This window comes from Cephus cinctus, unplaced genomic scaffold (assembly GCF_000341935.2).
Source record: "Cephus cinctus unplaced genomic scaffold, Ccin1 Ccin1_scaffold0806, whole genome shotgun sequence".
In the NCBI taxonomy this organism is placed as follows: domain Eukaryota; kingdom Metazoa; phylum Arthropoda; class Insecta; order Hymenoptera; family Cephidae; genus Cephus; species Cephus cinctus.
The window spans coordinates 315001-454171 of NW_014333403.1; the positions used below are offsets into that span (position 1 = coordinate 315001).

At 40.2% G+C, this 139171-nt stretch overlaps 13 protein-coding genes and 8 long non-coding RNA genes across 57 annotated transcripts in view; 9 read left to right on the forward strand and 12 right to left on the reverse strand.

Annotated features, from left to right (window-relative positions):
• The window catches only part of LOC107270617, a 3925-nt gene extending 2713 nt beyond the window's left edge, over window positions 1-1212 (reverse strand). For all 4 annotated transcript variants that reach the window (XR_001538379.2, XR_001538380.2, XR_003060605.1 and 1 more), the window contains exon 1: window positions 768-1212. This is a non-coding gene — a long non-coding RNA (uncharacterized LOC107270617). The remainder of the gene's footprint in view (window positions 1-767) is intronic.
• A 6689-nt stretch (window positions 1213-7901) lies between these two features.
• On the reverse strand, window positions 7902-14215 carry LOC107270621. Its single transcript, XR_001538383.2, has 6 exons — window positions 14099-14215; window positions 13612-13775; window positions 13326-13446; window positions 13043-13194; window positions 12904-12975; window positions 7902-9381 (listed from the first exon to the last, which is right to left on the reverse strand). It is a non-coding gene; the product is annotated as an uncharacterized LOC107270621 (long non-coding RNA).
• A 21914-nt stretch (window positions 14216-36129) lies between these two features.
• Window positions 36130-44548, reverse strand: LOC107270619. Of its 2 annotated transcripts, XR_003060619.1 has the most exons (10): window positions 44289-44548; window positions 42704-42832; window positions 42030-42636; window positions 41810-41928; window positions 39109-41731; window positions 38896-39031; window positions 38432-38826; window positions 36830-38325; window positions 36589-36750; window positions 36130-36492 (listed from the first exon to the last, which is right to left on the reverse strand). It is a non-coding gene; the product is annotated as an uncharacterized LOC107270619 (long non-coding RNA). The 2 variants fall into 2 exon arrangements; XR_001538381.2 differs by having other exon boundaries at window positions 36830-38826.
• A 798-nt stretch (window positions 44549-45346) lies between these two features.
• LOC112494785 lies at window positions 45347-46456 on the forward strand. The gene is made up of 3 exons (XR_003060609.1): window positions 45347-45641; window positions 45704-45810; window positions 45917-46456. It is a non-coding gene; the product is annotated as an uncharacterized LOC112494785 (long non-coding RNA).
• Window positions 46457-48700: 2244 nt separating this feature from the next.
• LOC112494793 lies at window positions 48701-51023 on the reverse strand. Its single transcript, XR_003060625.1, has 3 exons — window positions 50579-51023; window positions 50359-50517; window positions 48701-49589 (listed from the first exon to the last, which is right to left on the reverse strand). It is a non-coding gene; the product is annotated as an uncharacterized LOC112494793 (long non-coding RNA).
• A 3921-nt stretch (window positions 51024-54944) lies between these two features.
• LOC107270641 (brain acid soluble protein 1) lies at window positions 54945-58841 on the reverse strand. 2 transcript variants are annotated; one of them, XM_015745826.2, is made up of 4 exons: window positions 58571-58841; window positions 57750-57857; window positions 56607-57214; window positions 54945-56240 (listed from the first exon to the last, which is right to left on the reverse strand). In XM_015745826.2, the coding sequence occupies exons 1-3, from the start codon at window positions 58625-58627 to the stop codon at window positions 56639-56641; spliced, it is 741 nt and encodes a 246-aa protein (XP_015601312.1). In that variant the 5' UTR covers window positions 58628-58841; the 3' UTR covers window positions 54945-56240; window positions 56607-56638. The 2 variants fall into 2 exon arrangements, with proteins under 2 accessions (XP_015601312.1, XP_015601311.1); XM_015745825.2 differs by having other exon boundaries at window positions 54945-56243.
• Window positions 58842-59220: 379 nt separating this feature from the next.
• On the reverse strand, window positions 59221-61407 carry LOC107270637 (cleavage stimulation factor subunit 1). Of its 2 annotated transcripts, none has more exons than XM_015745818.1 (4): window positions 61205-61407; window positions 60019-61123; window positions 59829-59922; window positions 59221-59754 (listed from the first exon to the last, which is right to left on the reverse strand). In XM_015745818.1, exons 2-4 carry the CDS (start codon window positions 60949-60951, stop codon window positions 59510-59512), a joined length of 1272 nt encoding a protein of 423 aa, XP_015601304.1. In that variant the 5' UTR covers window positions 60952-61123; window positions 61205-61407; the 3' UTR covers window positions 59221-59509. The 2 variants fall into 2 exon arrangements, with proteins under 2 accessions (XP_015601304.1, XP_015601303.1); XM_015745817.1 differs by having other exon boundaries at window positions 60019-60916; window positions 61205-61374.
• Window positions 61261-63492, forward strand: LOC107270645 (transmembrane protein 203). Of its 2 annotated transcripts, none has more exons than XM_015745834.1 (3): window positions 61261-61721; window positions 62020-62188; window positions 62262-62459. In XM_015745834.1, exons 1-3 carry the CDS (start codon window positions 61545-61547, stop codon window positions 62378-62380), a joined length of 465 nt encoding a protein of 154 aa, XP_015601320.1. In that variant the 5' UTR covers window positions 61261-61544; the 3' UTR covers window positions 62381-62459. The 2 variants fall into 2 exon arrangements, with proteins under 2 accessions (XP_015601320.1, XP_024943775.1); XM_025088007.1 differs by having other exon boundaries at window positions 61536-61721; window positions 62262-63492.
• Window positions 63493-64120: 628 nt separating this feature from the next.
• On the reverse strand, window positions 64121-70015 carry LOC107270646. The gene is made up of 5 exons (XR_001538386.2): window positions 69980-70015; window positions 69042-69087; window positions 68749-68963; window positions 64978-65179; window positions 64121-64574 (listed from the first exon to the last, which is right to left on the reverse strand). It is a non-coding gene; the product is annotated as an uncharacterized LOC107270646 (long non-coding RNA).
• LOC107270635 lies at window positions 65249-72619 on the forward strand. 3 transcript variants are annotated; one of them, XM_015745810.2, is made up of 10 exons: window positions 65249-65778; window positions 66216-66423; window positions 66501-66609; window positions 66698-66799; window positions 67443-67707; window positions 67808-67969; window positions 68079-68690; window positions 68772-69181; window positions 69268-69475; window positions 69555-72619. In XM_015745810.2, the coding sequence occupies exons 1-10, from the start codon at window positions 65751-65753 to the stop codon at window positions 69782-69784; spliced, it is 2334 nt and encodes a 777-aa protein (XP_015601296.1). In that variant the 5' UTR covers window positions 65249-65750; the 3' UTR covers window positions 69785-72619. The 3 variants fall into 3 exon arrangements, with proteins under 3 accessions (XP_015601296.1, XP_015601297.1, XP_015601298.1); XM_015745811.2 differs by having other exon boundaries at window positions 68772-69169; XM_015745812.2 differs by lacking the exon at window positions 67808-67969.
• LOC112494792 lies at window positions 67682-68332 on the reverse strand. The gene is made up of 4 exons (XR_003060624.1): window positions 68220-68332; window positions 67978-68150; window positions 67803-67891; window positions 67682-67724 (listed from the first exon to the last, which is right to left on the reverse strand). It is a non-coding gene; the product is annotated as an uncharacterized LOC112494792 (long non-coding RNA).
• Window positions 72620-73082: 463 nt separating the features above from the next.
• On the reverse strand, window positions 73083-78780 carry LOC107270631 (protein shuttle craft). Of its 5 annotated transcripts, none has more exons than XM_015745797.2 (10): window positions 78656-78780; window positions 76871-78346; window positions 76626-76799; window positions 76160-76549; window positions 75810-76091; window positions 75434-75724; window positions 74884-75347; window positions 74274-74804; window positions 74077-74183; window positions 73083-73953 (listed from the first exon to the last, which is right to left on the reverse strand). In XM_015745797.2, the coding sequence occupies exons 2-10, from the start codon at window positions 78270-78272 to the stop codon at window positions 73863-73865; spliced, it is 3732 nt and encodes a 1243-aa protein (XP_015601283.1). In that variant the 5' UTR covers window positions 78273-78346; window positions 78656-78780; the 3' UTR covers window positions 73083-73862. The 5 variants fall into 5 exon arrangements, with proteins under 5 accessions (XP_015601283.1, XP_024943768.1, XP_015601284.1 ...); XM_025088000.1 differs by lacking the exon at window positions 78656-78780 and adding an exon at window positions 78427-78583; XM_015745798.2 differs by lacking the exon at window positions 78656-78780 and adding an exon at window positions 78421-78580.
• On the forward strand, window positions 78672-82259 carry LOC107270634 (histone acetyltransferase KAT2A). Of its 2 annotated transcripts, none has more exons than XM_015745807.2 (5): window positions 78672-78805; window positions 79225-80204; window positions 80275-80835; window positions 80910-81634; window positions 81718-82259. In XM_015745807.2, the coding sequence occupies exons 2-5, from the start codon at window positions 79234-79236 to the stop codon at window positions 81909-81911; spliced, it is 2451 nt and encodes an 816-aa protein (XP_015601293.1). In that variant the 5' UTR covers window positions 78672-78805; window positions 79225-79233; the 3' UTR covers window positions 81912-82259. The 2 variants fall into 2 exon arrangements, with proteins under 2 accessions (XP_015601293.1, XP_015601294.1); XM_015745808.2 differs by lacking the exon at window positions 78672-78805 and having other exon boundaries at window positions 79264-79399; window positions 79461-80204; window positions 81718-82257.
• A 174-nt stretch (window positions 82260-82433) lies between these two features.
• Window positions 82434-85490, reverse strand: LOC112494791. Of its 3 annotated transcripts, XR_003060623.1 has the most exons (4): window positions 85361-85490; window positions 84225-84392; window positions 83441-83991; window positions 82434-83318 (listed from the first exon to the last, which is right to left on the reverse strand). It is a non-coding gene; the product is annotated as an uncharacterized LOC112494791 (long non-coding RNA). The 3 variants fall into 3 exon arrangements; XR_003060622.1 differs by having other exon boundaries at window positions 83521-84392; XR_003060621.1 differs by having other exon boundaries at window positions 83441-84392.
• Window positions 85422-88741, forward strand: LOC107270642 (pancreas transcription factor 1 subunit alpha). 3 transcript variants are annotated; one of them, XM_015745829.2, is made up of 4 exons: window positions 85460-86290; window positions 86460-86709; window positions 86862-87178; window positions 87995-88741. In XM_015745829.2, the coding sequence occupies exons 2-4, from the start codon at window positions 86468-86470 to the stop codon at window positions 88135-88137; spliced, it is 702 nt and encodes a 233-aa protein (XP_015601315.1). In that variant the 5' UTR covers window positions 85460-86290; window positions 86460-86467; the 3' UTR covers window positions 88138-88741. The 3 variants fall into 3 exon arrangements, with proteins under 3 accessions (XP_015601314.1, XP_015601315.1, XP_015601313.1); XM_015745828.2 differs by having other exon boundaries at window positions 85422-86709; window positions 86862-87175; XM_015745827.2 differs by having other exon boundaries at window positions 85460-86709.
• A 4529-nt stretch (window positions 88742-93270) lies between these two features.
• LOC107270632 (protein AF-10) lies at window positions 93271-103700 on the reverse strand. Of its 10 annotated transcripts, none has more exons than XM_025088004.1 (14): window positions 103178-103699; window positions 102321-102400; window positions 101841-102011; window positions 101544-101756; window positions 101270-101438; window positions 100782-100828; window positions 100309-100646; window positions 98873-99337; window positions 98602-98785; window positions 98303-98507; window positions 97891-98043; window positions 97549-97813; window positions 97343-97471; window positions 93271-97274 (listed from the first exon to the last, which is right to left on the reverse strand). In XM_025088004.1, the coding sequence occupies exons 1-14, from the start codon at window positions 103284-103286 to the stop codon at window positions 97121-97123; spliced, it is 2682 nt and encodes an 893-aa protein (XP_024943772.1). In that variant the 5' UTR covers window positions 103287-103699; the 3' UTR covers window positions 93271-97120. The 10 variants fall into 10 exon arrangements, with proteins under 10 accessions (XP_024943772.1, XP_024943771.1, XP_015601292.1 ...); XM_025088003.1 differs by having other exon boundaries at window positions 100782-101143; XM_015745806.2 differs by having other exon boundaries at window positions 100782-101143; window positions 101213-101438.
• A 12-nt stretch (window positions 103701-103712) lies between these two features.
• LOC107270643 (dopamine N-acetyltransferase) lies at window positions 103713-105653 on the forward strand. Of its 3 annotated transcripts, XM_015745832.2 has the most exons (4): window positions 103713-103865; window positions 104221-104326; window positions 104394-104530; window positions 104814-105653. In XM_015745832.2, the coding sequence occupies exon 4, from the start codon at window positions 104828-104830 to the stop codon at window positions 105539-105541; it is 714 nt and encodes a 237-aa protein (XP_015601318.1). In that variant the 5' UTR covers window positions 103713-103865; window positions 104221-104326; window positions 104394-104530; window positions 104814-104827; the 3' UTR covers window positions 105542-105653. The 3 variants fall into 3 exon arrangements, with proteins under 3 accessions (XP_015601318.1, XP_015601319.1, XP_015601316.1); XM_015745833.2 differs by lacking the exon at window positions 104394-104530 and having other exon boundaries at window positions 104791-105653; XM_015745830.2 differs by lacking the exon at window positions 104394-104530 and having other exon boundaries at window positions 103715-103865.
• Window positions 105654-105793: 140 nt separating this feature from the next.
• On the forward strand, window positions 105794-108594 carry LOC107270639. Of its 2 annotated transcripts, none has more exons than XM_015745824.2 (3): window positions 105794-106075; window positions 107404-107689; window positions 107755-108594. In XM_015745824.2, the coding sequence occupies exons 2-3, from the start codon at window positions 107417-107419 to the stop codon at window positions 108247-108249; spliced, it is 768 nt and encodes a 255-aa protein (XP_015601310.1). In that variant the 5' UTR covers window positions 105794-106075; window positions 107404-107416; the 3' UTR covers window positions 108250-108594. The 2 variants fall into 2 exon arrangements, with proteins under 2 accessions (XP_015601310.1, XP_015601309.1); XM_015745823.2 differs by lacking the exon at window positions 105794-106075 and adding an exon at window positions 106775-107125.
• Window positions 108595-108775: 181 nt separating this feature from the next.
• Window positions 108776-112082, forward strand: LOC107270638. 4 transcript variants are annotated; one of them, XM_015745819.2, is made up of 4 exons: window positions 108776-108917; window positions 109859-110132; window positions 110210-110308; window positions 110414-112082. In XM_015745819.2, the coding sequence occupies exons 1-4, from the start codon at window positions 108853-108855 to the stop codon at window positions 110792-110794; spliced, it is 819 nt and encodes a 272-aa protein (XP_015601305.1). In that variant the 5' UTR covers window positions 108776-108852; the 3' UTR covers window positions 110795-112082. The 4 variants fall into 4 exon arrangements, with proteins under 4 accessions (XP_015601305.1, XP_015601308.1, XP_015601307.1 ...); XM_015745822.2 differs by lacking the exon at window positions 108776-108917 and adding an exon at window positions 109427-109779 and having other exon boundaries at window positions 110414-110794; XM_015745821.2 differs by lacking the exon at window positions 108776-108917 and adding an exon at window positions 109427-109641 and having other exon boundaries at window positions 110414-110794.
• Window positions 112083-112595: 513 nt separating this feature from the next.
• LOC107270636 lies at window positions 112596-117941 on the reverse strand. 2 transcript variants are annotated; one of them, XM_015745816.2, is made up of 7 exons: window positions 117693-117941; window positions 115892-116196; window positions 115437-115712; window positions 115100-115332; window positions 114768-115031; window positions 114435-114690; window positions 112596-114215 (listed from the first exon to the last, which is right to left on the reverse strand). In XM_015745816.2, exons 2-7 carry the CDS (start codon window positions 116145-116147, stop codon window positions 114043-114045), a joined length of 1458 nt encoding a protein of 485 aa, XP_015601302.1. In that variant the 5' UTR covers window positions 116148-116196; window positions 117693-117941; the 3' UTR covers window positions 112596-114042. The 2 variants fall into 2 exon arrangements, with proteins under 2 accessions (XP_015601302.1, XP_015601300.1); XM_015745814.2 differs by having other exon boundaries at window positions 114768-115034.
• Window positions 117942-120259: 2318 nt separating this feature from the next.
• The window catches only part of LOC107270651 (adenylate cyclase type 6), a 65594-nt gene continuing 46682 nt past the window's right edge, over window positions 120260-139171 (forward strand). The window contains exons 1-3 of one of the 3 annotated variants that reach the window (XM_025088010.1): window positions 120260-120420; window positions 121335-122398; window positions 133458-133635. In XM_025088010.1, coding sequence (XP_024943778.1) covers window positions 133516-133635 — 120 coding nt within the window. In that variant the 5' untranslated portion in view covers window positions 120260-120420; window positions 121335-122398; window positions 133458-133515. Of the gene's footprint in view, window positions 120421-121334; window positions 122399-131553; window positions 131601-133457; window positions 133636-139171 lie in introns of those variants that run through there. The other 2 variants (XM_025088009.1, XM_025088008.1) reach the window with 2 other exon arrangements.

Sequence of the window (139171 nt, forward strand, 5' to 3'; positions counted from 1 at the left end):
GTCTACCTATTGTGCCTCCTTTTTGTGGTAAGCTGTATAATGTCTATGCCTATATATTTCTTGAGTATAGGAACGACGATAGTATGGATGCCTATACAAGTATACATACAGTACAGTAATACAGTATACCTATAACTAGTAGAAAAGGCAAACCAATCAGTAGGAGTCTGATTTTAAGTATAAATTTCCATATAAACTATAAAGTGTCTATAGAACTTAAATTAATGAAATTTTTAATTAAAATTACTAAATTTTGTCAGATAAATATTTTTGAATTTTTTTTAGATCGTTGCTTCATTTTTATACACGATCTGTATAATTGTAAGGAAGTCGAAAAAGATATATGAAAGCAATATAATAAAGAAAGCTCAACGTCTTAGCGCTGATAAATGAGAATTGGCACAGACTTTAAGTATACACTTCCGATTAACGAGAAGAACTTTCCTACTTCTTCCCAAGTTACCCGACATACTTACCGTGCGCCAATAAATCTCAAGGACGATTAGAATTAATGCTGGATTAATTCCGAACGGACCATGATAAATTCTTATCTAAGACCGCCGTAGAAAAGTACGGAAATTTACGCTCAGCGCGAAACCGGATATTCGTACCAGCGGAGCACTTCCGCCACTGGCAGCACCAATGTCTTGAATAGAATTTTCTTAAGATTTTCCAAAGTCACTGCAGAATTGCACGCTGACAAAAATCTGTCACGTGCTACAGTCTAAAGTTACGTAATAAGGGTGAAAAAATAAAAAAACAAATACCAAAAAAAATATCCAGGACAGTTTGCCTTCACAGTGCAACTTGGTCGTTGAAGCCATTCGTTGGCAGTCTGGACGTGGTCGGATGGGTTGATGTTTTGGGAGCACAAAAATAAAATTCTTGCAGAGTCAGCCCCACTTAGGGTCTTGCTGGCAGTGGAACGCAGTCGGAGCGGGCAGTGAAGTAGTAGGTGGTTTTATTATAGACGCGTGTCAGGAACGTGTTCCGTGCTCATTGCGATGGAAGTGGAGAAGGAAAAGGACGGCCGTGACGAGACGAGTAGAGAATAAGAGATGCCGAAGAGGCATCACGGGAAAGCGTGGGTCTTAAAAAACGAAAAGTCAGCCTCCCTTTTTCAACCCTCTGTGATTAGGTTAATGCACCGACAAGTAGTAACGCGTTTTCGAACTTTTGTTTCACCCGGACACGATATATCCCGCGCACTACCATTATCGGCCACGAAACTTAATTCTACCAAGATCGTCTCGCACGTACGACACGCCACGGAAAGCTAGAAAACGTCTAGCGCATCAGCGCCATCTAGCGGCTACCTACGTAAGCTCGTACGACATAATTTTAATATCGCAAAGCGAGTACAGTAGAGACATTGAGACAGTGTACATCCACGTCAAAAAATCGTATTCTCTTACGGGATAGATATATATAAGATAGATACTAAACTCCCTGTTCAGCCATACACAAGCTGGAAAATACAAGGGCGACAAAAAGGTTAGATGCATGCTCAATCGTGGCGATGCACTTATGGGTTCTTATAGGGGATACGTCGTAGCTTGTACCTGGAGTGGACTCCTTGCGATAGGATTCACGATTCGCTCCAAGGCACTAAGGTAGACACGGTTACATTGACAATGGAAAATACTAGCTGTAAGAATATATACAAAGGAATGTATATAGAGAAGGCATTCGTGGAATTCCTTGTTGAAGTTCAGCATGGGCCATATATACAGTTTACGTACGCTCTTGCACTTATAGGTTCATACGGGGCGTGTCGTGATGCCGATCTACTGTCTCTCCTCGTGACGGGATTATTCGCCGTTCGACAGTGTCCTATCGTCATATAATAGGTATGCACCAAGAGGAAGCACGGTTCCCTATAGCGACAATGGGATCGCGACACCAAACAAGCCACGAGGAGATCGACAAGGGAAGGCTTCGAATGCAAGATGACGAAGAGAGAGACAGGTAACAGAACGAAATGTATTTATGCACAGTACCAAAGTAAGGATGCACTCTTTCGGATTGTCGAACTCGAAAAACCCAAAACATAAGCCACGCACCAGGGACACAATGTCCCAGGACACAAAGCCAGGTTAGAGTTATCTTGATGAACCTTAAGTACTACAAGACCTATTTGGAGATAGGCTACGCGGAGGTGGAGAGGGAGTGGACCCAGTAGGTACCAACCTTGGAAAAGAGATCTTTCACGTTGTTGATGCCATCGTGATAAGGAGCCGAGTGCAGCATTCTCTTGCAGTTTCCCTCCTCTCGGCCAGATGAGAAAGAGAGAGATAGAAAGTAGAAGAGACCTCGCGAAATACTTCGGCAAAATGAACATTGTGCGCTGTTCACAATGCGCGACAAAGCTGGGCATTTGTTAGCGATTCGGAACGCGATAGGACAATTCCTAGCTGTGTACTACAACGAGGTACTAGACAACTTTGAGATTCGCTTCTCCCTAACCTCTACTCTTGAGTTCATCCTTAAGGGCCTTTAATATCTTTACAACCTTACAACATCCCTCAGTATACCTCAGATACGTCACGCCCTATAGTACATGACAGACACGACACCTACTGTAAGAGTATACCCAGTCTCTGACACGTGTAAAAATAACCTTATCATTTTATAACGACAATAATAATTATTTGTATAATAAAATCTGTTTACCTTAAAAATCCTTCTGGAACGGTATTAACGTACAAAAATAACTCTGGGCACGCTACCCTTTCACAGGGTATAATTACAAAAGATTTACACCATCGAGTGCTCCGACGTAAATAGCAAATGGCAGTGAGTAGATTTAATTACCAATTGTACTTCGCAGTTGGACCGACTGCCTACTGCTGCCACGTACGTATCTATATGTATGTACATACAATAAGTGCTTAAAAGCGGCGAAAGGGTTAGTCGAGTAATTAGAATATGAATGGACAGAATGACGCTCGTTTGACAGTTTGAGGAGGGCGTGACGCCACTCAGCCATGAATTACTTACCGAGTGACAGACGGATGTAGGAAAGAACTGAAGGTAAAGCAGAGACGCTTTTTGAATCGGAGAGACAACGGGAGTCGGCGTGGTAGGAGCCGAGAACTGAAAATGACTGACCGAGTCAAGGCAGTGTGTTGTAGAGTGACAAGAGACGATGTCTGAAGTGAACAAGAGAGAGAGAGACAGTAAAGAAGGAAAAAGAAAAAAAAGCATAAAACGTTGCACGGATGTCAAGCGAAGATTACATGCGAGATGCGAGTCCTCAAAGGTCTCGACTTGTGCCAGGGTGAAAAGTTGGCGAGACTGGGTGAAGCCGAGGGACACCGAGGAGACAGGATCAGGATGGAATGGAACGCGACAGGACGGGACAGGAAAAGTTTCTGTGACGACGTTACGCGTTAAGGAGAGTCTCTGGGATAGCGACGCATACTGGATATTTTTAGGTTAGACCGGAAAATACGTACCACCTTGTTGGAACTAATGAAACGAGGATCTCGAGGGTGAGTCTGGCGATGCGCTACGTCGTCGCGCTATGGAAATACGAATTTGTGCTATGAATTTGTATATATACGTATGCATCTAAAGCAAGGCCAATACACATGTAGCTTACCAGAAGTCTTTGGCTTCTTTTGGGATTGCTTGTATATATCTCGATGCCGGACGGTCGGCTTGTTGATGGTCAGAATGTATTACGTATCTGAAAGAGATCATCTAAATGGCCACTTATCTAGTACCGGGAGCTGATAGGTTAGGTGGGTCTTCGTAGGTTCCTAGTATGTCGGGGCGTGTCGGAGATAACGAAAGACTTTCGTCGTTTGTTGGAAATCGAAGCTATCGGCACGCTCTTGTCTGTTACGACGGTCAGCTTTATCTTTGTGCGGAGGTGTGGCTACTTATGCCTGCTTATGTTTCCGATAACGTTAACCGCCTATATATATTTTTTTCCTATGGCTGCGAAAGTCGTTTCTTATCGATAACGATCATTGGGGAACACCCGCTACGATAAAACGAAATTTAATCTTTAATTATGGACAATCGACAGTGAAGCGTTATTATTAATTTTTTATTTTTTTTTATCTCATTAAATTTTTCAAAATTTTTTAATGCCGTGCTCATTTTGTAAATAAAAAAAATTAGACTATTTCTCACAACATCATTTCTCGTACCCTACCACGATCATCCTGTATATGGAATTTTTTGCAGTTTTTCAAAAATAAAAAATGCATATAATTCTCAAAAAAAAAAAAGTTAAATTACCGTCTCAATATCACGGGCTAAATCCTTTGTTGGGTGTTTCCACGTGTTTTCCACATTTTTGAAGATTGTACACCGGAGCCAACGGACCGTTAGTTCTACCTCGGTAAATCGTTCCTGAAGTCGCGCGCGTTCCGACCTCCCCAATCCTAAGGAATCACGGAGCGACTTCACGTCGCATAACTCACACCCTCTTGGTTCGCCGTTTCTCGTGCGTTCTTACGTTCCCGAGCCGTTGCTTCTCGTAGCACGCCTGTATACCTACCTTTTCAATATATATATATATATCTATGTAGCGTCTAGTACGTAGGTGTAGCCCGCATCTATACGTAGCAACGGGAGGGAGCTACCTGGGGGACCGTTTTCACGGGCTACGTCGAATGGGGTGACGGTAGTGTCTGGAGTTATTGTGAAACAGGCGCCAGCCCCTGTAACCTCTAACTACTCACCCCTCTTTTCGGGGTTAGAAGGTCCCGAGGCTCCGACTTACTCCGTAAGAGTCTAAGACGCTTTTAGGCAGCGTTCACAATCGTTTGACATAGGTAGTCTTACGTTCATCGAAAATACTCACCAAGAAAATTCATTTGTGTTTTTCGAAAAAAAATATCTGTCATACCAACTTTTTTTTTCATTTACAATTATTTATAAATAATAAATTTTTTCTATCGATTCGTTCGAATTTAAAAAAAATCAGTGTGAAGGGACTCTTAGTCAAAAACATACTGACAGCTTATACACTGTGTAGCCAAGGATGACCCAGTTTTGTATTACCGATTTTTATGACGGTCCCTGAGGATCGAGGTGGACAAGGTAGCCAAGGGTAAATGAATCTTTTACACGGATTGTTAAAATTACTAAGAACTAGAGCAGAGCACCTCACGTTATTCAATACCGGACAAATCTTTTCCCCTGAATGAACTATGCATATAAATCATATATAGAAAGTAAAAATATAATATAAATGAAAAAAAAAATCGTCAATTCATATTTCATTTGCAAAATACCGATACTATAAAAAAAAATCCTTTTTTTTTGATACCAATTCAAAATTCACCTGTCCACCTTGACGAAACACCCGTTAGATCCGTCCTAATCGTTTCCCCATATTTTCTCCAATCAGTCAAGCAAAATCCCGCAAGATTCCCTAAGAGCCTAGTTTAATCCAGAAGATGATGGTAACTGAGCATCCTGATCGTCAACGGAGGAATTAGAAGCAGAAACAGGGTTAGGTACCCTATGCGGCAATACTCATCCAGGCAGGTATTAGGATTTTCTAGTTACGCTCTAAAATATCGCAATGTCCTTAGAGACCATTGTCTGTGGGTCAGCCTGGGTTAGGATTCTCGTGCGCAAAGGGACTCGTGGAAGTTTCGAAGGATAGGGTCCTAAACTAGTAGGGCTGAGAATACCCTCGGGTTTATGGTCGTCGGGCTGATTTATAATCAGTAAAACCTTGTGAAATGTGAAAAAAAGAAGTACCAAGAGAGACAGAAAGTTGTCCACAGGATTTCGTGTTACCTGACCCGGCGCCATTGCCAGACTTTTTCTTTTCTTTATCTATATTTTCATAATTGATTTGCCTGCAGGGGTATCGATTTCAAACGTCGTAAATAACGGTGGGACCCCCTCTCTCCCTGCCCCTTGCGGGAAATCCTTGTGGACCTGAGGTCTTCCCATTATTCTCAGGATTACAGTAGTACATACCCAGTGCACCGAACGCCCCAAGTTAACAGTGGTACGTGCACTACGAATCCAATGTCTGACCTCTGCGTTCTATTCATACAACAAGGATCTCTTGCAAGACCTCAATAAAACTATAATTACCACCATAGAATTCAAACCAAAGTGAAAATCTATTTCCGCCCACAAAAATAACCCTTTGAGTATTTCAATTTTACCTGGACATACATATATATATATATATATATTACTATGGAAAATTCTCTCCGTCACCTTACGGAGGGGTAGGATCCCTTACAAAATACAGTTTCTTCCTATTTACGGTATACATATATATATACTCCACCCCCCCTCTCCCTCCCACTTCCCCTCGTCCATAACAGTGAAACGTCACTCAAATAATTCAAATTATGTATAATTCCCGCGCAATTAAGGGCACGTGACAATGAAGCATGCGCCGCGCATTCCTACCTAATAATGATACACTGTTATCCCGAATCTACACAGCATCCAGACTTCTATTCCTTGAACCCTTTTTTTTTTATGTCCTCCCATCCTTTTCCGAAGCATCCAAATATTTCGACCGCAATTATATGGCGGCGCATGCCTCCCTAACGACCCCAGTGCGATCATCCATCCGACGGAGCCTGAATGGTTCTAGAAGTTTTTTTTTTCTTTTCTTTAAGGGCGGAAGTTGTCAGGAAAGTCTTTAAAAATAATTCACTTTACACCGTAATCATTTAAGAGCCGTAAGAGTGGGTTAAAATGTGTATAATGTAAAATGAAAATTTACAGCAGGTCTTTTTCTATGCAAAATAAACCGGAAACTCAATTCAGTGTGAAAAACGACGATTTCCTGTCAGTTCCTATAACTGATCGTTAGACCCAGGACGATAAGACGTCCTGATGAAATCCTAGGATTGCGTGTCATTTTTTATTTTCTTTCGACCTGGCCAACTTTATGACGAGTTTTCCAAAGCAGGGTGAAAGTTACGTCTCTGGCAGACCCACCCTCTGTAGGGACACTCAACGAGGTTGCGTTAGAATCAAGCAAAAGAACTCCTGTGGATGGTGCTCGTGCTCGATAACGTGGGGCATTACCCCGTTTAGACCCAGGATCTTCAAGACCTTGAAACTTCCTAGAGGACCACTCTCACGGGACATGGGATCAACCGTTTTCAACAGACCCACCCTTGACAACGAGCAACCTCACGTGCGTTTGCTCCTGGACTAGGCATTGACCTAGCCTGACCCAGGGGATGGAAAGTGAATGGAAAAATTTTTTAAAAATCATAACAGTGATAACTACCCAGACAATAAAATTTCTAAATCAAACTCTAGGTACACGCACACCCCTATCCACATGCGGCACAGGTATCTTTGCAACCCTAAAGATTTTTTAAGAATTTTACTCAAGCGTCAGCCAGTGGATTAACCCCGTCTTCGGATCAGAAATGACAGGTTCAAGGAAGACCAGGTCCATCATCGTTGCACCAGCTTTGCATTGATTCTCAGGTTGCAGACCCCAAGGAGTTTTAATCCTTTAGCGCACTCGAGGCGCAGATGTCGATAGGGCAGATCGTAACCCTCGTTCCAGGCCCAGACAAGAGAATAAGGGTAGAAATTACTAAAGTTAGCAAGACGTTGAGTAGCACTTTTGGTTCCAACGACTTTCGAACCTTCCTCATTGTCAAGTCACGAAGACCGATCTACTGTTCTTTTATAATGTATAAAATACCCTGCATGCATTACATATATATATACATATACACCTACCTCTGTCGCTGTGACATAAAAAAAATATTAATACAAAGTAAAACGCTAAGGGTATGCAGCGAACATTTTTTTTCATTTTCGTTTTTCAATTCGACCCACAAGCTCGTTTGACGAAATGACGTATTCCATGAAAATACCCTATCCACGCGGAGAACCGCGAGTACGAGGGAGTCGCGAAATTAATTCGAGCTTGACGTACGAGGCCTCATAATATTATCTCATAACTCTCCGGGACAATCGTGCTTATCTGGTGTGCAGTGGCGTTTCAATTAGCCCATACGCCGTGAAAAGTCTTATCCCACGAGTTGCATAATGCCATCATAAATACAATACAATTAATCTGACAATTGAATCACGCCGGATTGAACAATGGCTCTAAGAACCATATACGAGTAACGGTACAGACCGTGCTTATCGTGATAATAATTTTCTAATAAAAATTGGTATGACATAAAAATTCCTAGATCAGCCGGAGCTGCTGGTAACGCACGAAAATTTCTAGCGCAAACTTTAATAATATTTGGACATGGAAATTTCTGTTTCCGCATGCCGGCTGTCACGTATCCAGCTTCGTATACGTAATAGAGGATATAGTGACGTGGTACTATAATCGGTACCGGTACGTATTTATATACAGTCCTTGCCTGGGTACATTGCACGGATGCACATTAGCTTATGTAATCAGCGCTGGGACAGATTATGCCAGGCTGGCATAGGTGGTAGGATACAGCACGGTGTGCGGAATCACGCGTGTGCCGTCGTTAGGCTGATTTGTCGCTTTATTAGATCTTAGTTTGCGGCTCCGATTGCGTGGCATTACCGGTACTGTATGCCAGTGCCGTATGGACCGGACGGAGGCTGTATTCGCCATACGCGAGGCATACTAGTATGTAAGCGCGATAGACGAGATTTGCAATTTGCGTAAATTAGACGATTGCGGAGCCAGGGCTAATGGCTCGTGTAATCGGCAATAATTTCCGTGCCGGCTCTTAAGACTCGTAATTGGCCAGTATGCTAATTGGCAAGTATACACGTCTAAGGATTTTTCAATGGTTCGACTGCACGAGCGACAACAGTCGGAGCCTTCAATTAGAAGTCATTAAGACGAACCCTGTTACCACTTCGCCTAACAGACATCAAACGGTAATTTTCGAAATACGTTCTTAGAATAGGACACTTACTGTACTAACTGCCTAATGCGTCGAGTATTACAAATTTTTTAAATAACTCGTTCCTTAGATCGCACTTAATAATTATTATTGGTATATTAGGTCCGAAGAGCTGGGATCCATTCCAAATCCCTTTTTTAACTACCAACACTGTATGTACGTCAAGGGTAGAATTTGACTCCGACAGCCAAATGGACCTCATGCAGGGTAGCCAATTGGCCAAGTCAAATACCACATCCCATCTGTTCGCTATAGTACCGCGAGTGTACAAGTGACGCAACGGCCACCCCACGCATCTCGATACACGTGGTGTTGACGTTAAAATTATTTCATTAGGTCCCCAGGGTGCAGCAGTTAGTTACGATAGCTCCATCTGCCAGGCTGCGCTGATTCGTCCGTTGCAGCCGAGGCTTGACGCGACTTTCACAGTCAGGAAAATCCATAGAACAGGACAATTTACAGCATCCCTGCATCCTGTATCCGCATTCGACGTTTCTTCGTGAGCAGTCTGGAAAAAGAGGAAAGATCGTATAACGATCAATGGGATCGAGTGAAGGGGTATAATAAATGTGAAAAAAAAAAAAATTATTTCCAAAAAGCGAACCAGCCGAACGAGACCGAGAATAAAGGCCATAAGGGTATACATATATGTACAGCCGTGATATCGGCGGGTAAGAAAAGATGGCGATGAACGAAGACGGAGAGAATGAGGTAAAAGCCCCAGTAAATCAGACGGGAGCCCGAAGGTTTCGCTGAATACAAAACAGAAGAAGAATTTACCATTTCGCGGAGGATCTCAGAGCCGAGCGACTATTTTCCAATAATTTAGCCCGAGGGGGTGGTTTCCGGGGTCGCTGGTACGCGTACGACTGACGCTATCACGGTCATAAATACTCGGAGCCTCTGACGTCACCCAACCAGGGTCCGATATTATACTTTATCTCGAAACTAATTCCCGCGGCCAGATTTATTGCAAGAAAGGGTGAAAAAATGCTCTCTCTCCTCTCGGATGCCTCGGGTGAATATCCTCTTTTCCACTCTTTCTCTTTCTCCCTCTTTCTCGCATACGTACCACCTAACCTCACTCTCTCGACTTCACAGCCCCCCGCCGACCCACCAGCGTCAACCGCCCCGGCCGAGACTTATCTCGCTAATGTAAAAGTGCCGGCTCCGAATCGCGATATTCTTTCATTTCTCCTTTTCTTTTTCGTGCGAGCTATTCTTTTCTTTTCTTTTTTTTTTCTTTTCTTTTTTTCCACCAACCCCTTCCTTAACCCTTGGCACGTTCCTCTCTCTTCACGTGCGAACCCCGAGGTTGGCTCAGCGATAAAACGAATAATGAGAGGAAATTTGCACGTTTTTAAAGTCCCGAACTTTTTTTCAAGTTTCTAATTGTTATATCTACGTAGAGACCTCCTGCCTATACATCATTCTTATCTCGGACTCGGGGCCTCCCGAAGAACGAGTTCACCCAATTAATCGTGAAGATTGCGCGCGTTAACCCTTTTACTGCGGCAATCCTCCTTCCGAATCTCGTCGAGTGACCCAAACCCCTTTTAACACCCATCCCGATATCAATACGACACTCGTTCGATCAATTTGTCCCGATCGTACGGAGGCGAAAATTAGCATGGAAAAAAAAATAAAGAAAATTTGAAAATTCCATACACATACTTTTTTTTTATCTGAAATATCATTGCACCTGCTCAGCGAACTGGATACTATTTTATTTGGCTGGCAACCCTCCGCAGAGGGTGCATGCGAATCTACTGAGGGAACCAGTTGGTAGGTGGCTACAATATATCAGCGATATCACCGTTATCTACGCGAGATACCATAGCCGCTCGTACTTTTATACGAACACACGCGAAAAGGGCATTTTTATGAGAAACGTAGCCACGGGCGACGCCAAGCGTCGGTACTGCAGTCTTTTTCGAAAATTCGGAAAACTCATATATATACACTCCCGACCTGTAATTCTGAACCGATCGGAAGTTAAGCCGTCTATGCGTAACGCGTACGAGCGATCGGTTACTTAAAATATTTATCAGTAAACATACAGAGTGGATCGAGCATGAAAATCAGTATCACGATAAGCAGATAGGCAAACGTAAAATTTCGTTCGGAGAAAATAAGTTCGATTTTCGTTGAGTTCGAAGGAAACTATCCCGATTTACATAATCGTCGTGACGCGCATATACTGATAAGAAAATAAAAAATGAAGGGCTAGAAAATAAAAATTTATAAAAAAATGGGTAATCATAGTTTTTCAAAAATTCATATATCTCGGTACACCAGGTATGTATATAAAGAAAATATTATATACCGTATGTGTAAAGTTAGGTTAGGTAGCTACCGAGCTCAAATTCATAATAACAATAATAACAAAAAAAATGAAAATCCCTGGAACGAGCGCGAATTCCACATTACAGTATATTACGGTGTACACGCATGCACGTAGGTGCCTACAGGTAAGCGCACACGTGTTAAGAGTCGGTATGCACGGTACGTATTGGGGGTTGAAGCCGGAGGCGAGTCGCGTTTACATTTTTCTACTTTTTTTCGTTGTTCCCCAACCTTGAGCCAACCGGCGAACGAACGAACACACAATCATCCCTTGACTCGCGGTAGAGACGGTATTTCACATTCAAAACATCCCCGTCGCATTTTCCATCCCTCCTACGACCTACCCCCTGACTCCCAACCCCTATATGCTCTTGCTCGAGCGCCATATCTCTGGAAGAAATAAAACACGATCACCCCCTGCGTCCTATTCTGTGCGCGTGCGAGTCCCACCCCTTGTTTCTCATGTGTATATATAATATATATATATATATATATAATAGTAATACACGTATCCAGTACGTGAACACGTACTGGTATAGTAGCCACTAGAGAGAGAGTACGTAGTCGGACTCGACTGGGTCCATAGTAATACACGTATCCAGTACGTGAAATCACCCCCTGCGTCCTATTCTGTGCGCGTGCGAGTCCCACCCCTTGTTTCTCATGTGTATATATAATATATATATATATATATATAATAGTAATACACGTATCCAGTACGTGAACACGTACTGGTATAGTAGCCACTAGAGAGAGAGTACGTAGTCGGACTCGACTGGGTCCGGTTTAATTTAAAAAATAATTAAACCGCAAAATTAAACGAGACCTTTTTTTTCAGGAATGCCGAGGCGCTGGCTACGTTCTAAAATACAAAGGAGATAGACAAAGAGCGGCCCAGAGAGAGGGTTGAATAGGTTCGCCCCCGCTTCTGTATTCTCTCTATTTTCCTCCCTCTGTGTTTTCTCTCAACTCCCTAACGGTATATACGTTTTACCTCCCTTGTAGCAGTTCGCTCCAGACACACGTGTACTGCGGCTACGTGCACGACGGCAATGGGATCGTACGTGGACATACAGTACATAGAGTATCTACAAGGAAGGCAGTCGGGGGTAATTGGAAATACAAAATAGACTCGGATAAACTGATGTCTCCATTCCGCGAATCCCGATTATAGAAACGAGAGAACCAACCAGCCATTTTCTTTGTCTCCATTTATATTTTCCCGCTTTACTTCGATTCTCTCTAGCCGCAGTACCGGATACCGATATACGTATACGCGGGTTACCAATTGTTCAAAATACACCGGCCTCCCCGTGAGGATTTTCGAGGATTACTAATTGATACAGCCGATAGGCTGCTTTCTTTAAAATAAAAAAAAAAAAGAAAGAAAGAAAAAAAAGAGCTTTGTTACGGTCAACTGTAGCTAGAGAGATTTTTGGTAAAGTGAGCTACGGGGCAGCTTAGTTACCGTTCTGCTCCATATAACCATGTTATCTTTTCTAAGATCATCGAGAGATCTCCGTCGAAGATGGATCCTCCATGGGATCTACGATCTAGGAAATCCGTACGGTCGCGAACACCTTGGGAGCCTGTTGTCGTGCATCCCCCTCAAACATTGTCTCAGGCATTGTTCATGGAAACGGGGCACCGTTTCCTCTTCTAAAACTGTAAGATCTCTCCCTACCCTTGAGACACCCCCGGTCCTCCATTCCTCTTGCTCCTACTGCCATTCCTGCTGGGAGGGATCATCTTAATCCTGGGGAACAAAAAGAGTTAGCGCCGAAATAACGAGAAGCGCGTAATGCGAGACCATTGTTACCAACCTTCTTAACAATGGGCTACTTCGCTAAGCCCTGTAAACACTGCTGGCTTTGCCATACTCCAGTTTTGACAGTTCATCCTGATTTCCTGTCTCCGTGTACCTCGGTAGGGTACTTGCACCAGGTCTGCTTCCTTGCAGCAATGACGAGGTAAGCTAAAAAATTATATACCTAATAATTGGCCAGTACGTCATGTATCAGACGACGAATTCAGGTGGCTTCGGGTAACACCTGCGCACCAGGTATCACGACGCGTTCCAAATATTCACTGATCCTTGATACGTACCTTGGTTTTCACCTGCGTGCACGTAGTTGGCATATAAAATGTTGATGATTGCACCGAAGAGTTCCTGCATTGCAACGTGTCTCCCCCGGGAAAGGAATAACGCAACTGCCGTTAGCATAACCTAAAAGGATGGTCATGTTAAAAGAAGAAAAAAATATATATGAAAAATGCTAACCGACGAGTTCATCTCACGGATGAATCTGCCGGTTTGCGGAGCGTGCGCGTACCGCGTCTATAATTATTCCTGGTAGAGGATACACATATCTTTATAAGGAAGGTTTCATACCCAGGATGATGCATCCGCTTGGTATCTTTATGGCTTATTGCAGCGCTTTGGGCAATTTCGTGATCGCGAACCCACATGCTCGTCCGAACCTCACGTGACTGCAGAGTGAATCTCTTGAAGTGAGTAAGGCCCCTTTTGCTTGCCGAGATGCGGTCCGTCTGATTCTAATTACATTTTTTCGTAAACAAAATATCGAGCAACCGCAGCCCCGAGCTCTATCGGAATAATGGCTAACTATCGACAGTACGAAGGAAACGTTATGCACCTTCGTTACCGATTGGCACTAACGACTTGACTGAATGCTGATTGCGAGAGAAACCTCAAAACAGGATGATCACTTCATCTGACGAGTCAGAGCCATTGATTTCCAGTGTTTTCAGGTAGATAAATAGGATAATTGAGATAATAACCGTAATCCCGTGCGTGAAAAGGGTGTGAAAACAGATAAAATAATATGTCAATTTTCTACGCCTCTACGAGTACTTACCAAAGAATCACAATTTCGGAGACCTCGTTATACTAACAATGAGTACTACCTGCGTCAGGACTGCCAGGATTTTTCGATTCCTGGATTTGAAAAACCGGTTCTACGCCTCGTGGCGTGCTTCGAGAAAAACTATTCCTGCCGGGAGTTCTGTACGTAGTACACGTAAGATCCGCCGTGGCGCTCCGGTCGTTACCAAAGGAGGACTTTTCTATACGGTCGAACCTTTTTACTCGCGCACAGGCATATATGCAGATTCCCGCATCTCTCTTTTCCACTCTTCGGAGGACCAAACAGTGCTCCCTAACCAACAATGAGTCCATTCAGGGCTTCGTACATAGGCGCATTATTGAATTCACAGAGGGCTGAATGTTATCTATATTATCTGAAGGGTTAGCCCGGCGCGCTGTTTAGCGTAGATCAAGATTATCTCGTATCTGCGTGTCGCCGAAAGCAAAGTGCTGCCCTGTACTAAAGGGCTAGATGTAAGTCAGATACGTTTGTACCGAAGCACGTCACCTTCAAATCTAATGTGACGTACGTGTCACGTATTCCGCGCAGTTGAATTCTCTGCAAGCCGTTTCTCCTCTAGCTACCTACCTACGTACCTAGCTGCCTATACGTGGAGAGACCGTTGATAAATTTCGGCATGGAACAGCGTGAAAGGGTACGTAGGACAATTTTAAGGTGACGAGGTCTCCAGGTTAATGCAGGACTCGGCGGAGAGTTGATAAATTTTGAGGTTAGACATTCAATTCCAGATTCATAGAATCCCTTGAGAAAATCCCTCCTCCGCCTTCATCGGGACATAATCCATGCCCGTGGCTTTAACGAGAGTACCTCTGCTGGGTCCTAATCCTTCCATTGTTTTCCTCGGTGGCAGAGTCTAATTTTCTAATTAGCAGACTTTCGAGACTAACACCATCGATTAGTACGGGCAATGCTAATTATTCGAGTAATATTCTATCCCGAACCTCGAAACGTAACGATGAGCTGTATTTATCGCGGTCAAAGCCCACTTGGTCCCATTACTCAAAAGTAGAGCGGATTTTGAAAACGGGAAGGACGCCTTAATTGGGTCTAACAGGAACCTTCTAACCTTCATCTAGACCCAGTAGACTATATATACCGTTTATTCTAAAACACGTGTTTCCGTTCTTCTGTAAACAAAAAAAAAACTCAAAATCCTCAATTTCAATCCTCTACCACCAATCACAATACCAGACGCCGGGTCTTGTAGTATTTGGATTAAGAAGCGATCAAGATCGTTCAGCGCCTCGATCCATGAATGGAAAGGACTCTAATGACGTAATTGCTGGCGACTATGGGTCTGAGCTGTTCAGTCATTCCTTCCTGTTGATCCGTGCTGGACTCCTCGTCAGAACGACGTCCCATCTAGGACTCCGAGTCAATTGATTCTCCACAATTCTTTCGGTCCTAACGATGCAATAATAAAACCCTAATGTCGGACACGTAACGTCTCTGTCTTCCACGAAGGCATTTCTTGCTGAAGATTCAGCGCTCGACGCAATCGGTGACGCGTGGATAACGAGGAGCCGCTCCTAGGAAATTCAAGACTCAATGCTCTCTTTCGCAGTTGGCGTGTTGTGCTGGGAGGAAAAAAAAACATGGCGCTTACGTCAAAAGAAAACTTTCGTACAGTCTTCGTTTAGCGTTTTACATGTGGTCTTATACGGTAAATGGAAACACTCTTCATGCGGCTCACTTTGATATCCTACGCTTTAGATAAATAGACAAACTTAGGTTTATACTCTGTTGCAGATATCGAAGGATACCAGCAGCCATTACGCTTCTTAGAAACCAACCTTTACTGGAGCCACGTTCGCCCTGGCACTACGGAATATCTCTCTCGTGCAAGATCCTCACGAATCTTGAGGGATCGTACCGATCCATAATTTCCAACCGATTAGTTTCACCTGCTCGCCAATAACACGCCTCTATCCGTAACATTAAATCGGCCGCTAAATTTCAGCATCGCCTCGACAACCCGTTTTTGGGGTTAAATCGGCTGAGGCATTTCCTCACGTTTCATGAAAACGCACAAATCCTGGGATTCTGTATCGAATGACATTTTTGCGGCGAGTCGAGCATAAAAAATTTATCGTTACTGTATATATATATATTAGTTCTATAGGGTGCGAACACATGTAAGGGTGGAAGAAATTTGTATTATGAGATGATTTTTTTTTTCTTTTTTTTTGATTGTAGATATTATCCCTAATAAGGATGTCGCGAAGAAATTCAGATAAGGTAACCGTTCTGGAGATAATCTTTAAATCTAAATCTATGCTAAATGATATTTGACCGCAAGGTTTCGCGCTGCTGGATAAATCTCTGGGGGTCGAGTGCGGGCTGCAGAAGAGGGATGCAGATGAGATGGTATCGCCGACGTAATCGTACGATCTCGCTATGACAATACCGGGTGTTCTCTTCTGTTCGGGAACACTCAAACATTGCTTAACAATAGCACGAAATAGGCGACAGCTGTCTAACGTTCACGTGTACTTTAGAGCCCGTGGCGAACCGAGTGAGTTGTCAAGGAAAATTTTTGAAAAAAATTACAGTTAGCAAAAGCGTAATGGTACTTTTTGAAATATTAATTTCAGTAGTGCGTATATGTACGGGCCACCCGGTATAACGAATACGGATGATTTGCGAGTATAAAGTGTGGCTGTCATCGTACGCAGGGAGAATCGTCATCGATTCTCTACCGATTTTCTACCGATGGCCATGGTAGAGTGTAGCCAACGGAAGCAACGCGTAAAAACCATAGTGAAAGCAGAGTCCCCATGGGGCCCCATAAAAACTGAAAATCCGCAGATCGGCGATCCATGATAACTCAAAATACAGCTGCCCCGCAGTTTGCGGTCACCCAATATAGGCGGGAATAGATGGTAGGCGTGATTACGCGTCGGGACGCGGGACCGGGACATATTTTGACTGGGACGCCCGTAATTTGGCGAGCATTGTGTACACGGCATTGTAACAATTCAACAACAAAATGCACCCTCACGCCATAGACTCCCAGTGAGGATATAAGGAAGCAGCATGTGCGCGAGAAGTACGGTCCTCTTCATTCACGTCCCACTTAAAAAGCATTCAGCAAATTTGTTTGCAGTTCGTCTTGCATTCAATTTTTGGTTCTCTCGATGGTTTTCTTGTGTCGTCCTTTCACTTTCGGAAACCACTGAAAAATGATTTTACGCTCGGTAGGTGTAAGGAAAAAAAATTTTTTCTAAAAAAATAAAATATTACCCGTGGCTTGTACGTATTTTCTACGTCACTTTTTTTTTCCTTTGAAAAAAAAAATTTCTATACGATCTCCGGCGTCTTAATTTCGAAAATTTACTTGCTATTTCACTGTTACCAGAAAATAAGGGTTCGGCTACCAGCCAGATGCAAAGTGTTCTGAAATCAATCGGAAGATCAATATTGGAAAATGTTCAGATGTTGGTAAAAGGATTATTTTCGTAACACGTCGCGTCGGATTCCAGGATGTAACTCATATATTACAGTTACCTAGGCATCGTACCCGCACGTCCTTGGGGACCCGGGTGTAGTAGCCCGGTAGGCAACGGTAGGAGGTCCTGTCACGTCCTGGGGGGTTTCGGGACCGTGAGCCAACGGGGTATCAATCTCGGCACCCGGTTCGGCTACACTTATATGCTTTCCTATACAGGATCCTAGATCCAAATGGTTTTTAGTTTTTCATGGAGATTTACAATAATGGTGAGGAGCCTTAAGGTGTTCAGGTATTAGTCTCCTTCGAAGTGGCCCACCCAGATTTCACCCCAGGAAATAAGTACTGCCCGATTCTTGGCTTCTGGCTTAATGCGAATCGAATATACATTCACGATTTCCTATGCACTCAATATCGCAGTGGTTCGAAGTCAAACTTACCACGTGGAGCTGTTTCTCAGGTGACGGATAACGTCATCCGTGACTTTACCTACGGGGATGCCGGATCGACCAGTTTTCTCATAACAGTCATTGTCGTTTTAAAATAGTCGATGACTTTCGAAATCGTGTAAACTTTCACATTGAATTTACTACAATCACCTGGAAAGGTGTGAAATCAGTTTGTATACTAATGATATTGTACAATAATTTAGTAAAATAGCCTAATCGGACCCGTGATTAGCCTCTGGCAAAAATATCGATGACAGTCTACTGTCTATAAATAGTTATTGGTAAATTTTTATAAACGTACGAACGAACTAATTTTCCGAAATATACTCCGTTCGAGCTAGTTAAGTAATTCGTTACGATCGGGACGATAAGCAAAAACGCTGGGAATTCGTGTCAGTGATAAATGAGTGGTTTCGAGAAGTCAGTAGAGACCCTTGTCTCCTACATTTCCAGGGTAGAAACATGAATGACCTGCCCAATTTTCGAAATGGAATGTTTTAATAGGCCTACCCCCAGGGACCATTGAGAAACGAAACGTTTAAGGAATTCGAATCGATCCGGTCCTCGGTAGTCGGTGGAAACAGGTGAAAAATGAAAGAGTGGATCGACGTGGAGCGTTCCCGGATCGCCTGGTGGAAAATGTAAAAAGTCCCTAGGACGATTGGAAGTCGAAAATCTAGAGTGGCATCTCGCTGGTGACGATCGTTAAATACACGAGAAGCTGATCCGGCGTGTTCCGCGTATGGTGTCCCGAGTCCAGGCTTGTTTCTCGAAGGGACAGGAAAAGGGTGTGGCTCCCGGTAGCCAAATGGGCCAGACTAAAACCCGGAGTTCAGAGTTGAGATGGATCTGATTTGAGTTAGGTCGTCCTCGGTTAAATATGGGTGTTCCCTCAGGATAACAGGATGTCCTCTGATTGCTCCCTTGTCCCCGTAGATTATCGTGACGCCATGGTATTCTGGATTTCGTGATATTTGCATTTTTAATATGCCGAACGGTAGCCACGGGGAGATCCTACGAGAGATTTAAATATTATTACGCTTTTTCAAGAATAATCGGATGTCAACATGAATAGGACTAATCTACTGGTACGATCATGAGACCAATTTTTTTTCTATCATCTCCAAACGACCAAAGGACTCCTCCCTTTGACTATACTGTAACGATTCCTTATCAGACTTCATCCATCGCCCAAGTGTAGGTGTAAGGCGTACCTGTTATCGCGTTTCAGAAAATTTTTTCCCAAAAGATTTTCCCAGGTTTCTGAGCTTGCTTTGATCCTTTGCAAGAGTCAGGACTCTCTTTCGCCGTCATCGACTCCGCAGCATCCAAAGGTCCAGCCGGTGAGCCAAGAGAATCAAGGATACTATAAATTGAACCGGGTCCCAAGGAGTGTCTTTTGCGCCGTTGAATCAGCCCAGAAGAAGAGGTCAGGGTGTACCCAAAGAGAGAAGGCAGCAAGGAAGAGGTTAGATTAAGGGTAGAGAAAAGCTGGTTTCCTCTGGACCGAGAGAGCACGCGGGCTCGGTCTATGCAGATACGTCCAGAGATACGTTTCAGCATCCAGTCTCGCCCCCACAGATGGAGCCGATATTATTCAGCTAGTTTTCTAACTAATTCCATTCATCCACATGGACCGGCCCTTGGACCTGGTGAACGTCCTCTGCGTCCTCGGTACGTCGGCCGTTGCGTTTACGTTGGCCGCCGTCGGCACAGAGATGCCGTCGGGTGCCAGCAACGTGGTCACTTGGACGTTCCTTCCGATCGATTGAACTTTTGACAGCCCTTGAATTCCGGTTAAGAACCAGCCCGTAATTACCATATGCCCCAAGGGAACAAGCCAAAGCGCAGCCATAACCATTTAACGGCGCTACAGATGTCTAAAGACCGAGTAAGCGTGGAATCGTGGAGCTGCTGCTTTAATGACACCAGAGACAATCTGCCCTCGACGTGGCTAAACACCCCCATGAGAAGCGGGAGAGCAGCCACCTCGCCAGCTGGGAAACAATACCCAGGACCAGTGACGTCCTTGTTATCCGTCAGCCAGTGACCCCGCTGAACTCTAACCTCGCAGATGCGTCCGGGCAATTATGGTGGCTCGCCGCAGGGTTCCACCATAGCTCCATGGTGTAGCACTTGTTGGCAGATACGTAATAGGGATGCTACCCTATATATGGACGGGTAGATACTACAGCTTGTTTATATACGGGAACTCAGCGAGGCTTGACCACGTGCCACCTGGTCCGGACTCCAGCACCCCTATAACATGTAAAATCTACTGTCAGGCTCCAGAAATGATACCGGAGACACTGAGATCGTGTTGATGCACACGTATATACCCAGTGCTCCCATATTAAAATAACCAACAATAGACACCTAGAACTCAGCGTCGTCATCGACTTTCACTTGCTCCAGTTTTCACGCATATCTAAACTGATAATAATAATCATCTCCGTGGACTCATACTCACGTATGTTCGACGATAGTCATGCTTTACCTATGGGGTCTGGATGATATGTCGTAAGAGAAATTGTGCCGGCGTCGATACAATGCTCCACTAATGATAGGGAAGCCAGAACCAAGACGCATCATCGGTCCAAGATCATCCTGGAAGGTGGACGAGTTGAAATATCTTAAAGCAGAAGAGCGAGACGGCTTCATGTATATCACGTAACGGTTAATGTATTCAAGATTTTTCAGATGGGCGTTTATCGAGTAAAGTGCTGGGCGTCGCTTCGTCCATTTTTGGCAGCACTCGAGCGCTTCCCTCCTTTACCTGAACGTCCCTCCTCGATCTCCTCCGCGGCCACCTCTTCCTCCCCGTTAATTATCCTTCCGCGAGCCACCTGGATCCTCAAGCAACTTTCCTATATACATCAATGTCCTCGATCCCACCAGCAGAGTCAATTTAAAACATATTCCCTGGTTAAACGAAGCAAAATGTATACTCGATTTAGCTTCCCCAGAGCCGGGGGAGACGGTACCATCCCTTCTGCCGATCGAATCCCTTATATCAACTGCGGTGGGGTATCGACCCCAGTTCAGCGACAGTGCGCTAACAGTTACTTATACACGCACCGGTACCTTCCAAATTTTCGGGACAAGACGTCCAGGTCGGTTTGACACAGCCAATACAAATCTTGTCCCGGTCCTGATAGAAGCCAATATTTATATGACTTATCGGTGATAAGAAATGGAAAGATTACAGAAAATCTAGGCGTTCTACGGTATGTCGTTTAGTTCTTGCTTTGGTAAAATTCAACAATAAGGATTCTTCTAGAACTTTCGCGAAAGCTCGTATCCTAGGTTAACGCGTTTCTTTCGGATAGATAAAACCCTGAAGCGTGACAAAACTAACCCCCCCTATCCCCGTTCGACGAAGTACGTAAGAATACTGCTTTGCAGAGATAAGAGTTATCTGTCGCGTTCCGATACGATAGAGCCCCCGGGTATATTGGGGCACTTTTACCCCTAGTCCATGTGAGCCTGCGCCATGTGGAAGTATGCGCGGACGTGTGGGATCCGAAGGAAAAGGGGGAAGCCCCGTTGGATGGCATAGGGGTGCTTTTTCTCGCGAGGGTGTTATGAGCCATTGTTGCTCATGATGCATCACCTCGTAAATATTGTATCGGCGAGGAACCCGGCTCCGGGCTTAGACGATAAACCTTTTCCTACGGCAGATTCATCCAAGATTTCTCATTGTCGTGCACGAGGCTCTGCGACTTGGAGACTTTCGAGATACGAAAAATATCCTAGTCCTTTTTTCCTTTTCTTTCTTTTCTTCTTGTCCCGTCCTCTTTATCCATCTATTCCTGTATATCAGGCTGACTTGTTAGGAATCGCTGGAATAACAAACGTTCCGTGTATTAGGAATTTGTTCTTAACGACAGTGAATAGGATCGACAGGGAGATAAGAATATTACCGTTTTAGTAGGTTGACTCCTCTGCTCCACTCGCTTCCTCCGACCTTCTAGCGTAAAATCGGCCGACTCGCACTGGGAGTAGCATGACGCAATTCTCGTAGATGCTATCGTTCGCGTTCGGACTATAATTATATCGGATCTTCAGAGCCACTGGGTATATTAATATACCTTTAGAATTAGATATACGCATATGAGAGTTTCGCGCGTAACGGCTAGTCGATATGGTACCTCCCGCTGATGTGATTCTTGCGTATGTCTACCTGGTCTAGGTACAATGGACGCCTTTGGGTTACGAGGGTGGAATTCTATGGTACGAGAAAGGGAAGTTATTTGCATATAGAACATCATCGTGATAAATACAGAAGTACTGTCAGAGTCCTGCAGTTCAATTTTCTTGGGTAAGATATCCGAGGAGAGACATTCTCCGTCGTTTCTAGGTCCGGGGGACTCTTTTGTGTGGTTGTCCATAAGTAGTAGTCCCTTGAAAATGAGTAGGTCCATTCTCCCTGTTATTAAAATAAAATTTTAATATATTTTCAATGACTCAATTATTTTGATTTTTAGTATTTAATAATAAAAATCCATTCGAGTAGCTTCTGATTATAATATATTTTACCTATTTTTATGCTCCTATGATCGCAAGGACTCTATAACCTTTCACTTCTCTTACAAACTCCCAATACGTCCTGAGCGTACTTCCAAGAGATACGACGTAGTCGGAGTGACAGATTCATTTTCGAACTTCCATCGTAGTGCCAGAGACGTCCTTGGCGGGCCTTGATCCTTGGGGGATCGCACGACCAGGATAAAGCCGGATAAACGCCAGGAGAGATCAATGCTAAGTGTCTCCGGCGAGCACGCGATTTGACTTTTATTTTCATCCCGAGCACCTGTCATCCATGATTTCCCAGAACTTTTCTACAGCTCGTTCTCGGCCGGGTCGCCTCTTCTTGTTCTTCCGAGCTCCTCCTTCATATTTACTCGAACACCGTCCGCTCTTGTTCCACGAGGTTCTACGTAGTGAATAAAAAAATACTTAATCTATAACCAACCTGATTAAGATTCATAAACGGAGACCACGGACAGGACTCCAGGTTGAAACCAAAGAATCCTGCTCCATTGTGAACCAAGTCTGGAAACATTTATATAAACGTTCCCTTTCTCAAAAACACATAGACCGTACCTACACACCTAGCAAGATACCCGTATTCGGTTACAAACATGTAGAACCTCCAGGTCCAGACTCCTTTCAGCTGATCTCGACCCAGTCCAGCACGGCGCCCAGTTTCATTTTCCATAAGGTTTTGACATTTTCTCGACATATTTTGATGCCTCCCTTTCTCAACTATTTCCCATTCTGTCTCCAGGTTCTCCGCCTATCGGTGGATCCCCAGCCAGGACCGCAAGATCAGTCTGCCGCGCCAAGGTGACCATCGGGACCCGAAGAAGGAGAATGCAGAGTGGATGAATACGGAAACCGACGATCGTTTTCGAAGGATCATTTCGGTTCGATAAAGTGGACGGACGATGCGCATGCGCATTGCCTACAGTCGGAGCCCGGTCACGGACAACGTGTCAGGAATCACTTAGGGGCTCAGGTGGCTAACAATGACACACACCCTTGAGAATCTCGGAGTAGGTCCTCTGGTCGCTTATACGTGTCTCTACCTACGTAGGTAGAAGTGCGGTAGGGCCAGGGCTTATGCCGTATTCAAACTGTTGGCCCATAGACATTGACGGGGCCCACAATGCGGAGACTAATCGAGCCGCGATATATGTCGATTAGTATCCGATAGTCCAACCGGGTCTCCAGTCCGGCATCAGAGCAACGGAGGGACTGACTGGCCTGACTCTATTGTCCGCTGACGGACATTGTGCTCCTGCAACCTACCTCTCTCAATCCAACGTCTACTCGACCGTCTCTCTCGGGCACGTATCACTCATTGCGCCCGCCCTGGTCCACCTTGCCGTTCCAGTCTCCCTTTTCACGTAGTACGGATACTGGATTGCCTGCGAGAGGAACGGAGAAGGAAGAAAAGACACAGTAAGCGAGGAACAGTGACACAGGGAATTCCAGATGAACATTTATGACTAAGTGGCTAGATCAGTTTTTTTACTGACAAGCTACGTCTGAGAACGATTGATACAATAAAAAGTTAGGTTAAAATAATAGCATCGAACTTCATCCAAAATAGTTCCACCCTGTGATGAGTTCATCGGGAAGGGATAGAAATTATGGTAATATTTTTCTAGGGACTTTTCACTGAGAAAAGCCTGACTGGTTCACCTTGCCGTTCCAGTCTGTCGTTTCACGTAGTACGGATACTGGATTGCCTGCGAGAGGAACGGAGAAGGAAGAAAAGACACAGTAAGCGAGGAACAGTGGCACAGGGAATTCCAGATGAACATTTATGACTAAGTGGCTAGATCAGTTTTCTTACTGACAAGCTACGTCTGAGAACGATTGATACAATAAAAAGTTAGGTTAAAATAATAGCATAGAACTTCATTCAAAATAGTTCCACCCTGTGATGAGTTCATCGGGAAGGGATAAAAATTATGGTAATATTTTTCTAGGGACTTTTCACTGGGAAAAGCCTGACTGGTTCACCGAAGTTAAAACGTTTTGCATGTCCCCGACGTCCTCCCAATTTCACGGGTCATCCGTTCTCATTTCTTGACGACGTCCAGGACGAGGCTTCCCATTCAATTCCGACGAGGTTCCGTTTTTACTGAAATTCTTCGTCCACCGTAGAAATAGTCAAAACAGCCCCACCCCGTAGGCTCCTATGGGTAAACAGGCGAATCCCATGGGGCGCTGGTTGTCTCATCCCTTCGTGGGCTGGCGAAGCGCGTGTCCCGAGGGTGAAGACCCTGAGTTTCCACGGGTACCCCATACCGTGACACCATCAGGTTATGGATGTTTTGTACACAGATTCGGCACGGCTAATGTAATGGCTATTTACTGGCCGAGATCCACGGATCTTCCTATTGCTGGCTGCCAATAAAATTATCCAAGGTACGACATTATGATACACTTTGGTATATCTATGCATAGCCTGCGAAATTCTCGTTCAGTTTTATAGAGCGTTAACTACGTGGTACGGCGCAGGACACGCGTCCTTTTATAAAAGTACGGTACAAGGAACATGGACTATTTCAATTACTGTCGGTTACGATCGGTTCGTTAAAATCTGCTCAGGATACCAGATAGACATGAGTTATATCGGCACTTGGATCGAGGAGGCGTGTGAACGTTCATACAGACTGAATATCTTCTCACCATAAAAGTGGTTTATGGTCGATGTGCTCTGATAAGTTCTAAATCAAAGGCTTATCGGCAGTACAAAAAAATATTCCTTATCCTAATCTTATCGGTAACTTAACCTGTAACGATTTCGATAAGTGCTTCGCTCGTAAAGCGCGAGTCGCGCGTTAAGGAAGAAAGGAGACTCGATTGAGATTATTTGGGCCTGAAGATACTAGGTAAAGTTTTTCTCGTGTGGCATCTCAACAATATGGCACAATGGCGTAATCTATAGTTTAGGTAACAATGAGTGCGAAACGCGAAGAATTATTTCTGTCGGTTGTCGAGGGTCGGGCCCCTGCTGTCACTAGCTCGAAGGACTCTATCCATTCCAAGGTAGAATGTCTTTTGAATGCCCAGGAGGAGACGTACTCGTGCATTGGTGAACCATGGGTGGGCCAACCTGCCCATGGGAACCCATGGTGAGCGCTCATAGACACCGTGTATCCCGCAGCTCCGCACCTTACGGATCGTTTTTATTTTTCTCTCCTCTTTTTTTCGCGACGCTCTTCTGGCGTGAAGACTCTTCTCCCCACCTCCACTTGTATTTGATTGATTTTACCGTTTCGTGGAATCAGCCTTTTTCGAGATTCCATGAACTCGCTCGAGAGTCACCCGTCCGTTCGTTTTCCTTTCCATCAATTTTTTCTTTTTTTTTTTTCTTCTTAAGAAATTTTCCACGTTTCCTGAAACACACATGGTATTATATGCGTATTGGACGCCATGTAGAATTTAAAGTATCGATATGTCGGAGAGTTATGCGAAATTTAGTATAGAATCATCATGATAATGATATAGCGTTAAGGGTGGCGTAGAGCAAGGGCAATTAATGATCTGAAGTCCCTTAATCCGACCATTTGATCGTGAATGACTTTTCATCCCCTTGGTATAATTTGATCTGCACCAGGGTGGCTTAGTTCCCGAGTAGCTAAGTGAGGGTGTTATGCCAGCTCCCTCGAGCGTTTTAACCCAGGCTCATCGCGCCTGAAACACCGTCATCCCTTAGCGAAGGCATCAGCCACTTATCTGGCACGCGCATCGGATTGCGTCCCTTATCGCAAAACTGCACTACTTTTACTATGAGCCAGTCCCCACCCTGGGCCAGACCCTAGGTAAACGAAATCCCTTCGGTTACCCCGGACTCTTGTAAAGAATGCAAAATTCAAGAGGAACATAAAGAATAATGAGTTACGTAAAAAAAAAAATAAATACAAAAAAGCCACAAAAAAAAGTGTCCGACAGTTAAATAAATAATTTTCGAAAATATCCATCAACTATCCGACACATTAATCGGACTGAGTTCAACGACACTTGATTTAGGTTCGTTCTATTAATTATAACTTTCGTCTCTCTCGCTCTCACTGTTATATAGATAGCCGAAATAGAGTTCGCGTGGGAAGACAAGATTGAGTGGTTTCAACGAGGTGAGTTCAGGTTCCATGATTTAATCGAGTATACCAAAGTATATAAAATGGATAAATTCGATCGTGAATCAAAACCGAAAATAGCAGTATATTGCCTATACCTTGACCGTGAGAGATAGGAAATTACAATCGATTTATCGTACAATTTACGTTACCCGTTTCCCTCACGCTTTATCGTACACTACAAGGACCAATGGTAGATTCGGGATATCCTGTCGCGGTAAGCTCGTAAAAATGTTACGGATGTATAAACGGGCCCAAATGAAGCTGAGTTTAAGCGCCGTAATCCGGACAAATCCTTTATAAAGGTGCAGTTATACTGCCATATATTATATCTCGGACTTTATATAGGGTCCCTCCATGTGTTAACGTCTTATTCTTATTCTTCGCGGAGGCCATAGTGGAGCCATGGGAAAAAAAAGGTTTCGGGCACTGTATTATTCCCCGAGTCTATTATGTTGCCCAGAGTGTATTAAACTGTTGATAAATAGTTTATAGGTGTGCCACTTCTCCCTAGCTCCTTCTACCAGAAGACGCATCACGAGGAGCCACTTCTAGATTCCATCCTTTTCACTGGTCTTCCACGCAATTCCTTTACGTGGCTCCAAACAATTGTTTCCTGTGGTTAAGAGAAAAAAATAATAGTTAAATATCCCAGCTGTATGCATCCCTCGTATACAACCTCATGGTCGAACTGTCCCTGGTTGAAATCTATGAGCCAATTGAGGAAAGATCCTTAGGAACTACAAGCCACGACAGAGGATGGGGTCCGTGTCAGGTGTAGGCTGGTAGGTACGTCCTGGCATGGAAAAGTTAATAAGTTAAGTCCCGGTGTCAGCGAGAGGACCATAAGTCACGCTCTTTATGGTGGGTTTGTTTGAAAATCGCTGGAAAATTATGCGGAATCCTCGTGGAAGGCGTTGGTAGACGTCCAGGTCGCTGATGAATGTGTCTCGGCGGTCGGTTCTGGTTAAATTATGTAGGTAGATATTCCCGTGCCCGTGGTAAGGGTCTGGTGACCATAATGTCACTCTGAACCAATACGGCGATGTTGTTTAAGTAAATGGTGGAGGATGTCCGAGTCTTGCAGAGATCAATCGATGACTGGTCCTCTGGGATTCTGCGGTAGAGATACAGTACGTGAGTGTAGGTTCGGCCGATATTCTCAAGGATCTGACGATGATCAATGGAATAGACTGGTAGCGAGCTGGTGGTACGAGCACACACAGCTATAGGCCTTGCGTATAGTCTGCAGGCATAATTGATAGACTGAGACACCGGTATAATACGGGATAATTTGTCCAGCTCCCCGAACACAATCAGACTTATTGCTGCGAACGGATGCATCGCATCTGTAATCTTTTATGTCTCTGGTACGAGGAGCTTTATCAGTGTTGGAACGCACGCATTCACGCGGCGACCAACACCAGCGTGTAAAAGTGTCTTGTTACCCGGAGATATTAATCCCGGCCATTAAAAACTGGACGAGTGAAAAATAGTGGCATAAAAAAGCAAAACCAACGCGGCTACCTGTGTTGGACCCGCGATGATGCCCACGCCACGCTCTCTGCTAGGAATTATGGGATGGTCCCTCCGCTCTTCGCTCTTTAGAATTTGACCAAGCCACTCTGGCATAGCCAAGACTCCATTTTCGTATCTACGATAGAAATTATATTTAAAAAATCTGAATAATCTGTAGTCATGTGAAATTTTGCAAAAAATTACTTTCGACCTTACTACGAATTTCAGAAGGCCTATTGCCAGATGACTACTGTCCTGGATGTATCCGAGCTGGTACCCAATCCAGAGGTCTCTGGCGTCGACCACGAAACCAAAAGGTTCCCGTAGCTCGAGGATACGGCGAGCGAACAGTAGGAACCTAAGTTTATTCTAACCAGCAGTAGACACCTAACACACAGCTCGCATAATGTCCCCATCCGTCATGAGCGCGCCTTCCTGGGATAAAAGTCTATAGTGGTATAAAGAGCCACTGGAAGCTGGAAGGATCAGCCGAATGGACCAACAGCGACCACTGCGGGTGGAAATTGGGGTGGTCCCGCGCCTCGGAAGAAGGACACCACGCTGGGAGAGACGAGGACTCCTAATTGAAATGTTCTCCTTCATTTTTTATACCAGGATACGCAAGATGTCATCTCACCCGCTTCCTAAGTGGGTCCATCTTCCATTTAAGAAAACTCGTTCGACCGATAGTCCTGGGCCTAATCCCGCTCTCCATCCCTCTCTCTCCTTCAGCCTGAAATTGACAAGCAAATAATAAACTGAACAAACGTACCCTCCTGACCACGTAAAACGAAAGATTCGTTATTTACACGATCCACGGAATTTCAACAAGGGTGCTGGTACAGCGTTAATACAAGGGGGTGGATAGCAGTCGAGTATACCGGTGGTAGCTACCAAAAGATAAGATCCGTTCATCCCCCACAGGCCGAGGGCATCGCGGTTTCAGCGTCACTCCCAGCAACCCTCACTGGACCCGACACCCTCCTAGTCACTGCGTGGCCTCGCCGGGGGTGCCCGGGAACAAGGCTGAGGTTTTATGCGCGGCTGTTTCGCTTTACTGCTGCAATACTCCAAAGTTATGGTCGGTAACAGCGAGTGCCTGGGATCTTTCAGTGAGATTTTTACTTGCAGATGCCACGTTCCACCCTCCTCTTCGGGTTCGCCTCCATCGCTGTACCGCCATTGCGGAAACGTCGCTCGCCACCAGGAATGCCTGACAGTCAAAGAGAGAACGGTCATTTGCCACGATACTTTTAGATCCTGGTAAAACGCTATACGCCTTACCAAGGGAATCGTTTCCTTCGTCGAGTCGATAGCAGCGACAATTTCACGACATAACCTAAAATGTTCAAAACCCATATACATACCCTGTCCTCGTGCTCGGACTACATTTCCAAACAGTCGAACCTCCTCGAACACCTCGAAAAGTCCTCGTAACTCCGCTAGAACTAAAATTTCCACGTTTACGTAAAACTAAACGCGAGCTTCGGAGGATCGAGAATCCCGTAAAAATTCTAATTCCGCGAACCCTTTTTGCGTGCGATATTCTCCCGCAGAGAGACCGTATATCTCCGGTCTCTTATCAGGCTTTATGCTCTTATACGTTATACTTTATAGCGTACACACAAACCCCACCCCAGGTTATACTGCGTTGCCGGGCCGTGTGGTGGCAGCCCTTACGGCGATCCCCTACCGGCATCATTGCATGCAAAGAGCAAGAGAGAGAAAGAAAGTACAGAGCTCGCGCGGAATAACCGCCGGTGGAATAACCCTGGGCTTTCCTAGGCGCAGAATATTATATGCCGGTAGCGTAGCGAGTCTCCCTGGTTCACGGCGGTACATGGCTCGTTCACCGGTACCGGGCAAGGAACGTTTTTCCAGAGCATTACTTTTATCGGGCTCACGTTCGGTCGCTACCTCCACCCAGCACTCCCTACTGGCATCCCCTCAGCCCGATACTATCCGTTAATTAATTGCCGCGAAAAAAATGCCGGATCGAGGGAAAAATTCAAATTGAGAGAGAAATCATGGCCGACGCTATCGGTGTCCCCCCCTTGCGTATATACCGTTCGTATGGTCAACCAGGATATAGTCTGGACACTATGAAAGATGATTATCTACCTTATCGTTCAGGGAACATTTTTTTTAAAGCTGCCGAAACTGCTACTCCGTCCGGCTACTACGTGCTTGTATTTTTTTTCTTTCCCTCCACTTCTTCGTAACACTCCTCCGAAGAGTCTCTGCTCGTAGGTGGACATTCCTGAAGGTGGTACCTGTACGAGTACCTACGCACGTTATCTCCTGGTGAATAAAGGTTGTAAGGTATCGCCTCTTTTTAGCCAAGTGTCGAAATCGAGATTCTGAATAGACCATTTGTGGTTTCTCGCGTTAGATAATGGAGTGTACCTTTCACGGTGGAAACGAGATAAGGTCGTACAGGTATACGGCTGATTACTCGTCATTGCTACGCGGCTTCTATGGTAGTCATCGTATAATTCCATCTTGATATCATATATCCTATCAGATACGTCTATAGGGTACCAGGTACCATAATCCACACCACGGCGCGGACACAATGCACATTGTTACCTCGTGACGCCTGATTGACATCCCAGCTTTTCGACCACCCGATATCAAATGGTCTGCTGAAGAGTAAAGTACCACGTATATACAGTATGATCTGCTATGGGTATAACATACATATAGACTATAACTATATATTAATAAAATTGAAAGACATACCAACCAGAAATCGAAATTTGTCGCAGGATCAAAAGGGGAAAGGAATTCCATGAAATTCGAGGGGTCCACGCGAGTGACGTCGATGATCCTGAAATCGAATAATCGTCGATGATTCATGATAAAACATTGGCACGAACGTATATATAACCAATAGGTGGAGACGTACGCAAGAAGCGATTAAAAGCCAGCCAAGATAACGAAGCGTGAGTCTGCTAATGAAAGAGCCTGTAGCAATAGGACCGCTAATTAACAGCTTCTCGGAGAGTTAATTTGAATACAAGTCGGTCCAAGTGGGTAGCTTGTACATACATATATATATATATATACAGGCCAGCTTATACGGTGTCTCCTTCGATTCCTGGTGCCGGACACAGGGCTGCCAACAGCGAGCGACTAATTTAAATACACATGTCGATGCGTGCGAAGATTGCACCTATGCCATCCACTGCGCACCAGTGATGCCAACCGATACACCTAATGGTATGCAAGTCAAGACTCCGTATACGCGTCTTCGACACGTTGTACGGTTAACCTACGCTGAACGTGTGGATATACTGGCTATGCTACTGGCTTCTGAAGGATAGAAGACGTAGTGGTCGAGGAGTGTAAAGGAGACGGTGACACGGGGATTGATAATGGAAAGAATTCAGAACTCGGTGCACAGAGGTTAGACGCCACGCCTATAGAAACCTTCCGGCTTTCTTACCATTAGAATATGTCGCATGATAAAACAGCTTGGATTTCGCTGCATTGCCGACCGAGCACTGAATTCGCTTAGAGACAACACCGAAGGATTTCTAGTGCATAAGTACTCACGTGCTCGAATGAACTTCTGTTTACTTGAACTCAACAGTAACGAAACTCCTACACTCGATTCGACCAACGTGGTTTATTGCTAAAATGATTATATTAATTTTGTCAAATCCCCTAAGAAATTGTACCTTAGCAAAGACTGACATATTTATGTATTTTTTTATTGCGTGCGAGGATACCGGTGGAACGTCGAAAGTGTGAGAACGCGATGGTAAGAAAACAGCTGTCGCGAGAACGTTCTCGATTTCGATCGGATCGCGCGATATAATTTCGAGATTAAAGTTTATTTATAAGACACGACGTCCCCCTTTGTGTCTCCTTAATGCGATAATACGTTAGCGCGTTGTTGTTAACGGCCAGTCGATCCTCTTTCGCGTACCGTAATAGCGCGATAACGCTCGTCGCCGTCCTTAGGGCTTCCCTCATCGCAGCGACAATCGCTGCCTCGTGACAGAAGCCCAGAAATTGCCATAACGAGTCTACCTATATATTATTACCAGAGATATATCACGTGTTTTTTATTTTCCCGCGATAATTAAGATCGCTGCGGCACGAGCGACAATTTTTTCTTAACACGCTAAATTGAAAACCGACCCCAATGACTGAAAACATAATAGGCCTGCTCTCGTTACCTATACTTTCTGCACTATTCGAAAGGCTCGGATTCTCGTTTACTCAAAAATATCATCCAACGAGAATGTGCACTTTTGGAAAAAGTGCAGAATGTGTACGTAACGAGGAGAACAGACTTAATGTTTCGCCGTAGAAGTAAACATGGCGGAAAGTGAAATAGCTACTTGTACAGATACGCACGTTTGGGAACGAAGGCGATACCGTGGGGATTTTACGAATTAAAGTTAAATCCTTGAAGTAACAACCCCGTCAACAGAGGGTAGATGCTGTCTGCAGCAGCAGAGATGCGATCAATATTATACTCCTCTCTTCTCCTCTCTCGCTTAGCCTCTCGGCACTCTTCGCTCCTCTCCTCGTACCAACCCCGATATCCCGACCCTCCGTGACGTCACTATCGTGGGACGCCATCTTGCCCATCAGACAACCGAGCCCTCCGTTATCGCGTACCTATATAGGTATATACCTCTACGCCCATCTCCATCGTTGCCTCTGTAGAGGCGTTAGCTGCTCTATATATCTATATACATTACCAAGACCATATATATATATATAACAATAGCTATACAGAAGGCATCTCTCCCTTCTCGAGCAAATCTACTAGTCGGCGGAACGCAAATTAACAAGATTGCCCGAGGATTCTCTGCATCCTCTCGCGCGTAAAACCACCGACGCCGCGATCCAAAGCGTCGACTGTTTTTTTTTAACCAAGAAGAACCTCACGATCCTCTCGTACAGGACGAAGTAAAATAAACGTCAGGTGATTTGGATGACAGTACCGTAGAGAGTAAGAGAATGATTAGGTCATCAAGAATTCATAATGATCATCGGTGACCATGGAGGCACCGGTTAAGCCAGTACGTGAAGCTGGACAGCTAAATAATCTTGAGTTGATATCCCACCTTGTCTAATATCAAATTACCAAGATGGCCACGGGATACGTTCGGGGCCGCATAATGGGTTATAGGAAATTGCACAATAATACGAGTGCCGTCGAGACCGCCAACGTGGATAGGGTTCCGGGGGTAGGTATACGTACTTGAACCGTTACTTGAACTCGGCCCGGGGCTCGATAATCCCGGTGCACTACCCCACACGCAGACTCTTCGCCGAAGGCGAAGCCTCCGTAACTGTAACAACCATTCTGCGCCGCTACAATGCCCTGTGCCAGAGCCCGCGCCTCGTTCACTCTGCCCTTAGCCCTATAGACCCTACACCCTGAGCCCACTACACCATCCGCAGAGTCCGGGGGCGCGTGCCCTCACAAAGCACACTTCAGGGATGACTCGAGTGCCGTAGTGGTAGTTAAGCTTTATTGTTTCAACTAATATAGAAGAAGCGCACGCTGAGACCACCGACGCGCCAATCTGACAATACGGTTCTGCTGCCGCCGGACATGGACCTGGACTGCGTTAATGGAATATAGATTTTCAATGAAAAGCCACTCCGAGCTCATTGGTCTTGTTTGATCCAGACGCTATTGTCTCTGAATTTTAATATCGCCGCAGAATCCTGTATATATCAGGTATCATCGTATACAATAGCCTAGCATATAAATGAAATCTATTATCTACCAATAATTCAGTATAGAGGATAACCTCTTACGCAATCCACTCGGCAGGTATATCTTTCAAAAATTTTCACGTGCCAATGCTCGAGCTCCGCACGTAGGAAGTGGATTGCGTAACTGATTCGTAACATATGCGACCCTCTCGTACAGGAACTATGCATGGCATCTGTAGTGCCAGCGCGTGTCACACAATGCATACTTCCCCGTAGAGGGTACTCGAATGTACTCTAGTTGTTTTATCATTATGTAGGTGGTCGCAACCACCGAGTCCATGTATCAGACCACACATCGTACCGGAATAAGCTGCACGTTAACGAGTAACTGACGTAATAAGCCATCCCCGACGCTCGACCTAGGTGTTAAGCTTTGTGCTCGACCCATAATTTCTCGTTGGGATAACTCGTAACGTTATACAAGAATGTACGGTAGTGCGATTTAAGTTATGAGGGGTTCCAACCTATCGAACATTCCAGATACCGAAGGTACGATCGTTCGCATCACTGGCACCGATGCTTCTCGTCTGTCCCGAATCGTTGGGAATAATTTGATTCGGGAACGTATTACTCCAGCCTATCTTTAGCCCATAAATCTGAGACAATATTGCGCGCTGGTACGACGCCGCCGCGTTTAGGGGGTGCAGGTTTAACGTCGCTCGCGTTACCCGAGATTATGCTGCAGCGTGTCACACCGTTGAGGAATTTATGCCTAGGCCGATATCTGCTCGCGTTTTGCATAGCTACTAACCCGCCGTAAGATTGCGTCGCATGATTAACCGTAAATTTATAATGCCCCAAGGCGAATAAATATCGTCAGGGATTAAGGCTGACGTGCACGGGGACTGCTAAAAAGTCACTAACTAGCAGTTAGTGAGGTCCCGTTGATTTTTGCACGATTTAACTCCTGGAATCTCGGACGGATCCTCCTCTCTAGGTATCTGCGTGATCGCTCCTGAACCTGACCTCTACGCACTTTTTTGAACCTGGGTAACGCGCTGTGAAAATAGCCAGTGGCTCGTACAGCGAGGATGCGAAAGAGACGGAGAGAATAATAAAAAGAAAAAAAAACGTAAATGAGTAAAATGACACGAGGAAAAAAATGGAGGAAGAATTGACACGAGTCACGAAAGCGGGGTGCGTGTGCGAGGGCGTCACGTCCTATGGATTATACCGAGCCAATCAGAAGAGAGAAGGTTGCGTGACGCGAAACAGTGTTTTCCACGCTTTGGAAAGTACCCCTCCTGCGTGAGAACTCCGACACGAGTCTACGCAAGGAGTGTCACTCTTATATAGAAATGGCTGCTTATCCTCTACGCTATACGTAATAATAATAGAGATGCTCTAAGATATATCTTATTGGTACAATTGTTTGTGTATAATTTCGAAAAGAATTTTTGAAACGGGGTCATTCCCTGTTAAAGTTCCTACCAGAGAACGACCTTCTATTCGTCGGGCAATCTCCTTGCGGAACCGGTAGGTATGGTAATCGAAGAAACATGTACCAGACCTAGCGGTGTCTTCGCTTTATCAGAAGAACATGAGTAACGTTAGGTTCATACTGAATTACTTGATGGTGGATGCTGTGCCTCTGTCTCTACTGTTATAACCTTGTATGCGCATAAAGATACTGAAGTCGATTGAGAAAAAATAATGTGATGCTGATAAAAAGGAAATTAAGCTTCCCTGTATGTTAACGATTATACAAAAATAATTAATTGACAGATAGAAAATTATAGAGACACGCTGACCACCTGTATGTGTATACCTGAGTATACAGAGGTATATGGGTATATTATATTTATATAACGCAAGCAGTTCTATATGGTATGCGGTGCATTCGAAGACAAGAACAATTAATAATTCCCTTCTGGATTCTTCGTAGATCCTTTTATATCGGTGAATTACGAAATCATTTATAAAACATAAGAGTGGACAACTTCCACTGTCAACCGGACAGCAGACTAATGGTCCCAGGAGCAAACAGATTGATCGCTCTTCTCGGGAACTAAATTAATTTCAATAACAGCCACTTCTGGCACAGATTAATATCCGCGAATGGAGTACTCGCGAGGCGTCTGCCGTTCTGCCACTTGATGCATGGAACCGGTAGCATCCATGGGACGTCTTGAACAGCGTTTATTATCTTGAACGTTCCAAAATTCTCTTTTGCTTGCTTCATTTTTTTTTTTTTTTTTTTTTTTAAAGAGGAACCAAGGTCTCTATCGCTGCTAACCTAACCTATACAACTACTTTCTAGTTCCTATACGCACAATGTTCCAGGCACTTCTATGCAAGTACGTAACACGCTACCGTGTTACTCCTACGAGTTCCGTAGTGCAGCGCGTAGAGGAGAGCAGATAATCGAGTTCGCGGTGTTCCCACATTGTTACAGCTTATGAAGCAACGGAGAAGTTGGTAGTAGGTAGAGTGGTTCTGTCTCCGGGTGATAAATGGTCGCATGCCCCGCTTCCGAGGAGCTAGTTAAGAGCGCACGTATATGTAGCCAGGGACGCCGGTAGCCGCCAATAGGCCTCGAAGTTCCTACGAATGGGTTTATAGAGAAGGTAGATAGATGTTAGAACTGAGAAGAAATTCTATGGCTACCACTAATTGGGCACCTGGATGCCACACCCTTACCTGCGCACTATACTCAGCTGCTGTCTGCACGTCAGGGTTATTCAAATTGTCCAATAAGTAAACAAACGATTTGGAGCTCTGGGATTGGTTGGAATTATGAAGTAGTCATGGACGTCAACGTGAAAAAAATTAGCCATCGTCATCATCGTCGCAGTGGTACCCCTGTGCAAAATTGAAACCATTAGAGCACCCTTATCAGGATCGTCCCATGGACCGGTATATCATTCTGGTAGGAGTATACCTAATCAATGTTATTTGGATGATCGCAGTGGACGTGTCCTCTGGTGATGTTGCTCTGGGCTCCTTCATCCTCATCCACTTGTCTTTCTTCGGTTCTACGAAAAAGCATAGCGAGAACTCGCGCAGATAATACAGGTAAGCAGTCACTTCTCATGCATCACTGATAAGATCGGAGCTTTAAACATCTATTCGTACGGAGTCTATCTGTTTAAAAGAGCCGGACTGGTTCCATTTGTTTGAAATAATGGGAGCCGCGCAGTCGATGGGTGTCGCATGATTGAAAGGTTTGTTGCAACCAGATCGCCTATCGATCGATGATTCCATTTCGGGTCTCTCGTCAGGGACCTGGCTCTCTTGAACCAAGAGCCAGGGAAGGAACCCGAATGGAAGGGTATCCAACCCTGCTTTGCTAGTACCTACACTGACTACACCGAGCAAGATCCTACGTAAGATTATGAGTGAGCGCCGAACCCATATAGCAGTGGCTTGTCTATTCTGTCGTTTAGACAGGAGATAACGATATTGAGATATTGGCTCTACTGGCTCTGATGCTGAGGTCAACGTTTGGGCCTGTTGCTCCAGATCGCATGGAAATTCTTTGGACCAATTGAAAATCTCTTGAAAATGTCATACGTCATGTGACGTCTTTTTGACTTTCACATTACCGTGTCTAAGGCTGGTAAAAACGTAGAGCTAACCGGGTTCTCCGACATCGATCACAGAAACGTCCTATGAATATGAATTTTAGGTAGGAACAAACTGCATCCCTGCCTCGTGCACCTATCAAAAACTAATCCGACCATTAGGGTGAGTTTGCTGTTCCATAAGGTTATGATGCCATTGCACAGTGGGCTCACGGGGGTGGGCGGTCTGTGTATGGGGCCAGCATAATCATAAAGCATCGATACATCAAGCTTTGCATCTATGATATGGGAACCCGTCCTGGGTCCTATGGGATACCATGTGCTAACTGTTAAGTCACAGAATTATGAAGAACCAGGATGGAAGTCACGTTTGTGGGAAAGTTTGCAGTAGCTATTGAACCACGAGTGCGTTGAAGTTTGTTAGAAAATCTAGAGAATTCTAGATCTTTTTTATTCTTCTGAAATGTTTTCCCTGACCCAAACGTCTCGGCGCGTGGCCAGAGTCCTGTAAACACTAAAGTAATAAATATTGGGCCTCTTGACGTTCGACCCTCCCGCGGTTTATTTGAATACATATCCATCTGGATAGAACCAACAGGTATCACAGCTAGGCATACCTGTAAAAACATTCTGAGGATCAAAAGTGAAGTGGCAAATTGGTACTGATCCTAGAAAAACAAACGGATGTCCCTAAGCAAATACTCGACGTGAATCCACCCCAAGTGATTCCCTGTTGACGTTGGTGACTTAGCGCCAGGTCGCGTATGCAGCCCTGTATCCAGGTTGCGTAGGGTTCCTCGCCCTGGCCAAACAGCTCCAGATCAAGGGGGGTGCGACTGGCACGTGCCGATCTCTGTGGGATCATTTAAGAGAGCGTTAAATCAAATCTAGCATGAATCCCGGGCGTTCCTCAGAATCGTCATGATTCCGTCTGATCCGACTTAGCCCCTTATTCATACCCACGTCTCTTTGCATCCAAAGAATTCGCCATTCGAGTTATCCATTATCATAATCATTTATCCAAACAAAGTCCAGACGATAAACGGGATGATATTCTCTGGCCGTAACCTCAACGTACGCTGCAGCAGCAAGTCCATGGATTATTTATGTCCAGAGTAAAGGAGTACCGCGAGCTCCAGAAAAATATACAGGGTGTGTAGCTCGGAGCCAATGCCAATCCCAGTGACGTCAAACAATATGCCGCAGAGGGTGCTTCAGCTAGCACCTCGATCCTCGCTAGGACGGCGATTTATAGGTGAGGAAGTCCGCCCTCTTTGGTATCTTCATCTCCAGGGCGGTAGGACGCAGTGGTACGTAGACCCAGAGATACGAACGGTCAGTTCCCTTCCTCCGACTGTACTCAGAGAGGAACTCCCTCTTTACTCTCCTCTTTTGCCTTCTAACCTCTAATTAATAAACGCACCGGCCACGCTCCGTGCTCCGCCCTGGGCTAATCGTATAGGTGTTACCCTGCTTGGAGATACCAATAACCAATATAGAAGTTCCTCGTCTCTACAGAGCACGGACCGGACTCCTCGTCTCCAGGTGGCATCGTTCTTCTGAAAAAGAAAATTTTCCTCAGAAACCCAAGATCCTTTATCACGTACTGATATCTTCAACTAGCACAGGTACTTACCATATTGCGCTCCGATGTACCGTCGACCAGTGATATCAGCTTAAGTAGATCCATTCTCGAGGTGAACTTGAGAGTTATAAATCAGAGACTAAACCATCCCTAACTAAATCGACTTTGTGTAACCAAACTACAGAGGGTTACCAGGGGTTGCGGTGGTTACCGGTGTGAAATGTTCCCATGGGGGGTCCTGCGCACCGAGACAAGGGCTACCCTATATTCCATTCGAGCGAGACAATATGCTTACTGTCCCTTGAATCGGGTCTGCCTCTAGGATATCTAGTCCTGCCTGTGGACACCCCTTAAAATTGTGCAAGTATCAGCGAGGGGCCGCTTTTATAAATATTACCATTCAAACGAAACTCTCAATAGGATTGTCGTTTTGGAATGGAAGGATACTTGGACGACTCGAAGAATCTCTGAAATAAAGATATTTTCTCTATCCTTCGTATTCTCGTGCTATCGCTTCCTGGACGCGGAGTCGGATGGCCGATGTACGTACAGTACCAACAGTAAGGCCGCCACTCGCTCCTAGAGAGCCTTGACAAAAACTTTGGAATTATAGTGGCTTACGTACTATATGTAAATGTTCCGCATAAAGAAAGCTAATCACAGAGGAAGCACACTCATAAATCTTACTGCCGTGTCATTCGTGAATCGCAACTCACGTAGTAATAACATCCTAGCGGAGCCACCTGAGCTGTTATTTAGGTACATTTTTGCCCGCGGCCATCACACTTCTCCTTCGGACCAAGTGTAACTGTCTATTAATTCAACAGATTATAAAGGTTCGTTTATTACCGTGACTAGGGGAGGGAGTAAGAAAAAAAAATTGAAAAAAGGAGAAAACCCACCCCACGGACCAAGAGTTCGAAGCACGTAAGAACTTTTCTTTCATAAAAAAAAAATGTCAATCATAAGCATTGAGATTTGTGCAGATCAATCCCAACTCTCCCCTATCGGACGTACGTCGGGCAACCCCAAAAATCGCTCGAGGGAGGGTGCCAGTGTTACGGCGCACATAACTAGAGTATCGGTGACAGAGTCACCCTCGAGTATCAGGATTAAAGATTAAATAACCAGCATCCCACCAACCCCTAACTTAACCGCCCTTCAAAGCCGCCGCCGTCGCTGCTGCCGCTCGAGCTTCGTACAAGTGGCACGTTCTGGGGTGTAAACGTGTGAACCTAACGAAAGTCGACGTAGGGCAAGAGAATGTAAATTCGCAAATAATAACGCGCGTTCTGCAATCTTGATAAAATCCGTCCGACTTTCATAAACGGTCATCTGAAATCCATGGCTTCTTTCTTCGTCGTGCGGATATCCGCTGGTGGTTGTTGAAGTCTGATTGCTGGTTCATCTAAAAATTAAATTGGCTTCCCTTTAATCTCTTAATAATGATCTTACGCTTATAGATAGCTACGGCAAGTCGCGCGCGTGCGTGCGAGCATCTGTTTCCTGTAGAGCACAAGCAGGCTAACCGACGGTCAAGTAATCCATTAAAACTGGCGTCGTGAGATCGTCCGTTCGGCCGGTTGGTCACCTCGCTGCTTTATTAGTATTCAAGCAGCGCGTTGATCACCTGCCCTCAGCTGTCCACTGAGCAATGACTACTGGAATCTAATTTGTTAGCCGTTAAAATTTATTTATCGATCCAATTAGCCTTAGGCATTCGGATTAACTCAGGATACTCTCTAATCGTTTGAATACCTATGTTAGCCACTGTACGGTAATTCCTGGTGCACCAGGAAAAACTTGAAAAATATATATAAAACATTTAATGGATAAATGCTCCTTCTTATCGGTAGTATCTTATTAAGGTACCCTACCACCCTTTATTACATAACCCAATACTTAAAACGTGTATCAACCGAAAGCACCTGGTAATTACATACACTCTTAACGATTATACATAACCATGATTGATCATCTATTAAATGATCGAATCTTCTGCAAGGAACAATACAGTGGCAAACTTGTACCCTGGGAATCGTGAACGCATTTTACTAATACAATAATCCCTGACAAATTCTACAAATCCCACTTGATCTTCTGTTATGAATCAAACACACGTCATCGGTATCCTTTGGCCGTGGGATTCTCATGACATATGTCGCTACAGTAATCTGCGACAATTTTAACCACGCCTGCTTATACCACTGACAATAAGGAACATTATTTCATCCCCTATTCTTTCTTATTTCCAAAATCTAGTGTATTTATAGACAACTTGTGTATTTGTAAAAGCAAAAAAAATATATACTCAACATCTCCTCAGGCATGAACTTTCATAAAAGCCATCGAATCTCATTTAATGCGTGCGCACACGCGCTCAACAAATTTATTCACGATCATACTCGGCCAATAGGAAGAGGGTCCTCGAGTAGGCAGAATAAAAGTATCGAGGTCGGCACAATGCGACAGAACCGAATCTCGACCACAGTCTGTAGCTTCGACGTCGAATCTCATTGTGCGAAATGATCGTTGTTTGTTTCCATTTTACTCACAGTCCGCTTAACGGCAACCTGGTTAACAGACAGTTTGCTGCCAGTATATTAAGAGGCGGGGGGTTGCTCCTGGATAAATGGGCTTACGAGGTGTCGAGCCGTTCGACTCTTATTGTATCCTGGACATGGGAAGTGAACATCAACCACACGATTCTCGCTCCATTAACTAGATAATGAATACGTGAAGACACGCGTACCTCTTCTACTGGAACACCGCAAGACCCGGTGCGTTCATCGGGGTCAGCCTAGGGAAATATTCCGTGGAATTGACAATTATTTTCAGACCACATTTTTTATCTTGTGTCTCGAATGATCCCTGAAAAAGAGCAAAGTTATTATCAATAAAGAAGCAATTAATATAGTCAGTTAGATCGAGACGATCGATCCTTATCGATCGTGGTTAATTTAAAGTCTCACCATCCGGTAACGAGTGTATCGTGGTATCTATACGCTCCGTTCACGAAGGGTAACCACTTCCCTGATCGTGTACAGAGTCTTATCGTAGATTCGATTTGGAGCATAAAGGACCTACGATTTAGATAAACTCCCACATCCGGCTTATCCGATCCCATTACAGAGCGTACTGTGCCATTGCACAGCATCACAATGACGCTAACAAATTGATGGGTTAATAAATAAGTAACCGAAGCCACGACAACCCTTTAGAGTTTAAATTTTATAAGGGGGTGACCCTGGTTAGTCTCGATGCGTGCCGAACGCGTGTGAAATATTCCTTCTACTACGCTATACGTGAACAGGGACAATATGCCGAGCAAGGGTGAACAGAGAATAAGGGTTGCCTATCGAATAGAGCAGTCAAGTCCCTAGTTTGCATTGCGGTGACGATACCTTTTTTATCCAAGACTGAAATATTTCATCTTATCTTATCCATAAAGAAAAGACGTCCCTAGACCAGCCCCTTAATAAAGATTCTTCCCTGCAGAGTCTATCCTCCAAAAGTACACAGCATGGACCACCATAGTTTCACCCTGTATATTGTACCAGGTAAGTCTTACAATGTTTCCTGAAAATAGATTTTGTCAGTACCAAAAAAAAATATAAAAAAAAGATGCTCATATATGCTTACGTACTTTGCATTTATTCTCATGCATGGTGTAGTGTATCCTAATGACAGGAGGCGGTCTTGTATGGATGCTCGACACTCGTCCAACGCCCTTCTTTACCATTTGAATAGTCCAATCGGCAGTGACAACTGACAACTGTAACACCATACACGATACCCATGAGAATCTCATAGTACTACAATGTATTTATAAGTACAATGAATGAAACGTGTCGATTTGATGGAACGTCTCGTTGTATAGCCGAGTTGTCTATAGCAACGTCATTAGAAGTTTATTTAATTAACAATTATAATAGTCAATATAAAATCTCTTTACAAGCAGCATCCAACGCGGCTACCGTGTAAAGCAGCGACGACGTAGCTGGGAGGTGAGAATTTCTCACGCGAGAAAAGTCAATTTGCTGGAATCAGAATTTTTTTTAGAGAGGTCACAATGCCTTTCCCACTCCGCCCATCATTTCATATTTTAAAGCGCACCCCTTTGACTAAGGGTGATTCAAAAATATACACATCCATCATCCGCGTCCGCGCCCCATTCCACCCTTTTTCCAAGGCACCTTCCCTTAACTTGGCACGCGCCATTATAATGCCCCAGCTTAACTCGCTTTAAATTTAACTACCCTTTAAAACTTTAACTACGCCTTACAAGCGAGCCAGCATTCAGACGCGTGTACGCCTTATTCGACTGCCTTTTAGGTGCTGCTCTTTATATCTTACTTATCTCGTGTCACCATAAGTACTAAAGAAAGAATTTCGGAACACCGTATACGTAGAATGTCGCAATCATATCCTCTTGAGCATTTACATATTTCTTATTAATAAAAGAAAAAAAGGACAAGCCCTATAGTAAGCTTAGAGAGCAAGAAAGACAGACCCGTGTGTAAAAGAAAGAGACAGACATACGGGTAACCTGAATCACAGCTAAATACCCTTTCACGGATATTCTAAGCAACGAACGCATTTTTGAACGTGCACAATTTTGTCAACTACTTCGTCTATCGTGACGAAAAATCTGAGGCTATAAAACTTTACATAAAAATCCTAAAAGTTCTTATGCATTCTCTATAATGCATATTAGTCTACATAAAAATAAATGATAAAATTCTTCTTCACGTATCTACACACTGTATTTTAGAATTCTCAAAGAGGGTAACTGCTTCCATAAGAATAAGAAAGAATGCGAATAACTATCATCTTACCTATAGTGCCCATAGTGCCGACTGCATTCCAGGCAAGAAGCGCAGCCCGGCCCACCTGTTTACCCCGATATGGTATTATCTATTGCCGTACACAAGCCGCTTACATATGATACGATAATGTTAAAGACAGGCATTGAGGCAATTGTCTACACCGCCCTAACCATAACTAGCTGGATATTCGTAAATCCGCTTGAGGTAGATTCTAACTTAACTTCACATTTCAGAATCCAGTGCACAATAAAAGACAAGTACATCTATCCTTACTGTGATCGAAATTTAAGATCCTGAATCCTGTTGAACTGTGGATGCAACACCAATGGGAGTTTACGTGGGAAGAAACTTTTGGTAATTGGTCCTCGTCTCGGATACATAAAGGATGCGTTAGCGAGTTACCTTTCGACATAAAGAAGAGCCTGGTAGACGCATTCGAGTTCCACAAGGCTACAGTCCCATACTCCTTCGAGAAAACAAAACGGCGTTGTTGTTCACCTAACAAGCTGCCGCGAATTCGCTTATACCTGCCCCGTCGTGCTGTTTCGCGATCCTATCGCGTTGACCTCGCGGTAAAAACCGGTGAAACTCAACGTGTATCGTCGCTCACGAATATAATGCCAGACTCGTGAAAACCGCACGAGACAGCAGCCGATATGAAATAGTTGCGGACGCCATTAAACAATATGGCCGTCTGTCGTTTGCGTTAGTTACTACGATCCCCGCTAGGGATGCGGTACATCAATTCAAAAAATACGTTCGCACATTTTATATAGAAAGCTTAGTATAATAGTGTCTTAAAAATTGTATTCTTATCGTTAATAGATTATAGGTATGTTGGATACTTACTACGCATGTATTATATCAAGATCAGCATCTCTCAACTAACTTCACTCGTTGGCGTATACAGTAAAATTATCAGACTGACGAACATCTTTTTCCGCGTTATCTATGCAAATTGACGTTTAGATTCTTACATGGCTAATATAAAGAAAGGAGTAAAGACAGCAATAGTCACATTGGAAACCACTTGCTGCGCACTCGCGCACCAGCGGTAATATATCGGTGATATTTTCGCTTATTATTCATGATGCGAAGTTGGCTGCGGTTACTCGCGGGACCGTATACCGAAGCCCAGCCAGCACCCTGCCGATATCATCGGTGATTTAACGTGAAAAAATACAGTCGGGAAGTTAGATTTACAGCAGCAACACTGAAATTACAAATACGACGTAAGTGTACGCAATAATCTACCTGTAAGTATCTATAACAATGAATCGTATAATCGTTGAATGACACCATCAAATCTTGTATACGAATTCACCGTGATAACATATCCGCGCTTGATTGGTTGACGATATGAAAATTTGTATCTTCGTCCTGATAGGTGAAATATCATCGCTCGGAAATCCTGGCTAACTCGAATAGAAATCTTGGCTATCTTCCTGGTGAACGATCGTCTTTTGGTTCAGGTAACATGCGATTCCTCGCGCTGCGCAACCGGAAATTACGTCTGGGTTTCCATCTCCGGTGTTGTGCCAAGTTACGCCTTGCGGAATTCGCGCGAGCGAGGGAACCGCGAGAGGAAAGGAGGAAGGATCTGAAAGGGAGCTAAAGAGGAAGAGAGTGAGCACGAAGGAGGCTGGAAAGCAGCAGTGGTGGTGCCGGAGTTATTAAAGTTGTAACGCCTTGCGGTTATGATATTCGCTTCTGTTTGTAATAATAACGTTTGCACGGGGAGTCAGATAAGACGAGGTTAGCGAAGGAAGCTTCTCGCAATGATTTCTTCCTCACTCTCTTTTTCTCTCTTCCTTCAGAGTTCTCATCTCGTAACATTATTAATGCAAAAATCACAGAACGAAAATACCCCATAAGCCTCGATTAAGGAATTAACACAAAAAGTAAAGGTGACATATGGAAAAGAGTTAAGTCAAAAAAATATTTATATTGTACGAGAGAAATTATAAATCTCTTTATTTTGTCAAAGTACCTACAGTTTCTTCTCAACTTGAATTTATTTGATCACGCAGGTCATGCAGTCCAGAGCGGAATTTCAAAATTCACGAGAAGCTCTGGTATTAGCAAAACGATAAATCCTCGAGCAGCATGGGGAGCACTAACGCTGAAGTCATTTCCTACAGCAAGTACCAAGTTACTGCAGCAACATCGCCAACTCCTCTCGGAGGGTAATAAAGCCATCTTGCAGAGCACCCCTCGGCACACTCCGCCCTCCGGAGGAGGCGGATAGCGATCTATACTGGTGCACCCCTCTCGCCGTTGCTAGGCAACCACTCAACCCCTTCTGCCTCGCCACCCCCCGCGAAAGCAGAGATTGCGCCCTTATCTTGCGAGATACCAAACCCTGGCCCTACCATCCTCCATCGGCTTCCTCGGCCTGGCAACTTTCGGCCTGGATTGACAGAGTAGGGTGCAATGCCATCCGATTCGATCTCCGCCAATAAAATTATCTAGCTCCGTTTAGCCACTGTACCGAGATATCCTTATGCACGAGGCAATAGATTCTCGTACTTAACGTAAATTCAAAATTATTCCATTATCTATGAGATATTTTCAAGGAAATGTTAAAAAAGAAAAAAGAATTGTCTTTCCTCTCTGAAAAAGCTCGACACTTTTTATGAATTCCTGATTCAATGCCTGACTTCATTTTCCTACTCTGACTTCATCCCTTTCGCCTCACTCTACTGGTTGGCCGCTCTTTCCGTGAATATAAATCAAAATCCCGTGCAATCCAATTTACGCCGGGGTTAAAGAATCCCTCCTTCTAGATTTGGTCGACCGGCTTCCCGCCCAAAGAATTTCCGTTCGATCTGTCTCTCGCGCTCTCCTCTCTATGGGAAGAGAGAGAGAGGGGGGGAGCCACTGAACTGATAACGGTTTGATGTATGGCCCAGTGACGTCACAGCGCGAAGGGGAACCACCAACCAAGAACAGATTACACAAATCGATAGGATTATGAACAAAGGAAAATCCAAAATGCTCGACCCTCGAGTCTTTCACTATGACGTTTCGTGAATATCTGTCAAACGTAAAAAATCGCCATAATACTTAATGCTCTAGTTCAATTCAAAAGAATTCGACTCCGACCGATACAATTATTTTTTAACTTTTCATTCTTGGCAAACTCTTTTAATGCATCGAGTCGTACTCTTGAAAAATGTTTCAAGCTTGTATATCATCGCTTCAATAATGGTTGCGTATAGCCAGTAAACGTTTTTGTTTAGTTTTCAGTCGGGTTAGATGTAAGCACAGGATGGGTAGAAGGAAGGCAGCGAGTGATTTAGTAAGATGAAAAGCCGTCCCCCTACGCCGAGGGCGTTATCTGGCGCAGACAGAGATTGCCTGTTTCTTACAAAAGCCCACCAGAGGGCAGACCTGCCCGGATCCTTCGTTACTTCTAACCGCTTCGAACCATGAGAATTTTACGTACGAGATTCTCTAACAAATACGTACGAATCCTTACCGTACTGTTTTTGCACTTTAACATTGTATACTTTACAACTTCAGTGCCACTTCAGGTAATAGACTTCGGTATAGCCAAAGTAATTGCGTGCGTGCACGTAACGTATTTTTATGACATTATCGATTTCTGTTTTTAGGTTTTGTTTTTCAACCTGACTGAATAAACCCTCACTTTCCCTCTATGAGGTCATTATCCTAAGTGGAAAGGAAAGGAAGGATAAAACAGATACTTAGAAACAGCTCATGGTAAACTAACTTGCTAAAATAGTGGGAAAACTTTTTTTTTACACAGCTAAGTATGCCAACGACGATTCCAGGGAGTAAAAGAGGGTCAGGAATAGGTGGACGTCCACGGGATAAGGAGAAGAGGCGCTTTGGGAGTTCGAATGGGATAGGGGATGATGGTTGGGTGAAAGGAAGGGAGGATTTAAAAGGAACTTTGAAAAAGAAAACCCTGCGGCAACGGCGTCACGTCATTCTCCTGGAGGAATTAAATTTTTATATCTTTCGCTGAGAGTTTGAAGGATCGAGGGTTCTTATACCTCGTGATGGTGTTTTAATTCAAAAATCAAATTCTAACCACCATTATCGAACGATCCGTTTTCACCACTCTAAATTTACGATCATCGGCATCTGTCAGTCTCATCAATTTCTCAGAACAGTTATTTTAATCGATCAACGCTTTCGCGATATTTATTCCCAATTTTTAATCTCGACCAAGAAAATAATTTTTAATTTACTAACAAGAACTCTGAATCGTAGTAAATGCCTCACTGTGAAACGAGCTTAAGGAAGCGTCGTTACGAACCCATTTCGTCCTCGTTTCGTCTTGTGATTGGATTTTAGTGCTACCGTCGGTATATCGTAGAGCACAGCGAGAGATCAGAACGATATGAAGGAATAAAAGACGAAGCGCCATCAGACGCAAGGTTCGCGAGAACAGGAAGTCAGCCAAGAACGAAGGAGGGATGGTAGTTACTTTAGAGAAAGAGCTGAAGGAAGATGAAGAAGGTGGTGAGAAGAAGGTAGAGGCTCGATCGTAAACCAGGAGGAAAACGGATAGCGTGGCGACCGGAGGCGAATAGCGTGAAGTCATAGAAGAAAGATGGCGAAGGAAAGAAGGGGAGGACGAGTGGATAGAGAAAGTCATAAACCGCGTAATCCCTCGTAAAACGTACTTTACTCCAGCCCTCCCTTCCGTCCCAACTACCATCCAGGATGCCTCTGCGATACGTGTCCTCCTAAAACTGATGTAACGGTCCTTTCTTGTAGAAAAGAGAAAGGAAAAAAAATTATCGTAGACACAGAACAAAAAAAAACGTATATTTGCGTCTCTTGAGAAAAATAATATTCTTTTAAAATATTACGTTCCTTCGGCATCTTGTCCTTATAAAGAAAAAAAAACGTAATATCTTACAGTACAGAAGCAACGATGTCATGGATACATTTTCAAACGAATTACTCTTACTTGCTACACGAATTACAAATACATTCCTTAGCAGAGTCTTCTGCTACTACTCTTGTCTATTGTTGGTTAAGGGTAGAGCGCAAGTTTGCTGAAGATCAATGCGGTAATTTCGGCTCGAGTCGAGTCTACTCGTGAGTATTGTCTGTCCCTTTCCCTCTGTTGGTTTCTGCCACTCCATCCCGGGCCACGGGGTAGAAGGGATGGAATCAAGGAGAATCAAGGAGAAAATGGACGACAGAGTAGAGCAGTGAAGGATAGGAGAAGAGAGAAGAGAAGAGAAGCAGCCATCAGATAGCTTTGGCCTTAATATCCCTCTCTGAGACCTCGGAGACGAGAGCCCAGCATCCCTTAGTCCCGTCTCTCTGTCCAGACTAGCGAACCTCCCTTATACCTATACGGTATACGTATATACATATACATAGGCATCCTCCATCCCCTGCGCGCTATCTGATTCAACCCCATGCCGTATTGCTGTCAAATCCGGTGGAAGGGAAGTTTTAGTTTGGTTTAGCTCCGTTTAGTTTCCTAGTCCCGGACTTCCATGGCAACTAGATCAGCCGAGTTTCCCTTAGCGATTTCTACGTCCATTTGATCCGACGCCATCTTCTCCTATCCTTAATACGACTTCCTTACACGCCGCTGGTCTTCCAATGGATACACTTCTTTGTTTCAGATGAGTCTTCTTCCTTGTAGTCCATGTACCGAGAGTCCGCCATCTCGTGGACTCCTCGACGCTCACCATCCCCGTGGCTTAACTGATCGGAGGAAAAAAATTTAAATATTTAATGCCATCCTTGGGTATACGTTTCGTGGATAAATATCAGCGAATACTTCTCATGCAAAGTAATCAGTCTCCCAGCTGCAGATGTACACTCGTACCTTGGGTACTGTTAACGGAAACTGAAAAGCTGGGAAACGTTACTCACATACTCGCATGATCATCACACCCCATACCACGTCATTACGTACGCAAAGCATCGATCAAATTAATCCCCGACTGTGTAAAACGTTGAACGCATGCAAAGCGGCTGTTTGCGCACGTGATTTTATCCGCGTACCCTCACAATGATATTCTAACGGTAATCACTTATCAGTCATCCTCATCTTCAGGATGCATCTCCTACGGTAGGATTTACGTTACTAATAACCTTACGGATTATTACATATACGTAAATAGCGTGTGGTTATAATCGACTTTCATTTTCTTCAACTATTTATCCAAGTCGACAGCTGTACACGAATAATTCACAAGCCCTTTACGCAGGTCGTATTAGGTAAAAATGAGGTTATGCTTCGAAAAAGACAGGTCAGGGAAAAGCTACGTGTGGCCAATGCCGGCTTTGTAGTAGCACCGAGAGATGAAGGAAGCTTTGTAGGAGGATATCGGTAAGCAGAAATCAGTAGATGGGTGGCGCCACGACCCCCTACACGTCCCTTCACTCGGTCTTTAGCATTTATGCTTGGAATCGCGTCTGTCTGCCCGAAGGCACTACTAAGAATTAGCTAACTTCATTAAAATATTACCATCAACAGGACATTGCTTTGCCGTAGCTCCTTCAACGATTCACAGTCAAGTAATCATTCCCACGTTAGCCTCTTTGAACGATCATGATAATCACGTCAATATTTCACTTGTCACCTGACGAAATTCTAACCTGTAACAACGTCGGTAACGATGTCTCCCTGCAATAAGGTACGTGTCAATTGTACGTATTAAAAAAAGATACGTAGGAATCTCACTTACCGATCTTCCTGAAGACAACGACAAGGATGTTCTCGACTCGAGGCAGATGACGCGAAGGATGCCAACGATTTCTTACGCTTGGAAACTGGCAGCCGGGTGACAGTCTTTCAGTGTAACACGGTGAAGACCACGCACGTCGTACGAGGAAGCTGCTACGGTTTTTGCTCCGAGTGTAATTGAGCCTGCCTTGTCTGCTCCCGGCTAAATGAATTACGAGGCGCCTCTCGCAGCATAACCTCCAACTGGGATAGAAGGAATTCTTTCCGTAGAAGGCTGGAGCGTGCTCCCTCGTCCGGTAGGGATTTCTTTGAGGTTATAATGAAAGAATCGAACCCCGTCCACGTAGTCTAGATCGGTAACAAATCGCGATCTCATACCGCAATTACGTTTTATCTATGGCTAAGTAATTGTTTCGTCGCGTTCGAAGAGCTCTGTCAACGAGGGATGCGTGCCGAAGGACTAAAAGAATATGGAGACTTGAATATTTGATACTTACTACATATATATATATATATGTAGTTGTGTCTGTATGTCTGAGGTATCAACCCTCTTCGACATAACTCTCGTCCCTCAAATAACTCAGCCTATTAAAATAGCTCAGCTAAACGTCCCGTCTCCTTGCAATTCGGCTCTCGAACAGATCCTCTTTATCGGTATTCCAACTACGCGCATCCCCACGTGAGTGTAAAGGATATGTATATACGTACACATGATGCACATTATATGAGAGACTGATTGTGAGTAACCCTTTTACCCCGCGATACCCGTAATTAGTTTCAGCTTTGAACTTTTTATTTCTTACGTTTACTCGATCGCTGTGCCTGGAGGCATTCTCGATCTTATCGGTTTGGCTGGCGGCTTTAGGCGCCGGGATTTATTTATACTTTTTTTTGTTTTCTTCTTGCGCCCTGCGTGCCTTCCGGTTGCACGATAATGAGAACGGCGAAGCGCGCTGAGAAATTACTTGAATGACACTTAGATATGTTTTGATCAGTGACTGAAGAATTGCGTTGGGAAGGAACCGGCGGCCCGAGAGGAAATGCATGAGAGAAAAATTATGGCAATGGATGTAATTAACCAGGTTCGTCAAGGTACGTCATGCTGCTAGTAAATCTGATGCACGCAATCTATTCGTTGAACGATTAGAGGATGGGATTCGACGTCTAACAACCTTTTCTGCTAATGAATAGATTATACGGGAGAAATAGATTTATCTCTGATACTTCTCGAGAGAATTAAGACATTCGTGTTATATCTTGTCTGAGAGTTTTATATCTTTGACAGTAGTTAGTAACTTATAATTATGCCTCTTATAATTATGCCTTGAGTATCGTGCAAATATCGCGCTAGTGAAAATCGAATGATAATATCGGAAATCGGATCGCTGACTTTTGTAACTATAGACAGACTATTGAGCCATCTGTCGGCAGAATATACGAAGCTCCTGGAAAACATTGCTGGTGCATGAGAATCCTGCCAATTGAAAAAAGCGGGATCCATTTTTGTATACTCGGTGCTTAATAGTAAAACAGTAACTCTACACGATTATCTCTACACGGAATAAGGGAAGATTACGATTTTTAAAACTGCAGCAGCTAGCGCAATGAACCTCATACACTATTTTGTTCCTTGAAAAAAAAAATACAACCATGAACAAGTGTCACATCAAGCAGCCGGAGAAATCGTAATTTTCCGTCTGTCGGTGTAAACGTAGGCCGTCTCGAGTTAACCGTATACAGATATTTTGTGTAGAATTCATCCGTGCAGAACTTGGGTGCTCTCAACCAACAGTTAATTGCGTAGCAATGTAGAAGTTTCGACCGTCGATAAACTCATGCTCACGATTTTACCATCGGTTGGATCTGCGCAAGATGAAAGAGCTTATAGACGATAAAAGGACGAGGCGTTGGCTGAAAACAGGAAAAATCGGTAAGAAAATCTTGTAGCTTTAATGATATTTATTGATCGAAGCAATTTTTATACAAAAGTCAGTGAAACTTGTAATCGTCATCGATTCCTTATCGTTGTACTATTTTATAATGTATAATAGCAAATTAATTGAATACTCAGAGCACTTTACGTACCCAGCGGAATAATAAGAGAATCTTGTAAGGTTAAAAAATTGTACATTTTAATTTTCAGACAGAACCAATTAAGAGTGTATAAAAACTATTGCGTGCCTTAGCCTATAGAATTCACTCAGGAAATAAGTTCGTTATACTTTTATCATATCGATATGAATATATATATAGTAAAACGCTAATATACTAAATATTTTATATCTCGTGATACGCTTGTGCCTGGACGTTTCTGAGGCTTTTTATCCAGGCCACGCTTATTTATATATGCATATACATAATATTCTTCGTATAATTAATTCACGTAACTCTATTATCTGTAATCTTAACCGCACTCAATAACACTGAAAAACTTTACCGTCCCATCGACTCAACTATATCACGACACCCCAGACATACCGACGCTTCTATTAATTGCAGATAAAAAAAATCAATCAATGACCGTATTAGCTTCTGCATTTTTCCCAATTTTATATACATATATACATGATTATTCAGTAGAAACGCACCACCTGAAGTTAGCGCGCCCGTTTGGAGTCCTATGGCAATACCATATTCAGATGGTGCATTTGGGCTGAATAACCTGGTATATATATACAACATAGAAATCCCAGCCATAGGACAAATTAATGTTTAATAAAATAAACAAACAAAATTGTGAAAAATAAACACTTATCAGGCGTTTCTTCACCGAGCCATTATAAAGAAATACATCATGCAGCAATATCCAACAATATGAAGTATGTAAATGCAGCTGAACAGTTTTACACAGACTATTTTGAAAGAGCCTATAGACATAATTTTTAGGGAAGTTCAAAAGAAAAATATCAGTCTAAAGGCATTCCTAAATGTAGTCACAGACATAGGGATTGAAAAAACTGCGAAATTAAAACAGCGCGAAAAAACATGTGAATTTAAAAAAAAAATTGAGGTACTGAAACAAATATGACTTCACTTGTCCCTCTCCCGCCCCCGGAAGCTGACTGAAAAAGAAAGATATCTGGTAAAAAAACTCAGGGTTTTGGATTGAACTCGAGGTAACGGTGACCTGGTAAAAAAATTTTATTTTTTTTTTCACTCGAAAAATAACGTTATTAATTTCTTTAAAATTTCTCAGATTAAGAAAGAGATCGCCATTGGAATTTCGGCCTTATAGTTTCTCATGCATAACACAAACTGGTATTATTTTCGTTTCAATTATCGTTATTATTATTCATGTTATTATAATAATTATTATTATTATTACTTTCAGTACCTCTATCCCTTAATCTATACTCCTATATATTTTATTACTACGAGTCCTTTAACAGCTTTGCGCGTTGAATGGTTGCAAAACTCGTTTTGATTAAAGCGGTAGAAAATGTCTCATCTAAATACGCACTATGTAAAAGATTCCTACCACACTGTTTTCTTTCTTTCTTTCTTTCCTTCACTTTTTACCCTCGTTTACGCGACTAAAGGTTAGGGGAAATATATATATATAGAAGAATGTCATACATAAAATGACGCATCGAAATGCATGTATATGTATATATATATATGTCTCTCTAGAGCACGTCAAGAAAAAGCGGAAATAACTGATATTTCCGTTACCTCGTATCTTTGAAAGATTTCGAACGATCTGTCTCATTCGTGAGAAAGAAAAATAATTATTACTCGACAAACTGGTATTTGTCTATAAAACACTTACATTTCGAATATTATGCATTTGCTGAAACGCAATAAGGACAAATTATATATATATATATATATATATGTATACATATACATATAAAAATCGATAAGGGCACCAAGGAATCTAGTTGCTTCGTTGGAGGCGAGACTTAAATACAATTATACGTTGCGAATAAGTCGGAAATGACGTCAAGATGTATACATATACATATAAAAATCGATAAAAACTGGTATTTGTCTATAAAACACTTACATTTCGAATATTATGCATTTGCTGAAACGCAATAAGGACAAATTATATATATATATATATGTATACATATACATATAAAAATCGATAAGGGCACCAAGGAATCTAGTTGCTTCGTTGGAGGCGAGACTTAAATACAATTATACGTTGCGAATAAGTCGGAAATGACGTCAAGATGACAAAAGGTGTCGTTACGCATTAAAAAAACATCATAGATTTCGTGTAAACAGACGAAAAGAATTAATTGCGCATATTCATTGCACACAGTTTCTAATTACAGCGACGCAATACACTGGTCGTTAATCTTTTTTTTTTCTCTCTTTTCCTTTTTTTTCCCTTCGCTTTGTTAACGGTGTCTCATTAAGTATGGGTATCTTTTTTTTTTTCTTTTCCTTCGAACCTTTACCTTCTCTTGCCTTTACTAATTAATATAGTGCATCAATCGTAATATCTATCTGTACACTCACAACCGTTCAAATACACAATAATATTAACATATTTAATATTGGACCAGTTAATAAACAAAATACAAGGTTTCGCAGAAGTCGTTGGCGCTTATCAATTTACATAGGTGTTTCTTTGTTCTTTTTTTCTTTAATCGCTCGCTCCTACGCGGATCACAGTCGGACATGAAGATTGATCTTGGAGAGAAAATATTGATGGTCCATTTCAAAGATCATGGAACATCCGCCTGTACCAATTTGAGATGCGATTACAAATAAGGTATACCCCAAGAATTCTTAATTCGATATTTTGGAAAATAAAACGCAACAGGAGAAACGAAGACAAACGAGTGTAAGCGGTCGCAAAATTATTGGAGGACTTTGCCAAAGCGATATTAATAACAATAACGCGAGTAAATGAGATATAAAACGATGATAAAGATTATAAAGTAAAACGAGGAAGGTCGTATATTAATTGGGGTTTCAGTTCGAAAGAAACGCGTTTATCAGAAATTTTATTTCTGCACACTCCATTGAAAAAGAGAAAATCAATTCACCATAAATTCTCATATATTCCATTTCATTCAATCGTTATTTATATAAGTAAGGTATTACAGTAATTTTCTATTTACGATTTAATTCCAGTTACTTTCATATCAGACCTGAATACGTAAGCCCAGTCCGAAAGACAGCGGAGACTCCCATAAAGCTCAGCTCTGATTTGAAACCAACCATTCTATATAAGTCCATATTAAATATATTTTACAATAATATTATCATTGTACATGAACAACGTATGCTCTACACCTGTTTTGCCATCGCCGGCTAACCAGCGCCATTCGTCGAGTAGCCATTATTATTAATCCACCCCGTCGCAGTCAGACTGACTTTGAGATATTAAATGGTACGAAGAAGAAAAACAAGAAAGGTATATATATATATATATGTCCTGTGTATATACATATACACACACCACACGATACTTAAAGCAACGCATCCGTTCCGAAAATAATAAGAAAAAATAGGTAAAATAGTACGAGTAAACATCGACAACGACCGCTTCTCAAGATGCTCAGTTCCCGGCGCATGTTTACTAGATATACAAATTGTGACTCGGATGCGCTGATTAGAATGACGATTAACAAGAAGGTGTCAATTAGTTAAAATAGACGAGGGGCTGGATTTGTGAACCCCGCTGTGTGCGCCAACCTTGGTACCTGCTACAATAAAACGACATGATCCATTTTAGAATTTTCTTCACGAGCCGAACGTGAAATTGTAGAAAACAAGAAAAACGTGATATTGCATCTATGTGAATGGAGCTAATATTAATTGAAATCTCAGTAGAAAGATTTTTCCCTTTAAGCAGAATGAAACGTTATAATCAATAAATTCAATGAGTAAGCGATCTCTTGAGTGAGTTCTGCTGACGAAGTGAGTGATAATTATATAAATTAAAAAAAAAAAGAGTGGTTATTATATATTAGAGCAACGACAGAAGGAAAAAAGGATAATGTAAGTTCATTAACGTGTATATGTCACGTGTAACAATTAAGGTAGAATCTTACTGGCCGAGGACTTACATGAGAGTCGCGGTAAAGATGGCGGAGAGAGGTTATTCTTTCTTTTCCTCAGTGGGAGTGGTGGTTGAAGCATTTTGAGACTCCGATGAGGAAGACGATGAAGGTGGCGCTTCCGCAGCTGTGTCCGTCGCGTCTTGACTCGAGTCCGAGCTGTCCTTAACCTCCGCGTCCTTCTTCTCGTCGTTGGCGCTCACGCTCTTTACGTCTTCCGCAGAGCTTTCGGATTCTTCCTTCGTCTTCTCGTCCTTGGAATTTGTCTCGGGCGTCTTTTCCGCAACATCTTTACTCTCTGTATCATCGGCATGCTTCTCCTCGTTCTCGACTGGTTTCACGTCTTTGTCTTCCTTGGTATCGTCCACTTCCATCTTCGCGGACTCCTCCTCGGAATGCTTCTCGTTCTTGTTATTAGTCGGTTCCTCGTCGGTATTATTTTCATTATTCTTTTCTTGCCTCTTTGGACGTCCGCGTCCGCGTCCAGTACCTTTTGACGAGGTGTCCCTTTTATCCTTTTTTGGTGGTGATGGGGCTGGCGTCGACGGTGCCAAACCCCGTGCTGAACTACGCGTACGTCTTCTACCTTCTACTTCACCGACTGATGTGTTTAAACCCTGAAAAATATATAACATATATTATATTCTGACGCAATTTCTTCCATAAAATTTAACAATTCAAATTCGCAATAGATAACCGATAAAAAATAATTTTTGAAAGAGAACAATATCGCATTTCTTTTCTAATTTAAACAAGACACAAGTAATACAGTCTATTCAATATCAGTTATGTTTTATTCTTATTAAGTTTATCTAATGGATAAAAAAATTAATAGAGATAGACCAGGGGTATCAGTTTAGTAATAGTAAACGGTATATTATTCGAAAATGGCGCCCCGAGCAATAAAAACTAAGAGTGGGCACAACTTCTCCACCAGACCTGCGCTTTCCCCCATAATCCCCACTCCTTAACCGTATATCCCCACTCTAGCGTATCTTTGCCTACGTGTAGGCAGCCAAAGTTGGCGGGGATGCTAAATGCAGGGAAATAAGTCGAAGGGGCTCTAACCTTGGCCTCCCGAACCTTAAGATTTTTGGCCTTTTGATAAAAACGCTCTATGCAATGACCTCTGCTAGGATGCTAATGACCCACCTTCAGAATAGCTTCGCCTTCCTGGGTCGTCCTTTCAAGGGTCGAGAGTCTCTTAGTACCGCCGCGTCTGTTTTTTGTAGGAGTTGGTTTCTCCTCTGGCGACTGATCCTAAAAAAGTGTGAGCAATGTTACATTTTTATGTAACCGTACAAAGCAAATCTGCAATCGTCTTTAAAATCAAAGATATGAATTAAACGACTGTAATCGGGATTAGTAAATATAGAATAGAATAAAAAATAGTTTATTTGAAATTTACCTTGCGTACATTAAAGAGTAAAAACCTTGGTGCAATAAGCGTGATAAATACGAGAGCGATAAGGTTATCAAGGATCGTCGAACTGGTGGATTCTTAAATCTTTTGAGTTTCCCTCCATTGGATCAATCACGTGACGTTTCGAATAATATGTGTCTTCGCGATTGAGATTCAAAAAAAATGATTTTTTCAAGTATGCTATTGTGGTTTCATAGTCGCAAAAGTGATTTCCCGCCTTTTTGAAAGCAGTCCGCCGGCGTGCGGCGACTCTCGTCACGCGAGGCACAAATAAAAAACATCCACCATCTTTGCCACTGAAGGACAAACGGCGCAGCTTTGAAAAATCACCGAATCCGTCACCACGCGTAATAAGCACGGGATTCCCGATCAACGTTCGGCCTGGCATTTCGCGCAGACATACGAAGAACGGTATCTCTTAATCGGCGTGCACGACGGAGTTCGGAATTTTCGAGATACCGAGCGTCGCCCCGTATTTGAGGGACCGCACGCCGTCTTGGCATGAAAACTCGGCTTGACGAAGGCTTTTCCTTCTGTTTTGGACCCTTACCTTAGACACATCCTCGACGTTGTTGTCGTTCTTAGTCTCCGCCTTAATATCGGACATTTTATCGCGCGGGAATCACTCAATAACACAGGAAAACCACGGATTTTCCAAGAGAATTCGCGCGGAGCCCGGTCGCACTGTTTATACGATAAGCAAAGATGGCGGTTAGCGTGGGTCACGTGACATCATCAAACGCGAAGCGGGACGACAACACGCCGCCTGCCGCCGCGGCGCTAAACCCTCCACGTAGCGACGCCGCGAAATACCCGCCACCCTTCGATTCAAAATAACGACCAAGTTCTCGAGCACGTTGCCCAATTCACTTTCGCTTTCGTAACCCTTTACAAAATCAACAGGCGATCAGCAACAGCCGGTTGTACCCAAAACTATATAATAATAATGACAACACCAATCGCCCGAATATTGCCCTTTTTTTTTCTTTTTTTTTACCAGTGGAGATACTTGTTGAATTCTCACTTTTCTAATTGTTGTACGCTTGTGCAAGCTTTTCAATTTTTAAGGATCACGGTAATATCAAGTATACTTGCAAACATTCCCTCAACGACCTGAAATACTCTTCACATAATGTCCAGCGATCACCCTCCTATTTATACATTAATCATATGCATTTTTAATTAAAAAAAGATTGGTCATTAGGTGAAAAACATACAATGTTATTTCATTCTCTATATCTTTTGTCTGAGTCACTCTCCTCAGTGTTACTTCCGTAGATTAAATTTCACTTACGCTTACCATTTACGATGTGACGTAAATGTTATCTGTACATTTTATCCCAATGAAGATCTTTGTACCAAAATAAAAAGCCTGTCGAGCAAGCTGCTTGTTATATACACTGTTTAGAGTACTTAGGTAATGTTGTCGATGATCACCAAAATAAAAGTGTATTATCTTTTTCTTTAGTGTGTAGTCTTTGTCACTCTATTAATGCGTAGGCATTCTCCTGAACCAAAATCGTGCCCTAAAATCATCACTGCAAGTTAAAAAGGCTGGTGCAGTAGGTGAGTGTACAATCAGTCGCACTGGGCCATTATGACCCAATGATAATAGTTGTTTTCTCGATGCATTTCGCGAGTTCCAAGCGCACAACGACGTAGTAGCCTCGTCGGGAAACATCACATAATCTTCCGTGTGGTTAAATATAGCTTGAGCTTTGTGTTCTTGTTTGCCTATAAGAAAAAAATACAAATATAAGATTTCATACGAGACATTAAAGATTTAACTGATTCTTTCGGACTTTTACCTGTAGTTCCTGCACCTGTGTAAGCAATTAAGCATCTGCTGGTTGAAAGTTCCCATAATTTAATTAACGAATCTTTCCCTGATGACAGTAAATACTGAAATGCATAATAGTGTTGTTCGTATTTTCATTGTGCACAGTGACATTTCTGCTCAATAAAGTTATAAATGCTATTACTATTAGTATCTCTTACCTTTCCGTTTCTCGTGAACGTAACAGAGCAAACCTCATATCCGTCGTGAGCCTTGACAAACGTATTTATGCACCGATTTGATACTCCGTCCCACAATTTAATACTGCCATCTTTACCAGCAGAAGCATATGTCTTTGCATCTAGAGAATACTTAATGCTAGTAATACCAGCTGTGTGCTGATGATTTGGTATACTACACACAAAACATTGTCCCGTATTCACATCGTATAATCTGACAACAGGATGATTTGTTCCCACAACAAGAAAATCGCCAGTGGGATGGAATGACAAACATCGTATTTGATCTGCATCTGTGATAGTGCGAAAGGCCTTCTTAACACTGGCTTTACTGAAATCGAATAGCTTCACAGTAAAATCTCGGCTGCCAGAGACAAGAATGGGCTCTCTTGGATGAAACTCTAAACAGGTCACTTCTTCCAGATGATCATACAATGTTCTGATAACAGGATGACCCCCTGTTTGATCACCTGGTGCCATTTCGTCTGGTGCTGATTTGGCTAGCATTCTATCAACGTCTAAAATCTTTATTGATGCATCTACCGAGCCCGTTGCAATAAGTTGACCATCTGCTGAGAATGCTCCTGCTCTACAATTTCCCTTGTGAGATGTGACATATGCTGTTTCATACTGTGCAGGTTCAGGTGCCTGAGTTTGAGCTTCTGTTTCAAATTCAAGATCCAATCCAGGTCCCAGAGTAGTATCAAAAGTTGTAAATGTTGGTACATGATTAGTTTCTTTCTTTGCACGTTCTGGTTCATGGGCAGCTCCAGTTAGCATCAAATGAAGTAAACGATCTGAAGGAGGACACGGAGGATCTGCTTGAATTATATTGGACAATTGTACTGCAAGTGTTTGATGTCCATCATAGAATAATTGACTGAAATGAAAATTATTTCCTATAAATCCGTTCATTACTCTCCACAGTTCTAGACCATCCTCACTAGAGCTATACACTACTATACTCCCATAGGCAATACCCAAAATATAATTTGCTTCAAAGAAAGATTGTCAGCTGAACAGTTTTATTGATTAAATATATTTTTCCAAATTAAACCACAAATCGAACGCATACAGGATGAGCTATCTAAGAAAAGCATCATTATTAAGTATAAAAAGGCGCATAACCGCACAACATATATACAATGAAATTATAATTTATTTCTACCTGATGATAAGTCTGTAGAGGAGTTCTCTACTTTTTATAATGTTTTTCGGATCCACCTCTGGCTCCTTCATAGTGCTGTGACTTTCCGTATTTTCCCGTGGTGACTGAATTTTGACTGTTTTCCTTAGGACTTCTTAAACGAATAAATAACGCCCACCAATCGATGCTTTACTTATTGGGGTTATGTTATGGATATTAATTCACGGTCACGTTTGTATTAAACGTCTTCTATAACTTCAATAGAAATGGTTCAGAATGGTGGAGTTGTCGTTTCTCTGATGGCCACGACCAATCGAGGTGCTCAGTTCTTTGAAGAAAATTGCACGTTGGAAATGTCAGAATGGCTGAAGTAAAGACTGAACGGAAATCGAAAGAAATCTGTTTAAAAGAAGTTACCAAGAAATGCCCGAAAAACAGACCCTTAACGGATTCTAAACACATATTGAGAAAAAGGCTACCGGTCTGTCAGCCTAAACGGAATAAGGATATTTACGTTACTAATAAAACCAGCTTTAAGGTACTTGTTGTGTTGAGCATAACCTGTGTTATGTTATATTTCTGATTGATTTTAGGAAAAGTATATTAATCCTTTATTCAACTTTGTTGCTGATTTTTTAGAAAATGTACAAAGAAGCATAACATTATACTGTTTTTATTCAGAAAGGACTTTTAAAAGCCATTAACATGATTTTCTAAGCTAAGACTGTTCCTAAATATTGATTGTTGTTTGATTCTTGAATTAGCAGTTCTTTCAAACATAGAATTACATTCTTTTTCTTCTAATATATATATACTAATATGATATTATCTTAAAGGCACAATTGAATAAATGCGAGAAGCTGTTGGATGCTGGGGAACCAGAGGTGATAATTCATGGTCTAGGAGCAGCGATAAATAGAGCATGTAACTTAGCTCTGCAGTTGAAGGAAAATCATCATGGAACTGTAGACTTAGATATCAATACTTCTACAGTAGATATCATAGGTTAATGAATTAAATACCTTATGATTACCCAATAACATAATAAAACCTATTACTAAATGCATTAATGTTATAGATGACTTTGAGCCACTCACTGATGATGCAGATTACGAAGTAAACAACAGGCAAAATTCAGCTATACATATTCGAGTGTTTAGAACAGCATTAATAGGGACACTAAAGTATGCTACATAAAACATCAAAAAGACACAGTGTTCATCATTTTCAATAACATGATTATATTCCATAATCACATATAAAAACACCAAACCAACATACATTTTTAAAATGATCTTTTCCTTATATGAGTTGGTACACTGGCTGGGTTTAACCATCTTTGAAATATGGATAAATCTAGTCTCACTGACTATCTTCACTGTTCTGCTTGCATTGAAACTGGATGACAATTATTTCTCTGGTTCGTCTGGAGTTTGGATTGTGTTCTCTCCTCTCTTTGTGGCAGATGGTTTAAATACCTATTTCTGTGCTATAATTTTTATAAGGATGCACATGGAAGGTATGATGAAAGCGGCCATACTGAGAGCAGTTTGGAGCTTGGTATTTTTACTCTTAGTTTTTGTTTTCAAATATCTACTTTGCAAAAAACTGTCTGGCCAAAGCAGCCCCGAATACTCTGAAGTTCTAAGTCCTGTTTTTATCCTTCTGCAACTTATAGCAGTCAGAGCCTGTCAGCTTCATTGACCCGGAGATGAATTAGAGTTACAAGTCACAGGACGTGAATATACAGTTGTGCTTCCACCACATCCACACTCTATTTATACAGAAACCGAATTTACGTATTACATGCGTTGAACAATTATTGATTTAATTAATTTCTATATATTGGTATTTAACAAATATTTCATTTTGATTTATTATCGTATTTTATCCATCCTTTCAGAGAACCTTAATGCACCTTAGTAAAACGGAATCTATACAGAATATATATATATATATATGTATATACATATTAGTCAAAAATATTTTGCTATGTATTAACATCATTGAATTCAATCAGTTATAAATCATTAAAAATATTAATCCCAAGCACTTTAGGCGCCAGTCTGTAATTTTAAGACTTTTTAAACATCTCAAAACGTATAGTTTTTTTTCTTTTTCCTTCAACGATATTGTCCCTAAATCTTTTTTCCTACATAACAAATTGTACAAACTTTGTTGAACTTAGAAATAAATTTGAATGTAAATAAATGTTAATGATATGCTGCTGATACTTGTACTACGAATCCATTGTGAACTGTATGTAAGAAAAAAGAAATAAATATTCATTTTCTTATATACATCATAAATCCTAGTAATAAATATTCCCAAAATTAATGTTAACGTAAAATTCGAATTTCAACCAATACATAATACTTTGCTTCATGCGAAGTTACTTTCGTACGCTGAAGGTATATTTATGTCATAAACCGAATATTCTACTTCCGGGTAATCAGGGAGGGCGCTGGAGGCCTGCGCCCATGCAAAATGGTTACTCGACTCTTGTTCAACTTTTCGTCTTTATTTATCTATCATGATGTAAAATAATTTTGACTTCCACCGTTACTACTATTTATTTATGATCCACCTTCTCCACGAAATTCTACCAAAGAGTGAGAATAATAAAGTGCCGTATCTTTGGTGCAAAACAGTTTGTCAAATTCTCAATATATTTCATCAAATCCAATAATATCGTGCGTTCGATATTTCAAAATATGTATAAAAAACATTTATCTCTCTCCCAATTCAAAATAGAGTTAACCTACGTCAGTTTCAATTTTTCCCATCTATCCGCTTTCATAATTCCACATTTTTTCCCATCTACCGTATAAAACAATAATTTCATATTATACCTAAACAGATCATTCACCCTTAAAAAGATCCTCTTCATTTCCACACCCTTAACATTTCCTTGTTGAGATAATGCTTAACCTGTTATTTCAATACGAACGATATTATTATTAGTTCACATTAAATACACATGGAACTCTCCCCTTTAAAGGTCTCTTACGCAGGCTTGTATTAATAACTTATTTACTTTCAATCAATGGTCGATGTAGTTCACGCAAAAATTTCATCTCCGTCGCGAATAAAAACTCCTACGCAAAACTTTATTGTCCTACGAATGATAAATACACAAGAAACAACGAAGCAATAATATATAAATAATGATTAACCCTCAATATACATATTTTCTTGTCATTTTTTCAATGTGACAATCGAACAGAATTTTTTGTTTTATACAGGATACACAACCTCGCTATATATCTTCGAAATTCCACAGAATCTCAAAATATATTTTCTACTGTCGTCCTTTGTTCAGCGTCATATTTAGTAAACAAAATGTCTACTGAAGCTTTTTACTAGTTTTATTGGCAGCTGGGCTAGTAACCTGTGAAAAGAGAAGAATGATATTGATTCGACAAAGCCATGCACTATTTATACATATATGCTTATAGATTATGAAATTCCATGAAAATTTTATGGCAACGATATTAGACATCTGTTGTCAGAAGATATTGAAAATTAGTATCAATGTTTACAACAGCTTATTGCTGTTATTTTTTTAATTGATTTAATTCTAAATATACATTATATTCCGTTAATACCGCGTTATTAATTAACTAAAGGAATAATTTGTCAACACTTCTCTCAACTTACAAATCTCTTCGTTTTTTAGCTACAACGAAATTCTCGATTACGAAATAAGTCTATTTGTAAATTAATGGTGGATTTGATAATTTACATAAAATTCCAGAATTCCAGTATATATTAATCAAACCTTATATAATTACCAATTATTGGAAACCCTTAACATCGCTTTAGCATCGAATACACAATTGAATATATATTCGGCAGATCTATGCCACCTCTCTATATAGACTGCATTAGACCAAACACATATAGACCATAGGGTCGATATTTGGATAATATTTCAGGTTCACCCTTGGAGATGATCATCCTCGAATTTTCCTAGTAACGTTAATCTGGAATTAACTAAAGGTTAATTATAATGATTATCTCCTAACTAACAGACTGTAGCTGTTACAGGAGAACATACATAGCACATACATAACAGCAAAAATTCTCTTTTTTACCATCAGGAATTCTGAGGGGTTGCTGTCTAACAAAAGAGTCACGAAGAGGAGGATAATGGTTTTGACAATGCTTGAATCCAATGACAAAAATAAACAATTTAGAAGTTTGCGTTCTATCCTGGTAATGGGAGGGTGGGGGTGAAGGTGATGGTGCTGCTGCTGGCGGTGGTGGTGGTGACGCTAAAGCCGATGGTGGTGGTACAGTCAGGTAGACATATACCTCCCCGCTTGGCCTTTCCCAATGAAGATCAATATTCCTAACCAAAAGGAGGCAGAGAAACTCCAGGAATTGTGGAAGGGGTGCGAATCAAATCACTCTATAGGCAAAGCCTGTTGCTGCCATCACACTTGAGAACTTGTCCTTGCGGAGGAAGCTTCCTCGACGAGGTCGAGCATACGAATTGAATTATTATAACGCGAAACACGGTTTAAAAGGCCAGTGATGTGCGGTGGACTCAAATCAAAGGATTATGGATAGACTGAGTAATTTGACTCGTGGTTAGTTTCTACATTTCTTTTTCTTTCTTTTTTCTATTCCTGCCATTTCCGATCGTATCTTCTTTATCGATATATGTATATTGAACTGCGTACGAATTATTTGTATTTATAATTGTTCTTAGGGTTTATTATCAAATTAAATTTGAAGGGACGTTGTGTAATAGGTTTTTTAAAATAATAATTCTGTGCGTTTTTAAAAATCCTTTTTTTTCTTTTTATAATCATATTATTGTTTGGGACCGGAAGATATTTTGTTTTGCTGTTCAATACTGCGTTTGAATTTTCGTAAAAATTTTTACCGGTTTTTCGTTTAATCAAACGATTGATTGGTCCAAGATTACTTAACTGTGCAATCATGGACTCTGTTATATTTGTAATAGCTTAGATGAGCGGGAAATTTGAAATGCATGATATTGAGATGAATTTTTGTTTTTAAGGCGTAAATACGACAACATCTTCGACTGGACAAAATTGTATATCGAATTCGTCAAGCTCAGAATCGCTGGACAAGTTCCTGATAACAGCACCGTCCTGGTTCGACGCAAATCAAGAATTAAGATGGATCTTTCTTCTGCACACTTATGGATTTGCATGTCTCTTTTTTGTACTCAGCTTTTACACATTTTTCTCCATACTCAACTTAAGGTAGTATCAATATTTACTAAGTCCATATTAAATTAACATTAAATATAACAATTGAAAAAAATTTAATTTTTTTACAGATCCCTAATTTCAAGTCGGCCTTTTATGTCCACAATTAATATTTTTCTCTGTCTACTCGGAGCATCTAGATCAGGCTGTCTCTTTATAGATCCCTACAACCTTAAAGAGGTAAAATAAAACATTTATTCAATATCGTCATAAAATTCATAAACAAACTACACAACAAGAGCGCTAAAATTAAAAATATCTTTTCCAGACAATGCCTAGAGTGATGGGCTCAATAATGTGGGACATTGGATTTCCCTGCATAACATCAGCCTTTTGCCTGATCCAATTGGCATTTCTGCAGTTAACACAAGTAATGTTTACTTAAAATGTCTACAAACCCGTTAAAAGAAATAGTAGGGAAGGAAACGTGAACCAATCATTACTCTATTTGACAATCTGTCAGCATGCATTGACAGCCCCGGATTTTGCGAAAATAACACTGCTGAATACCCCGTTATATTTATTACCCTATACACTATTAACTAACTAATTTCCGACATCCTAGAGATACCATTTCGTTAAAATTTACAACGTAAACGATAGGCTTTGGCATTTATCCAAACAGCCTGCTGAGCATCGCCACTAAACAGTAGCTCAGAAAGTTCTTTAATGACCGTTCCGTTCTTTGACATTACTCACCAAGAATCCTATTTACATAAACATCCGTGGGAACTAAAGTTTTTCGTGAAATTAGCAAAAGAGTAATACTTCTACTTGAGATCTTTTGATCATTGGAGAGACCAGCTCATGTCAAAACATTTGATTTCGTTTGACAAGCAAACTATTGAACTTTGTATTATCAAAAAGTACAAAGTCAATTTATCATTAAACTAAATAAGAAAATGGCACTACGTAGCTTGAAAATGAGAGTAGAGATCGTTAAAATATAAGTTTATAACAGATACTTTAAGTATTCACAAAAAATTAATACAATGGATTTTACTCTGTTTTAGCTCAAATTTGGACCTGAAAAGATACAAAAAGAATCTTGTCTCAGTTTGGTAATAACGTCGCACTTTTCCTGCATCATTGCAAGCGATGTGGCTCTTGCTTTTCATAATCACTACATTGCCAAGTATGTGGTCCAGACTGTTTTTCTGATCTGGAGCATCCTCTTATACTTGACGTTCCTACATGCAGGATACAAAGTCATGCATTTACTCAGAACGATGCCAAACAGCATGCTGACGCGTGACAATTCTCATGCGAATCAAAAAGGTTTGTAAATTTTTTCCCTGAAACACTATACATATATATACACACACAATATCATAATGTGGTGTACAAATTCTGATAACAAATTGCTTGTTAACCTTAGGCATAATGCAGCTTGCCATGCTAGCCCCATACAATAATTTAGCGACATCAGTCGCTGCTGCATTGGTACCCACTTTGCTTGGTCCTAAATTGAAAGTAGCAGAGGAAAATGAAACGCCTGGAAGTCTCAATAAAAATTCTGAACTAAATCAAAGTCTGAAAGGTACTAACTTCCAAAGGCTAATGTGACTCATTTCAATCATTATAGTGTACAGTGAATTGTATCAGATGAATTTTTGTTGACTGGTTGAAAAAATTGTTAATATTTTTAGCTCAATCCATAACAAGGGTCTCAAAGTGCCAGGAACTGATTCGAAAGGATTCGGGAAAGACTACAGCTACAGCTGCTGGAAAAATGTGTATATCATCAAACAACACTGAGCTTCCACAGATTCAGGCTACCACGACCGTACCGGAAGTGTACGTCAGGCCTCCAACACCTACACCTTCCACAGCGAATTTACCAATAATAATGGTATCGAGTCCTAGTCGTAGAAGTTCTCTGGCTAGTCGACGTGGTAGTGACATATCCGGTTCCTCCAGAAGGAATTCAGAGTGCAGCGTGAGGTTCATAAACGAGGAAGAAGTTTCACCTATGTCGGAAATAAAACGCAGTTCTGACATTAATGTAAAGCAATCACCGGAAGTGGAGAGGCCTCGAACCCCAGAAGGAATATTGCGTAGGCATTCTGAAAACATTACACCGTCTGGTAGCACAAAAGATTTAAGAAGATGTTCAGACTTTACTCATGAAAAAAATCGCAGTTCTCAATTCGCTACGAAATTGAGGAGGAACAGCGATTTTGGTAATAGAACACCAAAAAGAATGTTGCCACCGGAAGAGCAACCGAAATTACCCAAAGTACTTGACGTCAGTCCAGCAGGTATAAAAAAAATAATAAATTAAAATAATCGTTAATTATTTATAATAATCTCTTTTACCTTAATCAAAATTAATATTTCAGGCTCCCGACGTAATTCTGATCTTGGTGGTTTGACAGGCGTAAAATTGAATTCGCGAAGGAACACGGATTTTTCATTCAGACGTAATTCCGACGTGATAAAACCCTTTCTTGTAAATCGTCGTTCCAGCGACATTAGTATCAGGACGTTGGATAAGAGTCCTACTCACTATCAGTCAATATTGCCTGAGAAACCTGAAATACAAGAGAAATCCGAATCAGATTCAGAACAGCCCGATTGCAACGAGAGGGCAGCACTGATGAGCGACAAACCTAAAGACAAGGATGAAGAGTTGAAAGGTCGTAAGAAAAGTCTTTCCTGGAAAACAGATAAGAGCAAGGAAGATCATGAAGAGATTACAGCCGAAACAAGCCTGTTACCCGAAGCTGCTATACCAGAAGTAAGAGTAACGGTAAATCGAATGAATTCTTAATTACGATACAAAAATTTCCCAGGAAATATTCGAATCGAAATTTTAACTTTTTCTATGTCAATCAGGGAGCCGACTTCACTCTTCACTCCATACTGAATCACATTGCTTATGTGAATAGAGCAAAGTCCGACACTCCCCTTCATATACCGGAAGCGGATACCGCAGCGGCAAGAAAATCGCAAATTCGACGCGTTCTCAATGTTACCTACGCCACGGCATTTTTGGGAATAATATTATGCATTGCAGACATAGCACGTATATTCGGGCCGTATGGTAAGTTCTAATAATAATAATAAAGGAACCAATATTTTTATAAAAATATATATATAATTTATCTATTACGTATATTTAGGTCTGTTGGCTGAAACTGTTAAATACGGTACGCGACCAGCTGCCACACAATTTCCCAGACCATGGCCGTGGTTGCTCTATCAAACTTTGTGCAGAGCTGTGGAACTGATAATGGGTTGTGCAATGGCAAGTATAACTAAACAGCCATCGGTAAGCCCACGGCATCAATATCTCAACAACTATCCTAGTTATAGTTTGCGCATCAAACAGAGAGATGGTCTTTACATATAAAGCAATACATTGATCATTTAACATCGGTAACGATATTGATCGATTATATTATGATATATCAAAATTCGTATTTTTGAAGATATATACGTTTATATATATATCTCACTCTCCCATTAGTCTGTACTATACGCTCGGAGAGAGACTCTTAAGAGACAATTGAATCTGTAATGTCGAAAGCTAATCGATTACGAATACCGTTGAGTTGTGTTTAGCTGCTGCTTCTTCACGGAGCTGAAGAGTCTTTAGATCTGCAAAGAAAAAGAATTCAAGTATTAGTAGATTCTGATACGATAAAGGGGAACAGTATTGATTATTAAAAAAATAAATCAAGAAAATACAGTAACAATCAGCAATGCAAAAATCCTATGATCGTGAGTTAACGATCTGGAAGAACAAAGGAAGAAAAAGTAACAAAAAAAAATGTGTAGCAATAGTTTGATGTAACATTCTAAAAGCAGTGACTGTGTTCAAAACCGCGTATATACTCAAGCTCGTTTATTCAAATATTACTTCATATACAAAGCCTCCCCTGTCAAGATGATCTATTTTAGCCAACAAGGAAGCTATATTTTTCACGTTAGATTAGTTTCCAGGCAAAACATGAAAGGAATCGAGAATATCACAGAGAAGAAAGGTATAAAATTATCCTCGACTCGTTTGCTTGCAATCTCTATTAATTCTATACATATATTATGGATAGTCGTTGATTCAGAGAGAAGGATGAAGGGAAAAAAAAGAGTTTGAATCAAATCTCTTCTCAATGCTATTGCGGTCACACGTGTCTTTCAATATGTAACTTTGTTTAAACGCCGCAATAGATTGTACATAAAGAACAATCTTTAGTCTAGCTTATATATTATAGTCCCTGAAACGAAACAAAGCGAATGCATTGTATACAAAAAAAATACAATAACAAGAACGCATTACGTTTTGCACTCTCAGTGATGGGACAATAATAATAAATTACAAAACCTTTTTAAAGTGCCCTACTCTTGAATGTCGAAGAAATGAGAAAGCTGTTTAATAGTAAAAAATTGATGTCTCGATGGTTTAATTACATGAAAGAATTTGAAAATTGTAATAACTCGATGTCTTGTGATCCTATAATATATGTGATACGCGTTTAAATGTTTAACGACACGATCAACGGTAAGAATTTTATGCTCGTGTAAGATTCCACGTGGAATATTCCGTATCAAGATAATTATCACGTTTCATCGCTTTACACTAGACAGACGAAAAGATCAAGACAAGAGATTGAGGTTAGGAATACAGATTTCACGTCCATAAGTGACACTAGCGCACCATATGATACATGTTATTGGGAAGTTTCGACTGATTTTATACAATTTTTTAATTAACAAGTTTGACCTATTACTAATTACTGCCTGACACGGAACATTCCATAGACTCTTTGAAAAAGCCTGATTATTCTTATTATATATAAAATTGAGCTGAATTCTAAATGATATATATATATATTATAAATTCGATTGTCTGTTCTTCACACGAGCATTAAATACGAAAGCCAACGTTATCGTATTGGTATATATATACATATACAATGTATCTGTATATAATATACAGATATAGTTCTTATGCTAGTTGAAAAAAAAAAGTATATAATGGGTGTTCAATGTGCCAAATATTCATGTTATCTATTTTAAATGTTTACGAGTATATATTGAAGAGGTATACAATTATTATATTATAATAGTAAAGGAGGTGCAAATCGGCACAAACCATTAATACAAATAATTATTTATGTACGATTGGATTTATAGTAATACTGTAGTAATCGAGAAGACAATGAGTGTGTGACGTCATCTAGTCAATGCTTTCGAGGCAGTGGTGTGTAAATAACTATTTTTATCAATGGGCAAAACATTATCAGTATTTTTAAGGTCTGAGTGTTGTTATCGGTCATATACACTTTCTATTGCTTGCAAAAAAAATTTGCGTTGGATATATAAGACAATATTAGCGATTATTGTAATAATCCATCACGAAAGCGTGACTCGAATTTCGATACGTTTGGACCAGAAAAATCATTGCTTTATAAAAAAAAATTACAGGACATTTAAGAATCAGCAATTTGAATTCTGTGGTATTTATGGAAAGATGTCTTTTCTGTTTTACCGATCGGTAAAATTACAAGTACAGTGTTCTTTGTTGAATAGGGTAATACAATTGCTTAACGACTTTTGTTGTTGTCTCACATTATTTTTTGCACATGGATTTTCTTGCAACTGCCAATAGAATTAATTCAGACGGGAGATTCGAATATCGAGATTAGAGTCATACTGGGATGTTATGAAATGAGATTCTTCAGAATCTATGCATAATGTAAATATGAAAGGAAAATAATCACAGCAGTAATTCGTGGATCAAACAGAAAGTTGAGATTTTTAGAAGTTGAATTAATATGGCTTAGGATATCTAACACGATTCTAATAACTGCATTTTCCTCCATTGCTATGGTGCTTTTCGCAAGGGACATGTGAAACAAGTATCTGGAGATTTATGTACACCTGGTATATCAAGTATACATAGAAGACAAATGCTTTGAAGAGCATTTCCAATAAACTGTTAGTCACAAGACCAATGTTTATCAGTATATTTCAGAAACGTGATATATAGCTGTAGTGCTCAAGCAGTGTTGAATCATCTAAATCATGCTCCACAGTAACGGAGCAGTAATGCTAGAAAAATTAACATAGCAGTAGATAACTTTTGTCTAATGTATCTTTCGCAAGAGACAATGAGTTCTTATAAAAGAATAAACGGAAATGGAATTCGTATAATTGAAAATAAAATTTTACAAAATAAAGAATACTACGTGGTACTTCATTGACTTATCCAATTGATTCCTTTATTATATAATGAAGGTAAGGAGCATCGTGATATTTTAAAATACAGTAACCTCTTACTATTTGCGTGCCCAGGCGGTTTCCCGTGCTTATAGCCTTGCGCTTTGCAGCTTACCCCCCCTCCCCCCAATTACAGTCTAAGGGCAGTAAAAGTATTTTCAACGTACGGACTGGTGGTAAATCACTAAGTGCGCATTTCTTCCCTCACCAGCAACATGGGCGCACTTAGCCAGAGGCTACTGAAGGATTACATGGGTTGACTATATTTCCATCGGAGTCAAGTTGAGAGATGAGATACGTGTGTTGCATATCTATAGATTGGTAAACTATAGGTGTGCATTCAATGTATTTCAATTCTGGTTCGTCTCCGGTGGAAACGTAGCCATTGGTTATCCTGTGAAACAGCTGAAATATATGGAGAGCTAAAATTCTTTTCCTTAACTTTGTATATTTCATGATTCACTTTACTTATTAATTGATACTCCCACATACACTGTATAATATTATAAAATCAACAATATTTTATGACCATGCATGCCAAGATCTGTTGAGAAGGAACCATACAATAGAATAAGTGTAGTTTCTGTATAACAAATAAAGTTTTAAAGTGACAGCTCGTAATGCATACGAGGTCATCGGTTGAATAATCGAATAATTAGTTAATTAATAAAGTGTAAGTGGCAATGAATATTTTTTTTCTTCTAGATTATTAGCTTTACGATCCATTTATCCCGTATATACTAAAGTGACAGGTTTTAAAATTTTATGCGTTTTTTCCCACTTTATTTTTACATTATTTCTTCACGCAGCAATAATTTTAAGTTAAACACGCTAGAGACAAAAAGTTTGAAGCTTGAAATAGAGACTAAGTTTCTCGTGGCAAATTATCCTTTTTCAATTTGAATATGTATCTAATTTATGCGAATGATTCTTTTCACGTTTTGCAATTGAACGATTAATCACTAGTTTTTAACCTTACTCTAAAGACGATTACCAATCCACGACGCCATTACGAGTTACTCTTTTTTTAAGGTGCTAATGATTTTAACAGCACGAAAGTAAATGTTACAGGTTTTAATTCTGTGCATATTTACTTGGCTCATAACGCGACAGACAGAATTGAAGTTCTGAGACGAATTCAATTGTTCTATCATTTCCCTATAATTAAAGTCTTCTTCAAATGTCCAGATTAACCTTGATAGTCAAAATCATCTTTGACTAATCTTCGACTTTGAAGTAGACGGCATCGACACGAGTTTGTGGCCTTTCTTAGCGGGCAAGGGGAGAACTTCGACATTTCTGTAACAAGATAAATTAAACAAAGTTTTTAAAAAAAACATTCTACATATTTTAGATACAATTTTACAATTATTAATATTTAATACAATTTATAGATTAGTAATTTCGCGAATTAATAGCCACCTTAGAGAGCAGTTAGCTTTTGACGTATTGAGCATAGGACCTGGTACCTTCCTTTGACCACTTTCTCGTTGTACTAATTCTAATAAACTTAGACTCGGCAACCAACACTATCGAATAAAAAAACGAACACAAGTTAACTCCAGTTAAAAATACGCATATATTATATAAAAGTATATAAAATTTAATATAATAAATACCTTATCCTTCACAGCAGTAGCAACAACATTCCTCTTCGGTTCTTGATCATAAGCTTGACTTTCGCAGCCAAACTGTTCGCAGTATTCATGAACGAAGTGTCGCTTATCTCGATTCATACATTCAAAGGAATAACTCCTTGACTTCTGCTTAGACGTTTTAGCCAACTGAACTAGTTCCGTCAATTTATCATGGACCATTTGACAGAAGAAAGGATCCTTCTTGGCCCAATGTTTCATGAGATCACTATACCGTGGCATAAGCTTGCCACTCAGATCAGGATTGACAATTTGCAAGCACAGAGCCAGTTTCCTGTTCCTTTCAATAACCTTACACTCATCATTACACTCTAAAGTTTTTAACTGATTCTGCTTCTTCGCACCCTGGCCAAAGACTTCTTCCAAGTCCACTGAATGACCAAGTTGCATGTCTGCCATTTTACTGGCAAGTATACCACTGGCTATTCTTTGGAAATCGCGTGAATTCTCAACACAAGCTCTAGTCATACTTCTATGACCGCACTGGCAGGTAACCTTAATGATAGAAAATATTTTAGAGCATCTTTCACACAGATCAAATAAATCATTAACCATACTGAACCACAATCCTTACCTTGACCATTTCTTTACATGGAGTATCAGGACATTTTCCCTCGTGACAAGGAGAAGCACAAATGTGTCCACATAAATCCCTAGGTGTGGTACATGGCTGCGTACACACTTGTCCTGGTTTTTCGCAAGATCCAGCGTGACAAAGTGTAATGCACTTATGTCGTCCACATGATAATGGTTTGTTGCATGGTAAACCGCACGATATTTCATTCACATGACACGGCACGGCTTTGCGCAACTCGTGCTTACCGTAACACCAATTTTGAGTGAGCACAGTGCACGGAGGACACGTAGCTTCGCTGTGACAATTGTGTAACACCTCGTGCGAGCACGCGTGCTGTCGCGAACAAGGTCTGTCACAGGCGGGACGTCTCGTGCCGCAAGGAATTGGAGGATATAAAACAGCAGCACCACATTCGCAGAAGAGTTCATCAAAACTACTTCTCCAGCAGGGCTGGCACCTTCCTGTTAAATAAATGTATGTATTTAATTATATTAACAGCTATTTTTACATGGAGCAACTTGAAAAAGTTATTCATTCGTTTCTGTACCTTTATGACAAGTCTGCTCACACTTATGCCTTCCGCAGCTTAATGTTTTTGAACAAGGTAATGGGCAGATATGTTCAATATCGATGCAGCACATTTGATTACACTTATGTCGGCCACAGGATCTTTTCTTGGTGCATCTTTTCTCGCAACGAGCATCATCGGCCTTTGTCGTTAGTTCCTTGCAAGGAATTTCCTTGTCCATGTTGCCACAGCGACATTTGACTTTTGTGATCAATTCGCATTCCGGACAATCACCCTCGTGGCACTTTGACTTGCATGTATGAGGATGGCCTGGAACAAATATCGATTAGAAGGTGTTTATATTGATCCACAATAATAGATTCTTCCTAGTCATTTTCGTTGAACGTATATTTACTTGGTTGGCCGCACTTTAGACGCTTGCAACAGATCTTCTCGCACGTTGGTATTTCATCTAAACAGCTTTTTCTCTGCTCCGTCGAGGGAGTCTGTCCGCAGCAGCAATGAGTGACGGCTTCCGGTTTCAGGGAACAAGATTCGCAAGGTCCAGGATGGCAAAGAGCCTTGCACTTGTGATTGCCACAGTCTAAGAGTTTCTCACAAATGTTCTCGCATGTATACGTAGAAGGAATATCGACGTCGCAAGTAACCTCACGATTATGTTTGCCACAAAAACATTCTGCGAAAGAAATCCAATTCATTCTTCGATCGATACTAATCATTTTTTATTATGTTAATTGCATTTACCTTGGTGTATGGTTTTATCGCATTTTTCACAGCTGCCGTGGTGACACTTTTTTTCACAGGTGTGTTTCTCGCAATTTAATAATTTACCGCAAGTGGCCTCGCAGTGCAAAAGCGTCGCGGTGCTGCACTTGAGTGTTTGCGAAGTCCTTCCGCAACCACAGTACTTTGTTACCATAGCGATACATAAAGGACAAGGACCAGGATGACAAAGTAAAGTACATTTGTGAACACAGTTGGTATTTGCTCGCATACGTCCGCAGACGTCCCCACAGGAATGAGCGACCTCGCGACGATTCCATTCTGGCGTGTTACCCTTTCCGCAGAAGCAAAAATATTCTTCTGGTATCACAGATGTTACATTCTGACAGGCTGGACAACGCCAACCATTTTCTATTAAAAAAATAAATCCATGAAATGATAATATGGTTGCAAACTAAAATTAGTTATATGAAGATGGCTAACTCACCACTCTGCGACGATTTGGCCCATTTCTTAGTGCACTTTAAATGTAATACATGATAACAATTGGAACACGACCAAACATAATCTGTTTGCTTTATACGATCACAACATACTAGGCATTCGAGTTGTCCTCTATTTAATTGATCTGTTAACCTTTCCCTTTGACTGGCATCATCGTCTACGGGAATTGTAACAACTTATTGGGATATAAAATCATAGGGCTTCGATAGTTTTAGAATAATTACTTACCTGTATCGTATTTCTTGTTGCCACTACGTTTTGGAGTACCACTCCTGCTGCTAGTTTCATTCTTTGACCTCCAACTTTCATTGTCTTTATCTTTGTTCTCTCGGGCACTATTCTTGTTACGCTCTTTATCTCTGTTTCTTTCACTCCTCTCGCTGCTCACATCATAATTATTTTTGTGTCCATCATAATCCTGGTAATTATTCCTCTTCTCTCTCTGACTACTATCGTATCTGTCACTGTAGCGTTCTCTTCTCTCACGATACCTTTCAGAACGATCATCGCTGAAGTACTTTTTTCCATTCTTTATCCAGGACTGAGGCTGCTCTGAATTGTGAGTAGACGAACTGGGCTCGTTACTAGTAGCGTTATAATTGTACTTGGGTAATTTGCCAGGTTGTCTTGAACTATCTTGTTTATATTGATAAGACAGGGAGTCATTATAAGGCAAGCCTTTAGTACCGTTCTTATTTAGCTTTCCATTGGTGTGTTGTTTTTCTTCATCCTTCGACATTGAGGCTGTTCCAAAAGTGTCTCTGGTTCCACTGGTGGTATTAGAAACTGATTGATCTACGTTCTGCCTTTTTCTTTCATTGTCCCTCCATCCAGAGGAATATTTATTACCATCGGAATATTGTCTACCATTGTTATATCTATCATTTTGAAACTTGCCATAGTTCTTGGGATTTTGATTCTTGTAAGAATTCCTATGGAAGCCATTCTGATTATGTTGCTGATCTTGTGATTCACGTTGCCTATAATTACTATTCTTTTTGTTGAAGAAAACATTAGATGGCCCTGCTTCTATCGTGGCAGTAGCATTTCCATGATGCATTTCTGTAGCTTCGCATTGTGTGTTAGTTTGATTCCCTGCACTATTTAGACTGGCAATTGGTGCTTCTGAATAGCTTGATTTTGCACTGTTTGGAATAAATTCATCAGCAGTAACATGCAGATTTGAATACTCTGCTATATTCGGATATGAATTCTTCACTTGTCCTGGGTACTTAGAATCAGTATTATCGTTCTTACTCCATCCTCCATAGTTACTACTTTTGTAATTGAACGATGGAAGCTGTGGTTGTACTCTATTATTCTCAAAGAAACACTGATTAACATTTTCCAGAAGTGAGGGTATTGGTTGCTCTTGATAGACAGACAATGGTGCTACATTTTTCTGAACCGGGGGAACGTTGGTTCTACTGGTTTGTTGAAAGGGTACAGCTCTGTTCTGATCAAAAGCACTAGACCCGCTTGAAGTATAAAGATTACCTCTTGGACGAGAAAAATTATTTCCAGCATAGTAACCCCATGTTTGATCTCCAGGACCTGCATCACGATGATTGGAGTATGGATGATAGTTGGGATCATCAGGTTCGTAGTACGAACCGTCCCAAGTGGCCATCTGGCCTTCCTCCTTGGAGGTCTCTTCTATTAAATTACAATTACTTGGTGCTCCTCTTCCTGTGAACTATATTCCTGAAAGTATAGAATTTTGTCAGTCTCAGCTAGCAATATGGTAATACTGTCACGCGAATGAATCCTTTCACGACCATAACTCGCTTGAATATTAACCCTCTGGTATACATCTAGGTCACCAATGACCCAAGCGCAGTGTACTTCAACGTGGCGACGAAATATGCTGTAGACCAGAGGGTTAACCAAAGTATTGCAAAAGCTACTAAGATATTTTATAAGACACTCATCATGGAAATTGCAAAACATTACGCAATATTTCTTCATGCAAAGGATAGTTGAAAAAGTAGATAAGAAAAATTGACTCTTTACCTCTTTTCCTGTACGAATCAAAATACAGACTAATGATTGCCGTGTCGGTAGCAGCGCTGGCATCGAATTTCCTGACGTCACGTAACCAATGTCGAGGCGTCACAATCGCCATTGAATCGTTTAACGAAACTGAACATTCTAAAATTCGAGGTAACAATAGCAGCATTTTCATACGTTACTATATGAATAATATTTACATTTACGAATAAGTAAAACAATCGCTTTAATGGCTTGATTTCATTTATAGCATTGTTGTGTCGTTGGTGGTTGCAAGGACGCCATGCGAATGCGCCCCTTTAAGACCCCCAAAATGTGAAAATAACTGAAAAATTAATAGAATCTATATCGACAGTCCAATAACTATAGAGCATTATGATTTTCGTAGCTTGTGTCTGTCTGTTTTTCTGCTTTATCCCTAATTTAATGAGCCATTATATACGTTTGACGATGTAAACATCAGTTTATGTTGGAGTAACGTCGAAAATTTAGGAGCGCCATATTTCAAACTGAGTGGATGAAAGTACAGAGTGGTTTGGAAAACGGACAAGAAATATTTATTTGTTTGTAAGGTAATCATCATGTCGGCGGAGGAGGTAAGCCGAAATGCGACAATTGCCTCAACGGACGACGCAGGACAATCGGTGACCAGCACATCGCAAAGTGTTGGAAATTCGACTGAATCAAATTCACCTCGACCATCGGACCAAGCAAGCCGACAGAATAATCTTCAGAGAATTCAACAACGTAAGCAGCAGGTTTTCAATTGGCCTCAGTTAAAAAAATTATTGAAACTCGCCAACTACAGTGCTTGCCAAGTGGAGGACTGTAAATGTAACGGATGGAAGAATGCCCAGTCTTTGACAAAATCACCTAAGAACGATATGCAACAGCCAGTCACTAATTTCTACGATCCATGTAGAAGTTGCACTCATGTTCTGGAAAATCATATAACGCATCTGTCAACACAGTCCGATGAAGAAATCAACAAATTACTTGGAATGGTGGTGGACGTAGATAATATTTTCATGGGAATGCACAGAGAAGAGGATCCAGACACAAAGAAAGTTTACTATTATCTGTTCAAGCTGTTACGAAAATGTATACTATCTATGACTAAACCAACTATAGAAGGTCCGCTAGGACAGCCTCCATTCGAGAGACCCAGTATAGCAAAAGCCATTACAAACTTCGTTTTATACAAGTTTGGACATTTGGCTCAGAGGGAATGGCAGGCCATGTACGACCTAGCTAAGATGTTCTTACATTGCTTGAATCATTGGAACTTTGAAACCCCGAGTGCCCGAAAAACAGCTGTAAATGCTGACGAGGCACCAGCCTATAAAATAAATTATACACGATGGTTAGTCTTCTGTCATGTACCAGCTTTCTGTGACTCGCTGCCTCACTATGACACTACTCTTGTATTTGGAAGGACTTTACTGCAAGCAGTGTTCAAATCAGTGTGCAGACAATTAATGGACAAATGTCACAGCGAACGAGACAGGATGTCACCAGAGAAAAGATTCCTTGTTCTAACCCACTTCCCCAAGTATGCACCGTTATCTAAACCACTAAACATAATTATCTGATATACCAATAACAATTATCTCTCTCCTTAGATTTCTGTCGGTGCTAGAGGTGGAGATCTATTCTGACAACTCTCCAATTTGGGATCCTGAATTTAAGCAGGTTCCCCCATCGCACCTGCAGATTGCCCCGGAAACAAAAGGTCACCAAGGTCGTCGTACTGGTGAATTTGAGAAGGTGACCGTGACTCCCAACGAAAAAGACAATTTCACAACTATTAACATAAGTCCAGGCATTAAAAAGATCCACGAAAAAAGGTCTCACTCAGAAGGAAGGTCTGACGTAAAGAGACGTAGAAATGAAGAAGCCTTCGAAGATCTACCAGAGGAGACCGTAGCTGAAATCGTAGCTACAATTAATGACCCCAATTACATGTGTGGACCTGATGCCGTATTTCCACCGAACGTTCCAAGAGACGAAACAGCCAAGATAGAAGAAAGTCGAAAGATCATCGAATTCCACGTCGTTGGAAACAGTCTTACGCAACCAGTATCTAAACAAACCATGCTATGGCTAATAGGACTGCATAATGTCTTCAGTCATCAATTACCTAGAATGCCTAAAGAATACATATCTCAATTAGTATTTGACCCGTAAGTATCATAAAAATGATTCAAATACGATATTACGCCATTTCTCTATACTAATAAAGTTTAATTAATTGCAGAAAGCACAAAACTTTAGTTCTAATAAAAGACGGTAGACCAATCGGCGGTATATGCTTCCGTATGTTCGCTACCCAAGGTTTCACAGAAATAGTATTCTGTGCAGTAACAAGTGAGGAACAGGTCAAAGGTTATGGGACCCATCTGATGAATATGCTTAAGGATTACCATATAAAAAATAACATACTACACTTCCTGACCTTCGCCGATGAGTACGCTATTGGTTACTTCAAGAAGCAGGGCTTCAGCAAGGACATCAAGTTACCCCGTTCTATGTACCAAGGTTACATAAAGGATTACGAAGGTGCCACTCTGATGCACTGTGAGCTCAACGCGAAGATCGTCTACACAGAATTCACGGCTGTGATAAGGAAGCAGAAAGAAATAATAAAGAAGCTGATACATCAGAGACAACAGGAGATACAGAAGGTGCATCCTGGGCTAACCTGCTTCAAGGAAGGTGTACGTGGTATCCCAGTGGAGTCTATTCCAGGAATACGTGAAACAGGATGGAAGAGTTATGCTCAAACCAGAACGAGAGGCGTAGCAAAAGGAACTCAAGGTTCTGAACCTATGGAAGCTTGTCTGGATATTACTGACTCTCTGTACAACGCCCTGAAGAATGTCTTGACCAGTGTCAAAAATCATAGCACAGCTTGGCCTTTCTTGAAACCCGTTGACAAGAACGATGTACCAGATTACTATGATCACATTAAATATCCAATGGGTAAGTCACGTAATTGGTATGCATATCTGTATACGGATTTAACATAAATTCACGTTGCAAATATATTTGTCACTTCCTTTCAGATCTCAAAACTATGACGGATCGTTTAAAGGCAAGGTATTATGTCACTAGAAGATTGTTCATTGCTGACATGACAAGAATATTTACAAACTGCCGATTGTACAATAGTCCAGACACAGAGTATTACAGGTGTGCCAATGCACTGGAAAAATATTTTCAAACCAGAATGAAAGAAATTGGTCTTTGGGACAAATAGGAACGTGGCTGTGTTGTTTCGTGAAGATAAAAGTGCACTGGGACGCTGTTCAGCTGTCCTGAATGGAAGCTATGGAGAAATTCTGTAATTTTGAAAATAATATGGTCACAGACAAGTGACTACTAGACCCCATAAAATTATTCTCTGCGTTCTATGGTGACTGACAAAGTTCAGTTTGGAATTTAAAATAAAGACCAGTCATAATAGTTCTGGAAGGTCACATATAGACAGATGAGATTAATGGTCCAATGCGAAGTTTTATTCGTTTATAAATTATAAAATTAGAAGAATTAGAAAAATGATTAAAAAATTATAGGCTCGTATCACATTACGCGCAAAGCGTATCTTATCCTGCGAGTATCAGGTTAATAAATATGCAAAATAAAAAATGTTTTGTATTTCTGGAATATTTAAAGACTAATAAAATTTGTTTATTAAAAAAATCTTTAACTTTTTCTTGTACTCCATTCATACACTGTTCCACAATGAAATTCGTATATTCACAATTTACTCAGTTTACCCTTAAATATCCACAGGGTTCAGGGTGCAGTCCAGGGGTTAAACCGAACTGCACGAAACGGAAGTGACCAAGCAAAATAACTATTTAATGTATACGGCTATCGAATCACCCATCTGGCACATATGACAAACCCCATAGAAAAAACCATAAATAAACACGTCATAATATCCTCTCTATAATAACGCATAATAATAGAGTATGATTTTTCCAGGGTGGAAAATTCGCATTGTACCCCTATCTGTATACAGCCTCAATATTCATCTAATGAGCCATGAATAGAATTAGAATGCCGTACATAGTGGGTCCAAGAAGATCATATCTATTCGAAATTCATGATAAAGTTATCTAAACGTTTATCTATCCTGTTCTTATCACCAGCCATAATTTATTAGAGGGCTAGCAATGGCACTGCAAACCTTTTCAGCCCGTAACAGACACTCGATCGTCCCCTTGACGAATAATTTTGATAATCAATCAGGTTGATTAGCTCGTACGCTAATTAAGTGATCGTAAAGAAAATTTTGCATGGGCCAAACAGAAAAATGAGTTTTTACCTATAAATATTCTTCGCCACCTGTCTAATATACACTCGCATATCCGGTATCGTGCTAGGATTTCCGGTATGCGGTTGATGTGCCCTGCGGTGTCGCCCCTACGTGTATTCCGGAATACCCTGTTACACGGTACAACCCCCTAAGGGCTTGATGGGGCACGACCCCAAAACACTCTACGCTCCAATGCACCCTCGTGTATTCTTGCAGGGCCACCCCTGCAAATCGATTTGTTATTGCGGCACGTCATTGTTCTAATGATGAATGTTGAGAAACAACAGAGTGTTTCTCGTGTCGGGAAAAGCACGAGACTAATTTACTGCTTATCACTTGTACCTATAAGAAAAAATAATTTTACATAAAAAAAAGTACATTTTCGTCTGTCATTGTTACTAAACATTTTTAATAATTTTAAATAAAAAATTCAATTGTAAAAATAATTTAAAAAATGTCTTAACTCTGGGGTTGTTTCATCCATAAATATGGGGATTGGTCTGTTTCATTGAATGACACCCGGTATTATATAGATCTCGTATACCTGGACCATCAAGGGAATACATGATGAACATCAGTAAATCGATTTCACACTCCTGCTGGGTATAAATTAATAGACACTTAAAGCTGTCCCATCCTTCTAGTAGGTACCAGGATGTTCTAGGGGCGTTTTCCAGGGGGTCGCTCGGACCAGGTGTTAGACACGGAATATACCGGGTCAGGGATGCACCATGGAGAATCGTAGATCCATGGGGTGCCACTGTAGAAATAGGGCGGGATACACCCTCCAGAAACACTTACGGATCCTTTTTCCTATATCTGATGTAGAAAACCCGATTACGCGAATTAACACGCTCTCGAGACTGCAGAATCGAATGAGATATTTATATACAAATTGTAAAACGTTATATCGAATTTCCCAATCGATTAAACCTTTCCTCTGAACCAATACCATACTCTTTCAATTTTCTTCATATGTATCATAAAGATGTAATTATTAATGTTCGTCCTCCATCTGCATAAAAGATAGTATCATCCACTTTTATGCTTAAAACTTTTTATACTCTTATTGGATTTTCTCCAAATCCAGAGATAACATTTATTTTACGATTTTATATCTATATATTATTTTAGCACAGTACAATCCAATATTATTGTCCACGTGTCCACGTGTGCTCTTAGGCATATACGATATATACATATATATATATATATATATTATATATACAGATAGGATTTGGTATTTACATCAGATCTGCTGCAGTTATCTGTATGGATCAGTATTCGTAAAAATTCAACCGCACGACGAGCAGATTCTAATCCATTATTTTCATTTGGGATTACGCTTACAATAGTCTTGCTCGTAAAGGTCCATGAATTCAACGGACCTACAGTCCATTTCATCTGGAGCAATGCCTATAAGAATAAAGCATACGATTAAATTTTGATAAGATAAACTATAAAAAATGTTTCTTTCGTTACAGAAAAAGAAAGACAAAAAAAAGTGATTATTTCCAACAAAAAGATCCTGAGCTATAATTCATAATGGCACGATCATCGCCCCTTGGGGATACTAAACCAAGACTATATTTTATACCTGTTAATTACAGAAACTTAATGGACCCCTGATCCTAAGCACCCTAAAAATTTGGAACATATGGGTAGTTCGTAATAGGTTTTTGTTTATTAGACTGTCGGCATGACAAAGGTAGCAAAAAAATCCCAAGACGAAAGATAAATTTATTTTGTCATCCGAGTGCAAACGGTAAGAATTTTTTATTGAAAAACTTAATCAAATTTTGTACAGTAAACTTGTGTAATGGAATCAGGAAGTACTAGGAGATGCAAAGTGGCAGGAAAATAGCAATAAAAGAAATCACAGTAAGGTTCTAATTTCTAAAAATGTTGTACGCGTGCGAGACACGTGCCTGTCATTGAGTAAGGGTTGAATCGGGCTAACCATTTTGGTGACATTTGGCCCCGTGGTTGCAACCTGTAATTATGCACCCGATATAACCAGCGGCAGAAAACTACCCCCTTGCTGGTAGAAAACCGCGATCTGATTTCCATTACATTAATCAGTCAACTAATTACATCTAATAATAGACTTGGTTCTGTGCAATATGTCATTCTTATGAATACATAATTTGCATGAGCAACCCCTTGATAGAATTTCAAAACAGTATCGGTACTTAAAAAAAATCCATTCCAAGAAAATAATGTACAAAAAACTGATTTTTCAGTAAATCCACCCTTATACAGTGTGAAAAATAATTTACATAGTCGCTCGATTTCTCGTACCCGTTAAGGGTGGTACCGTAAGGGTAAAGATCCCGTAGCATGTAAATGGAAATTTGTCAGTAATAATTATCAGCAAAACTTACTCGTCTGCTTTTGCTGCGGGTGTTATCCAGTCTTGTAAAGAAATTCACCCCCATATGAAAGACACCCTTATCAGATCAATGAATAGGCGGATCCGCTACCCCAGCAACGTTGCATAGGCCGCCTCTGCCAACCCCCGATTGGACGAATAGATTCTGCACTCGTTTCAACCCTGCGAGTAGCTGCCGCCCCCTTATTCTGGCTACGGTTTCAGTATCACAAAACCGCTTAAATAATCAGCAGCATCGTGTGACAGCGCGTAGCTGTTGAATAGAACAGTTGAAACGAGTGTTGATGAATCTACCTGTAGTTCAAAGTGTACGACCTCTGAAAAGAAGAAACGAAAAATAAATAAGAAAGTCCAAGATACTATTAGGTCCTCGAAAATAAGTAGAAAAAATCGAATAAGTCCGACAAAAGTTAAGATGTAAATGAAAGATTATGGTTTTTCAAAATATAAAAAAATCTATCTAAGAGCTATGGTGATTTTGAGTTTCCGAAAACGTACAATTCTTCCGGGAATATACTACAGTGATTCTCGTGGTGCAAAGTGTCGAGGAATTGACACGTGATTACTGCAAGTGTGCATACGGAAATCTGACACGTGTCCCTTTGGATATCGAGCACGTGCCGATGTTTAGAAATATTCCAAACGACGCGTGTCGCACGTGTTAGCCATTAAATCACGAGATCCCGGAAACGTGTTCAAGTGGCAGTAGAAAAGGATATCGAAATTCCAGAGTAGATCACAGGATATTCCAAGTAAACAAGACTATGACATGATCCTTGTATAGTTTCGGAAATCAACAAGAAAATTGTCAGTGCCAACAGAAAGTAAAAAAAACTGTAAAATGGCAAAATCGCTAAGTGAAAAAAAAATGTGAATATTAATTATACCTAATAATACCGGAATCTAGTCAATTCTACTGGTCGTACGTATTATTGAATAAATAAATATTAAAATTCCTACTAAAAGAAACCTAATACCTGTATCAAAGAGGAATATCTAACCATAATATAGTATCAATCATATAAATAGAAATTAAATCCCACAAAGTGTATTCTTAAAACCGTTAAAAATGTATTCCATGGATAATTTAGAATTGGACATGATGAACAGACAGTATATATACGAGGCTCACAGTTTTTTGGGTAATCCAGCGATTCCCTCTTTACCACCGCATTGTGGAGCACCGACGGCAGCAACTCTGCCAACAATTCCATCTCAAATACCGTCTCATCCACCAGGAAGCACGGGAAGTACAAGCGGCAGCGATTTATATTTGTACGACGAAAACAGTAGCGACAACGAAAGCGCGTACAGCAGTGATCAAGAGAATCACACGAGAGAGTAAGTTGGCAAGATAAATAAAATTGTTAAGTAAAAAATTACGCCTTCAAAATAAATGATTAACTGAGATATCACGTTAAAGAAAGAAACAAGACGAAGGTAGAATAATCGAAAATTGGATATCGTATTGACAACGAGGTTACGCTTTCCAGAAGGAGTCGAGGTAGCAGACGACACGGTGGAGTTGGAAAATGTCCGCGTCAAGCTGTGCAGCGTCAGGCTGCCAATATGAGAGAAAGAAGACGTATGCAGAGTATAAACGATGCATTCGAGGGTCTCAGAGCCCACATACCCACCTTACCCTACGAGAAGAGACTCTCAAAGGTGGACACGCTGAAGCTTGCTATTGGTTATATCAATTTTTTGAACGAACTCGTACGTGCTGATAAAGGTAACGATCCACTTACTGGAAACGGAGGATTGTCCAGGTGTTCAGGAAGGGACGAGACGAAGAAGATCATAATCCGTGGTGAGGGTAGTTCTAATTGTATACATAAAAATCGTTCGATACGACAATCGAAACTTGGTGAAGAATTCGATTAGTATAAATCGAATGATCTACGCGCAAATTGTGACAAGAAAACTAATAAATACATTTATTCCGACCTCTACAGACAATCGATTGTCGTGAAACGATTGACGTAAAGTTCATAATGTCATGATAAGGAATTTATGATCAGGTTAATATACCTTATCGATTCTAGGAAAACTGAAAAATTAAATTTATCCAAATCACATAAAAGTTCGATTGTTACGTATCGAGAGATTACAGTACATAATGTTACGATAAGCAATTTATGAGCACGTGTTAATATACGTTATCAAGGACCACGAGTCATGATGGACATAAGTCACTTTCACATATGGTCGACGATACGACGATTGAAATTTGAATAGTAATAATACTTTTTTTTTGACAAAGACAAACTTCACGATACTGTAATAAATCAGAAAGTTACAATTGTCTGTTTTGACAAGAAAAATGAAGGATTGTACCGCGTGCGCATTACTGTTTACTTAAATTACATACTCAAACGTCTATCTAGCCGGTAGTTAGGTACTAAGGTGAACTTCCGGTTTCTAATAGTCCTTGGATTCTCTATCATTTATCATAATTACGCATCTGCCCTTTGACCGACAGGTGTCTGCAGACGACGTTCGGCGTCGTTCCCCACGTCCCACATGCAACATATTTTTCTCGTTAAATTAACTTTCCGTGTATACGCACAATTAATGAATCCACCATGATTTCACACCTGTAATTATATGCATAATTATTTTTCAGGTAGCGGGGGCAATCCGTACATCTCGCACTCGCTTTCGTGGTCCCGGAAGTCGGACATTTCGCCGAACGGGATGATGTACGCGAAAGTCTGGACCCCGGAAGATCCGCGAGCGACGAAAAGCGGCACGACGTTCGTCGAGTGATGCACCGCGTTGTTAAAATTTCCAAAATTCAATGACAATGGGACCTTCTTTTTCTTTAATATTATTCACAAACGCCCATCGTGTTATTTAGTGTGTAAGCAACGAATTCTAGTCACGGCAACGTCTGCTGAATGAGGATCTTAGTCGTCGGATAATTAATTACTTTACCTATTTCCCTGGCATATGCACTTTTTGTATAATCGTGATTATTATTGACAAACAATTGTCATTTTTATTTTTTCTAGTCTTCTACTTTGAAATAACAGTATTATTTGTAATTAATCTAATTATCCTTAGTGTCGTCATGCCAGAATCCTCGCGTTTATAATTACATCATAACACGTGTCTGATTATAGTAATTGAATATGTAAAATTTTATATCTATAAGACGCATAAATCATCCCTGTAAATTGTACAATAGAAATATTTTTTTCTCCTTTTCACAAACATTATTATCATCCGAAAAACAATGGCTGCGCGAGTTACGCTTATTTGTAAATAGCAAATTAAACGATTTATCACGATACAATAAGTAGATATGATTTATATTATAATTAACAAAGTGACACCAGCCAAATAAAGTAGATGCTCTATAAAGCTAAAAGAAATTTAAAAAAGATAAATTTATTCGTCCCAAATCTCATCAAAAACAAATTCCAAAAACCACCGACCCCCAGATTATTTCGAAAAGTCGTAATACGTCCTATGGGACTGGACTACGAATCCCGTAAGAAATTCAAATAATCTTTCCTGCAAATTTTCTACCCTTATTACGCTTCCTCGAGTTGAAACCTCTATTAGCTGAAACATCAAGGAGCATCAAGGCTTTTGAGCTTTCCGAATCTTTCATCCTGGGAACGTCAAGATGGCCGTGCAGCTGGTTTCTCTCATGAAGAGGCACTCACGTACAGGCGTACCGAATTTACGCTGCTTGCACGTTTACGCCGGGCGTAACGACGGGGAAGCGTCGCGATGGGCGGAGACGTCGATACCGCGTCGTCGCGAAGCTTTCAGAATGGCGTCGACGGCTGCGTATCTTCCCACGACGCGAATCCGTTCTAGGGATACGAAATAACGTGCTCGATCTACACTGTACTCTTGAAAGCTATACAGTAACATATATATATATATATATATATATATATATATATATATATATATACACACAAAAAGGTAATGACGTGTCCATAGGAAGTATTTAAAAAATGAAACCAAAAACCCCTGTCCTTTACATATTCACCCCAGTCGTCATCCCAGGAGCCTATATATATATATATATATATATATACATAAACACAAAAAAATGATATCCAAGACAACCTTTAGAACTTTTGATAAATACACTGTAGCTTCTTACGAATTCCTTGATCATCACCCATGAGCCACCTCGAGAAAAAAAAGTTGTTTCCTGCAAAAAAAAAATGACCAAAAGAAAAATAAATTTTCTTAGCCTGATTAAACTTCCCGCAACCCCTAATGTACTTGGCTACATGGTGATTCAAAACCCGTCACGCTAAAAGGTCCACGGGCTCCCGAGTTACTATCAGCTGTGAAAACAGTGTTGTTTATAGACATCGACACACAATGAGGTGTAATTGAATCCATATTCGTAAAAGGGGGTGGTTTGCCCAGCCCTACTTCAGCAAGGGTGGCACCCTGGTACCACCATCAGTCCTGGCCAACGTGAAAGTCCCGAGGGTCGATTTGCGGACAATTAGGAACAATTTCGTGGGTACACGGTGATAAGTATCGTAACACAATAATTCGAGGGTAGTTCAGGGTAAATAAAATTGTACGAAAAATTTAAATAAAAATGAAAATTCCTCATTGATACATCGAAACCAAATTCGATTATACTCAATACGTACGTGTATATCTATTTCAACATAGGGGTAAACAGTCCAAAGAATGATAAGGTCAGGTCACCCGACCCCTCTCTGACGATACGCGCAGGTGTTTTGAAACACCTGTATCAACGTCAGATAATGAGGTTAACCACCGCCGTGCACTTCATGTAACATGAGCAATATTTGTATTAAATATGAACAACACCCCTGGACGACAATCTGCACCCAACTGTTTTTTGTCATTAATAATTTTTTTCATCCCTCAAATTAAAGACTGATATTATCATCAGAGTATTGGGGGTAATGACGAAAAAAAATTTATTTGAAATAATTTTTGTAAATTCCAAAATTTCTTCCTACTCCCAATACTACTTGTATCCAGATCTCGTTCATCCGTCAACCGTATTATTATTTTTTAATACGAAATTCTAAAGGGGTGGCGAAAGGGTGTGATGATCTCGAGCTTTCGGAATAATCGGCTCGGACGCTGCGGCCTATCGATGTACATAATGCCCCGAGAAATTAGCAAACCATAGACCCACTTTCTTCTGTGTACCAGGGGTGTATTACTAGGGGGGCTTGACGCTAGGGGATGAACCCCCTGGCACTTGCGCTGATCCTCGCAGCTGGAGTGACACACAAATAAAGTATTAATTCTCGACTATGGTTACAGTAGGACATCGCTATGGCAAGAGTTACACTGACGCGATGCACAAAGGTACTCGTACGTATGACCGACGCGCAGAATAAAGGTTCGTTCACACGGACAAAAAAATGAAATTAAGTAGCAATCAAAATTTTACCATTCGATTGAAAATCGAACAATTCTCGATCGAATAGAAGAAAAAAAAAATTGAATCGATGACAAGATAAATTTTTGAATACAAATTTTTTTATTTTCACGTAAAAATCGTTATTAATTAAACGCATGATTGTAAGAAATAATTTTATTTTATTTATATTCATCAAAAAATTCTAACCTTGTTTTCGTAACCGTCGTGCGTACGATGCTCGTTGTGAACGTAGCCTTAAGTGCCTATCCAGCATGAATTGAGCAAAGAGAGCATCCACCCTCGGGCCCCGATCATTGAGAGGCCCCCTGGAAAAATTAGGACACGCAAATACCTGGGCAGCTGCACCGCAGGGGTTCAGATAGTCTGCCCAAAAATTCACCCTCAGCCACCCCAATGCCCTCGAGTACGGTTTCGCGCTTGCGTCACGCGTAGGACCACCCCGTTGTCGCCTATTATGTTAAAATTATCAGAGAAAGGAAGAAAGGGGAAGAAAATAAGCGTGTACGGTTCGACCCTTAAAAAGAGGGTAGTACCTGCTCCCCGGTCATATAGATAACGTTTAAATAATTACGAAAATACGAGCCAAAATTTTCGCGCAATAACAATTCAATTAGTTAGTCAAAATTATTTGACACTAAAATTGCCACCCTCAAAAAAAGCGAGGAGGTCCGATAGCTCAAAACAAAGAATAGATAAAAATTCATGTACCCGATAAAATCAAAAAGAAGTGGGGCAAAGGGGCTGTTCCATCTCCCCCCCTGATAGGAATCGAATGTGTCGTTAAATCCAGCGTGAAAACTCAGCCGAGATATCGTCCTCGAAATCCTATTAGTTCATATTTTAAGTCTCCCCTCCAGCCCCGACAGTAATGCCACGACAATGGAGCTCTTTGAATTTTTCTCTTTTTTTTCCCTTTTACAATAAAGAGCGTTACAGCCATCAAACCATCCAGCAGTTACAAGAGTAGATGAGTTCAACTTAGAGTAAAAAATATATATATAAACCTCATACCCTTACCGATCCGAATTTGACAGATATTGTTTCTCAATTGTACACATAAATAAATAGGACAAGAAATGCGTCAAAGATAACCTCAAAAAGTGTTATCAGTCAAATTTTCAGTAAATACAATTTTTGTTACATAAAATTTCTTTTTCTAACCTCGTTATCTCTCTGTTACGATTTCTAATGAGTGCTCTCTATAAAATTGTCTATATTGTCCTTATCGCATTGCGTGACCCATACTTACATATTGCGAGTATGTATTTAAACGGACGTTGGAGTCATATTGATTTGGCAGAGACGAGGTCGCAGGTGAGTTTTCCCACGACCCCCCCGAGCAACCCGCGGCTGATGACTACGCCGGTATGATGGAATTTTGAAAAAAAAAAGAATAAACCACGATACGTAGAGCCAAGCAAAGAAGAAGCAAAGTCAAGTTCCAACCATAAAAGATGCATAACCTCCAAAATAATTTTGCCGGATAACCAATAGAGAGAAAAAAAAATTACCAAAATCAAGTAAAATTTGGTAACCTAGAAAAATTGGTTATGATCATTCGATTTGTCGGATCGATGGGTATTTTGACTTTTGATATGAGAATGTAAAAAACAATCAGACTTTATTAAAAATTCCTCCCTTGGAAACACATATGGCATTTCGTATGGTAATTCTCTTATGGTATCGTTCGTACAGAGACGGTTCGAAGATCATAGAAGATTCGCGACCTACCAATTTTTCACGATTTTTATATTCAACGTCACTTAAGATTGTGTCCCGAGTTCAGAAAATATACAGGGTGTTTTATATCGATCAGCAAGACCTTCGAACTGTTCCGTATCTTACGCGTAACTTTATACATAAAACAAAAACTAGTGCCTTAGTTTTTCTACGATAGAATACATATATATATATATATATATATATATATATATATATATATATATTTGTTGTTGTTTTGCTCCTGAGAATATGGTACAGTATAGATACAGTATCCTACGAGACAACCTACATAGTGGAATTTTGTATACAGGGTGACAACTACGTAATGCGCGTAATATAGTTGCAAGGCATGTAGACTATAAGGTAACGATTTAATTAGAAATCAAATCGTACGACGCAATAAGTAAAGAATGACAAAATTCGAATGACGATGACTATATCGATGAATTTATGTAAAAATCGATAGAGTCATGCGACTCGAGGATGAATAAAGAAAATTTCAACAGCATCAACGATGACGACGTAAATTCTTGTCTAAGATGATCGACATATTTTTTTTAACTCCACCATCAAAATCTAATTCACGTTATCTTACATGACTAAGATGATATTATTCGATTACGTAATTAGCAATCGAGTTAGCTGCGCTGAATTATGAAAAAAAATTTGGCACGATCGACTGTGGAAAAATATGACTTTTCTGTCCGTATTTAATCAATTTTCGCTCGATCGCTCGATCTCTCCGAAATGTCAGTTGGGATTTAAAAAAAAAAAAAAAAAAAAAAGAACTATTTTTCCGTCACCCGTTCAAGCGGATCTTTTCGAATTATCCGGACAACGAATAAAAAAATGTTCCCTGCCAGAGAGATCGGCGTTCAAAGAATTCTAAGAAATTTATTCCTCTTAGAAAAATGTATCAAAGTCCGTTACGACTATTCGTATCGTTATCTCAAGTCTGGTTGTGAATTACCGATCGTTGTCATTGATTAAATTTGAGGTGTAATTTTCCACAAGAAAAAGTCATCCAATTCGTTAAAATAGACGATATTGAACATTTGAAAAATCATAAACAGCAAACGACCAACGATCGATAAATCAACGAACTAGAATGTTTATCGACCCGAACGCATACCGACGATCGTCAGAGTTAATACCAATCGGTAGGAGTATATTTTTCAAAAAGATAACATCCGAAAGTAAACCGATTCCCTGAGTGATGATCGAATAATCTGTAAGTCTTGGTGTTTCACTTTTTTTTTCTATTTCAATCTCTCTCTCTCTCTCTCTCTCTCTCTCTCTCTCTCTCTCTCTCTCTCACGTTATCATCTAATGCATCTAATAGTCTAAGCTTTATACACGCCAGTATATATATATAATTTACAATCTAAAATCTCGATGATTATTAATTCTGTCTAATTAATCGCTTATCAGTCGAATTGCATTCGAATCCGAACATAATTGTCGTTGGATTTCAAATATATTGACGCACGACGAATACGCGACAAGGTATGGCGATAATTTAACTTTTTCTCTCTCTGTCTGCCTCATTTTCATTTCTTCCGTCCTTCACTTAGATCGATTAGAAAATATTCGCATCCCGAGCGCTCACGCAATCAATCAGTGAGCAGAACAACAACGTGACAGGATTAAGATCCAATTAATGTTTTTGCGTGAGGTAATACAGTTACGATATTTTCTTTCTGTGCGTGTAACTGTTTTACAAAAGATTTTCATGTCTCGCATTCTTCTCTTCTTCATTGCTGAGCTTATGATTGTGTAATCTGAAGTGAGCGCCTGAGATTGGGTGAGAGCGAGGCGCTATACAAGATTATGAAAGGCAGGTACAGGAATTTGTTGATACATTTTTTTTTTAACGCCATAGCTCTCACGGACATCTGTAAGATTTTTTCTTCGCTCTGTTTTTATAAACTTTTCAAACGATCTCAAAACGCGTAAAACTAACGATCACCGATGGAACAGATCCTTTGTAATTTTTGACATGAATTTGTGAAAATGAAAACAATAAAAAAAAAAATGGTAAAGTTGTACGATAATAAAAATCTGGATTACCAAGTAGAAATACCAATTTGCGGTAATAAAATTGTCAAAAACAAAATTATCGCTCTTGAGCTGCGATCGAGAATTTTGAAAATTAAAGGTAAAACGATCTTCGCGTAGGAAGCAAAAAACTCAATGAAATTTCATCGACCGCAAGTACATATGCGTCTACGCACACAGGAAATACAAAAATTTGGGATTCTTCCGGCATTTATAAATAAATATACAATCAATCGGTCTTCGTTCTAGATGTCAATACAGTTAAATCTATTTATATCGATTCATCCACGCAAATCAATAGATTTGCGATTAACGATTACATCAAGGATGTTCGGTAATTCTCCTATAGATTGTGACATTTGCGATTCCACAAACGATACACGAGAGTGAATTAACATGAACACTATTGCATTGGTCTTTTCGGGCAGTCTATGTGGTGAGTTAGATAAATCAAAAATAAAACCAATTGACTAACTCGCTTGGGCAATTAAAAAAATAATTACATTATATAATTAATAAGAAATAGAACGAACACACGCTTAGCTACGGCCTGACGATTTCTACTCAAACTATTTCACAGCTATGATTCGTGTGGAGGGCAGTGCTCAGTGTTGTACAATACAAAATTTACAATATTATTAATAGGTTTCAGATTAACGCGTTCTGAAATAGATTGCGGCCACGTAAACAATAGTGATGGCCATCCAAAGGGATGCAACGATGGTGCCTCAATTGGTTAAAAAAAATTTTCCTTCGACAGCCAACCAAATACGAATTACAGAAAATAATCTAAATTGATAACTAATTCAGAACATAATCATTAAAAATCATTCTTACTTAATATCTTTGTTGCAAAATTAAAAAAGTGTTCTTGAAAACAAATTTTACTGTTTCGTCTTCTACTTCGCAATGGATTTATTCTTCTGTCGATGTCAAGCATCAGATATTACAAGTGTGCTCGCTTTGTAAAACTGTGAAAATTAAGAGACAGGAGCAACTTTTTGAATTGCCAAAAGCACCATCGTTGACTTACAGGCAGTTATTGTTTATGTTTAAGTTCAATGTACACCTATTGTATTATTGCTATTCGTCGCCATAGGTTTCACTTACGCGCTAATGTTTGTACATCTGTGGGCTTTCTCGGTTCGCATTGATCGACAGTTGAGAGAAAACAAAAATAATTAATTTTTCAAATAATCCCGAATTCGTATCTTATTACTGATTCGATAAAAAAAAAAGTATGAACGTTCTCGGTCGCTTCGGCGGAGTCCATTGTTACCATCGTAGGCCAACCCTCCATTGCCGTAATTCTTTTTTCTCTTCCCCCACGCCTCGTTTTCGGTTGCACATTAGTCGCAAAAATTTGGCACTGACGTTGTTACGCAGAGCCAGTAGCATCTAGCTTCTTCTTATTTTATACTTCTAATACGTCCAATTTAGCCTCTCAATAAATAACCTTGCTATGGGCCTGAATTATATGATGTATAATACAATAGCATGATAATAATAATTAATGTTAATCGAATTTTAAAAGTGATTTACGATTTACATTAATCGTACGTAATCATCGAGTTAGACTACTGAATTTGAATTTAGTTTAAATATAAATCTAATCAGCGCGAATCAGGCTCAAAACTCTTTAAACTTCCATTATACACTTTAGAGAATTAAAAACAAAAAAGGAAAAAGAAACAATAGTCCCCAAAATTAACACAAAAATGATTACAAGCCGAAACTAATCCTAACTAAACTGGCCGTAACCGCCATTTAGTACGAGAACACAATGATATGGAAATCAGCAGCTTTTTCAAACGACGATAAAAGGTGCGACCAGATTCGAAAACGTAATGACAATGGTTACGTTACGTTACGTTTTACGTGGCAGTTTTTCCTTCTCTTCTTATTTGACTTTGTGACATGATTGACGCGAAATGAGTGACAAATAGAGATGCAAATGAGATATACGAAATGAACATAAATACTACCGGGTCAACCCTTTAAAATCATTAAACATTAAACTCGTCATTCGGATTGACGTATGCAAATATCAACGGATGAATTAATCAAGTACAATATTTACATAATGACGAAAATTAATCGTATCGAGACCTTATATAATATTTCACATCACAGTTTGACGTTCCAGACACAGAGTCAGAAATCCGGGGTTAAAAAGAGAAAGTTACAACTTTCTTCAAAGAACAGAAGGGAAAGCTTAAACATTCAGGATCTTCGAGTCAGCGTCGGTACATCAAACTTCATCGAACATTGAATTACGCGTCGTCAAATTTTCGAAAATAATCACGTGATGAGAAGCCACTGTATTCGAGCTATGTAGTAAAATGAAGTAAAAGAAGAAGAAATATGAGGATGTGACGTAGGAAGAGGTGAAGAAGGATGCGTAAGTGAAATTCATCGGCCAAGGATGGTCCTGGCATTAACTACCAGAAGTAATCCTCAATGTCTACGATGATAACGAGTCTGGCCTGTGCAGTAATTAGTACCAGTGTTGGACTTGACACGCGTATCCCGACTTCGCCGGCCCTGGGCCTGGATCTACCTTCAGCTGGGTTTCCCTGGTGGACCATGGCTAGTCGGGGAAGGTCCATGCGAATGAAGATTATGCATACTAGCACCAGCCTGACTACTCGTCAGATTGGACATAGCTGGTTGATACATAGAAGGCATGTAGCTGCTAGATGACTGCGGAACTGACCTGATAAAAATGTTCATAATCAATATTGATCGCGGGTAACAAAAATGCAAAGGAATGTGATTACTTACCTGGGAACTCCTCGAAGAGGATCCGGTGTTACAGACGAGTTACGTACTACTCCAGAATTATTAGCATTGGCGGCGGTGACGATGTTACTAGGTTGACCCTGATGATAGCCACTTCCAGCCGGACTGTGCCTGTGTCAAGCGTCAAAACAAAGATTGAATTTGAATGCCCAATCTTTCTGTTATCTTGTTCAAGACAAGTACGTTACCTTATCGTCGGGCTGGGTTGCGGCGGCACTAGGGAACCTCTGTGCTGGTACTGAGATAAGGAAGCTGCCGCAGGAGGTGATGGATCCGGTGGTAAACCATTTTCCATCGCTGTGGAATGACTGCTGGAACTTGAATGTGGCAGGTAAGTGTTGTTCACACGAGACTCGCGATTTACACGGGGTAATTGGGCTTGTGCGCCTGGTGGGATGTCTGGATGTGGGATGTTAGGATGCGATGGGTTCACTGTTGGATGTATGTTGTTTACTGCAAGAGACAAAAAGCATGTCAAAACACTTTCTTTTCTAAAACTATTTACAAAATTTACTTGTTTTTGTTCTCACCTGGATGTGTACTGGGTTGCGTTGTCAATGGAATTGCCAGCCTTGCGTTCACTGCCAGTAAGTGATCTCGCCTTTGTAAAAGGCTGTTCACGTGTTCCTCGAGTCTTAGGTTTTCTGCTCTCAGTTGATGCAGACACGATAGTAGTGACGCGACTGTAATACCATTAAGCAGAATTTATTAACTAAAATTATTTAAAAATTGTATTGAAGAATATACGATTGTATATTAGCAAAACTACTTATTCAAAGGCAAGAAATAATAAGTCTGGCAAAAACAATTCTCATGACAATATAAGTGGCGGTCAAATTTCCTCGTTTAGAAATAACCCGGCGTGCAGCAATTACAAATAAAACACAAAACCCCATCACTTGCGAAACCCATGCTACTATAAAGCGTGTTTCCTTGCCGTACACTCACTGTCAAAATGCTGGGCCTGTTCCATCAGGAATTGACTGCCCTGCTCCCACTGTCTCTCCAGAAGTTGATCTAGTGTTTGCGGAATTGCACCGCCGCCCAATGTCCCTACGCCAGCTACATTGTTAGAATTCGTGTTGCTGTTCGTCGAGAAGACCGACGACAGAGAGGCTGCAGGTGCGGTCGGTTGGTTGGATCTTATCTAGTATTAGAATAGTCAGCAAATAAGCATCCGTCTTGCAGTTCCATTATTATCATTAGAAAGCGTCGCGGTGCCATACGTCTTAGGAACTTACAGAAGCAATAACACGACTGTGAAGTTGCGGTCCAACTAAACTGGTAGTTGGATTATTCGACTCCGTAAAAATAGAATGAGCCTCCAGTTCCTGGGAAAGAGTATCCGACATCTTTTGCGCCATCGTCGAGGTAGGATTTAACTGATTACCCAACATGTGAGGTGCGCTTACTCCATTTTGAAACCTATAACATTCCATAACGAATTTGAACATTGTCTACCATGTATAGTGATCTTACCAGAGGATATAAAAACTCAATAAATTGTCTTACAATTTAACATCCTTTTCTTCCTTAGTACAGCTTAAAAGTGTAGTCGGTGTATTTGATGTGGAAGGTGTGGGTGTCGTTGAAGCAGCACCAGCACTCTTTCTCTTTCTTCGTCCTGGTCCAGAGCTACTCATGCTCTCCGAACCAGGACTACTAGGTGGTGACTCTTTCACAGTAGGTCCCATAGTACCAACCGAACCAGAGCCCACACTGCTAAAGTGGCCTGTGCCTAGTGTGGGACCCTGTATTATGGAGGGTATAGGAGCCACTGTTATGGACGGTGGTGGCGTCTGATGATTACTCCTGGCACCCCGCTTCGTCGTGGATACCACAGTATTATTTGATACAGTCGTTGATGTTGCTGTGGAAGCTGACAATGGAAGTGGAACAGTTGTAGCTGGCTGACTACTCGGCGTGGAGCCACGTTTCGGTTTTCTGGTCTTCTCCGGCTTGTCCGACGACTGAGATCTACAATTTTTATTTCAACATACATCTTGAGGTCACTTATGCCACAGCCAAGCTCATATCTATATATTCCAACGCGTCGTTCCGTGGAAACAGCATTTAGCTGCTACATAAATAGAGTTACATCACGCGAGATACATTTACGCGCTATCCCTCTTATCCTTCAGGAAAAACACAAACATAACCTCAAAATTTTCATCAACCCCTAGTAACAAGTAAGGTACGAGCGTCGAAAGATCATAAAAAACAATAAATTATAGTATTCCAGTTGGCAAACAATACAACACTTTTGTCTCGTTAGTAACGGAACGACAATATATAGTAATGAAATGACCTCGAATGAACCGCTGTGCTCAATACATAGCGAGCGGACTACTGTTATAAACACTCTATTTTTTATTGAGGAACGCGAATATATCTTTGACGAATCTGAGAGAATGGCTCAGGCGAATGATGATCTTTACCTGATATTCGATATTTTCGGTTAAATTATGTCACTTTCTCACTGAAAAACCGTATTATTCGTAGGACGGAGTACATTATCACGCGCGAAAGAGGTTAGAGCAACCTGCTTGTTTACCCCCCACATCGGCCATTTTGAATACGGCACAGTGCACTCATGCAACTGCAAGCCAGCAGGCGGTGTTGAGAAGCCCGCCTGATTGTAAAGGCGCGTTCAATGTAGATTGTATTATTCTGACATAGAATCAGCTGTTTAATAAAACTTTAAATACGAGAATTGGTTATATAAAAAAGCTATACGCCTTCCTGACCATTCTAAAAACAGAACTGGAAGCTTGTTTGATTTGTAAAGATAGTATTGAAAAAAGAGAAGACAATTCAGAAAGTAGATATTTATAAACAGTTGTGACGTCTTTACTCAATAAAAACAAATAACACTATTTGTATCTTTCGAGTAAATATTATTGAAACTATATTCTACTATATACCTCAATTGATAAATAAAAACTCACCGACACCTTTTCATTGGTTGATCCTCTGATAGAAATCGTTCAGCAGCGTTGGGCATCACATTTGTCCTGGTATCTTTAGACACTGCAGTTGTAATCATACTTTCCTGCAGTTGCTGATACAACGTTGGTGCATTAGTGACAACGCTCTGAACAGAACTTGGTAGGGAAGTGGCAGTCAATGGTACTGACACCACTATGCTGTTTGATATTGTTGTTGGTGACTGCGTTACAGCTGATGGGTGACTGTGAGATATTGACATTATCACAGGTGTTGTTGTTGCCTCTGTTGCAATGGAAGTGCTGATAGACGGCTGAATCGGTGGACTTTCAACCTTCAACTGTAACAACAATGATAAGTTGAGAACTCACTTGCTAGAAGCTCTGAAAGCCTAACATCTGGCTCTAGTCATATGATAGAATCAGTTGCTGGACCATCGATACGGTTTTATTACTATTCGGAGTGAAGTTAGTACCTTCTTAGATTTTTCAGGTTCTGTCGTTGTGCTGAGACTCGTGGCTTCTGTAACAGTCGGCTGTACTGTTTGATTGGAAGTGACAGTCTGCTGAACAACAGAGCTAACAGCAACGACAACCGAGCCACTGGCTTCAGAGCTAATCGAGTGATTCGAATTATCGTTACTGATGACAGTAGGTGTCCTCGCGCCAGTCTTTCTTTTTTTACTCGAATGACCCGAGGACTTGCTCGAGGACGACGAACTAGACTTCGACTGATTGCTGCTCTTGTGAATCAAATTTGAATTAGATCCGGAGGACTTGACGGTGACGGCGGTGCCTTCGTGGCCGAATACGCTCTCTGACTGGGTGACAACGGTCTCTACGAAATTGGAAGTTGTGAATTTACTTGAATTCGCGGAGTTTTCTTTGGGCGTGTTACGACCGCTACCGCTCTTGTCGTCGGCGACTCCGTTTATCTCTAGGCCAGGACTAGCGCTAGACTTGCTTTTTGAGCTCGATGTTGCCGACTTGGAGCTCGAACTTTTCCGCTTGCTACTAGTAGAAGTTGACTTCATCGGGGTCTCCGCTTCCTTTTCCGGCGAGGAATCCGATGAACCATTGTCCGCTGGTATTGGTTTGTATGGTGGGATCGTCTTGACGTTGCCGCCCTTCTTCTGGAATTATATGTCATTGCCCTTCTTGTTATTATGCATCCGAATCAACAGTACTGACAAGACTATGTGTTGCACGACCGATACACGCGCATACAGAAACATCACCTTCGATTTACTAACCAGCTTCGAGTAGTGATGCTGACAATACCCGCAATATTTTACATTGTCCAGGTAATTGCCAGCCTCTTCACAGAGCAAACCTAGAGCCTGCGCGCACGTTACGTGAAACTGTTGCCTGCAACCGGTCTTATTGCACTGCATGCAAGCTCCTACGTTTGCCCTGCTCCCACGACCTTGCTCCTCACAAATGTAGCACGTCTGAAATGACAGGTATTTATATCCATTGGAAAGTAATAACAATATCTCTTTTTATATTTTTTTTATACTGAGTCAACTACTCACTTTACTGAACCTTTCGGAAGGTATGAGTTGTAGTATAATGGGCTCCATCGTGGTGACATTTCCAAAGCGTACCTCTGGAATATAGAGGGCACATACCACGTGGGCCCAGCCTGCTTGATCCGTCCTCTTAAGAGCTCCATCTCGGCTCGGACACAACTCGCAACGCTGTTCCAACATTTTGCATTGCAACCACACAATTACTACATCCGACATCTTACATAGAAGTTAAAAGCTAGAGTTTTTTTATGTCTGAGTTTGCCGAGACTACATTTTTCCATATTTTTTACTCCATAGAATGCTTGTTGAACCCTGACCTACTTCTTTTTACTTGATGCAAATTTCTGAAGTAAATAGTAGACTTAAAGGCTTGTGAAGAAACCATGAGTCATGAATTAAGGTCATCGATTTTTGATGTGTAGTATCATTGGGTAAGATTTATATTAAAAGAGAATAACTTAATGAGGGGTAAAAGTAACTTACCACGCGTGTACTACGCTCTTGTGATTCACATTTTCTGCAGTACCACGGTCCTGTTGGTACCGTAACGATACCATAGCATGCTGTAAATAAACAAAATCATTTTTATTGATGCACCTGCTGAGTCGTGTCATAAAAAGTATAATCTTAACAAAACAAGCTGACAAGTAAAAATATGTTAAAAATTCAAACAGTAATTTACGAATAATAACTGTCATGCATTAGCATATGATAAAAAAAAAGGTCATTTTTAATGTTTTGTAGAGCATAAATATGTATTAATATGATACATAAAATGGTATAGCAAGATTTATATTGTTCTTATAGCTCTATGTTTTTCTCAATTGTCATACTAAAGAAATGGCAGTAATAGTAGAATCACAGAGGTGGTCCCTTTTACAACAGTAGGGGGTAAAGCATTATGCTTATATATTTTGATATTATACAATACAGTTTGGTGAGCATAACACAGAAAAATATAATACATTGATACTCATTATAATAAATACATAGTTCTATCAATTTACATCCAATTAAATTTGTTAGTCAACAATGTTTGTTGCTGTTATCGAATAAGAATAAGATAATTCTTATTTTACTTATCGATAATTAAAACTTATCAAGATAAATTATCACTCTTTTCCAAACATTTATCTCAATGTTATTCGTGTAATAAGATGCTTCAGTATGTTTTATAAACTACAAACAAAATGTAGTACAGAAATACCATAGCTCATACCTACAATCAAACCATACTAGCCTACACAGCGAAACCTAAAATGAGTAAATAGCAAGAACCACAGCATCCCAACAAGGAAGAGCATCACAGCTGATGACCCTACAAATAATTTGAAACATACCTTGGTGAACAGCGACAGTACATCCCTGTCCATCGCAGTACACCAGCGGATTTTCAGTCCAACCCCGCTCATCAGAACACACGCAGCACCCTCCAAGCATCTCCTTCATGCTGTGGTCCAGGCGGCCCGAGAGACGAGACTAGCAGCCGGAGCTAGGCCAGCCGACGAGGTTGAACTCGTGTACTCGTTCTTCGTGGGGACATGCCGACGACGATGAGGTCGACAAGGATACCTGATCCACTGGTTTTCCCTGGTTGTCTCGTGTGGCTGGTACACGCGCGTGACGCATCCAACGACCGTAGATACCCGGTCGGTTCCTCTATCCCAAGTATAACTCTAGCTTCTCTTTTCACAAAGAATAACGTTGTCGCCCTAAGCCCTGGCACTTGCCTGGCCACGCGACTAACGTACCTGTCCAATACACGCGGAATTCACCGCTGAAACGCCCTCGGACGGTTTGTTATTTACGACGGCGCTCTATTTGTTTCGTTGGGTGGCCATTTTATTTTGTTGTTGCGCGGTTTGCGCGCATGCGCACTATGCTGCGCGCCTCGAAAATGCATCATGGCCGAGTGGCTGCAACGCGGGCCGCGTGCGAATTCACTACCAACCCGGCTGTACTAGTAGGACATACATACATATGTACTGTGTCCACGAAGAAAACGCTGGGACTCTATTGAGCATCAGGGTGAGAATACTCAATTATAATCGGGATATCATCATTGCGTACTAAGAGTAATTTCTATTGATCAGAGTTGAGTAAATTTTCAGCACTTAAATATTAAAACCAACCCTAACAGGCATAATAACAGCATGCTTTACAAGATGCTGTTATTACGCTGGCGATATACAGGATTATTTGGGGATCAGAGCCGTTTTTGGCTATCTGAGAATATAGTCATTTTCGTAAATACACTAATACCACTTTGATCATCTCCTTTTAACGTAGAAACGTGAATTGAATGTACCTATGCAACAATAAAATGCTAAATTTTGTAATTTAATAAATATCTTAGGTGATTAATGCAACATTTTTTTTTCAGCTACCGGTATTGGAATGCTGGAGAGTTCTTGGCATTATCTTTTTTATCTGCGTCACGATAAATTGTACTTAACTTATCCAACCTAGCTTATTCTTTACCCAAACCGGTACGTATTAAATTGTGTTCTTTAATTAGGTATGACTGCATTCGACTTATGAATTTTATATTTAAAGCTAATGGAGGAGTCTATTTACAATTGAATGATAATCATCGAAGTAACATTAATCTCAGAGAAACTTCTTACTGAGGTCATAGGAGAGATAAGATATGTAAAGTGATATTACAATAGGAGTTTCCTATAGTATCTTCGGTATAATTTTATTTTTTATGATTTTTCGATAACTCAGACCCAGCAAACATAATATTACATATAACGTGCACATTAATGGCCATGTGTCATCATTCATATAAGATCACCCGGTACAGTGATGTTACATAACCGAGGGCTACGTTCCAACTAACGTATGCCTTATATGCAATATTGTATTCGCCGGGAATTATTCTAGATGTGTGTAATTTTCAATGCTAGACTCATAGCTAAGAATAATTAAACAATTTATTTTGAAATAGTTTCAACTAATCAATCTCTTCAGGAAAGAAAACTAGTATGGAATCTACAAAATCTATTCAGCTACCGGATGGTTACTTGCTGAAATTAGCAGATAAATCTGAACTTCCAGAAATTTATGAATTTCTTGGAAAGAATTTTAATCGCGAAGAATCGATCGCCAAGTGTCTCTTTGCTGGAAAAAATTTTGACGAAGAAGAAGAGAAGCTCATCGAAGAAGATGAAAATCTCCTGGTTGCCGTTGCCTTCGAGCGATCACCTTGTCCTGTAATTATTCATAAGAAATCGAACAAGATTGTCGGAGTAAACGTGACAATTTTGACTAAAAGGCCAAACGGATCGGAAACTGCTACCTCCCTTTACGGGGAAATAAAACAAAAAACAAAAGTGATTGCTGATTATTTCAATTATATGGCAATTATATCGGACGAGGCTGATATTTTTAATCGATATCCAAACGTGAAAGCTGCATTGGAATTTTGTATAATTGCCGTAGATAAAAATCATCGAAGATTGGGTCTGGCTAAGGTCTTATCATTATCTGGACTTGAAGAATCGAAAAAACTTAAAGATGTCGGTCTGATATTTGGTTTATACACATCACCCTACTCGAAACGCGTAGCTGAAAAAATCAACATGAAATCCATTCTGAAATATGATTTATTAAGATTCAAGGATGACCGTGGCCATTCAATATTTCAAGATTTAATACCAAATAATATATGCTCTGTAATGACTCTAGAAATACTATAAAACAAAAACACAATATATCAAAATATATATCGTTATAAAGAATATAATGCATCAAAATAGACGTAGGATCATCCTACAGATTGAATAAACTTATAATTTACATTTTACGAGATTAACTTGTATGTCGCTATACGATTAGTACCTTTTCTTATTAACCCAACCTTCTCCAGTCGTCTATTTTTACAGATTCAAGGACCGCGACTGCGCATTAGCCATTTGATTCGTATTTTCGCGCGTTTTACCACAGATGGAGCCGCTGTTCCGATTTCAGTTTAAATGCATTATTTACTCGCGGCAACAAATCGTCTATTACGGACAATTACCTGAAGTGACTCTTTTAAGAAAAATATTCCTATCATGTTATACAATCGCCCAGAAAAGTTACACCTCAAAAGAATTTCAGTCTTGAATTATAGAAGTACTTGTGAGATAATTCAAGAACAAAGGCGCTACGTGCATGATATTTGAAACCTCGTGAACGGGAAAGAAACGTCGCAAGATCATAACACCCATCGATGAGACGTCGCTAGTCAGGTAAGTGACAGTTTATAAATATAATAAACATTTTTTTCTTTAATATAAACAGTATTGCTACAGAAATTGTCTATTGCCATCATCGTTTGAAGATCTTTATACTACCCAACATACTGCTGGCCTTCCAAAGCTATTAATACGTTACGCAATACTGTAATATCTATATACATATATAGATGCATACATTCTACAAACTACGTAAATTCACACGCATCGTTCATTAAGTTCGTATTTCGCGTTTACGATCACAGTCTACTGATTTTTATGATTCACGAGATGACACTCATGCATTAAACAAGATGCATTACGTCAAAGTGAACTACACAGGCAAATTTATTTTTCCCGACTTGGCGTCTTCTGAATATTCTATTTTTATCACCAAGCCAATTCCTTTAACTTTGTGATATTTGTGGAACGCGGCTTTAGACAATTTGTATGTCGAGTCAGTAACGTTTTTGACCGGCTTTGATATTTCCCGCGAATTAAATCACGTGCAGTACACGATAAAATTTGTCTGGTCCACACATTTTACACTTATATTCAATATCCACGCTCGTTACGCATATTAGATTATACAATTTTTATTTGATATCTGCTTCACTAGCGTGTATATTATCCTTTATCCTTTATTGATCACACTGTGCTGTACAACCTTCTTCACGAGTACACTGAGCCGCCTGAAGTTTGTTTCTAAAGCAGAGATCAAATAAATGGGCTAAATTCAGTCGGTACAATGATACTGTATATGTAATATAACCATAATATAATCTATGAATACGTATAGTCACATGTCTATACAATGGTATAGCAACTTGTGACGGCAACTTGCAACACTCCGGAATTTATTCAGTGTTGCTTATCAGGTCGGATAGTTATACGTATATGATTACAAGGTCGGCTTCGTGGTAACGGCTATACACATGTGTATATCTATACATATTAGGAAATATACGTTGCTCAGCTGGTAATGTAGACTGAACAAGTGGTCAGTGTAATAAAGTCTGTCGCGGGTTAACAAACTGTCTGAATTACCAAAGTTTTCATTATGAGGTCCGTGAAAGCGATTATACATTTTTCATTGGATATTATTTAAAATGTCACATTAAATCCTTTCGTAGAATATTTGAAAACGTGTAGAAAAAATATTATTTCGATAAGGCTCGACCTTTGATTTGTTACGAATGAAAGCGTATAATCATGTGATTGGAGACGTAATAGAGAAACATCGGGTTCTTGGACTAAACGAAAAGTTTCTTTTGAATTTAAAAAAATGTTTTTAATTGTTATTTTGAATTTTGACCATGACAAATCTTTTGATCTTTTCACAGTGTACGTAAAAGAATGCCGTCTTATCGTTTATGGGGTTCCATGGATGATGGGAACGTGGAATTTGAATCGTTGACTAGCGAGACACTGGACGGTGCTCTTCGTGTGATAAGAGAAAGTTTTTTCAAGAACGAAAGTGTTTGCAAGGGCGTAGACATCATTGAGGAGCCTGGTGCTATGAAGGAACTTGAGGAACTGTGTTTGGATGCCGCCAAAGATGGAGTCAGTGCAGTAGCTATATACGTTCCTACTGGACAAGTTATTTCTGTTGCCTTTAATAAGATTCAGGTAAATAAAAGAAAGAGCTGTTTTATCATTATTTTAATTGAACAAATTTTTTTTTTAATTTTTAGACGCGGCCTTTGAACTCTGAAAAAAGTTCATTTGAATTGTTCAGTCAAAAGTGCAAGTATAAATCGTCCAAGGCTCTGGTTGACTTCATGATCGATGTCGACTCCGAAATAAATCTCTTCCAGCATTACAATGTGGACTGCATTCTCGAAATTATGTTCCTGGCTACGTTACCTGATTACTCCAAGAGAAGAATCGGCGAGCTGGTCGTTGCGGCTTCTTTGGAAATTGGCAGAGAACTGAAGAGAGGAAAGAATGTTAAGACGCCAGTATGTATCAACAACGACGATACTATCACAAATAAGCCATTAGTGCCTAGTTTATCGTCTGCAATTATGACTTCGAATTTTTCGAAAAAGATCGCTCTTAAATTAGGCTTTGAAACATTGGCTGAGGTTAGTTACGATCGATTTGAATTCAGAGGTAAAAAGTTCAGCGAGAGAATAGGCGAAGCTGACAAAAGTTGTGCCTTGGTGGCCAAACGACTGAAGAATTAATGTATTTAATAATTGGAGGTTAATTAATCGTTCATTAAATAATACACAGTCAATTGCACAAATAGATTCAGTGCTTTTGACCGACAGTTGGACATTATAACGATCAAAATAATTCCTTATCAAAAAATAATTTATAATTACTTTGTACTTTCATTTATCTTAAAGATCTTGAATATTTTTTATTTAAACATCATATTAATTTATCATTAACGCCAGTTCTATCTCATATGAGATATTGGTATGTACCATCACCTGTTGTCATCATTAATATACTGATCACAATCATATATACTCAAATTATTTAATGTATACGTTGTACTCATTAAAAATACTTTAATTACATCTGTTACGAATTTTTATATCTTACACATCTGAATCCCACTGGTGGATTCTTTGAGGATCTTATACTGGAGGATGCAAATATCTATATCAATCTACTTGACCTTGACGACAAGATGATGAAATTCAAATAAAAAATTGCTTGGTGTATGATAAGATTTATTAGCATGAAAGCATTGTAATCTATATAGCATATACGTAGTATACATGAATTAAGAAATCAGGGTTAGGCTTCTAATATAATAAACTAAGTCGATACGGTAAATGTGTCACCGAAGCCAGTACTATTTTGTTAGTCTACCAAGCAGGTGGCAGCTTCTCAAAATGAGGTAAGTTTGACTTTCGAGTGTATTTAAAATCTCCTGCTGGTAAGATTTTCATGAAATTCCGGAAATCATCGTACTTAATAACAATAAAACCCAGAGACGAGGAATGTGTATAAAATGAATGAAACTGTAGCTTAAAAAAATTTTCTCATATAACCGTAATAAATCACGGAAGAAATGAGCTATCAAGTAAAGTTGAATTGTTAATTAAAGAAAGAAAATTTATAATTTCCTTATAAATGATACAGGCTTATTATTTTATAAAAAAACTTTTCGTGTAATTATAAGTATTTTTAAAGCGCAGAAAAAACGTCGCCGTACATATTATTATCAGACGTGATCTAGACCAGATTATACTGCCCTAACATTCTTATCTGGGACGCACGGTCGTACATCTATACAGCATGTAGCGAATATTTTCAATGATACAATATAATTGTTAAAAAAATGTATCTGTAAAAAAATCGTACACAATCTTCATGTTTAATATGCTCATGTAATGCAATTTGAAGTGCGCAGTTTTTGGTTATATATAGATGCGAACGTGTCAATCAGTCGTAGTTTCTTTACTGATTAGAATTAAGTGGTTTTAACTATCACGAATCGTAGATAAATGCAGCGACTACTGCAGTGTAGTGCAGAACCGCGTACAGTGTAAATGCTAGATTTTAAAATGTTAAAAAGAGTTTTCCAAAACTGACATATTATTTCGATCCATTGTATTCACGTACAGTGTAAGTTAGAGTACATATTCGACAGCGAGTTTCCAAAAATTATTATAATAACAATGCATTAAGTACAGATATTACGTAACAGTTTTAATATATTTAAAAAAATCAAAATACCGAAACAAATTCTGCTCCAAGTAAAATACCCTCTAATAATTATTTTAACAACACTTAACCACCAGAAATAGGATTGATTTTGACACATGTAATTTGCAGTCCTCAAGAAATGTACAATTACGTAGGCGACGGCCCAAATGGTGTCATAAAATACGTCAGCCTTACCGACGACAGAGTAGAAGAGGCCATCGCGGTGCAACAATGCTCCATGTACCAGGAGTGCATTGCTTTAGGCGTAGACATGTACGGTGAGACTGGCGCAGCGAAAGAGATGCAGATCGTCTTCAGGGAAGTCATCAAAGATGGCTGTAGTGTCGTAGCAATAGACGTCAATACCGACCGAGTGATAGCAGTAGCGTTCAACAAGTTACACGCGAGTATAAAAACTATATGACATAAAAATCGTAAAATTTCTTAACTGTATATAAATATTTTATCCTCCTGATTCAGATGGCATTGACGAATGGGAGAAAGGATCCACTGGAAATATTCGTGGAGAACAATATAAAATACAAAGCTTGCTTGGGACTGATAAATTTTTTGGGCAACGTAAGTTGACTGATACTTAATTGGGAATTAAGATTGAATTTTTACGTGGTACGAATAACCTTATTAGGTTAACTGTAGGGGGAACTAATTTTGTTTTATTCTTAGATCGAATCCAGTGTTGATCTGTTCAAAAAGTACGATGTGTCTAGTACGATGGAGATCTTCTACGTAGGCACGGACCCCAGGTATCGAGGTTGCTCAATTGGTCAGAGAGTGGTTGAAGCTTCCTTGGCATTGGCGCGTTGCATTCGTAATAAGAAATGCGGTAAAACTCCCATAGGGAAGGAATTGACTAATCGTCACACAATTCCCGAAGTTGCCTTTGGCGTCTTCACGTCGGAGTACAGTCAGAGAATAGCTGCGAAATTAAACTTTGAATGGTTAACGACTGTGTATTACGAGCAGTATTATTACGAGGGTAAAAAATTCTCAGATAGAATCGGAGATATTCATAAAACGGCTAGACTGGGGGCAATTAGATTATGATGCAATTAAATTTTTGTTGTCACAAAAAATATTGCTGTTTTAACACCGAGCTAAATAGGAGTGTTCAAAAATTTGAATTAAATCGTATTATGGTATAAAATGAAGCCAGTGTTAAGTGATAATTTTGAACAGTTTAACACACTGTGTGGTTATTCAGCCCACAGACACCACTTGAAGTTAAAGCGCCCATATGATTCTTATAATAAAACCACATTCAAGTTGTGCGTTTGGGCGGAAAAACTAGGCACATGTATATGTATGTATACATATAGTTAGATAATAAAGAGTTATAGCTTAGATCGTGGCACTCGATTAATCTCGATAGACTCAAAATCAATTATCTATATAATATATCCAAATTAATATATATGGAGAAGAAAAAGAGTATATAAGGAAGCATTGCGAAAAGGATACGAAATTTTAAATCGAAAAATAACCTAATAATTCACGCACATCATTTAAGATTGGCTTGTGTAATAATCGAGACGGTATATCGATTATGTCTTTTTTATACAATTATATTAATACACATAGAGAATGAATTATATATTAAAACGAGTAAGTATACGTTATAATTGAGCACACTGATTAAAGTATACAGAAAGACAGTAAACTTAATAATAAATATATATATATAATAACGATATAACTGCAATATAATAAATTGATAAATTCTATTCAACATAACAAATATGTACCATAAGACATATTGTACGAATACGCTTGCCTCTAGAAATTAATTTTCTAAGAACGCCTTATCGTCGCCGCCATCTTTTATTCTTAAAATTGATGTCAGCGTCCACGAAACTTTGAACAAGTGTTTTTCTAATCCTAAGCATACTTGCGCATTGGCTATTAAAAGCCACTTATTATATTAAATCGGCCATTTTGTTATCCGGTATGGCGTTAAGAATTACGAAACGTCTTTGGCCGTTATATGAATATGTCAAAATTACAAAGCCCACAGGTCCTCGAATACGTTAAATACCATACCATACGTTAAATATAATGACACGTACAGACGTCATTTGTATATTGACAGCAACAGAATAAATGTAAAAATAACAAATGACATTTTGTGCTAGAAAATATATATGCGTATCCTAGGATCGATTTGCGATTTTCTTTTACCGCCGGAGGACAAGAATTAATTATTTATCGATCAACTTTACAACGATTCAACAACTTTTAACATCGAGTCTAGGAATTATTTGCTTATTCTTTTCGTTTCTTCGTCCATCTTGTTATGGACGATACGTTACAGTAAAGATTGTGGATTGGCGTGTTATTGTTTTTGTATATTTTTATTCCCCCTCTAACTAATCAAGATGCGCGTGTTTGATTATTTGTTTCAGCGCGCATTGAGCAGACTTTCGTCAGTTTTAGGGAAATTGCGTTCCCACTGTTAAAAGAAAAATTAAATTGCACGATTAAATACATGCTAATAAGTCCTATGTATACACAACATACGTCCAGTAAAATTGGACTGTCTAAAATCTAAAATTCTTTTATTTTTGTCGATTCGTCACCTCTATTCTTATTTATTTTTTTTTTCAATTTACGGTAAAATCAATTGTGTATTAGTGTTTTGCTTTATTTCTTCCTTATCGTTCAATGTAAATCGTTTCTTTTCAATTTTTGATTTCATTATAAAAAATCTTGGACGTATTTAACTCCTCGCTGTGGAATGACCAGTGGCGCATTTTCAACGTGTTTATAATCTCTATCTCTCTTATATCGAATTAAATAATTCTCTAATAGTTATTCATACCAATAATAATTGTACCGTAGCGACAGGACGTTTCGATTCTCTATCCTCTTTTTTTTTATTTTAACTTTTTCCTTCCTTCGCACATTACGTAAATATTTTATAGTTTCAGTTAAATTGCGCATTAATGCGACAGCAACGGTCGTTACGTACTAATAACCAGGAACCGTCGTTCACACGAAAAATTTGGCACAAGAAAGTCATTCCGTTTTGCGTGATTGCATCATGGATACGTGATTTAGCAATTTCATTAATACTATTTGAATTATTCAATCTTCGCGCTAAAACGTGATAACAAAAGAAGAAGCAGTAAAGATACAAAAAAATAATCAAAAGAATTATCAACAAGACTCAACGAGTAATTAAGTGATGAAACGTTAAATTAAATGTTGTTCTAAATTACTTAAAAATATTATACCTGCTACATTAAAATATTAATGATTAATTACAATAATAAAACTTAATATTTTCCTAAGTCCGTATATGTACATAAAACGGATAATATTTCTGTATCCTTGATTCGTCACGTATTACTAATGCCCTTGTGCAACTTTTAAGACTATACAGAGCTGCTTTTACACGTATCTGCGATTATATAAAACATCTCATGTGACACAAAGAGACCTACGTGCGCGCATAGCATCACAATAATACTGAGGAGCCCTACGATTCGTAGCAATAAATATTTTTGGCTTTTTATCTTTGGCAAATACGTTACGCTTATCTTCGAGAATTTAAGGAGGCACGAGCCAAGTAAGTGCCGAGTGCCCAGCAAGAGGTTGTAAGAAAAAATTAAAAAAACAACCATGAAGAACAAGAGAGACGAGAACGTTATTAGTATAAAAAGAGCATGAACAGACTATACCTTATACAATAACCGTATTGCTGTGTATAATGAAGGCATATATACGTGGTAGTTATTTATCGATAGAATTATTGAATAAAAATGGACCAACTGAAGTTAGCTTTACCATAGATATTAAATAGACAGGCTTACTTCAGTTTGTACATTTAGCCTGAATAGCTCTGTATATAAAGAGCACGTATAAGGTATACCTGGTACAGGACACTTCAGTACCCCAGCTAGTGTCTCCGTGAAATCCTCAGACTGTACTAACAAGTGTTATAAGTACCGACATCAACCATCATCCAAAATATCAAATATTTTCGTTATCAAAATAAAATATAAATTGGCAATAACGTGACTTGATGGACGTCCTCTTTTTTTAATACATAGGAAACAGTTTTCTTGTTATTATTTTCTTTTTGCATTATTTGCTCATATCTCGTCGTTCTCGTAACACGCGTGGCTGCCAGAAATACGACACCTGAACCTTCGACATGCCTCTTTCACACTTCCGTATTCGTCTGACCTCGTCCCTTGAGAATAAAGTTCTATTTATTCATTCTTCCCTCTGGTATTTTACTTTCATGGGATTGAGACGAAGTGCGACAGACGGGATCTGACTTTCTGAATGATTCATCTGTGACAAGGCTCCCGCTGGACATCCGAAGGTTGCATATTTTGATAAGGTAGCTGAGTGTCCCTGAAGTGTGCCCTTACTAAAAGTCCAAGTCCCAGGAGCACAACGGGAAGTCCAAGTAAGGCGCAGATTAATTCGCCGGTTACACCAGGTGACCAGGAGATGGTACCTGTTACAATGAATATTTTTGATCCTCTGTAGTTATTAGAAACTTTAATAAGGTGACTATATATATTTCTTGTTAACGTAATAAGAGAAAAATAAATGATTGTAAATTTGACAGACAATATGGGCTTCCGAAAGAGACAGAATAATAATGGTAAAAAAAATCGTTCACTTGATATCTCCTTTCATGGCGGCTGACTTTGTGAAATTCAAAAATACCCACCTCCATTCACGCCGACGTCCATTTTGTAAATACTCCACCAAATCCCTGATAGGGGTAGCGACACGGTAGCTGCAGCCACCGTAAAAACTGCACTTTCCGTCATGGCCAGGAAGTTCATACTGGAGATGGCGAAGACGACGTAGGAGAAGAGGAAGGTCCATCCATGACCGGAAACGTTGGAGCAAGTGTTACCACCTCGAAAGTGACAGCGTAAACCATGCTGAACAGTCTTGTAAAGTTCGACTGGCGAAAGACCCTGATAGTAAAAACCAAAATTAGCAATAAAAAATACCAAAGTCCACAATTTTCATATATAAAAATTCGAAAACAAACCCTTCCGATACCAGGTAAAATATCCAACCAGCTAAACGCCAAGATAACAAGGAAGGTGATAACGTGCATGTGGAACAGCGTTCGCATAATGGGCGGTTTAGGGTAAGTCTTTGGCTTGATCGAAGGATCCGGATCGGTAACATGTAGAAGACGTCCACCCTCCTCTTCAGAACCCCTACGTCGAATATCCCTAGATGAGACCAACCTGGACACCGTATACAGGAAGGAATTGTTCTGTGTAGTAAGAAGCTGGCAGACGTTTTGCTGCTGGAAAATAATGAAAAACCATCGTACAGATATCTGAAAGAAAAGAGCCCTTAAATATAACTCACCCCAGTAGCATAATGACTTTCCAACATGGTGAAGACCATAGCAAAGGCTGCCAGGGCACCGACGTATATAAAGGTCCATACTGCCCTGGTGCCCCAGGATCCTCTCATGGATGCTGTGTGTGCAGAGACTTCACGACCTCGACAACGAAATTCATCACAGAGGCCATAATCGACACTTATAAACAGACCCACTATAATAGTAGTAGTGGAGAAGATGCGCTGCAGACTCATCACTGAAACACAATAAGTAATTGATATATAAACCATCCCTTAATTCACCCCCAGATATAACGACCATCCATTGAGCATCCATACACAGTAAACTGGAGTGACTTACTTTTACGGCAGAAGAAGAAGTAGTAGACCAACGAAAAGACAAGGGTGATCCCTTTTATGGGGTCCTGAAGATGACACAGAACTCTATTCTGATCCAGGGACAGAGTAATGAAGACACCAGCCAGGGCGTAGAGAGTGGCAATCTTCATGAGGGCGCATCGCGCTATCTTTACTCGCATACTGTTAGGGATTAAGGGTGGTGGCGGTGAAATCCTCCCCACCAGGAAGCTCACCATCCCCAATATACCAGCTGATAAGAGGGCCGTAAAGGTAAGACCTGTTGAAGTAAACCGGATCTGACGTATATTATCAAGTAACAAAAAAGTACATGGGTTTTAATTGTACAAAAGATGATCAAGTGTCAATGATTAGAAATTCTAGGAACGATAAGGATTTCTTTTATCTTATAAAACAGGTGTTTTATCATCCTGGCTCGTGTCATTGGTGAATCGATACCTGTGTAGGCGTTGGAAACAGCGCTGACACTTTCAAGATAAAGTGGGAAGCTGATAATGAGTGTGGTAACCGAGGCGATGACGGTGCAGAGGGTGGCCAAAAAGCCAAATTTTTGCCAGCCAGGTTGATCCGTGTCGAAAAGTTTATCAGTCGGTTGATAGGCGGCATATGGCGACTCCTCGGTGTCTGTGTATTCCTCGATTTCTACATCACTTCCGGTGCAACGTAGCTCTTCCTGTTCCTCGTCGTCCATCATCGTCGAGACACAACTCGTCAGGCTCGCCAGGTTGACGAATATTAATATGCTGAAACAAATATCTTTATGTAGAATATATATTTTTCTCTAGCATCATTCTAGGCCAATCATTCGTCATCAACAGTAATCATTGAAATACAAGGTACGAATGATCGTGGTACTAAGAACTTTTAGTACACCCTGTAGAACGAATATATTTATGTACAGAACACAGATAGCTGCAGATTTCGAATTTTTGTGTGTACTCAAGGGACAAATATTTTGTGGCTTTTGTCTGCCATGAATCATTAGGCATTTGAGTACGTATTAGAGTCCATATGTCTCTTCTTCGAGATTAGATAATTTTTGTGATATTTTTTTGACCCTGGTCTCGGACAAAATATTGTCCCTAAATAGCAGGGACTGTAAATTAATGGATTTTCAGTCAATTTTGTCCGGTTTGTATTCCTTTTATACGATCAAGTGTTAATCTTATACTGAATATACATATATTGTGGTTTCAATTTTTTTCAAAGCGATGGTAAAGCTGATAAAGTAATTAGTACGGATGTTATATGAATCCCATGTATTTTTTATTATTTTAATATTAAATTTACATACAGAGTGAATTTTTCCCTCTTTTCTATAAAACTTGCGTATAGATTTTTCACTTGGTTATTGGCAGATTGGCAATTTTCCACGATTGGCACAGTGGAAAACAATGCTATTTTGCGGTTATTTCATTGGATCGTTCTATATAGCTAACAATATGGAGACTTGGAAAGTACGTGGTCAATTTCCGAACAAAGAAACGAATTTCTAGCGATATTCTATTTTCTTTACTTTTTCTCTATTTTGCCATTCTTTACCGGAGGCCACTGAACTAATCAGCTAGAACCCGAACAACGGAGAAAGGAATTGAAGGAAGAAGAAATGAGAGAAAAAATGAGATTAAAGTATCGCGCTTATCGCGGGGCGCACGAATGATAATAAATACGTAAAATAAACATGGAAATAAATTAAACCGCAAGCTTGATAGTTCCGGTAATCTCCAAGAACGATAAACTTTTCTATTGTATCACGTATCTAAAAGCTCGTTGGCCTATCCTTTTTATCAATTCCAAATTTGGACACATTGCGTTTCCAAATACATCCTTACATAATATACCTAAGTACGTCTGTATATATATAAGGTACGGTAAAACTGTAGAATACGATTCCTTCTTGAAGGACTACATGTAAAAAAAACTTCAAAGAGTCGTATTTTACAATTTAGCTCAAATCTGACCCTGATGATATTAATCAAAGAAAAATAAATTTAAAGTTTCGATTGATCAAAAACGCCACAGGTTATGAAACATCAAAGGAATAAAGATGATATGTTGTATTATGAATTTCTGACACTGAAAACAATGGAAGGTGCAAATACGTGTATGTATAAAGTTCCAACTCATTGTTTGTAAGTAAATAAACAGTAATGGCAGTTATTGTTTTAAGTAAAGTAAAAAAAATGACTTTAAAATTTATGAAAAAGATTGAAAACATACATTGAGTCAAATAACTTACTTGCTTCGTAGAAACCTAACCTGCCACCGCCCAGACAGACAATCAGAAACTCCTATTCAGAGACGTCTCAGTCGTTCCAGGATAGATTTGTGCGTTCGATCAATACCTCCTGGACACTCACGAGATTTTTTGAGTTTAGGTAATGTCACGTAGATTAATTAACGGGATCGTTAGTCAAGTAGAATGTAATTCGCGAAAAACACAGCGTCTCTTCGGAGATGCTTCGATGGGAGACGTTCCACCCTTGACGTTTATTGCGCATGCGCAAACTCCTCTAGGGTAAAGTTGCCACTGCGCAAGTCTTTATGACATTAACATATTAATATAAAAAAGCCGACTGAATTATTAACTGCATCGCGGGACCAAAGAATGACTTCCTTTTTTGTTCTGCGTTTAGTGCCGGTTATACAAGGTGTCTGAATATTTTTTCAACAAAAATTAACTCGCGTAGTCAAGCAATTCACCCATGGCCGCCATTGCGTATTTCGTCCCGCTTATAATTATTTATTCATAGAAGTTGATTAGTCAAGTTTAATCCATTGCGAGAACTTGGATCAAGCGTGTGGTACTGAGCACTTTAATTACAAGTACGTAGATTTTCGTGAGAGTCTCGTTATCGTGATAATCTAGGATTCAAATTTTAATAATTTAATTAATTTTTTAATACCGTTACGTATACACTAGGCTAATTGGTATGAATTACGGTGACTTTTTCTTTCAAGTGGATTCAAAATTAATTTTCATAAAAATGTATCATTTTTTTAATCAGAAATCTCTGGGGATCCGAAACTCCTTGTGAATCGTTACGCAGTTCAATTGTGACAACAATGCAGTACTTTGAATGGATTTTCAATGGCCGCGTGCAACCGAATTGATATAATCCAAAATGAAAGCCGAGGCAGAGGGATGATTGCAGTTATTCATGAAATATTATTGACTGTCCTACACAGAAATGGATCTACCTACAGAATGTACAAAGAAAATGTTTGCCATAGTTCGTTTTACAAGAAGGGGTTCCAATAATATATACATATATATAAATATATATAAATTGATTGTTGCAGTTAAAATTAATTAAATCAACGCCCGAACAGGTATGACGGGAAATGGTTTTAATTACCCTTTTTATACAAGGTAACTCTAATGAATTTACATTCTTTCATTTAACCCTTTTCAGGCTACCCACCATTATTGGAAAAAAGCTCACCCCATGATTATTTTTTCCGTGCTTTGAGCGTCGCGTTTTATATGTTCATTATATTTGCTTTTTTCCCCTTTGTTAAGAATTTCACAAAGAAAACAGACCATCCGGACTGTACACTTTGTCAACGAGAGAATTACGTAAAAGAAATGTTTTTTTTTTTTAAATAATGCTTCCTTTTAATTTTCTTAACATTATATTCATTTTGTCTCTCGAACAATACATTAAATACTATTAGTCTCAGGTCCTTAAGATTGGCTTTACTATAGGATATGTACCCAGTACAGGAAATTGTGGAAAACGTCAAATTCTCCAAGTCCCAGCATGAAGACATCCTGTTTGGTACTTATTGTTAGAGGGGAGTTAAGATGTCAGCAACACGCGCTGTTGCTTCTCCTGTAGCGAAATAGACCCACGTAGTATCTATACAATATATAACTATATATTGACTATAAGGAAGTTATCAAAGAATCAGGTGTTCTCAACCAGGAACGAATAATAATTTCAAGATTGAATTAAAAATCGCTTTTCTATATTCCCATTAATGGAATTTCATATACCATTTAAGTGACGTGTGCGTACAACGCTAGTCAAAAACATATGGCGGCCATTTGTATATTAGGTACTCAGAAACAGTCCTGCTCAGCTTTTCGTTTAAATGGCAACGAAACTATATATATAAAGTTATTATTCAACTTTTAATTGAATCATTAAAATATAATCAAGAATGTTATGGCCTCGAGGAATCTCCTATTACTAAACAAAAGTTATTTGGCCGAGGCGGAAAGTTTTTCGAATTTTTTAAAATTTTTCACAGAATCCTGATTCAACTTCTTGTTGATTGCTCGAACGATGAAGCTGATGCTCTTATAAGGTATAGAACAACGATCAGATGAGACGATCGAGAGAGACTTAAAAATATTACAACACGTAATAAGAAATTCTTGGTAGTACGCGAATTTAACACCAATGGAGTTAGCGTTGACGGAGTTTTAACGACGAGGGTGTTACGTGCGTAACGCATGTGGTTCGGCGTCGATAATTTACACACGTAAGAAATAAAGTGGCGGTCTGTTTTTCTTTAACATCATCTCCATCTCATTTCATCTTGATAAACCGTAGCGCGCTTGAAAACGTAGTCAAAAACATTAGAAAGTCACCGCCATGGTCCAGATACAGTAATCAGTGCAGTGAACCTTAACTATTGAAAAAAGGATCGTAAGTTTGTAGTAAATATAAGGAAAAAAAAAAGAATAAAATAAAATAAAAGTACACCTTGAAGTTGGCGCTGAAGATCGATATATAATTAGCAACGTAACGTAACCTAACCTAACATTCTGTTGACATTGGTAGTCATAAAACAGTCAAGCCTCTAAGAGCCGCCTGAAAGACCGTTTATCCACGAGAAGCCTTGTGACAAATAGGCGAGAAGAGACATAAGAGAGATTTATTTATCTTGGGATCCAAAATGTCATATTATTATCCATATGTCACGTGAGAGGAGCGTGCGTACTGGAAGTAATGGAGGTATCGTTAATCTTTCTTTTTCTCACTTCGCTCCACGAGACAATTGTAAATGTGTTTAAGAGTCACTCATCCGTTTCCTTACTTAAGAAAAATGTACTCACAGCATATATTTTCATCCAGCTATTACGTAGGGTCGAAGTTCATTCCACGTCCTTTGATTCCAGTATGCAAAGGGTCTATTTTTCTACGGAATTCATTTCACTCCCGTCCGCGAACGAAACCCCGACGGGAGAATCGATAAGAACTAGGTTAATACGATCAGGTAAAGAGGACTTCTTTAGCCTACGTTGAAATTCTATATTTAGAATGGATATAGACGTATTACGCACTAATATATAAACCACAAGACTACACCAGCTTAGTGTATTACATTAGTTGTAAACAGTGATAACTATTCCTAACACAAAGTATACTACTATGATGGATGATTAAATAATAAAAACAGTACAGAAACTTCTAAGACATTCAGAAGAACTTTCATCCCACAAAGAAGTAATTGCAATAAGAAATATTGTTGCTATGGCAGAATGTTGTTTTGATAAATTTAATTATTTTTCCCAGAAACTTATTGCATTATATGATGCAACATCGTTTATGTCGATTATAATAGCCTGTGTCTTAAAAAGAATATTATGGGGTTAAAAAACTTATATTTTCATGTCTAGAGGTTACGTTGAGACGCTAAGGTCTGTTTAGACTGGGAAGATATCATCGATACAGCACAAAAGTTCTAGAAATGTTTGGTAAGACTTCCATGGGACTTGTATTATCCGTTGAACATCTTCAGGACGTTTATGGAACTTTCGTGTCGTAGGGGCTTATATATGTATATAGTGTACGAGTAAACACGTGCGTAATGTTAGGATTTCAGCGTACGTTGGCAAATATAAAATAGAAAAACCAATCGGTTCCAGGAGCCAGACGTAGATCCTATGGCGGCGTCCCTCAACGTTCCAACGGCGAATCTATAGAGGTCGCTTTGTTCGTACAGTCAGTCAGCGCGCGGCATCCGAACGAGACGTCTCGTGTTGTGGCGACGTCGGCCGTTAGAACAAGAGACTAAGTATCGTTAGATTTATCAAAAATTCATGGGTGTGACCATGGAAAGATAAAATACCAGAAAAGAAATAAGTGTCGACGTTCAGTTAAACAGTGTAGTAAAGAAAGCGTTGTGGAAGTGATAATTAAATTATTCAAATGATAAATAATCTGGATGATCGTGTCGTTCAGTTAACCCAGAACATTGTGTACAGTGACTAACGACAAGTTTATTGAAGTCAATAAAATAAGTGTCAAGGAGGGAGTTTTAATAATGATTATAAAAGAAATCGAGTAACAAATCGACCGTATTAATTGACGTAAAATAACAGGAAGAAAAAACAAAGAAATCGATTCGATCATTGACTGTTGGAATTATGCTGTACGATATTTGTGCTCGTAAATCATATCGACCTTTGGGCGAATTTTCAATTGACCTCGTTTACTGTCCCATTACGTTAACGATTCTATAAAAATTGACGTTACTATCGGTTCAACGGATTTCAGTCGGTATTTCTTACTGTACTGTTGTCATAGCATCTGTATATAGTTTGTACACGGCTATTATCTACTGATCTATATTCCAGTCGATCGTTGTTTGGAAAAGATTAAAATGCAGAATGCGCGACTGCGGTCGTCGCTTCCTATTGGAACGGGAACGGCTGTGCTTAAATGTGAAAGGAACTTTTACGACGGACTGATCGTTCGCGATATCGATAACGGTGAGCAGACCTTAAATACACCAAAACGATCGATGCAACGATAGAGGAGAGATAATAACATATACTGTTAGTGGTAATTAAGAAATGGAGTTGAGTGTTTAAATGTGAATAAGAAAACAGGGTGAATAAGTGTGTCGAAGAAATACAAAGAGAGACAGAGACAGAGGAAGGAGAAAGAGAGAAGAGAGAGAGAGAGAGAGAGAGAGAGAGAGAAAAGGGTGAGTACAAGAATGGAAGTTGCGAGCTAGATAAGAGATAAGAAAAAATAAGTAAATCCGTTAATGGACTGTCAAAATAAGTCTGAGATTTCATCGAAGGCTTCGTCATTATAATTTATACGTCGGGCGATTATACCTTTGAAAACTCAGCCAGAACTATGGCGTTCTCATACAGAGAGTCAAACAATACACATCCGTGTATAGTTCGTCGTTAGATAGCAAATTTGTTAATTGAAATTACTTATTCGCCTTTCGTATTCGCTCTGTTGTACTACTTGAGCAGTAAGTAGTAAAGCTCCCTTTTCAATCGGACGTCTCGTGACGCACGTCTCAAGGAAGTAATCTGGACACTTATCAATCCTAGAGATTGACAATGGATACAACAGTCGCGTAGAATATTTTATTTTTAATTGTTACGTAATCATTGGAAAGGGACACGAGAATAAGAGAGAGATTTTTTATCATGGGAGATTGAGACGTCTGCTTTGTTCTTCTTCTGGAACTTCGCCATCCTTGCGTTCGGCAGCGTTTTCCAGCTTATCGAATCGTTGAGTTCAGCAGCTTCATGGAGGAGCAGTATGATTTTTTTCGTTCGATGATCTTGCCTGCCTATTGTTTGTTATTGGGTATCATGAGGCGTCTTATCAGCGGTAAACCTATTTGATGTTTTTTTTGACATAAATTTGTGTGAAAACCAGGAGACAGCCAAGAACTGTTTACCTACAGAATTGATTACACATATAGGTTATGTCATGACTTAGGACACTTGGGAATCTATCGAAGTTGATTGGACGACTCTGGTACTGTTCAATGGATAAGTGGACCTCGTAGAAGTGATCGTGGTAAGGAGTGTTTGTTTGCAGAAGCACACCCGGTATGTTTTCTCAGGGATACTACATATTTCAAAGACTCAGTGACGTGGGGGCTTGCAAACACGAGTATATCGCTATTTGAAAATGAAACTGAAATCGCTGTAGGAATTTTATTAGTTCAAAATGGTAGCAGTCCAAATCTGGATAAAAATTTTGAAATTAAAAAAAATATACAGCATCTCACACGAACCTATACGCAACATGTTATTTTTGCCTGGGTTCTTTAGTATTATTATACATATGTATATCGGTATATATTTTTGTTACATTATGCAATACTGATTAACTACTTTATAGTACCACGGCTCAGCTTTACTCCCTACTATTATTAGTCCTTATCCTTCTGGCCATTATCGATACGATAATGGAGGCTGCTTGTTGATTCCCGATGCGCTCTCAGAGTTGTCGCTGATTGCTATGAATGGGGGGGATTGAATCGAATGAACCAGAATATGGATTTATACTTAAAAAAGAAAACAGAGGGAATCAACAGTCGGTAGCATCGACGTTGGCATTTTCGCAAAAACAACATGACCAACGTGCATTTACACTGAGTACTGTCACGTACACGTGATTCTCTCGAGTTCACGTGATCTACTTTCAAGGTCATCCCTAGAGCAACTTTTTTTTTCTTCCTTATTTCGTCCGATCGCTCTTGGAATATCCTACCCGTAATTTTCCTCCTTCAAATAATTTGTTATTCCTACATTCAACAGGAGCAAGTGTCTCGAGCGGCCATATTGAAAATTTGCATAGCTCGTTAATTCGTGAAAATTTAATCGTTAGACTTGCATCCTCTTCTAATTTATCTTTTTCAAATGACCTTCGTATCCTGTAACGACAATGCGAATCTCCTTAAGGCCAGCTTAACACGTTATCACAAAAATATCGACACCCTTCATCTCATTTTCTGCAGCTAATGATAAATCGTTTCGTTTATCACGAGAGTGTGTACCGGATCGATGCTCGAGTAAAGATATCAACGAGACGCTCGCGTGCTCAAAGTGCGACAACGGTCGCTGCCCGTTGAATGCAGTCCGTCGGTTATCCGTTAGAGTCAGGTCTAACCCAACCTAACCCCCACTCGAAGTCCAACCCGAGCAACACGTCAATCCAAGTTTATCCGGCATATAATGGGAGTTCGAAAAAGGAAAAGAAAAATCTCGACATGTAAAACGCGACTAGGCTTTTTTTATCGATATTATTATTATTCGCTATTATTTCCACACACGAAAATATTACGGTCATCGTGAGAGACTTGATTTCAAGATGGCGGATCAAGATCGCGCCAACCTTCCCGAGCTTTCTTCAACGACTCCCTCTACGTGGCGTGTTCACGTGACACGTAATTTTGGCATAAAATTTTCGTCACTTTTCTTGGCTTTGAAAATTACCCAAAACCGTTGTTATTGCTTTCAGTATTTTCACGCGAAACATATCGTTCGTCCGGGTCTTTCTTCCCGTAGGACTGCTTGTTATCGTTTACCACCGCAACGTGGCGCTACCGTGCACAGAGGTCGGCGTCGTATAAATCTTCGGAGGGAAGCGAACGAAAGGGGTGGGGGACCCCCATGCATCAAAGTGGGTTAATGCTAACGCAGTTTTCAGAGTTAACGAGCACAAGTCCGATAAACTGTCTGTAATTTTTAAGGCGTCACGGGGCTGCGCTAATGGCGTTAGGCAAAAGTTGTATCACCGCGTGCGACGGCAATGGCGACGACGTCGTCGGGGTCTTGGTGGCGGTTCGAGGCTTTAATTAATTTATGCTAATTCCAAGACACCTCGCGCGAACATCGTTCCTCTACGTATCTGTTTACATACTTTAAAACGTCCGCTGAAATATAAACTCCGGACAAGGTCTGATAATGATTTTCTGTTTTCTTTTTACGTGCGACCAAAATCTACCAATTGTTATTAACGAACCTTCGTACAGGATTACGTAAAATTGTTACAAAAAATTCTTCATATCTTCATTGCTGACAGTGGCCTCGGCATTAATCTCAATTGCATCGACGAAGGCTACGATATTACAAATAATTTTTCTGTCACTCGTAACCACGAATTTTGAGAATGGATACGTTCTTTACAAGCCAGCTGTACAAAGACTGTTCGGTGTAACGAAATTATAGTGATCGAGCAGGCGTCGCGACGCCTATCGTTGTGATTAACGTCGCTTCACCTATCCCTAATCAAATATCCCAACAGCGTTAATCGGGGCCACGACCGTCTATCTCGTAGGGTCGCGAGATTCAACTACGTGAACCCGGCCTAAATCTAAAGCCAGACCTTACGCCTATGCGATATAGATATACTATACCCATTGTCGTGTATATGTGCACAGTGCGGTCTCTGATATGTATCTCGCTGAGCATTGGGTTCACGTGTGTCTATATGCCGTATAATAAAGAGTAGATAGAGAAATAAATAAAGCAAGCCTGAAAACAAAGCCGTACAGAGAAGCGATAGCCGTAGGCGGTACGAATTTACTTTCTGTAATTATTATTCAGTACGGTGTGAACGAAGCCTTTGGGTTATTTCCTATGTTCCCTGGGGTATCTGCCTGCTCTAGAATTCTTGGTCGGGTTAGCTTGTTACTTTTAAAAAAATTTCAACAGTCACCGTTAATTAATACCTTGCGTACGGAACTTTATCGAAAGTCGGAAAAGCCCTGCCAAGTAACATAACATTGCCAAAGAGATATGACGCGGAGAATCACGTGGGCTAACGACGTGTTCGCTTCGATGGAGATTCCGACTGCTTTGTGGTCTGCGTTCATTTCAGTGTTGTCGCGATTTGAAAATCAAAAATTCAAGAAAAATATTTCACTGTATTTCTGGATGCACTTGGATTTATTATTACATTTTTTTTTTTTTTTCGATACATTTCGTACAGCTGATTTTTTAATTGAAAACTTATTAACGGAGCATCCCAATTTTTATAGCGTTCGAATTCGGCTACTAGGGTCAAGTGGTAGCCCAATACAAAGTATAGAGATAATAAGTCTGAGTGGGGTGGTAATACGAATGCAGTGCTAAGGCAGCGCGATGGGCGTTATAAGGAACTTTGAACTTCCCGTGTTTTCTCGCTCCAGAGTTCACTGACTTAGAATCGTTGCGAGACTCCGTGGTTATCAGTTACACGTTACCGATAATATACATTCCGAGAAAGGAATGTAACAAATTTTTTACTTTTTTAAATTATATGCTCACTTTTTTTTGCAATTAGTATATTTTATAGTTAACAAATTTATTGTTATATATATACATATATATATACATATATATATATATATATATGTGTATATACTGAAGTCTCCGTACCTGAAATCCTCGCTTTTATAATGTACTATGGAGTAGTGGATACAAGGCGATTTTGGTCGATGATCGTGCTTGGGACTGAAAGGGGTGGAAATTTAGGGGTGACGATAAAGCTATTCTATGGAATTGTATTATCCAGTGGTTTCTATGAGAAATTCTCGCGACAGAGGTTTCAATGTTATTTTAGCTCGATCGGAGGTACCTGTACGATCCTTGCTTCGATAGAAAAAAAAACCTTTTATTGAATTTGGTTATGGCTTTTTGGTAAGAACCGAAGTTTTTGATACGAGTGAGGGTAGGGAGAGGGGTGGCTTTATCCCCCGTAACCCTGAGCGGGCTTGTATACAGTTTTCGAATTAGATATTTTTTTGCATGCATATTGAAAATTTTTTTTATCAATTTCGTTTTTTTTTCCATATGACGAATGATCCGCTGATGGCTTTGCTTTTGCGGATTGCCGTAAGGGAGGAACAGACGATTCGTACGAAACAACCCTTAGGGCCACTGGCGTCGTGTCGCGAATGAAATTTAGTTTATATCCGCCCGACCGCTTTCGCTTATTCTGTTCACCAAGTTTGATTAATTTTCAACCCTCGCGCGTGCTTAAATTTACCCTCCGACGGGCGGGGGGGGGAGGAGGGGTGCTTTACATTAGATTCGTAGGGGTAGTTTCCTTCCTCGTACTTAGAGCATTTAATTCTTTTTATTCTACGAGTTTTTCTTTACTTGCGAGACTTATAGATTTTTTTATCTCTTTTTTTTTAAGGGGTGCCAAGGGATGCTTCGTGGGTTAGGTTCTTTTTTTTTTTCAGTTATACGGAGACGAGAAAATTCGTAAAATTTTTCGAAAAAAAAAAAAAAGGTAAACATTACGTTGATGCTCTTTTTTTTCCTGAAATAATGAATTTTTTTTATTATCGCTCTTCCGTTGCCTCACTTCTCTTTCTGCTTCTTCTTTCTCATTCAATTTTGACAATGTAGGGGGGGGGGGGTTACGTTGATGCTCTTTTTTTTCCTGAAATAATGAATTTTTTTTATTATCGCTCTTCCGTTGCCTCACTTCTCTTTCTGCTTCTTCTTTCTCATTCAATTTTGACAATGTGGGGGGGGGGGGTTGGCGCGTACTGAGTATTGAAAATTTTCAAAAAATTATGCGACACGAAGTTCAACGGGGATTCGTGACAAAAAGTATTGCGAAATTTCAATCGTTCATTGATTCGTATTAAAAAAAAAGTGATGAAAAAAAAAATCAAAATTTTTCACGATGTTTTCCATCAACTACGAAATTGATTTTGGCTTCGGCTCTGAGCTGAGGACGATCGATTTCTGCTTTCCGTCAACTGTTAGATAATTATCGGTTTGATAATTATTCCGGTCTGCGGTGATTCACAATTGGATACCTGCGTAGCTAGGAATTTCCACGCGCAAGTTAGGTTAGGTTAGGTTAGATTACTCGAAATTCTATCCGCATTGTATTATCTGGTCACCAGATACTCTCTGAGCGTGAAATTTTCCGGATGACGAAACTACGAAAGTTTTACCTTTTGCCCGCGAGACGATAACGAAAAATTGATATTTTCATTGGGCATCGATTGATTCGTCCGTAAGACAAAAAAAGAATGCGAGAGAATCGATGACGTTTAAAAAAGGAAAAAGTAAACAAAAAAAAGGAAATTGTCTTTGTACAAAAATGCAATCTCATTCAGAATTTTTAATTTGTAGACTAACGTATAATTATTATTATTATTTTTTTCTTCCCACCAGAAGGTCAAACCGAATTTATACGTTGAATTCCTTGATATATAATGTAAAAAAAAAAAAGAAAATTATTTCTCCTTCATTCCGCCTGTCTCATGAGCTGGCAAATTAACCATAGCTATATATACGTATAAGCTAACCGGCCGTCGACGTGAATTCGCGTTCGCGTGCAGCAAGTGGGATAAACTTCGGCAAGTGGCAGCCATTGAAAAAATAAACAACCTATAGGCTCCGAGCATCCAGCGTGTAGGTCTGTGATGTATCGATCGATAATACTTCCTCGCTCTGAGATAATATTTGAGATCGACTAAATAGCCAAAGATAACAAATCAGATTTCCGTGCAGTAATCGGTATGCCCGGAAGAGGCAGGCTCGCTCAATCTCAGATAGAAGTGGGCAAGGCCAATTCGGAGTCTAGGAAGATCGACTTGACGCTCGAGGCTGGCAAAATTGTATAGCGAAATCGTACGAGGATTCGCGTGATTTTTAAAGGGAAAATTTCAAAAAAAAAAAAAAAAAAAAAAAAAAAAAAAAAAAAAAAAAAAAAAAAAAAAAAAAAAAAAAAATTAAATATCCAAATTCTATCCGTTCATTTTATTATCACAGAGAAACGAGTATGCAAATTTTGGATAAGCAATTTTGTTATTTTCAATTTTACGTTTTTGCCTCGAACATGCCACAGGGCAAATATGTACTTGTCAGGCTGGTTGCTGTCGTACGTCTTGTATCTACGTATGTACCAACATGAATACGTACAAAAGTATACACGGATATTTGCGGTAGATCCGATTACAAAGATAAGGTACAGTGTATGGCTGGGCGGGGATGAGGGGGGTCTGGGATCGGTAAAGAGTGATGAAATGAGATATGCTGATCTATCGAGGATCGTTGGGATCATTGACATGTAGCATGGACCACGCGATCCCTACTTGAAACTCCTTCAAAAGAACGTCCACTCGATTAGACAAAGAGAGACTGAGGTGGCGGCTAGTAGCTGTCCTTTGCTAATGCTTCCATTGGCTACGTTCGCTATACTCTCGTACCTACGGCCGCTGATAGGAAAGAGACAGGGCTTGGCCGCCAGCAGTCGCTTTCTCTTTCTCTCAGCTGATCGTGTTTTTCTATGCTTGCGCGCCGCGATGGGTATAGCGTAACGCGGGAAAATTGAATTTTTGAAATGTACAAGGGGTTTTCGCCCTTGTGAAATTACTCGCTATGAGACTCGAAGGTTAAAGTTTCGTTCAGTTGGTGAGGGATTTGATATTTTTTTTTTTGAAAATTTTTTTTTCATTCGTAGGTACCATTTTTTTTTTTTACGAAATGATGCTTCAGCCTTAAACGTCACAACTTGGCAGACGTCCCGGTGATCGGAACGTCCGACTGGGTGTGCGCAACACAGTGTGGTGGTTCGAAAGGGTTAAGAGTGGAAGAAGTAGATCTGTAAGAATGACGGATTAAAGAATTTATTGTCATAATTCATAAATTAAAGAAATTATGAAAATGTTGAAAATTATGTTTTTTTTTTCACGATGAAAAATAAATATTGCTTGCCAATTTTCTTTTTCCACCGAGCATTCTAATTTTGAAATTCTCTTCCGGGATACCGAAATACAACGAAAGTATTACACTTTCTACTGTTCTACTGTTAAGGGTGGTACTCAAAGCCCTTAAAGTCCTACGCGAATTATTTACGTATAGGTACAGTGGTATGTTTAAATGCCTACCCTTATTTACAACCCTTAGAAGTATACATTGTTACTGCGCTCAGGGTAATTGTATTGTACTTTATTGCCGTGGGATAAAGGGATACTGTGTTTTTTCTCTTTATTCAAGGCTGCCATTTGCGAGCTGGAATTATTTTTTTCTGGAGCCACCCAGTATATTCCTGTCTAAGGGTGAATTAATGTTAAGGGTATAACTATGAAAAGTATGAAATTTTAGTTTGACGTTTTTTCTTTGGCCACCCTCGAGACAGCGTCCAATGTCAGGATTGTGCATTTGAACGTGATTTGAAAATCCCGCGCTTTATCTTAAGACCTCCCGTAGCTCTCGGGAAGCCTGAGAGTAACAATGAAAAATGGAAAATAAATTGCTGTACTGAAAATTCGAGAAAAAAATCTTAATCACAGTACACACTGATATTCCGCGTTGGCAGTGTGCACAGTCGCCATTTTGTATTGTCATCCACAAAATTAAAAAAAATGAACAATTAAAACAAAATGAACAATTTTCTATTTAATACAGAAAAAAAGTTGAACAAAAATAAAAACAGAAATCTAAAAAGATGTATTAGAAAGGAAAAGAAAAAAAAAAGAAAAAGATAGATTTTACACAAAAATCGTCGTTACGTAAGAACCGTTGAAATTGGTTTGACGCGTGACGCGTAACGGCTCTATTCATCCAATGAAATGCTGTCATTTGATTTCCCCATGGATTGCCCATCAGAGATCCATCAAGCTTTCTATAAATTTCCACCAATTGCAGGAATAATTTTCCACCCTCAATCTCAAAATGTCAATGCGAATATATCAATAACCACGTTAAACACAAATTATACATAGGCGTCCCGATATATCCGTTACCCTACTTAACCTCATTCGATTCATTTTCTCATAACACAGTCCCACAGACCTATAACGCCGAACTCCAACCACGAACAATACCGTACATTTCTCCAGAGTTCCTGTACGAGTTCACGTAACGACATAACGAAATAAGCCACGTCAAGTGGATTTGACGAAAAGTTACAAGGAACGTGACTGAGTCAATCTAATTTCAGACTCGACTTTATATATACATATATATGTATGTATATAAGTACTAGATAAGAGCATGCATATACGTACGGTACAATCTAGCCACAATAGGTAAATTTGAGAACGATAAATTTCGTTGTTCCGGTGCCAATGGGAGACACTATTATTATTCCTGACAGCCATGAATCACAGATAAAGGCGTCAACTGTCGATAATGACGTAGAATTGGGTAATGCCAAGCATTGACGTCATACATTTTTGTAACACTGTGCACGTTGATTCCTCATCCGTAATTATTGTATCGTCAGTCAGTTCGTCACGACGAAAGGAGAAAGTACTTTTACCATTACGCAATTGACAAGTTGGATCAATTTATTGAAGCTTTTTTCTCGCAACACAGTCGCCCCTCTCATACCGTTCGCTTGGGTTCGTGGTTCGAACTGTCGGAGTGTCGCACGGAGTACGGCTGAGAGACTGTCGCCTTACAACAGTAAATACGGTCTGTATGTATATATTTGCTAAGAATTTTGTTTCCGGTTGGCCTACCGTCACTCTCCAGTTCCGATGGAACCTTGTTCAGGATCCAGTGGAATATATTCCACTGATAATGGAACTCTGCTATTATATGGATATCATTAATCCTCGAACCGCGCCCGGTGTCAGTCATGCATAAACTGTGCAGCGATAGTTAATTGATTAATTAACGTCAAAATGTCGCGGGGACAAACCAAAAAATTGTAGTGAAAAAAAAGCGCCTCGGTCAGATGCCGTTCGGTGGATTATCGTACGAGCCTCGAAGCGTTTATCGTTATCGTAATTTTTAATTATAATTACTTAAGCAGCGTTTTCGGCTAGCGCGAGCAATACTTCGTCTCTGATAATTAAATCTTGACAACCCCAAGTGCTATCATTCGGGTCCAATAAATACGTAGTCTGTCGTATGAATATTTGTACACCGGGGTATATTTTTTTTTGAAATTTTTTTTCGAGTTTCGAGCAATTTCGACGAGAACGAGTTATATTATTTTATTTGGCGTTACGTAATTATCGCGAAGTCAGAACGATTTTTTGATTGAATTTTCTTGCAAAATACATATATACTAATTTCAATTATACCAAGCGTTTCAATATTTTTTTACTTCTCCCAGAAGTACGTGCTTCAATCGGGATGGGAAGTTATGAAAAATTATCACAGTGCCCTAATATTTATGCGACGGACTGTATATAGTATATTTACCAACATTATCATTACAATGCATTGAATCTAACGGGCGTAATGGAAATAGCGTATTAAACTCAATGGGGTTGCGTGATATCCGTAAATATACGGACACCCTATATTGCGTGAAGTAATAACGACTTTCAATCCACCCGGCCGCGAAGGCTATGCGGATTAAATATGATTTATTTTCTTTTGAAAAATTATCAAGTCGGGTACCGATACGTATATGTACCTATATCAGTATACATATAGTATGATACTGATACATAAGATTTTACATATAAAATATATAGTGCGATACCGATGCTCACGATTTTATGTAAAATTATTCAAAAAATAATGCACCATCGAAAGACGATTCAAATGCAAAAATCAAAATGGATGGCTTGGACAACCTTATATACTGTGACGATATTATTATCTTATATAATGGTATAGTATGTGCTGGAGGAACTACTGAATGGAAAAATATATATATATATATGCTTGTAGTATATAAAGGGTCAGGGGGTCTAAGGGGAAGTGACGTAATAATTGTGCACATACAACGCGTGTCTCTACTTATTACAGTAATGAAGATAAGAGCGATGATAATAGAGACTGTCAGTTTACGTGGACGTTTAGATTTCCTGTATAAATTCTGAGTGACGTGTGTATCGGGTGGCATAGATGTAGCCGACGTGTTTGAAATTTTATACCGGGTGGATTGAAGTGGGAATGATTTTTTTTTTTTTTTTAAACACTCATTAGGATACCAGCGATGCTAACAAAGTTTATTTAAATGCTAACAGTCATTTGCTTGGATATTAAAATTTCCTTTAGCAATTACGGCGCAGAGTATAATGTCTCGCAGGAGGTATACAGATGTGGCCAAAGTGTCCAGACATAGTTTCTAACGGGTGATTCAAAATGAAAATTATCTTTTTCCGTCCTCCTGGAAGTTTTACTTCTTTCTCTTTTATCGTCTGTCTCATTCGTTCGCACGACGAGCAAGAACCGTAAGAGGGTAACTTTAAACTGTACACTGGCCTTCCGCCCATGCTAATCACATGCGCGATCCGTGCTTTGTTTCTACCTTTATCCGGCTTCTCTTTTCTCATCCGCTTCCTTTTTTCGCTCTCTTTGTCTTTTCAGCTAAACAATGGTCTAGCGGTCGCCGGTGCGGAGCGTTTCCAACGCCAGCGCGGGGCTGATGCGCGCGAGAGAGAGGGCAGAGGAGACTAGATACAAGATGGAAAGGATGGGTGGGGATTTTCCAAAACGCGAATGGAGCCAGCGACTCAGCTTACGGGGCAGCCGGAGAAGTCATCAGGTTGGTAAAACGAATTTATTGTCTTGGTAGTTTTTATTTAAAAAATTTTTTTTTGCCGCACGTGTCAATGTTACTTATTTGTCATTTCTTGGATCCTTTTTTTTTTCTATCTGCTAATTGGCACCGTGTAACGGCAATAATGACGACGACAGGAGAGATTTCTGGCGCAAGCTAACGTCAACAGACACCTGCGTACTGGGTGTCTTAATTCGATGGGACTTTGGTGGCTCTGAGTCTCTCATTAACGGTACAATCTCGTGCACTGTTTTTATCCTTCCTTTGGACTACCGTATCCGACTCTTTCACTGTTTAATAAATTCTCAATTCGGCCCACGTGCGAATTTTCAAGCAGCATATCGTCGGCTCGCAGCCTCGTGCTTCGTATAACGTAAAGCACGTTGCCGCCGGCTGCCAATTAGATTCGAAACGTACACGCGATGCATTTTGGATTTGAATTACTAACGAGGTATTTGTTCGGTTCACCCGTAAATTCAGCAAATATGAAGCAGCCGTCGGGGCTGATATCGGCGCGTCTTTCAAATCACGAAAGTCCACTGTCCTTATTGGAATTTCAAATTTTCCCGGGTTTCGGCAAGGAGGCAGCCAATCAAATGCAACGTTCGTCTTCAAACCTAAAGTTACACGTGATCGTTTTACACTATCTTTGTCCAATTGGATTGTAATATTGAGTTTCGTACATTTTACGGAAAAAAAGGTTTGACAATTTTTTTTATTATTATCATTATCATTATACTATTATAATATTATATTCTTATACATTGCTATATTGCATTTCGAGGTTACGATGCATGTACTTCCGAGTGCCCCCTTTATGCTCGTGCTGAAAGATCGATGCGCGCGCATCCTAATCAGAGTTATACGGTCATATCGAATATACGCGTTACGTACATTGGAAACGCGTTACGCAAAATATATATCCTTTTATCACGTGGTGTATGCTCTGGCGCTTGTTCACGTACGAATGTGTATATAGATCTATATATATATACATATATATACATGTATAGCACGCGTAGGAAGCATCGATTTTACAGTCGTGACGCTTTAATAGCATAGTTTGAGCAGCTATTTGAATAGATGGGAAGATTATCAGAACATCTGGTCCAGAGTTGCGCTACGCCATGTTTGTTTCGTTGGATACAATTTATAATGTATTATATTTCAATACAGCATTTCTGCCGGTTAAAAATTTTATTATTATTTTTCATACGTTACACGGGTTTGAAATAGCCGATGCACCGTGCACGTTTCATTGTATCGTTTTATTTTTGCGGAGTCTCTTTGTACGATTACGAAAAATTCGCGGGAAATTCAAAAATAGTCGTCGCCGGCCGAGGTTCGGTGTCCTTTTTTTTTGTTCTCATTGATACTTCATACGAGATTATTGAAAATGGATTAAAATTGTCTATAGTCTGTCCGCGCATATTGATAGGCAGTGTCCATTCCGGTAGGTTGATCTTTTTTTTTAGGTTCAACGCACCGATCCTATTTGCGTCCCTTTTTTTTTTTTTAATACGCTTATCGAAAGTATAATCGGCGTCAGATCGATAGAAAAAATGTATCTCATCGGACCCTGTGCCGTTATTTAATAATTGTGTGGAAATTTTGCGTACGATTCTCCCACCTGATCACACGTATACGCGAGATTGGCCGTTTCCCTGAAAAGACCCTTTTTTCACTGAAACTTCAGTCGAGCCAGCCGGCTTAAAAGTTTTCGAGCCCCGCGGGCTCCGGCCGTTACTGTTTTACGAGTAGGATGGTTGAAGCTTTATTGACACTTGTCGAATAAGGTGGTAAAAGTTGATAGGAGGAACTGATCTCGGTTAGATCTTCTGTATTATATATATGTGTTACCGTGAATTACCGAAATTGAAGAATATCGACTTTCACCGGTGTAAGTCAGGAATAAGAGTATTTAAGAAAAATACTTGGAACTTAACCAAGCGACTATGCGAATGCTGACATTCACCGGTGAAAGTCGACATTCACCAGATTTCGGTCTTTCACGGTACCATATATAGCACGTATATAAGATATATCGAAAATATATTCAAAATGTATAAAAGGTATGTGATATAGTAAAAATATATTTTCAACGCGTGGGAAAATTGTGGGAGAAAGAATAAGTAACATTTCTGTAGCTATCGTGGCACGTAAGATGCGCGTATCTTAAGTAGATAACGTCTGTACATAGTCAGACACAAGTAGCAGTTATCCGACATCCTTTCCAAGTGGTTTTACCGCGCAACGACTCAGACGATCGATCATCCCCTAAGAGCCTACACGCTAGGGATGAAGTTTAGTAATCAGCTCTGGGCCCAGTGAACATTTTCATTCGTCCAAAAGGTACACAGTGCCTTTACGAGTATCGCGAATCCGCGTCGGTCCGCCGTAGTTGCCAGGAGAAATTTTGGTTACCGCTGGGAGGGAGGGGGGGGGGGGGGCTAGCAGTTATCCGACATCCTTTCCAAGTGGTTTTACCGCGCAACGACTCAGACGATCGATCATCCCCTAAGAGCCTACACGCTAGGGATGAAGTTTAGTAATCAGCTCTGGGCCCAGTGAACATTTTCATTCGTCCAAAAGGTACACAGTGCCTTTACGAGTATCGCGAATCCGCGTCGGTCCGCCGTAGTTGCCAGGAGAAATTTTGGTTACCGCTGGGAGGGAGGGGGGGGGGGTGGGCTCACTAGTCCGTGAAAGCAATTCGAAAAGTTTTCTCGTCGCTCTTCGGGAAAGAAAAATATCGGGGAGCTAAGAAAATACGTAAGGTTGATTTACCATTCCTTATTTTTTTTTTTTTGAACTTTGAAATCGAACATACGGCACCAAGCACAGGGTCGTATTTTGTTAAATCGGTAGCAAATGGAGAATGGTAATTATTATAGAGACAAGACAGAAAACGGGGCTTGCTGATGTTAAGCTTTGTTGTATGCAAAAGAAACTGTGACGTCACGCACGGTGAAATTTTCCCTCTCGTAGAAGTTGTCTCGGGTAAGTTTCGGGTCTTGGTTGTCCCGCTGGACGAGTTCAGGGCCGGAGTAGGACCTCTGGGAGCCCTCGGGTATTTATAATGAAAATTTCTACCAGGGCTTGTTTGACGTGGTAGAAAAATTTTAGGATAGGTTTCGAGGTTCATTTTTCGTAGGGACCGTTAAGGGTTGGTATCGATGTTTCGAGACGGATTAAAAAAAATACGAGGGTTGGTAGGACCGATGGCAGCAGTGGTCCTATGGATATTGTATGACAAGAATACAGTCGGACACCTGGGGCACTGACCTTTTAAAAACCTTCGAAACAGACAGAGGCGACAGTGCCGTCTCTAGAACGTGGGGCTATCCGTGGATGCACCCTCTGTGTATTAGAAATTACTTCGCCCAGGGAGACTGGTCTCCCTGGCTACGTCCCTGGGTGCTCCGGTCGCGATTGGACGACAGGAAGGTTAGGTAAAACGGTCGGCGCCCTCAAAGTTCGTGCATCGAGATCTGTGAGTGTCGCGGGTCCGACTGTGCCCCACGGTATCTGGAGTACGGTAGGGGTTTTGGTACTTGGATGTCCAAGGGATGATCTCGTAGGGTAGTGCAACTTTATTACGTATACAGGGGGTAGCTGTTGAATAGTTAATGCACATTTCACGTTATACAGTTGATGTCTCTGTGGCAGTAGAGCAACTCTCTCTCTCTCTCTCTCTCTCTCTCTCTCTCTCTCTCTCTCTCTCTCTCTCTCTTCCCGTTCGCCAGCCACCCTTAAAATTTAATTCCTTTTGAGACGGAACGTCTTTTATACCTATATCCCTATTGCGAGTGCCGTAACCGTGCCAAAGGCATCCCCCTACGCACAAGAGGGATGATTGTACTCGGTAACAGTAAGTCGAAAGAGGAAAATGGCTTCTATACCGGCGCCATAGACTCCTCGCCTAGGCATTTCGTATAATTAGAGTGTGGCAAGGGGTGGATCGAAAACAAGGGTTGCCGACGAATGGGGAAATTGACAAAGACAGGTTAGCTATACACCCCCCTCCCCCCTCCCGAAGGAAGTCGTAGCTACGTGGGCGGATACCCCATTTCGCAGAGGATTAATAAACGCCGGGGGTGAAGTTGGCTTGAAGCTTTTCTTCAAATTCATTGGACTCGTATTTTTCTCTGGAACGGGGCGTGTGGCTATTTTTTTTTCTTTCTCACATTAAATCACACAAACTACCCTTGAGAGTGTAATCTTTTATATTGCCTCTACCCCCTTCTGGGTTACGCTGAGGGTGTATCGAGAATACGCGTCCACGTGTGTGTATGGGGAAGACACGAAATGCTCTAAGGGATGAATTGAACATGGTGAAGTTATAAGGGCGACACAATGTGATAAGGTTATGTATTGTTGCGAAAGGCCGTGAAATGTAGGGGGCGATATATATATATATATATAACCTTCGATTCAAACATATATATATATATATATATGTAGAACGACTCAGAATATACGATATATTATTTCCGATACATTTTATTTATTATGATACTGCTGGATACACCTAGTGCCAGTCTTGGGGGGTGGTGAGTTTTTGATCAATTGTATGCATAGCATAGTCCATTCATAAAGGGGTTGAAGGGAAGCAAAATTCTCACCGCCTACGGCAGAACTTTGAGCTTATATCGGGCTGAGGGTTGCTGCTGGATAGAGGTCTGAGCCAGACCCTGTCTTGGGTGTTAAATTTTGTATTCAGAGAAACAGTTATTCCCTACAGTACGTGTTGGTCCATTTAATTTTTTTCTTCTTTTTTTACTCGAGTCACGTTAATCCATCATTGTACATACCCCTTTGTTATGAGCTTGTAAGTTCCGTGGCTTTTTGGGGGCCGATGACGCAATAATAAATTAAGCCCGCAGAGAGTGGGGCCCGGAATTCAAAATGACGCTGAAAAGTTTTTCGAAAAGTTGTTCAATCTCAAAATTGCCGCCGTTCGAGAAGGGCTTACTCGAGTGAGTACAAATAAGAGAGGGGATGAATTTAACAGCCGCCCTCCCTCTTCGCCTTCGTCCCTTATCGTTGTGACGTAGGGACTGACGTATCGAATTATAAAAATCCGTAGCCGAGGTGGGACGAAAGTATTCTATTTATAAGCGCCCGGAAGGATACTCGGTATCACCCCTTCGTTTTTTTTTTTTTTCTAACCCCACGGTTAGCCACCCCTTCGCAGGGGCTGCTGGTATTAGCATCTTCGATCCATGCTAAAACATTGGACGTGTCTCGGCATACCTTATCGGGACCCGTGTAACTTTGACCTGATGGGTGTTACGTATATGTATTTAGAATCAATGTGGATAAACACGAGCAATGAGATACTCTAGTCAAAATAAGGGTGGATACAGGGATAGCGGGTTCTATGTAAAGGGTGGTTGTCTGTGTCTTCTTAAAATCTTATTCTCCCTCAAGCTGGACTCCGTGTTTGACATTCGCTTTCGACGAGGTAATCAAGCAAGCCTTGTTCAATAATTTCGCTTCTTTTCCTTCTTATTCAAGC

Bases quoted from the DNA above. Each gene is read 5' to 3' on its own strand.
- LOC107270641 (XM_015745826.2), bottom strand. From the start codon at position 58,627: ATGTCCGATATTAAGGCGGAGACTAAGAACGACAACAACGTCGAGGAT. The intron at 57,858-58,570 runs GTAAGGGTCCAA...ACACTTTTTTAG, and splicing joins ACGTCGAGGATGTGTCTAAG to GATCAGTCGCCAGAGGAGAA. The intron at 57,215-57,749 runs GTGGGTCATTAG...TATATTTTTCAG, and splicing joins AAGGCGAAGCTATTCTGAAG to GGTTTAAACACATCAGTCGG.
- LOC107270637 (XM_015745817.1), bottom strand. From the start codon at position 61,275: ATGAAGGAGCCAGAGGTGGATCCGAAAAACATTATAAAAAGTAGAGAA. The intron at 60,917-61,204 runs GTAGAAATAAAT...TTTTCATTTCAG, and splicing joins CTCTACAGACTTATCATCAG to TCAATTATTCTATGATGGAC. The intron at 59,755-59,828 runs GTAAAAGTCCGA...TTTTTCTTATAG, and splicing joins CACAGGTGCAGGAACTACAG to GCAAACAAGAACACAAAGCT.
- LOC107270645 (XM_015745834.1), top strand. From the start codon at position 61,545: ATGGCTGAAGTAAAGACTGAACGGAAATCGAAAGAAATCTGTTTAAAA. The intron at 61,722-62,019 runs GTACTTGTTGTG...ATTATCTTAAAG, and splicing joins CTAATAAAACCAGCTTTAAG to GCACAATTGAATAAATGCGA. The intron at 62,189-62,261 runs GTTAATGAATTA...TTAATGTTATAG, and splicing joins TTCTACAGTAGATATCATAG to ATGACTTTGAGCCACTCACT.
- LOC107270635 (XM_015745810.2), top strand. From the start codon at position 65,751: ATGGATAGACTGAGTAATTTGACTCGTG. The intron at 68,691-68,771 runs GTATAAAAAAAA...TTAATATTTCAG, and splicing joins ACTTGACGTCAGTCCAGCAG to GCTCCCGACGTAATTCTGAT. The intron at 69,182-69,267 runs GTAAATCGAATG...TATGTCAATCAG, and splicing joins TACCAGAAGTAAGAGTAACG to GGAGCCGACTTCACTCTTCA.
- LOC107270631 (XM_015745797.2), bottom strand. From the start codon at position 78,272: ATGGCCACTTGGGACGGTTCGTACTACGAACCTGATGATCCCAACTAT. The intron at 76,550-76,625 runs GTGAGTTAGCCA...TTTTTTTAATAG, and splicing joins GGCCAAATCGTCGCAGAGTG to AAAATGGTTGGCGTTGTCCA. The intron at 76,092-76,159 runs GTAAATGCAATT...TTTCTTTCGCAG, and splicing joins CGATAAAACCATACACCAAG to AATGTTTTTGTGGCAAACAT.
- LOC107270634 (XM_015745807.2), top strand. From the start codon at position 79,234: ATGTCGGCGGAGGAGGTAAGCCGAAATGCGACAATTGCCTCAACGGAC. The intron at 80,205-80,274 runs GTATGCACCGTT...CTCTCTCCTTAG, and splicing joins GTTCTAACCCACTTCCCCAA to ATTTCTGTCGGTGCTAGAGG. The intron at 81,635-81,717 runs GTAAGTCACGTA...ACTTCCTTTCAG, and splicing joins TCACATTAAATATCCAATGG to ATCTCAAAACTATGACGGAT.
- LOC107270642 (XM_015745827.2), top strand. From the start codon at position 86,438: ATGTATTCCATGGATAATTTAGAATTGGACATGATGAACAGACAGTAT. The intron at 86,710-86,861 runs GTAAGTTGGCAA...TACGCTTTCCAG, and splicing joins CAAGAGAATCACACGAGAGA to AAGGAGTCGAGGTAGCAGAC. The intron at 87,179-87,994 runs GTGAGGGTAGTT...ATTATTTTTCAG, and splicing joins GAAGAAGATCATAATCCGTG to GTAGCGGGGGCAATCCGTAC.
- LOC107270632 (XM_015745799.2), bottom strand. From the start codon at position 103,286: ATGAAGGAGATGCTTGGAGGGTGCTGCGTGTGTTCTGATGAGCGGGGT. The intron at 102,401-103,177 runs GTATGTTTCAAA...GTTTATTTACAG, and splicing joins TACTGTCGCTGTTCACCAAG to CATGCTATGGTATCGTTACG. The intron at 101,757-101,840 runs GTGAGTAGTTGA...CTGTCATTTCAG, and splicing joins CTTCCGAAAGGTTCAGTAAA to ACGTGCTACATTTGTGAGGA.
- LOC107270643 (XM_015745832.2), top strand. From the start codon at position 104,828: ATGGAATCTACAAAATCTATTCAGCTACCGGATGGTTACTTGCTGAAA.
- LOC107270639 (XM_015745823.2), top strand. The intron at 107,690-107,754 runs GTAAATAAAAGA...TTTAATTTTTAG, and splicing joins TTGCCTTTAATAAGATTCAG to ACGCGGCCTTTGAACTCTGA.
- LOC107270638 (XM_015745819.2), top strand. From the start codon at position 108,853: ATGTGTCACCGAAGCCAGTACTATTTTGTTAGTCTACCAAGCAGGTGG. The intron at 108,918-109,858 runs GTAAGTTTGACT...TGTAATTTGCAG, and splicing joins TGGCAGCTTCTCAAAATGAG to TCCTCAAGAAATGTACAATT. The intron at 110,133-110,209 runs GCGAGTATAAAA...CTCCTGATTCAG, and splicing joins TAGCGTTCAACAAGTTACAC to ATGGCATTGACGAATGGGAG.
- LOC107270636 (XM_015745814.2), bottom strand. From the start codon at position 116,147: ATGATGGACGACGAGGAACAGGAAGAGCTACGTTGCACCGGAAGTGAT. The intron at 115,713-115,891 runs GTATCGATTCAC...TTACTTCAACAG, and splicing joins TGTTTCCAACGCCTACACAG to GTCTTACCTTTACGGCCCTC. The intron at 115,333-115,436 runs GTAAGTCACTCC...ATTGTGTTTCAG, and splicing joins CTTCTTCTTCTGCCGTAAAA to TGATGAGTCTGCAGCGCATC.